The sequence below is a fragment of the Anabrus simplex genome, chromosome 1, assembly GCF_040414725.1.
Source record: "Anabrus simplex isolate iqAnaSimp1 chromosome 1, ASM4041472v1, whole genome shotgun sequence".
Lineage (NCBI taxonomy): Eukaryota > Metazoa > Arthropoda > Insecta > Orthoptera > Tettigoniidae > Anabrus > Anabrus simplex.
In genome coordinates, this window is record NC_090265.1 from 1,432,354,596 (window position 1) to 1,432,498,774 (window position 144,179).

Sequence of the window (144,179 nt, forward strand, 5' to 3'; positions counted from 1 at the left end):
GGTAAGCCAGCCTGTTTTATGCGAGAATATGTAAGGCTGTGAGCTATATTTTTTCAAGGAGAATGGCGTGTCATTATGAAGCACTGAGAATGTCGGCCAGGCTCCGACGTAATAATTGCTCTCCCGGGTAGACAGGATCCCTTGAGGCAACTGTAGGCTGAGGGCGGACAGCAGAGAGTGAAAGTATTTACAAATGATTCCGTTACCTGCGTGAAATGTCGGATCATAAAGCCCAGTTATTTTGATGTTTGTAGTTAACCATCTGATCTTCGCTGTCGTGTGAAATTATGCTGATATGCTGTGTCTATGTGTGAGACATGCAATGTTCCGAGCTTGGATATGTTGGGATCGAGACCCGACACATCTATAAACTTCAGTGTATATTCTGTGCATGTTTTATTTTTTAGGTGTTTTTTTGCAAGTTGGTTTACGTCGCACCGACACAGATAGGTCTTATGGCGACGATGGGGCATGAAAATACTAGGAATGGGAAGGAAGCGGCCGTGGCCTGGTGTGAAAATTGGAAACCACGGAAAACCATTTTAAGGGCTGCCGACAGTGGAGTTCGAACCCACTATCTCCCGAATACTGTATACTGGCCGCACTTAAGCGACTGCAGCTATCGAGCTCGGTTTTTGCAGGTGTGATTATATATATTTATCTTGTGCTGTTTATTGTTATGTCCAGTGTATTTATTTTCTGTGTTGTGATGTTGTCTTTTGTTGATTAACGGGGAGACTTAGCCCGATGGCTAATTTTGGGAGGAAAGCTTCTGACCGTATCCATGCTCATGAGTACGGACCCATATGATTACATTCTGTGTCATTTTGGATGGGTAATTTAGACGCAACCCTGAACAAGTGTTTTATATAATATGTGTGTCCGAGTGATCGGAATATATATGTAAATTAGGCCAATTACTAGTGTCTCGGATATTACTATCGCATCTCATGAACGGTTATATATCGAGCCTTGGCGCAAAGAACTAGGGACTTAACGAGACAGGCAACGTAACGAAATAAAATGTAATTCAAACATATTCCATGTAAACTTGCTTTTCTATTTTCTCGGGTTCGTTACCCGTTTTTCTTATGTGTAAAGATTTTGGTAATTATGCTAATTTATGTATATGTGCGTGTGACTTTTATTTGACTATGGTCGGTTAATCGTTCTGGTGTATACTCTTTATTTAGTATTATTTAAATTCATCTTTCTAGCTTAAAACATCTATTTTATCTGATTACCTGCGTTCTCATTCTCTAGATTTATATGTACGTATACCTGTCCATATACTTTAGTATATTTTAGTAATTAGAGATTTTATTACCCACATCCGGACGCACCACGCGCTTCTACCCTGAGTTAGGCCGATATTAAGACAGGATACGGTACAATGTGACTCCCATGTGACGCTGAAGTTAGTGAGCTGCCTTAACATTTAAAAGAAAGTCTAGAGCTCGAATCTCGGGAGCTACATTTTCTACAATCACATGGAGATAGAACAATCCTTGTCTGTAAATGGGAGTTGACATATCAGCTTTCAGGTTATTATTGAAGTTGTTTTTGAGAAGGCGAGTCTCTTTAACGATGGTTTTCCTTGTTTTTTGCCATTCAAGCACCATTGTAAGATGACTGGGTTATTCGACTTGAAATACTATCAGAGTAATTTGGATCAGCGCAGTCATCAGTTCTGTGACTTGTTTATTTGATGTGTCATTTAACTTCATTGGAATTATTTTCATTGAGTTCAATAACTCACATCACACTTCTTTTACCAGTTTTTAATTTCAAAGGAGAATATGGAAACTATCCCCGTAGCCTTATATGCAAGTGACGAAGAACATGAGAACTCTGAGAAGACAAGAGCGTTCAATAACGCACCGACTGAGTCCGGCGAATGATTTTATTTTGCAGGCAAGCTACCCGGATTAAGGCTGCCACCGTCTTTCTCAATGTCTTCATTAACATTTTCTTCCTGTTTCTTTAAGAAGAGCGAGTGAAATATTAGGGCGGGTGCATATATGCGACAGTTTAGTCGTATCTTAAAAGACCACAGCTTGAAATCAGAGTGCGCATACAATCAATACGACTGCAGATCGACTTAACAGTCATAAACCAGTCGAGAAGGATTTATGATTATTCAGTCGAACAACTATCGTGTCGCAGCACTTTATCCATGGCTTTGCACCAGCGTGCGCATATAATCGACACAACAGTAGAGCAGGAACAACTGTATATATAGTAGATGATCTATAATTAAGACTGAATTAGAATAAGGCGAGTATTATAACAGAGAATAGTGAAAACTTCATTGGAGCTGTGGAGAAGAGGTCTGCTCTTTATAACTGAATGAGTATTTTTTTTACGTCGCACTGACACTGACACTGATAGACCTTATGGGAAAGATGGGATAGTAAAGGCCTAGGAGTGGGAAGGAAGTGGTCGTGGCCTTAATTAAGGTACAGCTCTAGCATTTGCCTGGTGTGAAAATGGGAAATCATGGAAAACCATCTGCAGGGCTGCGGTTCGAACCCTCTATCTCCCGGATGCAAGCTCAGAGCTGCGCGCCCCTAATCGCACGGCCAACTCGTCCAGTTGGTTAAGTATCATTATGTGTTCTAATTATCTTCATGTAACACTCAGTCTCTCTTGTTGGTAGATAGAATTCTTCCATTCAGTGTCATGACGGAAATGTAGACGAATTAATGAGACAAGCTCATCGTAACTACTTGATCTCATTCGATAGTACATGAAACCATTTCTGGGTACTGTTGCAGCTCCAGTAGCAATGCGTGAAATTTTTCTCTCGATAATCTGGTACTGAATAATGGATGAACAGAAAATTCTACTACTAAAATGTTTTTGTTCATGGGGTACAGTAGTGCATACGCGAGAGATTATTTTGTTATTCATTGCACGACGACTGCTCCTCGACTGTCGTGTATATGCGCACATCAACGACTACACAGTTTAGTTGTAATGAAATTGTGGAACGTGGACGTCACGAATGAACTATTGAGTGGTATCAAGGATCGCTTGCATGCGCCCGCCCTTAAGTGGTGGAACCAACGAGCTAGAAAGAGGACTATACAGTGGCTATTGGACCGCCATATTTGAATCTACTCGAACGCCGAGTCCGCCATATTTTTAGCGATCAAAACAAGTGGGCGTGGCGATCAAGCTACAACTCTGTGTTGATTGAGAACACGAAGTGCACGAAAAATAATCGTCACATTTTCTTCATTACGAAAGTATTCAAAGGAGCATAATGTATTCTGCAAGTGCATACATAATTACGTATTTCAAGAAGAAGAGAAATCAACGCATTTCCCGTACGGTTCCATAATTACAAAAGGAATTATATTAGGCATATTATCATTCAGCATTACAACACATGGAGAATGAAAATAATAGAACAGAAAACACTGATAATACGAAATACATACATGCTAGGTGTACTTTAGGCCTGCTCAACGAGCTAGAAAGAGGACTCATCTTTCTAACTCGTTGTGCCTGTCAATAACCGACGGATGAATGTGCACCAGTTTCGTTAAGAAGCTTTTTTTAAATTTTACAAAATAAGGAATTGTTTGTATTTATACCTCGGTAATGCACTTTCCTTCTTCTTCGCAAATAAAACTGCCGTTTCATGTTCATTTTAAAAGATCTCCTGAAGAATGGTTCTATATTTAAATCTCGAAAAACGGACATACACCTATCTTTTAAAACATTATAAATCGCCTGGTCATAATTTACGTGGTTTATTACAAAGGCAATCTTTTGTTGCTCATGCAGTCAAAGTTGTGAAATGTGCCGCGCATTTGGACTCGGGGAAAGGGAAATGGTGAATACATTTCCAAGTTCTTTGAAAACATTTAACAAAGGGCTAGTATACCATCGCCCTCGACTATGGCTGCGCTAATACGCCTTCTCATTCGCCTGGTCACACATGTAAACGAGCGAACATGGCATAGTTACCACTTCAGCCACTTGGAGCGTTGAGAAACTGACATTAGAGTGCTATACGAGACTCGTTCAGTGATCATTGCTAAGAGTGCCGGTGTAATTTGAGCCTGTGTTTACTTCACTTGGTGTTTTCTTTTGTTCATGGACCATCTTATGTTTATGTTCATGATATGGTTTACTGCTGTGTGCCTTTATGTAACAGCAAAAGCAGATCGAGAAATGGGATATCATTTCATGAATTTTCTCTCAACGAGCAACAACGTCAGGAATGACAAAATATTATTTCAAGGAAGGATTTCTCGCCGAATTTCACTTCAAGATCATCGCTAGTTTGTAGTTTACATTTTCTGGAAAGTGACTTTGTCCCGGTTTAAAAGTAAGGCGCCTGAGACCTAATGATGTTCCTAGCGTTGTTCCCGCGTATCCACCACACAAGCTGCCTGCTGAAAAGCAGGCAAGGCGTAGTATTCATAAGTCACCAATTACTCATAGAAGCAAAAAAAGGAAGCGTGATGAAAGCTCTGAATCCACTGGCGGACTGGACGAGGATTTACGTGAAAATGAAACTCAGCCGACTGTCAATCATTGTTCAGTAGGGATACAGACGACTTTTGACCTTGAGAGTAGATTATGTAAGGTGGGTAAAGAGAAAGCAAACCTTCGAATGAAATTGTGGCGCGCTAACATGAAGATAAAAGTGTTAGAGGGCAGACTAAATTTAGCAAATAATAAGCTAGAACAATATCAGAGTCAGTATTACGGATCTTTAACCTCCATAATTGAAGAAAAACAAAATGACGCCAAAAACTCTTATCTCAAAGTATGCATTTTGCTAGACATGCTGGAGAATTTTCGCAAAATACTACCAAGATGGTCCGAGAATATGATAAAACAATGCGTGATTTTTCAATCTATCTCTCCCAAGTGCTACAAATTTGCGAGAAATTATGTGTTTGCCATACCGAGTTAATCCACACTTTCGCGCTACGTAGGAGAAGTAAACTTTGAGACAGGAATAACACCCTCTCTTAGCTGAAAGTCAGTGCCTAAATGAAGCTGAGAGATTGTGTCCATTGGTAGTCGAAGAAATGTCCATCAAACGGTAGATGTTATACGACAAGAAACTTGATACCTTCTTTGAGCAGAAAGACATTTCATTCCATGTTGAGCAAAAAACCACTCAAGATGACTGTCATGCAACTGAAAATAGAAATCCAGTTACCCTGGCCAATATCCTTCTCTGTTTTTTAATTTATATTGTGACTACTAAATACAGACTATCATCAGTATTCTTCTTCTCCAACAGGCTTTCAGGTACAGGGCTACATACTTTAACACCACAACAATAAAGGGAGTTGAAGTTTGTGGCTTTTTCGTGTTGCGCATTGTGAGTGACAATCATAAGACGAATGTCAGCATGTTGAGAAGAATGTCTTCTTCAAAAGATATCAAACCGAAGATCTGTCATCCTGTTGATAGTGAAAGGCCTTCTTGCTTTCGATCAATGCCACATTCTGAAAAACGTAAGAAATTATTTAGTCGAAAAATCTATGTTTGATGGTTTCCAAGACATAAGTGGTGATTTTATCAAGAAACCGTATGAGATGCAATAGAAAAAAACTGTGAAACCGGTTCCTTTCCTTATACGCAAGCACACTGAGCCGTCTAACTCTGAAAAAATGAATGTGTGGTACGCGAAATATATTTTCTCGACTAAAGTAATAACAGTCCTAAAATATTTAAAAGACCATTCATATCACAAAGATGCGCCCGATTTTTTAATGCAAGTGCCACTATCAAATACATGATATCAATAAATAAATGGTTTGATATATATGAGGCCATTAGCTCACATGTAGCAACATTGCGGCGGGACAAGATGCATTTCTTCTGCTTGGATGACGAGAGATTGGAGTGAATGGAAAATGATTTACCCAGTACTTGAAGGAACTTAAGACCGCCAGTGAGAAAGCCGTAAAGCAATTTCTTAGCAAGGAGACGTATGAGGCCATTCTGTGAACGACAGCATCAACAGTGGGTTGTGGCAAGTACCTTCTTCAGTCAGGATTTCATTTCGTACTGACCCGAGCATTCAATAGTGACTCTAAAGAGATGGTTTTTAGCACTGCGGAAAATGTCAGGCAGCAATGATATGCTGGATGCTATAGCTGTCATTTTCAGTCTCAACCGCATTTTGAAGACGGCAATCTTGGCTATTCCTGCAAGCACTAACGTGGAGGTGGTGTCTGACACTTATGTGATCGGAAATGCAGAAGAGAGTCTTCCAAATACGCCCCAAAGTTAGCGCAATGTAGCGCATTTGCCTGATCAAGTCACATGTATCCTTGAGAGTCTGCACAAGTCCCCTGGTAACTTACTTATATACTTACGGTAGCTAATATTTAAACATATTGTGCAATAACTATTTCTTCATTTTTGGTCTATGGCACGATTTAAAACCCGAAAATTTTCTCTTTCAGATCTGGGCTACCTATCTATACAGTTAGCATGCCTGTCTATATAGGAGGTTTTGTTGTTCGAAAATCACTCCTAAAAATCAAGTGTGACTTCTGCTTGATTCTTTTGAAAAGACCAAGGTGTTCATCAGTGCTAATGGACTTGATTTTTAAAAGAGATGAAAACAGCAGGCTGCAGCACACATCTGATTTGCTGCTGTATATTTCGAAGGTTATTCATATTTTGTATTTAAAGCACAGTCGTTTGTGCATAAACATCCTGGTGCGTCTATGTGTGGCTATTTAGTGCCAGTTTTGCGCGATTCTCCTCACGTCAGTTGTCCTGAAATCGCACATTCACAGTTAATTAGTGAAGTTATTTGCGAGTGTGCCAATCCTGTATTAAATAACATAGCCACATCAACAACAAAGATCTTTGAAAGACGAAATATGTGAACTAAAAACCCTTAAACAGAAAGCTATTTTGCATGTAGTTCCCAAATATAGAGGTATGTGTATTTCTTATGGTAAGGTTAACGTTACTTTGTACGGCTTTTTTCGCTGCGGAGAGACCCGCTCTTCACTGAATTATTTATTAAGTTGCAAGGTGTGATTTAAAGATGTTCACCGAGTGATTGGATAAATATTTAAACAGATATATAAAAATTACTTTATATGTGCTGTAATGAACAATTGTGTTTGAATGCCAGCGAAACAGCGCTCCGCGGTTATAATGAGAACTAGGTCCATATCGTCCATATCGCTGTATTGGGAAGGCGTATTAGCGCAGTCATAGTAGAGGGCGATGAGTATACTCTTGATAGGTAATCTGCCACCTGGGCGATCTAACACCTTCATTCCAGTGCACCGAGCTCGATAGTTGCAGGCGCTTAAGTGTGGCCAGTATCCTGTCGGCAGCCCTGAAAACGGTTTTCCGTCGTTTCTCATTTTCACACCAGGTAAATGCTGGGGCTGTACCTTAATTAAGGCGACGGCCGCTCCCTTCCCACTCCTAGGCCTTTCCCGTCCCATCGTCGGCATAAGACCTATCTGTGTCGGTGCGACGTAAAGCAACTATAAAAGAAAATATATAGCTTTCCACTGCACCTCTGAAGATCCTGATGGAGTAAGGTGACAGTAGCATGGGCATATGACATACCGAAAGCAACAAATACTGATTCTTCCTGCGAGTTGCTTCACTTTGTCGACCAGCAACCGTTTGTTTCTCCCGGAAACTTCTTAAAATTTTGGAGAAATCACTCTCACTCACTCCAACACTAGCGACACACACTTGTCACATCATTCTTGCAGCAGTGTCACAATTTGAATAAGGTCGGTAGCAGAAATGGGTACTCTTGCCCTACTTACTCGAGTCCTACACAAGCTGTCTAAATACCACCAACCTTACAAATGATGATGTTAAACTGATGGACAAGACAAATGCCTATCGGACAAATATCGAATCTGATCTGGGTTTAGAGTCTCCGTGTATCTCAGATATTGACCTATAGTATATACTGTAAATACGTTCGAGGTACCATGACATATAACATGCGAAATCAGTGTAAAACAATGCACAAACATATTATAGTTTTTTAGATACACTTATTTAAATGCGATACAGATCATGATGAACCAGTCCAACTACTCATGTGCCCACAAGTACAGGCTCATCAGTATTTTAAGAGCCTAAAACAAATGGGTTTGATGAATCCAGGACACAAGGTATAGGAAAAATGAACAGTAAACAATTTTCTTCATTAGGAAATCACTTAGTCTCTAATATATTGTTAGAAAGACAGTAACAACAATTATATACAACATTTCTTATTATATAAAGAAAAAGTCATAATACACTTATCAAAAAATGTTATTTGGAGTTTACCTACCAATGTAAGATTTATGTTGTAACCGGCACCGTAGACAGATAATCATAGGTTCGAGAAAGGCTGATGAAACTAGCAACCTAAGAGCGGCTAATAGAACAGCCTGGTTGTACCTAGGCAAACTTCATTAGAACACGGAGAGAGAGGATATTATTAAATTCCATCGAGATAACAATATATCTGATGACATTATTTGTGACCAATTAGACACAAAAGGTATAAAGAAGGCGTTTCGAATTGGTATTGATTTTGACCACCTAGAAAAAGTAAATAACCCAGAATTCCGGCCAGGGAGGATTTTGGTCAGGAGGTATAATTTTCGACCCCATAACGGCTCGGGTACAATGCTCTCAACTAAATCCTGATAAGGACGACAACGTTTTGCCTACATCAAAGATTAAGCTACTATTATGGAATATCGAAGGACTGCTGAGCATGACAAACACACTCGAAGAGATGATACAGGAATTTGATGTAATAATCCTAGTGGAAACATTTTTAACGCATGCGTGGCAAACTAGTAGACATTATTCAACATTCGTCATGGCAGAAAAATCTCCAGTAGCGAGGCCCAAAGGAGGCATTGCATGTCTGTTCACTGATCAATTCTCGCCATTTAGTGCACAATACAGATCCACGAACGTTTTAGTAGATCGTACCAAGCCGTGTGTTTATGTATGTATATATTTCCAGCCAGATTTCTCATCAACTGAGATTATTGAGGAAGTTAGTAAAGCTTTAACTGTGACTACTGAGGATGATGCCATTATCCTTGCCGGAGACCTAAATTGTCGCATTGATAGAGAACATCGAAAATCAACAGAAGTTTTGGACTTCTTAGAAGAGGAAGGTCTTCGGTTGGTGAATGCCTCTGACGTGAATACCTACATGTCTCATAATGGTGCTAGCACAATAGATCTGGTGTTTATAAACTCCAAGTTTGTGCCGATCAAGCAGGAGGTTATTCTCGAGGCGCAACGGAAACACCTACCAGTTGCAACTTCCTTGCAGCTGGAAAATAGGCCTAGTACGCTTGATACAGTTAGAGACCGTACAAAAATAAGTAGAGAAAGTAATCCGTCTCTTATATGTGGTGAAGATAATCAAACGATACTTAACCTATTGCGAGAGGGTAATCTTAATGAGGCTGCAATATATCTAGAAGTGCTGCTCCAGAATGCTACTCTACCATCAATACCTGCGGTCAGGAAATCTCAACCCTGATTCACCGAGGAATGCTATACATGTCGTAGAGATGTACTGGAAGCATTACATACAGCCAGAAGAGAGAAAACAAAAGAATTCCTTGAAACATATGCCATTACAAGGAGAGCATACAAACTACTACTAAAAGAAGCCCAAAATCATTATAGAGAGGAAGAAGAAAAGAAACTCATAGAACGTGCCAGTCTAGATCCTTACCTGGCTCTGAAGCCTAAACAACCGAAGTTCTCCAGGAACTTACCAATGGAAGTTTGGGAAAAGTACTTGAGTGCAGTGCTTCAAGAGAGAGACACACGATCTACTAATTATTTCGTGCCAGTTTTTCAAATAATTCCTGAAATTGACGAATTTTCAATTAATGAGGTTGCATCAACTATTACAGCATCTAAAGATAACAAGGCATGTGGCCCAGAACACATTTTTAATGAACATCTTAAAGCTGCTCTCCCAAAATTGGGTGAATCTATCACTCACCTAATGAATGAATGCTTGCGGCAAGGTAGGATACCAGACAACTGGAGAAAATCTACTATTAAAATGCTATATAAAGGCAAAGGTGATACCGCAGATCCCAACTCATATAGAGGAATAGCGCTAGAATGTACTCTACTAAAGACTTTTAACTTCACTACTAGTAAACGTCTCATTAAACTGGTGGAAGATAACCTACCGGATTTAGAAAAGGAAAATCAATGACTTTAGCTATCCGCTGTCCCCAGACTGACATAGAAGAAGCCTTAAAGAAACCAGGGGGTAAATTGCATGCCATCTTTATAGATTATTCGAAAGCTTTTGACACCCAAACTTTAATGGCGGATAGTGTATAGTCACGAAATACGAGGCTCGTGGTTTGTGTGGCATTAGGAGGTGAATTTTAGCAGTTTGACAGTCGCAAGTGTGATACATTACTCTAACACGTACAGTTATTCACGTCAGAGTGTTCGTGAAGTGTTCAGTGAAACCTGAAGCGAAATATCTACAAAAACAACCATGCCACCCAAAGTTAAAGAGGTGCCAATGGAAGCCATTGTGAAGCAAGCAGTGCAGGAAGCGCTGTGCAGTAAGGAGACTCTCAACAGGCTTGCCAACCTCATCCAAGATCAGGTGACGAAGACAGTTGTAGAGCAACTGAAAGAAACCATAAATTTCAATACGAGCGTGATCGAGGAACTAAAGCGTGAGCTGGAAGAAAGAGACACGACCATAAGGGAATTAAAAAGGGAGCTGCAAATTAAAACAGACAGTTTAGAGCAGTACCAAAGAAGACAGTGCTTGCGTGTGTTTGGTGTGGAAGAAACTGCAGGAGAAAACACCGACAATATTGTCATTGATATTGCTCGTGAAATTGGGGTGGATCTCTCAGTGGACGAAATAGACAGATCGCACAGGGTAGGGAAAAGTCAAACTGGCCGTCCAAGACCCATAATTGTGAAGTTTGTTTCGTACCGGAAAAGAAATGCGATGTTTATAAACAAAAAGAAACTCAAGGGTACAAATAAAACAATTAGAGAGGACCTAACCCCAGAGAGACTGCGGCTTCTACAGGACGCTATAAGTAAGTTCAGTGTGCGGAACGTGTGGTCGAAGGATGGCATAATCTATGTTAAGCAGGGAACTCGTAAAATACCTGTGTCAAACCGCGAAGATCTCGATCGTATTTGCTAACCATGAGCCGACATTCTGTAAACTAAATACCGCTGTATAGAATTTTAATCATAATTTCAACTCTAGCTATAGCCTACATTTTTATCATTAATTTCAGTTTTTAGTTTCTTAATTTTATCTAGTGTAGGTTTTCCTTTTATAACCACAGTTAAATTTTAAGTTGGCAGCAACAAGTAACCAGGAAACAAATGCCTCTAGTTTCAGCCTCTCCAACCCACAGTCCCAAGCAGGTCACTACCTGTATCTCCCAGCCCCCACCCTAAGTACCGCTAATCACCTTCAAGACATTCTTTCGCCTTACCCTACCTCCTTACAAATAGCTCATGTAAACACTCAGAGCATTCTCCCGCATTTCCCGGAATTCTCTGAAATATTCTCAACCTGCAACCTGCATGCCATACTATTCTCCGAGTCGTGGTTGCGTCAGTCTATCCCTTCATCTCTTGTTAGTATGAATGGTTATTCATTAGTTAGGAATGACAGGAGCGGTAAGCTCGGTGGAGGAGTCGGTATGTACATACGGGATGATGTGAAGTATAAGGTGATATTAAAATCCCCCAGTGAGTTCTCCAGTAGCCCCGAATTCTTGTTCGTTGAGCTCATAGTTCGCGGTACGAAGTGCTTGCTTGGTGTGGTGTATCGTCCACCGAAGACTGGTAACATCACAAGTCTAGAGGAAGCCCTACATGATCTAACACCCAGGTATGAGCATTTGATTTTAATGGGAGATTTTAATACAGATTTGACAAACAAATCTACCGAAACAAAACGATTGACTGAGATGTTTTCATCCATTAATTTGACAATACTACCCCTAAACCCTACACACCATGTTGCCAACTCACGCACGCTCCTCGATCTAATAATTACTAATAATACCAACCGAATCCTAACTCATGGACAAATGCCCGTTCCCGGTCTCTCCCGACATGACATGGTTTACGCTGCATATTCCTTGAAGTGCCCTAAATTCAAACCGAAATTAATTACATATAGAGATTTTAAACACTTTAATGAGGACGCATTTTTTGAAGATGCTCTTAACACACCATGGCACAACATTCAATTCATAAATGACATTGACAGAAAAGTAAATCATTTTAACGAACTACTTCTGACTCTGTATGACAGACATGCACCACTACGCACTGTTAGGGTAAAGAGACCTTCAAACCCATGGCTGTCCCAAGAAATACGTGACCAGATGAAAATAAGAGACGCAGCCTATAATTATTACGTGAAATATCCTACATCTGACAATTTCGGAAAGTATAAAAAACTCCGAAACAAAACAACACAGTTAATTAGAAATGCTAAAATACGCCACTCTTATGATATGTTGAACACTCAAAATTCTACTCAGATTTGGAAATCTCTTCGCGAAATGGGATTATGCAAAAACAAGACAAATGACAACTGTAATGTACCACTAGCTGACCTAAACTCATACTTTACCTCACGATCCTCTCAGATTGACGAACAGACCAAAGCAGCAGTAATTAACAGAATATCCTCAAAAATAAGACATAATGGCGAGCAGTTCTACTTTTCCCATGTGACCCCCAGTGATGTTAGGGAAGTCTTCAGTGAAATAAAGTCAGGGTCCACTGGCCATGATGGAATTAACCTGTCTCTTTTAAAAAGAATCATAGACATCATTCTTCCAGCGGTCACGCATATCATTAACAACTCACTCATGACTGGAGTATTTCCTTCTAATTGGAAACATGCAATCATCCGACCTTTCCCTAAAAACAACAACCCCAACAGTCCCGAAGATTATCGTCCTGTAAGTATCCTTCCTATATTAGGAAAATTGTTGGAGAAAATAGTACATAAACAAATGACTGAATATCTTATACAGTACAACTTACTTGACAAATATCAATCGGGATTCAGACAAAACCACAGTACTGCCACTGCATTAGTTAAAGTGACAAATGACATGCAACTACCGATAGATAAAGGACAAATGACTATACTTGTTCTCTTGGACTTAAGCAAAGCCTTCGATTGTGTAGATAGAGACATATTACTCGCTAAACTCAAGGCGCTGAAATTTTCTCACAGCACTTTAACCTGGGTACACTCCTATCTCAGTGATCGTCAGCAGCGCGTATCAGTGGGAAACGATACATCTTCGTGGCAAACCACTAAGATGGGCGTGGCTCAGGGAGGAGTATTGTCACCACTTTTGTTCTCATTGTACATGAACGACTTATCTGAGATGCTGACCAATTGTAAATATCACCTGTATGCGGATGATATACAGTTATATATTCACACAAAGCCTAATGACTTAAACAATTCAGTCACTAAGTTAAACGAAGACCTAGCAAATGTTAATGACTGGACTAGCAGACATGGCCTGAAAATGAACCCATTAAAATCACAGGCCATCATAATTGGCACGTATAAATCTCATGCTAAAATACAAAACATGTATATACCCAGTGTTATGCTCAGTGGAATACCAGTAACATTTAGCGATCATGTAAAGAACCTTGGAGTAGTATTCGATAAATATTTAAGTTGGTCGGAACACGTCACAAAAATTTGTCAAAGAGTATTCTACTCATTACATTCTGCAAAAAGGATGAGGGACTTCCTTCCAAGAAACACAAGAAAATTATTAGTACAGAGTCTAATATTTCCAATATTTGACTACGGAGATTTAGTTTATAATAATATGAGCAAAACACATTCATGTCGACTACAGCGAGCCTACAATGCTTGTGCTCGATTCGTATTAAATATCCCAATACAAACTCATATTAGCCCTTTCCTCTCTCAGCTGTCGTGGCTAAGATTGACTGAACGACGTAAATACCACGCTGTTTCCCTTCTCCACAGTATTCTGCAAACGAGCAAACCAGATTATCTTAGAACAGACTTTAAATACCTCTCCCCTTCCGATAGAGCTCCCTCAAGGTCATCCACACGTTCCCTCTTGTCCATTCCCATTCACCACAGTAACTCTTACAACAACTCATTCATACCTGCTACCATACGTTCCTGGAACTCAATCCCAGCTGAAATTAGAGGCATAGGCAATCCGAGGCTATTTAAAAGGAAATGTTTAATGTGGTATTCAAATATGTAAATAGTAGATTTCACCAACGTAAAATTTAATAATTAGCTCTTAATTATCAATAAGGATAGAAATTTTAGAGGTTAAGTAAATTACTTTTAGTGATTTTTAGAAATACATGTAAAAATGATTTTATAAAGCTGTTGTATAATATGGTTTGGCATAATAGCAGGCTTCATAGCCTGAGCCCCGCCATATAAGAAAGGCAATAAACTAAACTAAACTAAACCATAAGCAGAAACATACTGTTAGAAAAATTGGAGAGTATCATTGGTAGTACGAACTACCTTATACCGCTAATTAGGAACCTACTGTTCAACAATTCAATAGAAGTAGATGATGGCATTACCAAATCTGTTATTTTGGAACAAACAACCGGGGTATTACAGGGAGACCCATTAATTCCACTACTATTCATCATTGCGACAGCAGATATAGTAGATTTGGTAAACCAGGAAAGCGTCAAACTATTAATATACGCTGATGATATGGTCTTAACATCAACGTCAGAGAAGGAACTCCAGGAATCATTCAACCAAATAGTAGGTTGGATAAATAAAAATTAGCTCAAACTAAATGTAGAAAAAACAGTGTCCATGACGTTTAGAAGAGGGGGCCTCATGGAATATTCTTTTATTGAGACCAAGAACTTAAGTCCGTAAAGCATTTTAAATACTTGGGTGTAATTTTTCAAACCCATCTATGAAAGCAATATCTGACATTAAGCACCTGAGAAACTTGGCTTTAGAAACAGCCATAAAACTCTTTCATCTAAAAATCAGCCCTATAGCAACATATGGCTTGGAAAACATTTGGGAACATTTGAGTATGAAACAGTTAGATAAAATCGAGAAGTTGAAGGCAATCTACTTGAAACGGGCTCTGTGCCTCTCCAAATATTCTCCTTCCCGACTCGTGTATGAGCTATCCAGAGAGGGATTTTATGTGGAAGAGCTAAGGTTACAGTTGTTACTTCCAGCAACAACACCCTATATACATCTGCTTCGAGACCTACAATCGAAGCAGGCCGACATCTGGGAAGATTTCTACTCTACCGATGCCATGCTGAATCGCGAGTGTGTTCAAGGTGGATATGAACTGCAACACTTGCTGACAAGGTTCTCCGTTCATGGGTTCCATTATAAACTGTGTAATATAAAGCATTATTATGAGCCAGGTTTGAACTGTGTATGTTCAAGATGAGGTGCACACTGTACTAGGTACCATGTTATTTGTAAACAGCGATCGGAATCACTGGTGAAATTTTGTAACGAAGATTAATGTTTTGTATATTCGTTTTTTGCACATTGTGCGCATCAAATAAATTATTATTTATGCTGTATTTATGGTTAGACTCTGAAATTCGTTGTAAAGAAGATTCAATAAAAAATGTGACTGGCAACGGATTTAAATATGTATAAAGTAAGTACATTGTCCAGCTCCATGACTAAATAGTTAGCATGGTCCAAAGGGTCCCGGGTTTGATTCCTAGATGGGCCGGGGTGCTAACCTTCAATAGTTAATTCCCATGGTTCTGGGGCTGAGCATGTGTGTGCTGTCTTCAGCATTAGAATTCATCATAGGTAAGGCCCCATTCTCGCAAACACGCGAATCGCCTATCAGGCGTCAACTCAAAAGACCTGCATCAGGGCTCATCGGAGACCACACAACATTATTGTTATTACTACGTGCATTGTTTAAACCACGGCAGCCCTGCCTTCTTCACAGCTAGGGACATTTGATTCCCAATTGGTAAACAAATCCAGTACACTATAACTGAGGTGGCGTACAAGCAAACTTGTCAATGTGACTCGCTTCTATGAACTGAAATACCTATGGCAGATAGCATCAACACACTAGATAAGCTGACGATAACATTGTTGACGTGAATCAAAGTGTTGGTTCCAAGTTGTGGAAAAAGTTCCAAGACAACCATTCGGTAACAGATGGACATTGCGCAGGCCAGCCACGCAAAAACATCACCACCTCAAGAACAATATATCTGCATTTCTGCAATGAAACACCATATACACACAGATACTACTGTGTTCCATGAGCTTTGAGACAACAAAAGAGTTACTGTAAGTACCCTAACTGTGCACAAGAGACACCATGATGGGGAACTGTAATCAAGGTAACCCCTCAGGACTCCTCCACACGGTGGATTTCATTCGATGGGCTAGAACACATCAGACTTGGACACGAGATCAATGATCCAGAACGTGGTTCACTGATGAAGTGAAAATGAGCTTACACCCTGATGACAACTCCCTGGGTGTATGGAGGGCAAGAGAGGAACGTTACAATGAATCGTTCTCAGTAGAATGTCACCAGCATCTCGGAGGTTCGGCACTATCCTGGACAGGTATTGTTTCACCATGGTGTTCCCCTGAATTAACGACAGTATGAAAATACGGTTGCGGGTTCGAATACCGTTATGATGGCCCGACCGATGTGAAATAGGATCTGGGTGGTTCATATTTGGGAGTTAACATATGTGACTAAGTTCTAAAGATGGGAAATAAAAATATAAATTTTCGAAATAATAATAATAATAATAATAATAATAATAATAATAATAATAATAATAATAATAATAATAATATTTCAAGTAAATCATGTCTTAATTGAGTAAGTGCCAAACTAGACCGCAATTGTAAAAGGAGTTATGCGTTAAACATAATAATAGTTAACTGCCACGTATAAATTGAAATTAAAAAATAAAATATCGAAATAATAATAATAATAATAATATTTTTTATTTTTATTTTTTATTATTATTTCGGATGGTGATGATGAATGATACTAGGGAAGTCAGCTGGCGAAATAACGTAATAATGTCACGTTGTTGTAAATAATAAGTTAAGTTAATATTTGTAATATGAAGGCAAATCGCTACATCTGGACCATTAGGTTAGAGCCTCTTTGTTGTTTCCTTCAGTTAACGATTAGCATATCTTGGTTAGGAACCCGGGGAGAGTTTGTAGTTTCCCGGGTTGGTCTCATCTCAATAAAAGTGGAGGCGATGACAGGGGTCATGTGATCGCGCCCACTTGGCCGACAGGTAATTGGTCCATGACCATCAATGGTCATTGTGTTAACGAGGGTAAATCTGATACCTTCAGATATCAACGATCCCACCACCCAAATGGATGGGTGGTCAAAAATGTCAAATATTATGTAAAAATTTCAGGAATAATTTGCCAATCCCAGCAACTTAAGGATCAACAGATTTTGGTTGTGTGTAATAAATTATTTTGTTTACTTAAATAAAATGCTCCTTTAGCATTTGCAAGGAAGCAGTTCCAGGTTCTTGTTCTTGTAGCATAGTAAACCGTTGGTGACCGTTTAAATATCCGTCCCCATTCCTAGGAGGGAGCCTTCATATTTTTCCCTTTGATCTGATTTAATATATTTTTATGTGTTTTTATGATGAGCCTTAAAGTTAATGATTAGTGTGTCCCGTCTAACCCTGTAGTACTGATAGGATGGCGCCCATACATTTAGTCTGAGATCTATATATTAAAATTTATTCTTTATTAGTTGCGATAGATTCGGACCGTAACACTCCCTGAGATAAATGCTGGTTGGGACTCAGGCTTTGAGCGGGTGCAGTAGTAGTTTTGCATAATTACCTGAGGATTCATTCCCCTAACTTATACACAACACCCGGTTCACTAGACCATGAAGCGAACGGAGAGATTATTGACGGAACATGGAGACGCAATGAAGAGATGACTTCCATGAGACAGCTACGAAATGTTCCTAGGAGATCTTCTGCTTACGTAAACAGAATTAGAGATGAAATAGCTGACTATTGCACGAAAGATGGAGCTCTGCCATGGCAGAATACGTACGCTTGAAAAAGATAAATAAAAGGAAAAATACTCCCTGTGTTTTGCGTCTGTCTTGGTTTATATCTTTCATTGAGGAACCAAAGCTTCATACGCAAACCATCGGCTTTTGTAAATTTCCGTACCTCCTTTTAAAAAAATCGTGCAAAATATGTATGATTGGATACGGTATTTTATAAGTATTACCTATTGAATTGCAACATGTGTTCACTTTTGATATTTGTTGGTTATTATATCATTACTTGTTTACAATTGTTGCTTTAAAAAGATAATAAATGAATACATCAAGTACAAACAGGAAGTTGAAGCTTCATTTTATTTAAACACGAGAACTTACCTTTTCCAGTAGTGCGACTGCTTTTCTCTTTGCTCCTTTCCCTCCGGTGTGATCCCAACAAAGAAATAATTTTGTTCTTACATTCATCCGTGGGTCGTACAATTGTTGTACCAATATCCCGCCATGCATCCTCTTTCACATTCTTTGTCAAGTGATCGCCATTTTTCGGGTCCCATAAAACAGAATGTGTCCGATAAGTGTCTATTAGCGTAAGCACATCTTCATCCGACCAGGCCGCCATGTTCTCGGGATGCTCACTGTAGCCGTACACACTTGCGAGCGCGGTCCTTGGCCGTCCACACTGAGCGCGAGCATCCATTTGTGCTCGCCTAGAAAACCGACTCCAGTCGGCTCGCAGTGAGCGGCTCACAACATGCTCGCTTTACGCTCAGTACCCCGTACACACTTGCAAGCATGGTAGTGTGAGCGGCTCACAACATGCTCGCTTTACGCTCAGTACCCCGTACACACTTGCAAGCATGGTAGTGTGAGCGGCTCGCAAGATGCTCGCTTTACGCTCAGTACCCCGTACACACTTGCGAGCATGGTAGTGTGAGCGGCTCACAACATGCTCGCTTTACGCTCAGTACCCCGTACACACTTGCGAGCATGGTAGTGTGAGCGGCTCGCAAGATGCTCGCTTTACGCTCAGTACCCCGTACACACTTGCGAGCATGGTAGTGTGAGCGGCTCACAACATGCTCGCTTTACGCTCAGTACCCCGTACACACTTGCGAGCATGGTAGTGTGAGCGGCTCACAACATGCTCGCTTTACGCTCAGTACCCCGTACACACTTGCGAGCATGGTAGTGTGAGCGGCTCACAACATGCTCGCTTTACGCTCAGTACCCCGTACACACTTGCAAGCATGGTAGTGTGAGCGGCTCACAACATGCTCGCTTTACGCTCAGTACCCCGTACACACTTGCGAGCATGGTAGTGTGAGCGGCTCACAACATGCTCGCTTTACACTCAGTACCCCGTACACACTTGCGAGCATGGTAGTGTGAGCGGCTCACAACACGCTCGCTTTACGCTCAGTACCCCGTACACACTTGCGAGCATGGTAGTGTGAGCGGCTCACAACATGCTCGCTTTACGCTCAGTACCCCGTACACACTTGCGAGCATGGTAGTGTGAGCGGCTCACAACATGCTCGCTTTACGCTCAGTACCCCGTACACACTTGCGAGCATGGTAGTGTGAGCGGCTCACAACATGCTCGCTTTACGCTCAGTACCCCGTACACACTTGCGAGCATGGTAGTGTGAGCGGCTCACAACATGCTCGCTTCACGCTCAGTACCCCGTACACACTTGCGAGCATGGTAGTGTGAGCGGCTCACAACATGCTCGCTTTACGCTCGTTACCCCGTACACACTTGCGAGCATGGTAGTGTGAGCGGCTCACAACATGCTCGCTTTACGCTCAGTACCCCGTACACACTTGCGAGCATGGTAGTGTGAGCGGCTCACAACATGCTCGCTTTACGCTCAGTACCCCGTACACACTTGCGAGCATGGTAGTGTGAGCGGCTCACAACATGCTCGCTTTACGCTCAGTACCCCGTACACACTTGCGAGCATGGTAGTGTGAGCGGCTCACAACACGCTCGCTTTACGCTCAGTACCCCGTACACACTTGCGAGCATGGTAGTGTGAGCGGCTCACAACATGCTCGCTTTACGCTCAGTACCCCGTACACACTTGCGAGCATGGTAGTGTGAGCGGCTCACAACATGCTCGCTTTACGCTCGTTACCCCGTACACACTTGCGAGCATGGTAGTGTGAGCGGCTCATAAGGCTCGCAAGATGCTCGCAAGTGTGTACGCGCCTTTAAAGAACAAACTCCGTTGAAATAAGGTCATCATAAGACAGTTACGATGTCATCTGTTATTTAATTCAGATTGAATACTTAGGTAAAAGCACACAGAGATTTAAAGATTTAATATTAGTATTTACAATGCTTCAATTAAAGGTAGGAATTTTCAGATTACTGTCATGTCACGATCCTGGTGGTTGTTACTTCGACTCTCGACCAGGTCAATGGAATTGGTATTTCCTGATGGTTATTATTGATGGATGAATTAATTTTGTTGGCATATGCGAATTGTTTTGTTGTACATCTTGGCAACGCAAATTGTGATTTGTGGTTGTAATATTTTGATTGCTGGATTTTATTTCAGATGGTTATCATGTTTGGAAGCAGAGATTTTGCCCTAGTGCAGTAGACTCAGTGTAGATATTAGCTTTTGGTGGGACTTTGTGTTTGTTGCAGGGCCTTTCGCTTACGAGTTTGTTTTCTTATTTAGTGTAAAATATAAATAGCTGATTATGTATGTGTGGAGTTAATGTTTTTGAGCCAAAATCAGAATGATATGTTAGCTAACGGATTTTTTTAAATTATCCTCCATCACATTTCAAAGGTAGTAGCTAAAGATGACAGCACTGAGGTTTGCGATGCAAGATGACGGATAACAGCTGCCTAAGGTAGTAGCTAAAGATAGCAGCATGATTAAAGATGGCGGCTGTCAAAAAGCACGTAGAAATTGTCACCACCACATTTCAAAGGTGCTGCCGTAAAGATGACAGCACGATTAAAGATAGCCGCTGTTAAGAAAGCATGTAGAAATTGCCGCAACCACATTTCAAAAGTAGTAGCTAAAGATGGCAGCACGATGCTCTGTTGATTAAAGATGACCGCAAGCTCGTGGAATTTCAAATTGCATGCATAACAGCAGCCGCCATCTTGTGCTGTAGCCTCTAAGCTAGCTTTCTTCATAAGAGCAGCCGCGATCTTGCGCAAGCGTCCCTAAGGCGTGTCGTAAGAGCAGCAGCCATAAGCACCCCTAGGCCATCTCATAAGAAGCTATGTATAGTTGCCATCTTGCGCAAGCGTCCCTAGGGAGTCTCAAAAGAGCAGCAGCCATCTTGTGCAAGCAGCCTTAAGCCGTCTCATAAGGAGCTGTGTATAGCCGCCATCTTGCGCAAGCATCCCTAGGGAGTCTCATAAGAGCCTATGTATAGCAGCCATCTTGTGCAAGCGCCCTTAAGGAGTCCCATAAGGAGCTGTGTATAGCCGCCATCTTACAGCCGCCATCCTGCGCAAGCATCCCTAGGGAGTGTCATAAGAGCAGCAACCATCTTGTGCAAACACCCTTAAGCCGTCTCATAGAAAGCCATGTATAGCCGCCATCTTGCGCAAGCATCCTTAGGGAGTCTCATAAGAGCCTGTGTATAGCAGCCATCTTGCGACCGCCATCTTGCGCAAGCACCCTTAAGGCGTCTCATAAGGAGCCATGTATAGCCGCCATCTTGTGCAGTTGGCATCAGGAAAGGCATCCGGCCGTAAAACTGAGGTTAAGCCCCTCCATGAAGTTAGGCTAGCTCTCTTACGCATAAAAAGGTTAAGCCCGTCCAAGATGGCGGATGTGAGGTTAGGGTCGCGCTCTTAGCCAGCGTGTGGAGGAGGCCTCTGCGGAGGGCCGGTGGAGGTGGAGGTGGAGGCGGCAGAACTCTCCAGTAATACTACTGTTAGGATGAAATGGAACACTCTTCCGAATATACAGAAACCAAAATCGCATTTATATAACACCACCGAGCGAGTTGGCCGTACGGTTAGAGCCGCGCCACTATGAGCTTGCATTCAGGAGATAGTGGGTTCGAACCCCATTGTCGGCAGCCCTGAACATGGTTTTCCATTTTCACACTAGGCAAATGCTGGGACTGTTCCTTAATTAAGGCCGCAGTCGCTTTCATCATGCTGCTAGCCTTTTCCTATCCCGTCGTCGCCATATCTATCTGCGTCGGTGCGACGTAAAATAAATTACAATAAAAACAAACTAATTTGCAATATTATATCATATTCAGATGCCTTTGCTGGCAAGACCTAGTGTTTGCAGTGCACTATGTCTTCTGGTGTGGGCTAGAACAAATTTGCAACTTTCATTGTCCAGTCTCAGTCTTATCCTTGGCTTCCACAACATGAAAGTGACCGAAGTATGAGTGATGCTAGTAATGCCATTCCGTATGCAGCTAGTCCCTGTTATGAAAGGTGTAAAAATGGTCGGTTGGTGCGGGCATTTCAGTGGGCTTCGCAGACCGAGATGTAATAGCAACGTCTGGCTCAGTGAGGAAAGCAACAGGAAACTACCTCACTCCTCATTTCCCTAGTTCGCCTCTTCAGCGACGTCTGGGTCTCCTATAACAGCTGATGGCGGAGCTTTTGAGGTCCAAACCAGTCTCCGGGCTGATCACTCAACATACATCATTTTCAGTTCTTGCCTCAACATATATAGGCCTACGCATAAACAACCCTACTTTCTAATATATTGATCAAATTATGTGAACCTGTGGGAAAGATTAAGCATTTTAATAGGCGGGCTGATTGGGTCAGACGGTTGAGTGCTACTTTTCTGACACCAGCTTGAACCCGGGATCCCTTGGACCCAGTGGTGTGCACTGAACCCCATCTACCCCAGCGCTGCTGGGGCAAATGATTTTGTATTTACATTTTCTAATTATTCATTATAATGCATTTTTATTAAGTTTTAAAAAGTGCACACAACTAAGTCAAGTCAAGTACAGCTGTCTCGACAATCCGCTCGCTCTACAGCAGTTCCGCACTCTCCAGCGGACTGGGTTTCTTTGCCGCCGCGAAATTCAAGTCTCTGTGTTGATGCATGCCCTTGAAGCCTCCTTAGCGTCGGGAGGTGGGATGTGGGCTGTGGACCTCCCTCGAGACTCACAGCGTCTTATGGCGACAGGTCAGCTAACTTGGGTACGGCATGTGAGTTGTAATAGTTAACACGGCGGGGTGTGGGCTGTGGACCTCCCTCGAGACTCACAGCGTCTTATGGCGACAGGTCAGCTAACTTGGGTAAGGCATGTTAGTTGTAATAGTTAACACGGCGGGGTGTGGGCTGTGGACCTCCCTCGAGACTCACAGCGTCTTATGGCGACAGGCCAGCTAGCTTGGGTAAGGCATGTTAGTTGTAATAGTTAACACGGCGGGGTGTGGGCTGTGGACCTCCCTCGAGACTCACAGCGTCTTACGGCGACAGGCCAGCTAGCTTGGGTAAGGCATGTTAGTTCTAATAGTCAACACGGCGGGGTGTTGGCTGTGGACCTCTCTCGAGACTCATAGCGTCTTATGGCGACAGGCCAGCTAGCTATGGTAAGGCATGTTAGTTGTAATAGTTAACACGGCAGGGTGTGGGCTGTGGACCTCCCTCGAGACTCATAGTGTCTTATGGCGACAGGCCAGCTAGCTAGGGCAAGGCATGTTACACGCTACAGTATAGCCACCTGCACATCTTCTTGATAATAAATATAGAGCTTATTTATGAAATCAATTGTTATACAAGTATATATTTTATTTTTGGATTTCGGCACGAATATTTCTTTTGAGATTATTCATTAATGGCACACGTAGAGGAATTTTTCAATAAACTTAGAAATATATTTAGGTTGTCCAGCATGAACAGGTAGCAAAAAATTGTGCATTTTGTAGCTGTGCACCCGTGGGTTTACCTGTAATGGTGGTAGGGACTGTGGATTTTTGTAGTTTTGTTCTTGTGTTATAGGTGAAGTTTTCGCGAGTTGTGTGGCACCTTCGCGAGGAATATCGTCCCACGTTTGTCGTCCCTCACTCAGTTCAGATTAGGATTTTAAGTTAAAAAGCAAAAGAGTCCCAGTACATTCCTGTGAAAACCATAACTGAACGATTACGTTGCGTCACCGGGTAAAACTATAAGTGAATTGTTTAAAATCTGCTGTTGCTAATACCTGTTTGGATTTTTTTTTTTCAACTGGGGTAACAAACTTGTTCACCGCACGCCACTGCTTGGATCAAAGGCCAGTCCACTAACCATTAAGGCATAAAATCTGCCTGGTGGTTGGTAGTGTGGTGTGTAGTATGTAGATGAAGATATGAATATGAAGAAGAAAGACACAGTCCCAGAGCCAGAGGAATTAATCATATGCAGTTAAAATTCCAGCTCAGTCCGGTTATGTTCGAAGGTGCTCAAATACGTCAGCCTCGAGTCAGTAGGTTTACTGGTATGTAAGTGGATTCCAATGTACAAACTTTAGGCACCTCGGCGTCTCCGAAATCCATAAAAGTAGTCAGTGCGACGTAAAACTACTATCATTATTATTATTAATTTAATTAATTTAATTTAATTTAATTAATTTAATTATTTTTTAATACCTCTAAGTTCATGAAATCTACACTAAATGAAAACTGAGGTAATATTAGAGCAGGATGATGCTGAGGGAAACTTTGTCAAGTTGGCGAACGGACATAGGCTGCTATATATTGCCTTCAGAACCGGGAGGTAAACCTCAACTACGCAAATTCAAAAGAAGCGCCTTCATGAACTCTATCTATCCAACAAAACGTGACTAGTGTTGACGTGCTAAGGTATGAAGTTGGGGCATTAATCAGAAGATGTCACTACTGAATAATTGAGAAGTTTTCATTTCTAAGTTTCCTAAATTGATTGGATTTATTTTGTTTTGTTGTGCTGTACATCAAGAAGTTTGGACATTTCTCCATAGATGTCATTACAAAAACTCTGGTCATGCACTCTGATGGAAGAACTTGTAATTTAAAGAAGTTCTGTGTTTCTAGGTTTTCAAAACTGAATCAATGTTTATTTATTTTTAGGTTGGCAATACTTCTTTTTCATTCCGCCAGTTTTGAATCTGGCCAATTAGAAATTAGGAATTTTTCAGCCTATCACAGGCCTCTTGTAGCCCTTTAAATAGTCCAATAAAAATTGAGAGGGTGTGTCCGGATTAGTCCAGAATCTTCTCGAACCTTCCCTTCGGGTATATAAGTTGCGACTTTTCAAGTTGCCTTGTCTCTTGATCGCAGTATTTCTGAGCCAAGGTAATGACCATCAGTCTTATTTCTCTGTAGCTACCTCCACAGACTTATACGAGGGGAAGGTTAGAATTTCTAATTATGTAACCCACCTTTTCTAAAATGTAAATTTTCTTTCGGATAATGTAAAATTTCATAAAGTCTTAACTGTAAATCGGGGATAGAGAGTGCGTTACCTTCTCGAGTTCCCCTTCAACTTGGTTTTAGGTGACTATGATTTCGTAACTGTTTTTCTTTCCTGTAATGCCGTAACTTAACCTTCTTTCGAGTCACCTCAGTAGCTTGGAATTAGCCCCTGTATCAACAGGCCGATAGCCCATTTAGGACTTTATACTTCATTATCCACAGTAGGAGCGCAAGTGTACGCCTCCATTCAGTTTGTGTTAGGGCCATTAATTTAACCTGTTCTTTTTCCACAAAGGCCCAGTAGGTTGGGTAATAGATACCCCTGTGTAAAACAAATCGTAAATTGTAAATTGTGCCTAGAGGGGCCAGAGATCGTAAAATTCGGCGTAATGTTGCCTTAAGCGGGCTGTTAAAATGTGGTTAATGTTGGAGAGCATGTGAGCTCTTTTTTGAGTTTTCTGTAATAGTGAGGAGTGCCTCTGGAAGGCTAGAGATTGTAACTTTTGGAGCAAAGTGCTCTTGAATTTGGGAGATTTCTATCTATGTCGAAATAATACTACTTTTGAAATTGTAAATATGTAAACTAAGGGCTTGAAGCCCAAAATTGTTAAATTAATTATTCTGGGGTTCGCTATTTTAATCCCCAAATTTTTCATTGCTATTTCATTAAGTGAAAAGTTGTTACGTTTGTGATTTAAAGAGAAATATAACCTTTGTTTAGAAGTTTTCATTTAATTTTTGATATCGTAGATAGACCCATTCTACCCAGCACCTTCTTTCACCTTTGCGATCCACCAGTCCCCGGAACAAGTGGTAGCAAAGCATAGTTGAATGGGTCTGGATTAAGCCCCTTTTGACGGCTAAAAGTAGGATCTGTTCGGAACTCTAAGAATTTTCTCGGTCGCTGGGAATTTTTCCAAATTATTAACTTTCTGTCAAAATGTCTGGCCCTCGCGAAATCCTTGCTCCCGGTTATTTGTGCAAGGAGGAATTGATTTATGAGTTACTCATCAGAAAGGTCCAATCTGGAGGCACGGTTGTGGCAGATATTGCCAAACTTAAAGAGTCATTAGAACTGCCTATTGGTATCCCAGTCTTTGGGGAATAGGACATTGATGAGGCTCTATCCACTATCACGGACAATATCACCGAGCTAGCATCTGTAGTGAGTTTTTTGAAGTAAGCGGTCCATCTGCTAACCAACTTAAGAGAGTACAGGCTAGACTTTTCCATTTTTACAACAGGGCTAGGACCTATTGTCTCTAAAGTTGAGAGAAGATCATGCCAAGGAGGCTAGTAATTTGGTTGAACATCTGTCAGATATGTCAAATAGAGTAAGTCAATTGTTGACTGGGGCAGCTGCTCCCAAAACCGACCAAGTCCCGTTAATAAACTTGCCTACTGAGGAGGATTCTGGTAAAGCTGTAGAAAGTAGGAAATCTGTGGCAACTCAACAAACATCAGCCCCATTGGAAACTGCGTCTGGTCATCCGAGACAAATTCCACCTTTCTTTTTGAATAATGCTGTGTTAGACACCTCTCAACCTTCTATGTCGTCACCTATTATGTCACCTGGTTTCTGTAATAGTGAGGAGTGCCTCTGGAAGGCTAGAGATTGTTACTTTTGGAGCAAAGTGCTCATGAATTTGGGAGATTTCTATCTTTGTCGAAATAATACCACTTTTGAAATTGTACATGTGTAGACTGAGGGCTTGAGCCCAAAATTGTTAAATTCATTATTTTGGGGTTCGCTATTTTAATCTCCAAATTTGTCATTGCTATTTCACTAAATGAAAAGTTGTTAAGTTTGCGATTTAAAGAGAAATATAACCTTTGTTTTGAAGTTTTCATTTAATTTTTGATATCGTAGATAGACCCATTCTACCCAGCATCTTTTTCACCTCTGCGATCCACCAAACCTCGGAACAATTATTATTATTCAAAATAATACATAAGAAGTGAAATAGTCAGTTTATTTGGAAACAAGTGGGGTTTTTCTTACATGGTTTTAACTTCTTTTTTTTTTGTGTATTACCCAGTATTTCAATTGTGTGAACCAGAACTTGGTGTACCAACTGAGGGTAAATTTTTCTGCAGCCCGTCAAATTTGAAATTTGTTCACATCCAAGTCAACATATCTAGTCAAGCGGGTTGGGCAACTTGGTATTTCCTACTTGTTCGCAATCTGGACTCATTGATGTGTTTCAAACCAAAATCATCCCCTTCAGGTACCCACTTGTTCGCAATCTGGGCTGTTCGTAATCAGGACGACACCGGTCGTGAAACTGGTTCCCGTTCGGGCTCGTGAAATGCATCATTTTGCCTCTAGGTGCGCTCTTCTAGTCATAAAATTGCGCGGGCGAAGTACCGGTATTCATTCAAACATTCACGATCGTGTCAAGATGTATTTTTGTACTTTATGAGCTTTCTTGAGCTATTGCGGGTGATTATAATTTAGTGACTGAAATTAATGACGTATTCACATAATGCGAACATCGGATAAAAGCATGGCGTACTGTAGTGTTCCTTATTGTAAATCAAAGACCTTAAAAGGATGTGGTATTTCATTTCACAGATTTCCGAAAGACCTGGAACTTTAAATGGTGATTGGCAATCTCGTCAAGGAAATAGACTGGGATCTATGTGGAAACCTAGCCTACACTCCACTGTTTGCAGTAGGCATTTTAAGGACTCAGATTATACTGTAAGAATAATTAATAAAAAAGCCAGTCATTGATAATACAAGAGGCTATTAGATGTAGAAAGCACGGAACTGGGACCAACACTGACCTTTCACCTCTTCGCCAGTTCTGTCAAGTGCTGACCTTACTAACGTAGGCCTACTTGTTTCTGATAAAGCTATGACTTCATTATCACTTCTGGCTGTGTACGTACTGCGAACTGTTTGATAGCTCGTATTATAAACGAAGTACTGTTTTTTTTTTTTTTGTATTGCCCCTCTCTCTACCCAGGAAAGCGTCGAGACAATACATTTTATTTCAGGTCCTGAGCTAATGCTAAACACACTACAACATTTTCAATAATACAAGTTGTCAGACTATGCTCACACGCAGGCTGATGGTTCTATGCCTCTAGCCCACACAATGTAACAGCGAAGTTAATGGCTCATAATATTTTAATCGGTCTTTGTAACGAAATCATTGAGCGGGCATCACCTAGTGAGGCGACAACTAGACCCTAACTGTTTCTGATATTTCCTTCACTTACTTGTGGCAGGCTATTCCCTTTTACCTTTCCAGAATACTGGCTGATAAAAGAATGAGAGTCGATGTGAATATGAAAGCCATAATCCTCATTCTGAAATTAAAACATTTTGAGTGTAACCGTGACCTCAGATTCGAAACTCGTCGCCGTGTCTTAGAAGTTGTGTGTTACCGGTAGGGGCGTAACTAACGGACCCGCAGGGGGTGCCCACAAAGCCAGCTCTGGAAATTTGGACTGTTAGATCGGCACCGTAGTACTGTTCGTTAAAAGTGAGAAAATGTGCGGTCTTTCATTTGATCGAGTATTTTATGTGATAACATTGCTTTTAATCACTATATTCCTACTGACGTTTTTGTAACGACCATTGTTGACTCCAGTTAGGAAAACCACAAAGTCAGTCTTTCTGACAATCCCGTAGTGAAGCACGGGTACATCAGCTAGTACAATCTATCATAAAATCAAATTACTGCTATTATTATTATTATTATTATTATTATTATTATTATTATTATTATTATTATTATTATTATTATAGTTCAGGGCTTCGCAAGGCCAATGTTGTAAATATTTCGAGACTAAGATTGGAGAAGATGCTTAAGATTCTTATGAAAATAGGGTCTGTACTATCAGCCGCTACTCAGGTCTGAACTTAGACCAGTGGACGTGATAGCTGAGTGGCTTCGTCCCTAGATTCTCACCAAGGTGGCCGTAGTTCAAATATCAGTCAATGCAGTGAGAAAATCGCGTACTAATGCTTCGTATTTCCTGTGAAAGTGTAGGTCCCATGTTTTATTCAAGAAAGTGAATAAATTCTTCGGTGAAAAGAATAATCGTGTACTAGAGAGGCGAGGTAACTCCCCTGACACTAATTTTATAGAAACCATGTGGGCTATTTGCAAAAGGAGACTCGCGGAGCTTGTCTGTTCCACAAAAGTACGCTTGCTAGTCTCTTATTGGAGTGTGGTATCGTGATGATGAACTCAAACATATGTGCTCAAAGCTTGTGGTATCTATGCTAATTTTAGTGGGACTGAAAACGTTTGGAAGTTAGTGGATTTTAATTATGGATTTACTCATCCGAGATCGAACCCACTGTCATGAGAACATAACGATAGCGATTAACTGAATGTGCCACTGACAAGCATAATATAAGTCATCATAACTTCCAGAATACGTGGAACTAGACTTCATATTTTAAGACAAGTCTGAGGCATTATAAAATAATATTTTAAATAAACTGTAAGTTACTTTCGCTATAACCTTGCAGTGATAAACATATTCTGAACTAATGACTTTAACAGAAAGAAGGCTTATTAGCTTGTAAGAAGGATTTATTTTTAAATTTACTTTACGTCGCATCGACACAGATAGGTCTTATGGCGATGATGTGATAAGACGGGAGAGGGGAGGGAAGCGGCCGTGGCCTTAATTAAGGTACAGTCCCAGCATTTGCTTGGTGTGAAAATGGGGAAACCACGGAAAACCATCTTCAAGGCTGCCAACAGTAGGGTTCGAATCCACTATCTTCCAAATGCAAGCTCACTGCTGCGCGACCCTAACCGCACGGCCAACTGCCTCGGTCTAACAAAGATAAAAGTTGTATAATAGTGAATAAATGCAAAAAGAACACATAAAGTGTGTATGTTATTGTCGTGCTCCAGTTAATTCGTACGAGACTGTAAGTTATGAATGGATGTCCCAGAATATATCGAGCTTGCTTCGGCTCTTTCTACCTCCTACCATCTGAGGTGTACCATTGGTTATTAGATATGAAGTTCAGTAGACTGTAAAGAGTATTGACACAGAAATAAAATGACTAGGGAATCCGAGTCTCGAACCGATGATGGTCCTGCTGAATAAGACGTGGCCCCGCCCTCTTCACGTGACAGTCGCGGCTCAGCCTTGCGTGCCCGCCAGCAGCTCATACAGAACAGAGATGTGGAGAAGCTTGCGGCTACTGTTGTTGCTGTGCCTAGTGCTCGCGGGCGAGACGGCCAAACGACGAGAGGACAAGACCAAGTGCCCTCACGTCAAAGCCATCCGCAACTTCGACCTCCAGGAGGTGAGTCACTCTGTAGTTCCAATAGTATATATCTACGCATCAGTTTATTGTGGCCAAGTGTGTAACAGCTGCTCTGGTGGACAATTCTTGGGAACTGGGCGTGTGTTGTCTGAATTATACTGAGCTCTTTAGGACTAAGTTGATAAGGTACACCAGGGCTATTTCAACAATCGCTAGTAGTAGATGTGGAAGAAACTACTACCCACGGGATGGCCAACAGTTTCAAGACTAAATCACTTACTTTTCTTTTGTGCCTGTTGGTTTACATGTCTAAGCATTCACAGCTGTTTCTTCTTCTTCGTCTTCTTCTTCCACCGCGTTTCTCAGGTCCTAGTGAGGTCGTTGGTGCGAAATGTATGGCAGATATGTTTTACAGCTGGGTACACCTTCTGGTGCCAAACCTATGTGGAGTGATGACTTCACAGAAGATGCGTAGACCTATATTGAAACAAACACAAACACTCAGACCTCGAGCAGAGAAATTACACAGATATAGCTAAAATCCTCGACCCAGCAGGGAATCGAACCCACGTCCTTCTGAACTGAAGATTGTGAGTGAGCATTCAGCCAAGGAGACGGGTACCTTAGCACTCTTCTCTGCGAACTGTTTAACGTCGCACGAACAGATCGACGGTTTCGGCGGCGGAAGAACGGAAAAGGGCTAGGATTTGGAAGGTAGCGGCGTTGGCCTTAATTAAGATACAGATTTTCCCGGTGTGAAAATGGTAAACCACAGAAAACAATTTTCAGGGGTACCGACGGTGGGATTCCCACTATCTCCCGAGTGCAAGCTCACAGCTCTGAGATCCTAACCGCACGGCCAACTCGCTCGGTGCCTTAGCATTCACAGCTATGAATGACAATATTGTACTTAGTTCATTTAGATGCTGAAGACGTATTCATAACAATTCTCAAGTATGTATCTATATTTGAAACGTGTCTGTAATCTTGGTTTTTGTGAAGATAGTATTGATGTGTTCAACCGAAATTATTTTGGTCTACGTAGGATCTTAATACGTGCCAGAGGGCTTAAGAAAAGTATTGTCTTAATTCCATCTGAAGAGAGGATGGATGTTGTATATCCCTGATTGAACCACTCAACCTTTCCAAGGACAACTTTAAGGTAACCAGCACCTGTGGTATATTGCGACAGAATATATATATCTAGTTGCTTTACGTCGCACCGAAACAGATAGTTCTTATAGCGACGATGGGACAGGGAAGGCCTAGGAATGGGAAGGAAGCGGCCATGGCCTTAATTAACTTAATTAAAAGGTACAGACCCAGCATTTGCCTGGTGTGAAAATGGGAAACCACGGAAAATCATCTTCAGGGCTGCCGGCAATGGGGTTCGAACCCACTATATCCCGGATGCGAGCTCACAGTGACAGAGCGACTTGTGGTACGCCTGCTTGGGTATAGTCTAATATTCTTCGGTAAAGATAGTGATTTCGAAATTGTGGACTGTATCATCTTACCACCACCACTACTACTACTATTACTACTACTACTAGCCGGATTGAGTAGTAGGGGTGATAGAACACTGGCCTCCTGAATCCATCTTGGCAGACTCGATCCTGGCTCAGTCCGGTGGTATTTGAAGGTGCTCACATACGTCAGCCTCGTGTTTGTAGATTTATTGGCACGTAGAAGAAATCCTGCGGGACAACACTCCGGCACCTCGGCGTCTCCGAAAACAGAAAAAGTAATAAGTGGGGCGTAAAAACAATAACATTACTACTACTAGTAGTTGTAATTGGCAACATGGGTTCAGCATCGAGACTTTCGGCTTGGAGGACCCTGCGTTCGATTCCTGGCCGGGTCGGAGATTTTGCCGCGTCTGGTTAATTTCATTAACTTTGGGACTGGGTGTTTGTGTTTGTCTTGATATACACCTCTTCACATACAACATATCAGGGTATGGAAAAGAGGCGAAATAATAATAATAATAATAATAATAATAATAATAATAATAATAATAATAATAATAATAATAATAATAATAATAATAATAATAATAATAATAATAATATCTTTTTATATGATTGTATCATTTGAAAAATAATTAATCTGTACCGATCAACTTCGACTATACCCTTTCATATACGAACGACCGTCACCTACAATATATGTTAGGCACCAAAACATCCATCTGGAGTGTTCAAAATGAATTAGCATTTCTAAATAACGAATACTTTCTTATTATTGTTCCCATCTGTTCTTAGCATGCATTCTTTCTACTTTCATGTCATGTGTAATGAAACTAATGAACGAAGTCTTCTTGAAATTGCCAATTGGCTTAGGCCAGAGCAAAATGTAGCTCCACTGAAATCATGGTTTCATTTATGGCTATGGTAGTTACAGAAGTATTAGTGGTGCTTAGTAACAACGTTCAGTGCCTGCGAATTCTCGGACTTACACGTCCAGCAAAAACTACCTCATTCCTTGCTTGCCAAATATGCCCCATCATAGTGCTGCTTCGAAACTTTCAGGTTTCCTTTTAAGCACATAACTGGTAATGGTGCTTTTTAGGATACAACGAGCTGCTAAGCTGATGAATGAACAAATGCACTCATTATCTAGGTTGAGAATAAGATATCCCATGTCCACCCAGCCTTCTTTTCCCCACAATTAATTGGTCCGGCTGGATCTTCAATTAGCACCAGTGAAGGTCATGCAGTTATAAGGAAACCACAAAAATCGACAGCATCGCCATAATGAGGCATTCTAGGTAAGATGAGGAGTGGGGTAGTTTGCTTTTGCTTTCCTCACTGAATCAGAAAGTGCTATTGCAGCTCAAATGACTTCACGGGTAGCATATTTCACAACATCCAGACGCAGTAGTAGTGCTCTAAATGTATTACTCAGCTTCAGCTGAACCTCAGCATTTTTCATCCTGTCACAGTCACAAATAAGAATTAGATTTCAATGGAAGCTACACTTTGTTCCGGCCTGTACCAAGAAACAGATGCAAAAAATACAGCATCCATCACGAAATAACCACAGGTGAGTGGAAACAGTACAATTCACGAAATCGAGTAAGGTGGCCACGCGATTTGAGTCATGTAGCTATCAGCTTGCATTCAGGAGATAGTGGGTTCGAACCCCATTGTCGGTAGCCCTGAAGATTTCTCTGGTTTCTCATTTTCACACCAGACAAATGCTGGGGCTGTTCCTTAACTAAGGCTACGGCCGCTTCGCTTTCTTCCCGTTCCTACCCCGGTGTGACGTAAAGTAAATTGTAATAAAATAAACTCTGGCAGATGTTCAGTTACGCTAGGCTACGATGGTTTTCCAACGAAGAGAAGAATATCTCATGGTCTTGCCTCATCCTGATTTCCACGTATCTCAGGATGGTATAAAACTTCCTCACTGACTAAATACTAAACATTATCTGTTTCGTATTCCGCGGAAACCGGTCACAAGCTCGGTTTAGGAAGAGGGAGGGAGTCTGCTTAATGCCTCACTGAAATCTTTAGCTGAGTCAATCTCATGAATGTCCCGAGGATGTAACCTGTCCACAGAGCTGTGGAGACGGTGGACCAATAACCTTGATCCTCGAGATTCAATTACATTAGACTGCTGGTGTCAGGAAGAGTATCCGCCCGTAGAACTGGGCCACATCCACAAGTGCAGCCGACGCCAAAAATTGGGAAAAGGCCAAGAAACAAAATTAACATTACAAATAATAACTACAATTTACACTGCTTAAATGATAATAAATTATAATAAATAACAATTTTTAAAGGAATGTAGATTGTTAAAATACGTATTTCTAAAGTAAAATTGATTGTTTAATAGTATGAGGAAAGTAAACATTGAAGAATATTCTTAGAAAAAAAAATAACTGTTTACTTAATGATAGATACACAAAACAGTGCTTATTATCTGCTTATTACTACGTACAAATCTATACATTAAAAGAGTGTATACCGAGCTCGATAGCTGCAGTCGCTTAAGTGCGGCCGGTATCCAGTATTCGGGAGATAGTAGGTTCGAACCCCACTGTCGGCAGCCCTGAAAATGGTTTTCCGTGGTTTCCCGTTTTCACACCAGGCAAATGCTGGGGCTGGACCTTAATTAAGGCCACGGCCGCTTCCTTTCCACTCCTAGCCCTTCCCTGTCCCATCGTCGCCATAAGACCTATCTGTGTCGGTGCGACGTAAAGCAACTAGCAAAAAAAAAAAAAAAAAAAAGTGTACTGAAAACAGATTCGGCAAATCCGTCCGACCGTTCTACTGGACCGATTTGCTTCATTTCTGTTTTATTCTCTCCGGGATTCCCTGCCGGTGAATCATGAGACATTGATAGGTCTCTAAGACCAGCCAACGTTTAGTAATCGTAAAATCAAATCATTAATAATGATTACTCCAATAATTGCAGGTGAAGGCTTATCCTAACCCACAATGCATTCTGTACTTTTAGCAGATTGCTAAGTAACTAACACTTTAATTAATATTTTGATGTATGTGATTTTCATCCTTAGTAATGTCATTGCAAGCAGCCGTGTTTGATTACTACCTGTCAAGCCAGAGAGTTTACACTTTCTGTGATGAAGGAAGAGTACTATTATCTGTTAGATACTCTTTGATTCTCTGACCTTCTCCAGCTTCTGAATATACTCAACAGATGGCAGAATGTTCCTAATTAGTAATTACTTACGTGCTGCTAAGAGAAAACAGTCTACGTACGTACAGACGGGAAGGAATCATGTCGACTAGCCTTCTGTATGACCATTAATAAAGCGCAGGAACAAACTCTTCAATAAATGGTTTGTCTACTTACCCGAACCAGTATTCAGCCACGGCTAATTTTATGTTGCACTAAGGTTGCACTATCTCGAGCAATGAAAATGTTAAGATCCGGATACGGCCGAATGGTCAAAGCATAGTGGATATGGTATGGAAAGAAGTATTTTAAACTACATTATGAACGAATCAGTTACTATAGACTGGTATTAAATGATCATAACACTATTGAAAAGAGCATGCAAAATACAGGACTGCTACAGGCATATCAAGACGAGTTATCTGACCGTGGAGCAGCACGGGTCCTCTCGTGAGTTCTGAGACGGCACGCCCTCATTCCATACGAGTACTGCGGAGAGGTTTTGAATTTAATCCAGGTTTTTGGCAACGCATTCTAGTGATCAGTAATTCCATAATGCCCTGCCGACCAACATTCTGGTGGTAACATTGTTTTCAGCGAACGGGATTGGAAACGGTGTCAAAATGTAAAGATTTGACACGTTAACGACCACGGCCAGCATGTGACTTTGTCTACGTGGTGTTTATTGATAGTGATAAAGCCCAGAATGGAAAAAAGAAAGTCGTACATTTCACTGAAAGTTAATATTTTTCACTGAACAGTTCAAGTATGATGGTCATCATTACACTGTTCTTGTAACCCATAACTGATAGGTATCAGTTTAAGTCTGAAATATATCTGTGGAATTCAAAGGAAGTCAGGATGTACGCAGTTCGATATCATGACGATTGTATACCTACATCATAATGGCGAATGTGCGACAACGATTTCGCTGATAGAAACGTATTTTCTTAAAAAAAAAAAGTACACAAGTCGTGGTCCTGAGAGGTTCAGTGTATTTTTCTTGTAAATAAGAAATCTATTGGTGCCAATTTCAACTGTTAAAACCTTCTCGTTTTCTCAACATCGCTGTGAATGACAAACAGAATCATGTATATAATATTATTATTATTATTATTAAATGGTTTCTCCTCCAGGGTCGGTTTTTCCCTCGGACTCAGCGAGGAATCCCACCTCTACCGCCTCAGGGGCAGTGTCCTGGAGCGTGAGGCATTAGGTTAGAGATACAACTGGGGAGAATGACCAGTACCTCGCCCAGGTGGCCTCACCTGCTATGCTGAACAGGGGCCTTATGGGGGGATAGGAAGATTGGAAGGGATAGACAAGGAAGTGGGAAGGAAGCGGCCGTGGCCGTAAGTTGGGTACCATCCCGGCATTTGCCTGGAGGAGAAATGGGAAAGCACGGAAAACCACTTCCAGGATGGCTGAGGTGGGAATCGAACCCACCTCTACTCAGTTTACCTCCCGAGGCTTAGTGGACCCCTTTCCAGCCCTCGTACTACTTTTCAAATTTCGTGGCAGAGCCGTGAATCGAACCCGGGCCTCCGGGGGTGGCAGCTAATACACTAACCACTACACAACAGAGGCGGACATATATATAATATTAAAGAATAAATATATTGTTTTATTCACTTTTTGTTGGTGCTTTTCCGCCGCACTAACACATCTAAGGTTTCGGGAAAGGGCTAGAGCTTAGAAGGAATCGACCGCAGCCTCAATTATGGTACAGTCTAGTATTAGCCTTACGTGAAAATGGAAAATTACGGAAAGCCATCTTCAGAGCTGACAACAGAAGGGTTCGAATCCATCATCTCTCGAATGCAAGCTCACAGCCACGTGACGCGTAGCCAACTCGTTTGGTTTGGAAGGTTGAAAGGGAGGTGGGAGTTGGTGTAGGCCCTACTCTTCAGGTCTCAATAATCTGCTGCTATCTTCTAAATTTTGTGAAATAATATTGAAAATATGTACGGCTTCACATTACTCTGGCGTAGTGGCCTGGCCATTATGTTCCTACTTGAGTATTCCAGGTTCCAACCCTGTCAGCTTCGGGTAGGGATTTCAGTAGAACCAGTGCGTGGCAGCAGAACGAGCATTCAGTCTTAAACCCCTGGCCTGGACCTAAGATAAGCTTGAGAAGCATAGGAGGGCGACGTTCAAACGAACACACTCTCCATAGGTTTAATAATAATCACTGCAACTACCTAGGTGAAAAAAATGAAGTGCCGGGAGTGTCCGAGGACAAGTTCGGCTCGCCAGATGCGGGTCTTTCGATGTGACTCTCGTAGGCGACCTGCGCGTCGTGATGAGGATGGAATGATGATGAAGACGACACGTACACCCAGCCCCTGTGCCAGCGAAATCAACCAATTAAGGTTAAAATTCCCGACCCTGTCGGGAATCGAACCCGGGACCCCTGTGACCAAAGGCCAGCACGCTAAGCATTTAGCCATGGAGCCGGACACTAGCTAGGTAATATTTACCATCGGATATGGACGGTTTCAAAGAATAAATCGAAAAAATATGTATGACTGTGCGTACCTATTACAGTACAGTATTCATACAATCCTGGGCTGCCAATTTTTGCAACGTGCATGGAGATTACAGGGCCCCAGTTGAGTTTAAAGTTATTTTTGCATACTTTTACTAAACACTATTTCGTTGTTCCTGTCTTCGTCGTATTCTTCCTTAAATTAGTATTACGACGGTGTTCTCCCTTAAAACAACAATCAGCTTAACAATCTTTGTACAGGTTGTCTTTACAAATAAATTTTGGATTGATCCACTTTTTTGATTCTTTAAAAATGACTTGTGAGGTGAAAGAGGCATGAATGCGTGAGTGAATGGTCAAAAAGATCTCAACAATGAGCGATGGACAGCTGGCAATGGTATGATGATAAACGGGGTAAAAAGTCAGGTTGTGAGTTTCACAAAGTGAACAAGTATTCTCAGTTTTAATTACTGCGTTGAAGGGGTGACAGTTTTTCATGGGGATCACTGTAAGTACTTAGGATTAACAAACGGTAAGATATTTATTTGGGTGATCACATAAACAGAATTGCAAATAAAGATTACAAACCTTTTCACGTGATTATAAGGGTATTTAGAGGTTGTACTAAAGATGTAAAGGAGAGGGCGTGTAAGTCTCTGGTAAGACCACAATTAATTAGAATACGGTTCCAGTGTATGGAACCATCACTGGGATTACTTGATTCGAGAAATGAAAAAGAAATCCTAAGAAAAGTAGCTCGATTTGTTATGGGTAATTTCCGACAAAAGAGTAGTGTTACGAAAATTTTGCAAAGTTTGGGCTGGGATGACTTGAGAGTAAAAGGACGAGCTGCTTGACTAAGCGGTATGTTCCGAGCTGTCCGTGGAGAGATGGCGTGGAATGACATTAGTAGACGAATAAGTTTGAGTGGTGGTTTAAAAGTAGGAAAGATCACAATATGAAGATAAAGTTGAAATTCAAGAGGACAAATAGGGGCAAATATTCGTTTAGAAAAAAAGGAGTTAGGGATTGGAATAATTTACCAAGGGAGATGTTTTTGGAAAAATTTCCAAATTCTTTGACATTCTTTAAACAATTACTAGGTAAACAACAGATAGGGTATCTGCCGCCTGAGTGACTGCCCTAAATGCAGATCAATCGTGATTGATTGATTGATTGATTGATTGATTGATTGATTGATTGATTGATTGATTGATTGATTGATTGATTGATTGATTGATTGATTGATTGATTGATTGATTGATTGATTGATTGATTGACAGTAAATATGTTATTGTTCATAGATTACAAAATATTAGGTTTAGTTTCAAAATTATTGTTTTTCTAATAATAATAATAATCCTAATTTCACACCAATAAAGACTATCTATCGATCTAACCTACCATTTACTAGATATTGGTAAGCGTATTCTACTTCACCTGATATCATGTTACTGAATTTAAGAATCGTATCCACATTATTATGTTTGTCATTGCTGGTGCTATTTTTGTCGTGCCGATAAAGGGAGAGTTTTGTTGTAGTGTAGTGTCTGCGGAGATGACACGAATATTAATTCTCTCGATCATAAAGGTGTGACCGAATAGAATTAGCGACGCAGTTCAAGTCTCATCATTTGCACAATGGTCTTGTACTGTATTTCGACATCAGATGAAAGTCACGTTACGAGGTTATGTGAGTACCTCACCTCCCACTTCTGCGTTAGGTCTTTTAATTCTGCTTAGTAGTAATAAGTCGATAAAAAGTAGTAGCATTTCCACTTGCAGAGAAACTATATGTCTAGCTGTGATGAGTGGCAGCATAAGAGAGAGGGCGCGTTAATCAACAATAGTAATTAGGGTAATGTTATTGTTAATGAGCAAAAGACCATATCCTTGGTAAATCGCAATTATTTCTGTCAAAATATCTGTTTTGGCAGCTGACGGTTTTCAAAATTTCAGCAAGAAATCATTTCAAACCCTTCATAGTCCTCCTCCCTTCGAATGCCGTAATCTAAGTTAACATAATGGTAAATATATATAATACTGAGTTTAATAAAAGTATGTCCTGCGGTTGTCACATGCTACTGGGCTGAGTACCCCAGGTGGTAGAGTACTGGTCTTCTGAGCTCAAGTTGGCGGGTTTAATCCCGGCTCCATTCGGTGCTATTTGAAGGAGCTCAGATACGTCAGCCTTGTGTCGGTAGATATATCGGCATGTAAAAGAACTGCGGGACAAAGTCCCGTACTTCGGCGTCTCCGAAAGCCGTAAAAAATAAAAATAGTTAGTGGGACGTAAAAAACAATAATATTATCTCACGAGATTCTCGAACGAACGAACGAACGAACGAACGAACGAACGAACGAACGAACGAACAAACGAACAAACAAACAAACAAACAAACAAACAAACAAACAAACAAACAAACAAACAAACGAACAAACGAACAAACAAACAAACAAACGAACAAACAAACAAACAAACAAACAAACAAACAAACAAACAAACAAACAAACAAACAAACAAACAAACAAACAAACAAACAAACAAACACCTACCACCGCGGTGAGTGGCTCAGACGATAGGATCTCTGGCCTTCTGAGTCCAATTTGTGAATTCTATTCCGGTTCATCTGCTCAAATATGCCAGCCTTTTGCCAGTAAATTTACTTGTATGTGAACGAACGCCTGCGGGACAAAATTCTGGCACTTCGGTGTCTCCGAAAACCTCAGAAATAGTGGGACGTAAAACTAATAATAATAATAATAATAATTATTATTATTATTGTTGTTACCGAGCTCGATAGCTGCGGTCGCTTAAGTGCGGCCAGTATCCAGCATTCGGGGGATAGTGGGTTCGAACCTCATTGTCGGCAGTCCTGAAGGTGGTTTTCCGTGTTTTCCCATTTTCACACTTGGCAAATGCTGGAGCTGTACCTTAATTAAGGCCACGGTCGCTTCCTTCCCACTTCCAGCCCTTTCCTGTCCCATCGTCGCCGTAAGACCTATTTGTATCGGTACGACGTAAAGCAACTTTTAAATATATTATTAGACATACAGAAATTGAATCGGTGGTCCCTAAGGTCTTTATATGGCATAGAAAGGTTTTTAGTCAAACAAAATGATCATTTTGTTAGTGTACAGAAAAAACATAAATTTAATTTATGGAGATGATGACGCAATCATTTCTTAATGTTTGTTGAGTATTCAGCCCGAAGGCAGGTTTAATCCTCAACAGTCACTTTCATATTGTCAGGCCAATGTAAATAACAAGTTTGTTCTAGCTCTTACTAGAAGACATCGTGCTTTGTGAAGACTAGTTCTCGCCAGCAAAGGCATTCTCTTCTCTTAAAGTATGATTTTAAATATTGAAGATTTTGCTGCGCAGTTTTTGAAAAAGTGGCCCATTATTTTCTGCCTTTTATTTCCGCATTGTATTGCAATTCATTCTCGATTCGAACGTAATCTTTTCAAATGTTTACGAGACAGAACTGCTTCCCGGATTTCATTCTGGTAGGTTGGGCAAGGCGGATTATTGAAGCGGAAAAGTGAACTCTGCGGGTAGGATAAACTATTTACATACATTATCACCCAGCAAATACGAGAACGGATGTGTGTCTAGTTTTATACTTTAATTTACACAGAGCTATCAGTGTATCCTTTTCTTCTGTTGCCTGCTCCACTCAATTAGAAATCATTCTCTCTAAAGCTTGACGGAAGTTATGTGAGCCTTTTCTTTTGAATTTAAATCTATTAATCTGCTTCGCTGTCCGCGGAATAGGAATGAGCCAGATCACTTCTTTCTTCGAACATATATATCCGTCAGCACTTTAACCAGTATCCCAATATTTTTCTCAAATATTAGCCTCTCATTACCATACATTAGTACGTCGGCTATTTATATATTACGAATCAAGAGTCGATGGCCACAAAATGATGTTCAGTAGGAAATAATGATTACTAGTACAACTTCTCTTACACTATAGCCGACTCCGTTGTTGTCCTGTGTAACCATTCGTCTTCCATTCGCTTCATATGTCTATTGAATTACCTGGCCAAGTTCATTGTTCACGTGGATAACTCATCATCCCCCATTCGCCTCACATGACCCCACACTTGAAGTTGCTTCATTCGGACAGCTTCATCGAGTTCATTCCTGACTTCGTATTTTATCTGTTCGCTGCAAATGCCTGCCAATCTACCATTGTTCTCGCCCATCAATGTCAACAATCATTCCCGCTATCTTCACCTTAGTCACCTGAAGGTTATGAATGAAATACTATGAATCTACCCAACTATCATTCCCGTACAGTGAAATCGACCTCAAGACAGAGCGATCCCAAGATACTTTTGGCCTCGAAATCACTCAAATGAATCACAATTGTGAAGTCACGGCATAAGCTATGTTGCACTTTGAATCGATTTCATTTTCTATATTACTAGCCTGGAACAATACAATTACTAATCGCATCTGCAATGATCATCTTGTTCCAGTTTTGTATCTCTTTCTGGTATTCAAATGTCTTATGTTTCTTCCCAACCGGTTCCATCTTAGTCTTGGAAATACCAATTTTTGTATCATTACTTCTTGTCAAGCTCCGAGTTATTAGAGTACAAATATCTACTCTAGAGGCATCCTCTTTGCTGGATCAACCAGTTGTGCTTTCTTCTACAATCTCCGTTGATACTGATAGCGCCTCATTGAATTCCATTTCTCTTACTTGTTTCCAAGAAGTTCCTGACTTTCAATGGAAATGGGACTCCATCACTCTCTTAAGTCAGCTTGCTGAAAACGTGATAAGTTTCTATGAAGTAAGATATTGGTATTTCTTGGAAATAGTCAAAATAAGAATTTTTCACTCTAACGTCTAGGGACCTTTGATGGATTGAGTTGTCCTAACTGCATAAGCACAAAGTGGCCGAGATGCACACGCTTATTCCACAGCGTATCTCGGCACCCAGGACCTCTTACTAGGCCACTCAGCTGTTGCCCATAGTTCATGAACTAGGACGTGATCCACGTCACGAACCGTATCCTAAAGTACCCTGTAATAATTTATCATAATAGATCATTTCTAGTAAAGGACATGCAAAGCCTTGAGACGAAATAATGTAAAAGGATGGGTGGTTTGATATTGGCTAACCTCGGCCATTGTGTTACCACACATTGTGTTCGTACTAGCTATCTGTGAATGTGATACACACACATCCGTTACTGAGATAGAGGGAGTTTGGGCGGGGACATGCATGGCGCAGAAGCCGGAAGTATGAGGATAGGGTCGACAGTCAAGATTTGTCAATACCGAACAGACACTCACTAAAATCCCTGTAATAAGAATTAAGCGTTCATCGGAAGTCTTAATTGTCGTTATTGTCACAAATTAAGAGCTCGAAACATCTTGTTTCTTTTGTTCTTACTCTAATATTTTACAATTTGCTTTACGTCACAAAGACACACGATGGGGCTGCCGACTGTGGGGTTCGAACCCACTACCTCCCGAATACAAGCTGACAGCTACGTGACTCTAACCGCGCAGCCATTTACTCGGCCGATATTTTAGTGAGTGTCAGTCTAAAACTATCTGTGTTATTTTAGAGTGCGTGGTACTTGTCCTTGGCTGAGTGGTCAGCGCACTGGACTTCGGTTCAAAGGACCCCGGGTTCGATTCGCGCCCGGGCTGGTTTTTTTTTTTTACTGTATATGGTTAATTCCTCTGGTGTCCGGCTTCTTGGCTGAACTGTAAGCGTAGTTGCCTTCGGTTCAGAGGCCTCCGGGTACCATTCCCGGCTGGGTCGGAGATTTTAATCTTAATGGTTATCTCCCCTGGTTCGGGGGCTAGGTGTTAGTACTGCCCCCAACATCCCTGCAACTCACACACCACACTACAATAATAACACACAGTTTCCCATACATGGCAGATGCCGCTGCTTTATTCGTCTGGTATGGGGTCTAGGCGTTTGTGTTCGTCTTAATTCACTTCTCTTGATCTACATACAACACTTTGCATTACCAACCACCAAAGATGCATACAGTAGCGAATACATTTCACTACGTAGAGTTGGCCTCAGGAAGGGCATCCGGCTTTAAAACTGAGCCAAATCCTCACGAAGTGTCGACCACAAGGCACGGGGAAAATGTTCAGGAAGAGGAAGGAGGAGAAGGAGATTGTTGTAGGATGCCGGTCCCGTAATGTAGGGGAATCGAACTCTGCCCGCCTCTTACCCGGAGGTCCCAGACTCGATTCCCGCCAGATCAGGGATTTTTACCCGGATCTGAAGGCTGATTCGTGGTCGACTCAGCTTACGTGATTACAATTGAGGAGCTGTCTGGCGGTGAGATAGCGGCCCCGGTCTAGGAAGTCGAGAGGATTCGTCGTGCCGACCACACGACACCTCAAAATCTGTGGTCTCTTGGTAGGGCTCTTGCCCCGTCATGGCTGTTAACATTGTGATCATGTCCATGGGACCTCTACAACGCCCCCCCCCCCCCCCCCAAAGGAGCTTTAAATCGGAGATTCGGATTTCTAAGCAGTGCAACTTTCAAGTCCTATCAAGGAGTGTGAGATAAATGAATGATCTTTGTTTTAGTATTAAACATTATTTTTTCATTCTTTTTTTTCAATTTGCTTTACGTCGCACCGACACAGATAGGTCTTATGGCGAAGATGGGACAAGAAAAGCCTAGGAGTGGAAAGGAAGTGGCCGTGGCCTTAATTAAGGTACAGCTCCAGCATTTGCCTAGTGTGAAAATGGGAAACCATGGAAAACCACCTTCAGGACTGCCGACAATGAGGACACTGGCCGCACTTAAGCGACTGCAGCTATCGAGCTCGGTCTTTTTTCATTCATCAGAAGAGTTACAAAAACTGAAAAATAACCAGAAAAATCTTAAAAATGGAAATTCCTTTTGAATACTGTATCCCTTGCACGGGGTCCAACAGGAAAGCAGTTGTTGCCATCCACCAGTAGACTCGGGCAGCTGTTGTTCTTGATCCAAGCATCCGATTTGAAAGAAATTTATCCCAGGTCAATGAAGATGACTAGGAAAAGAAGAGCATTTATTAACCATGCAACCGATATCTGAACGAGAGAGATAACATTCGCCCAGAAAACTGGTTCGTGACGGGTCTGCTTTTCGGAAACAGAGGTAGTGTAGCCTCAATGAGGAATACTCAGAACACTTTGAATCCAGCACACGACACTGGGAAATATTATACACCTGAAAATGGTTTTCCGTGGTTTCCCATTTTCACATCAGGCAAATGCTGGGGCTGTACCTTAATTAAGGCTACGGCCGCTTCCTTCCAACTCCTAGGCCTTCCCTGTCCCATCGTCGTCATAAGACCTATCTGTGTCGGTGCGACGTAAAGCAACTAGCAAAAAAAAAAAAAAAAAAAATACATACATACATAATCAGCCTCCGTGGCTCAGACGGCAGCGCGTCGGCCTCTCACCGCTGGATACCGTGGTTCAAATCGCGGTCACTCCATGTGAGATTTGTGCTGGAAAAAGCGGAAGCGGAACAGGTTTTTCTCCGGGTACTCCGGTTTTCCCTGTCATCTTTCATTCCAGCAACACTCTCCATTCTCATTTCATAGCATCTATCAGTCATTAATAAAAAATCCCTTTGGGAGTGGCAACCCCATCGTACTAATAGCCTATATATGTTTCATTCATTCCATCCCTGACCCGGTCAATGACTGGAAAACAGGTTGTAGGTTTTCATTTCATTTTTCACATATATTGTCATTATAGACTATTATGCCTTTCAGCGTTCAGTCTGCAAGTCTCTGTGAATTTACTAAACGTTGCCACAATCCTCGATTTGCAACTAGTGTTGTGGCCTTATTTAGTTCTATACCTCTTATCTTTAAATCGTTAGAAACTGAGTCTAACCATCGTTGTCTTGGTCTACCTCTACTTATCTTACCCTCCATAACAGAGTCCATTATTCTCCCAGGTAACCTATCCTCCTCCATTCGCCTCACATGACCCCACCACCGAAGCCGGTTTATGCTTACAGCTTCATCCATCGAGTTCATTCCTAAATTAGCCTTTATCTCCTCATTCCAAGTACCATCCTGCCATTGTTCCCACCTGTTTGTACCAGCAATCATTCTTGCTACTTTCATGTCTGTTACTCCTAACTTATGAATAAGATAATCTTGAATCCACCCAGCTTTCGCTCCCGTAACGCAAAGTTGGTCTGAAAACAGACCGATGTAAAGGTAATTTGGTCCGTGAGCTGACTTCCTTCTTACAGAATACTGCTGATCGCAACTGCGAGCTCACTGCATTAGCTTTACGGCACCATGATTCAATCTCACTTACTATATTACCATCCTGGGAGAACACACAACCTAAATACTTGAAATTATCGACCTGTTCTATCTTTGTATCACCAATGTGACATTCAATTCTGTTTAATTTCTTACCTACTGACATCAGTTTAGTCTTCGAGAGGATAATTTTCATACCATAGTCATTGCACCTATTTTCAAGTTCCAAGATATTAGACTGCAGGCTTTCGGCACAATCTGCCATTAGGACCAAGTCGTCAGCATAGGCCAGACTGCTTACTACATTTCCACCCAACTGAATCCCTCCCTGCCATTTTATACCTTTCTGCAGATGATCCATGTAAACTACGAACAGCAAAGATGAAAGATTACAGCCTTGTCTAACCCCTATAAGTACCCTGAATCTAGAGCTCATTCTACCATCAATTCTCACTGAAGCCCAATTGTCAACATAAATGCCTTCGATTGATTTTAATAATCTACCTTTAATTCCATAATCCCCCAGTATAGCCAACATCTTTTCCTCGGTACCCTCATATGTTTTCTCTAGATCTATGAAACATAAACATAACTGCCTATTCCTCTCGTAGCATTTTTAAATTACCTGGCGCATACTGAAAATCTGATCCTGACAGCCTCTCTGTGGTCTCAAACCACACTGGCTTTCATCCAACTTCCTCTCAACGACTAATTGCACCCTCCCTTGCAAGACGCCAGTGAATACATTGCCTGGTATAATAATCAATGATATACCCCGATAGTTGTTGTAATCCTTCCTGTTCCTTGCTTATAGATAGGTGCAATTACTGCTTTTGTCCAATCTGAAGGTACCTTACCACAATCCATGCTAATCTTACTACTCTATGAAGCCATTTCATCCCTGCCTTCCCACTATATTTCACCACTTCATGTCTAATTTCTTCTATTCCTGCTGCTTTATGATGGAGTTTATTTACCATCCTTTCCACTTCCTCAAGCGTAATTTCATCATTTTCCTCCTCCCCATGAGCTTGGCTGTTCGCAACACCACCAGGATGATTTCCTTTTACGTTGAGAAGGTGTTCAAAATATTCCCTCCACCTCTCCAGTGATTCCTTGGGATATATTATGAGTTCACCTGAATTACTCAAAACACTGTTCATTTCATTTTTCCCTCCCTTCCTAAGATTCTTTAATACTGTCCAGAAAGGTTTCACTGCTGCTTGACCTAGCCTTTCCAGGTTCTTACCAAAATCTTCCCACGACTTCTTTTTGGATTCAACAACTACTTGTTTCGCTCTGTTCCTTTCATCTACGTACAAATCCCTGTCTGCCCCGGCCCTTGTTTGGAGCCATTTCTGATAAGCCTTCTTTTTACGTTTACAAGCTGCTCTCACTTCATCATTCCACCAAGATGTTCGCCTTTTCCCATTTTTACACACAGTTGTTCCTAGGCATTCCTTCGCTGTGTCTACTACAGCATCCCTGTATATAACCCATTCACTTTCTATATCCTGAACCTGCTTACTGTCTACTGTTCGAAACTTCTCGCTAATCATATCCATGTACTTCTGTCTAATTTCCTCGTCCTGGAGATTTTCTACCCTTATTCGTTTGCAGACAGATTTCACATTTTGTACCCTAGGCCTAGAGATACTAAGTTCACTACAGATCAGATAGCGGTCTGTATCATCGAAAAATACCCGGAAAACTCGTACATTCCTAACAGATTTCCTGAATTCGAAGTCGGTTTAAATAGTCTATTATGGATCTGGTACCCCTAATCTCCCATGTGTAGCGGTGAATAGCCTTATGCTTGAAGGATGTATTCGTAACTGCTAAACACATACTAGCACAGAAGTCCAGCAGTCGCTTCCCATTCCCATTAGCTTCCATATCTTCCCCACATTTACCAATCACCCTTTCGTATCCTTCAGTTCTATTCCCAACTCTCGCATTGAAAGCGCCCATTAGCACTATTCTATCCTTGCTGTTGACCCTGACTACGATGTCGCTCAATGCTTCATAAAACTTGTCAACTTCATCCTCATCTGCACCCTCACATGGTGAATACACGGAGACGATTCTAGTCCTAATTCCTCCAACTGCCAAATCTACCCACATCATTCGCTCATTTACGTACCTAACAGAAACTATGTTGCGTGCAATGGTATTCCTGATAATGAGCCCTACCCCTGACTCTGCCCTTCCCTTTCTATCATCCGTCAAGTACACTTTATAATGTCCTATCTCTTCCTCGTTATCTCCCCTTACCCGAATATCACTTACTCCTAGCACATCCAGATGCAACCCTCTTTGCTGACTCAGCCAGTTCTACTTTCTTTCTTTCATAAGCCCCATTAATATCGATAGCTCCCCATCGAATTCCATTTCGTTCGCCAAGTTGTTTCCAAGGAGTCCCTCGTCTGTCAAATGGGAGTGGGACTCCGTTACTCCCATAGGTCCGAGGCTTGTTTGAAACGTTCTGAGCTCGGTAAATTCATGAAGCACGATGCTACCCTACTTGCACGTAGTCCGAGTGAGGATCTCTCCTCTAACGGGTTATGGACCACCGGTGAATTGTATAGTCCTAGCCGCCTGAGCACAAGGAGGCCATGACTCCGAATATGTCCGAGATGCCCACTCCCATTCCATAGCAAGTGGTATCCCGACTGTCAGGACCACTTACTAGGCCATTCAGCCGTTGCCCATGGTTCATGAACTAGGACGTGACTACAGTAACCCACACCATGAACCATGAATGAAGCAGATGCTTCCCACACCTCTTCTTCCTCTTAGTTTGCCACTGGTTACATGTATAGACTTGGCCTTGTTTTACACCAACCGTACGCGAAGAGATGTGTTCAACCATTGTGAGTTTCTATGGTGGGTGGTTGTGTTGACACAAACACGAATCCCTAGCCCCCGAGGCAAAGGAATTAACCAAAATCGCCGGACCGGACTTGCCACTGAACATTATGTGCTTGGGCGTGGTGGAATACATCCACGGTATCCTCTGCAGGTCGTAAGAGGGGGATTGAAAGGGGAACTCCCTGAAACTCTCAACTGAGATGATTGGATTGGCGACCTCAAGTGCCGCAGCAGAATCTGGCATCTCTATTGATCCCGACGGTATTAGGTTTGCAAGACCTAGACAGTCTTTCATTTTCATGCCCTTTGTGTCCCTTGTCTTTCTTTCACCAATGCCTTCATTTTTCAAGGTGTCGGACCTCTTCCAATTTTCCATATGATTAATGCTATAGAGGATGTTTGCCCAGTTATATTTCCTCTTAAACAATTACCACCACCACCAGTTATCAAAGAAGAGTGGATTATTTTTGCTGTGTTCGTACATTATTTGTCTACAGCAGGGCTGTCCAACGTTCGTTTCTACGCGAGCACATTCACATGATAACTAAGGGTATGCGGGTGCCAGGTACGATTCCACTAATTCGACTACTGTTATCGGTACTACAACGACTATATAATAATAATAATAATAATAATAATAATAATAATAAATCTAGAATTAAAAATTATATGAATATATATTTACTCACATAATTAATGTGAAATCTGGCACTGCATGCTCGCTGCAAGTTGAGGAAAGTCTGGTGTGTAACTGGAACAGGCTGCTCTTAACGCGTCATCCAGGTGTGAGTCTGTCAGGCAGGATCGGTATTTGTTTTTTATTATGTTCATAGTCGAAAACGCGACTTCACAAAGATAGGTTGAACCAAAACAAGATTGCATCTTCAGAGCAACACTGTGGGAAATGGGATATTTTTTACCGTCCACCCAGAATCCAGAAATTGCCACATGTTGCGTAGGAGGATTTCAAAGAAAGGTCTGACTGAAGGCTTAAAATTTCCATTCTTCAGGATTATAATTTTCGAATATTTCACTCCCTCCAAGCTCACAAACGTCAACAGAAGCGAAGGGATTATTGACAAACATGATCACTGGTTCAGGCATTGAAAACTGGCTAAGTCTGCTACCAAATTCGGACCCAAGAGTTTCAAGATGTTTAGCAACAGATGAAAAATCACGCTTGTCGCCATTTACTGTATCTACCATAGATTTCAAATTTGGAAAATGTAAAAGGGGATTTCTATTTAAATGGACAATCCATACCTTAAGTTTCTTTTCAAATGCATTGACGATACTTATCATACCTGAAACATTATGATTTTTTCCTTGCAATTCGAGATTTAACTCATTTAATTTTGAGGTGATGTCTGCCAAGAATACTAATTCGATTAGCAAAGATATATCATCAAGTTCGTGATAATATTTCCCAGGTGATGATTTCATAAAGTCTCGTATCTCATCCAACAGGCAGCAAAACCGTTCGATTGTTTTCCTCCTACTAAGACATCTTACGTCTGCATGAAGGATGACGTCACCATACTCCGAATCTGACATAGCCTACTTAAAATATTTCTGAACAATCGATGACGAGTAGATGGCGATCTTATATAATTCACGACATGAGTTACAATTTTCACGACATGATCGAACTTTAAAACCTTTGCGCATAACGCTTCTTGGTGAATAATACATACTGTAAAATCATTAAAAACCATTCTAGAAAATACACACAACTCAGCAGTGTCAGACATATCAGCACTTTCATCAAACTGGAGTGAAAAATGTTCACACGATTTCAAATTCTGATGTAATTGAGATTCCATATTATTAGAAATCTGTTCAACTCGCCTAGCAACAGTTTGGTGAGACAACTGAAGTCCTTTGATTGGAGATATCAGTTCAAATTTATCTTTGTGAGATTCGAACAGAGATTCAGCGGCATTTAGCATAGCTTCTTTCACTACTTCCCAATCACTGAAAGCTTTTTTCCTTTTAGCTAGGACGTAACAAACTTTGTAAGAAGCTATTGTCACGTTACGCGTTTGCTGAACTGGCTTCTTAAACGCACATTTTTGCAATGCTAATTTAGATTTGAAGTCTTTCACTTTATGTTTTCTTAGTTCGGAATTAACTGTCAAATTTTTTGTGATTAATCAAAAATGTCGCTGTACATTACTTCTTTTAGGAACAGACACTCTAGCATTACACAATAAACACACAGACTTTCCTTTGTTTTCAACAAAGCAATACTGGTCCTCCCATTCACCGTTCAAGTTATAATTTCTTTGCCTTTTAGCCATGTTAAGAAGAGTTATGTTTAATGAAATATAACTGATTATAAACTGAATAATTTAAAATTTAAATAGTAATGAAAAAAGCACACGAAACATGTTGAATGTACAACTTATCACAACTCAAGGCATTCAAAACGTATTCCATAAGCCCTGCATAAGCTCACAAGTAATATTGAATGTTCGCCCGTTCGCCTGAAAGCTAGGAACTGGGAACTTTCTAATTGCAAGACTTTCATAAATCGTTTGTTCATTGTTTACGGCACAGCTTGTCCCACTGTCATCCTGGTGAAACTCTGTCATGGTAGGTAGTTTATGGCATTGCAATCAAGTGAATCATAAGGAAGCGGTTCTGTTTGGCAGAATAAATATACGGCTATATTTGGCTCCGTGAGTAGAGAGGGCCTTATACCTGGCGCTAGCCCCCCACAGTGAGAGGTTTGTGGAGGATTTCCCTTTTTCGCAACTACTTACATGTCGAATAGCTCTCTTTCTGAACCTTTCTTTTATCTCTTAACTAATTGCGGACACGAGTCAGTTAGGCCTAGATCACATTTATGGCTTACTCAAAGCTCTTTGTGTATTTGGAGGTACGGATATAACAAATTTCCTGACTTTGAGGACGGTATTTTTAAGAGAAAAGTAAGAATATTTATTGAAATGCAAAATGATTGTTTTCAAATATTAAGTAAAATTTAATTTGGAAATTAATTGCGAAGGGCGCCATAAAAGGGCACTTCGAGCACCGCGTTGCACAGGGCTAGTCTACAGCATTAAACCATTCCTCGGACAGTTCACTAGTCACTTAAATTTCCTTATTGGTCTTACGCAGTACTGGCAAAAATGTCACGGTTTTGAAGCACCGTAGTTCTGTCATTTTGTCCATAGTCATAGTCAACACACGTATTCTTTGCAAACACTGTGATAGTACATATGTCACACCCTCACACTATATGTAGAGATGAGAGATATCATTATCAGTATTCGATTTATTATTATTATTATTATTATTATTATTATTATTATTATTATTATTATTATTATTATTATTATTATTTGCATTTCAACTGTATATTTTGTCATTAATATTTGTAAGCTGGGAGGTCTCCATATATGTAGTATGTGTAATTTGTTTTGACTATACGGCTGGGAAAACATTGCTATATTGGAACTTGGAAACTTTACATGAGTCACGTATATATCCCAGTCTGATGAGATGAGCTAGTTGTTGTACTAGGAAAGTTCTATGACTCATGTGAAACACCCCAGAGTTTGTTATTTTCTTAGGACCAAGAAGAAGTTCACGGCATGGTCTTGACTCATGATTGGCTGGCCAGGATCAATCTAGGCGTATCATGTGAGAGGAAGGGGAATGCTGATGTCTATAAAGGTTGATCAAGTGGCGGGAACCAGACACACTGTACGGGGATGAAGAAGTGCTAACACACACGGGAGTGAAACTGGATATACGGTACTGGAGTGACACTGCTGCACTATACTGGACTGGACTTCAAACGTTTGTGGAACGTATTATTTTTATGTTTGTGAGAAGTGACTGGCATACAACTTAGTATTGTATCATTTTGTGGTGGCCTGGTATTACATGTTGCTGAAAGCTGGGAGGTGCTATATCTCAGACTTTCCGTAATTTATGCTCAGGAACGACAAGCGTATGTTGCTCAAATGTATATATCTTTATAACAAGTGTTAAAGTCTGTGAACACAGTATTACGAAGTACAGTATCTGTGTGATTTTATAAGTGCCGATTATGAGAATCGGCAAGTCGTGCTGATACAAAGACAGTGAAGGGTTCTTATATGCATATATGTACATTGTTTAACGAACTAACTACAAATGGTGGCTTAGTTCTCGCTTTCGTTATCCCACTGTTTTCATTGTTGTTGTAAATATGGAGTCTTCCAGCAATCTTTTGTTTGGGTATTATAAGTGTTTTTTGGTATGTTGATGAGGTGCTCATGCACGAATTTTATTGAGAATATAGATATTTTAGAATCAGTGGAGTTATTGATGAACCTAGGTGCAGTTCCTACCTATTTAGTCGTTTTCAGAAGGTTAGGTAAGGCCTGAAGCAGATGTACCATCACGCAGCATTATGTACACGCCCTGGGATATAAAGAATTATCGTGCTCTATCTAAATTCGAGGGATCCATTCTGGTGAACTCTGGCGCCCATACTACGAACATTTAAATTAATTATTTTTATTAATTTAATTTATTTCAAGTATTTTATTTATTTGTATAATTTTCTGTATGATATTTCATTATTATTTATTAGTAATATACAGACAGTTATACAACTCATCCATATTTGCCTCTACTGAAAGACTCATTCATTCTTTACTGTTTTTTCCTCCAAAGCTTCGTTCTCTTTTGAATATTAATGTTTGTGTGTTATACACTGGGAACTAAGACTAGTGTACTCAATTGTGGTTCATTCTCGGATATGGTACTCGGCAATCCAGTCGATCATTGGTTAGCCATATATTTGTCTATGGACGCACTATCGAATTTTCGGGGGCATGGTAGCCCAGTGGCATCGTTGCTGGCTTCTCACCAAGGTGGCCATGGTACGAATCCCGGACAATACAAGATCTTTGAAATGAAAAGTCAGGTATCTGTGGTCATTAAGTGTTTGAAAATAATGGTGTCCATAGGCTTCGTAATCCTAATTCTAAAATAATATTTTTGAAAACCACAATTGGATGAACGTTATTTTGACAACAAAATATATTTACTTTCCAGTAACTAGTTGATTATTTGAAACAGAGAGCCAAAGGCCACCCAGGCCACGGGAAGGTGCCACAGGAGGCGATTATTCAGGGTAGGTTTGAGTTACAAAGGGGATTGCATCACTGGTGACTGGTTAATGAGGAAGGGTCATTAGCAGGTAGACTCTCTCATCTCTGTGTCAGTTGGTATTTGATAGATTACTAGCTATTGTATAGAGTGTTACGTAAATGTTACGTTGTTACGTAAATGTTACATTATTGTAATGGTAATTATTCAATATTCGTTAACCTCTTGTTTCCAGGCTTGGGACTGGCAGCTATGAATAAAGGCAATAAAGGGCAGTAAGTGGCAGGAAATGCGCTTTGCCTTATTTTTATATTTTTCAAATATTTGCACAGTCTTTCTTTCTCTGATTTTGTTGACTGGTTACTTATTTCTCTATATATTTCCCAATTCACGGAATTAAATATACCGTTACTCCTGACTGTAAGTCCATCGTAAAGTAATATTCTTACCAATCAATAATAGGCTGTTATGTTTGGATCACATTCTCTATTAAGACACTGCCATCGTTGATCAATTTCCATAATATTCTGCAATGAGGTTTGCAATTTTCTGTCTTTGCCTCTCTTTGCCTTTTTGCTCAGCATAGAAAGCATTTCAATTGCGGGTAGGTTTTGGCAGATTAATTGTAGAAATTAACTCTGAATACTCGTAGTTGTTTGTGTTTTCGTTGGTATTCGGCTTTCGCTATCTGCCCTTCGCCCTCTCTTCAGTTAACCAGCCTCTCCCAAATTCTTAAGTAATTCCCATGGCGATAGGATAGGGCAGGGCTAGGATCGGGAAGAAAGTGCCCGTGGTAATAATTAAAATACAACTTGGTTTCAAAAACCATGGAAAATCATCTTCAGATTTGCTGACGGTGAGGTTCGAACCTACCATCTTCCGAATAAAAGCTCACAGCTATGTGAAAACTTGGCCGTGCTGGAGTACAGTGGCTCTCATTCTCAAAAGGTGAAATTCTCGACTTTCGGTAAATAAGGAGACATTCTGCAGTGTAATAATTGTACACAATTAAGATATAGGAAGAAGTAATTAATGTTCGGATCACACAATTTTCAAACAACAAATCAGTAAACAGCTAATAATAATAATTTCGTGTGGCTATTTCTAGCAGAGTGCAACCCTTGTAAGGCAGACCCTCCGATGAGGGTGGGCGGCATCTGCCATGCATTGGTAACTGCGTGTTATTGTGGTGGAGCATAGTATTATGTGTGGTGTGTGAGTTGCAGGGATGTTGGAGACGGCACAAACATCCAGCCCTCGGGCCATTGGAATTAACCAATGAAGGTTAAAATCCCCGACCCGGCCGGGAATCGAACGCGGGACCCTCTGAAGCGAAAGCCAGTACGCTAACCATTCAGCCAACGAGTCGGGCAGCAAACAGCTGGCGAGGTCAACACAGATGTTATTGAGATTGTTTGCTTCTTCACGGAGATACATGATATTAACAAAGAACAGCTCTATCTGATATTTATGGAAAACTTGTGTGGCAGTCGTTATGAGCCGAAGGGATTCCTGAACCATATGTCAAAAGTCGCTCTGAAGATGATGAGTTGCTACACGTCAATTTTAAATATACTGCGTAAGTGAGTACATGGAACATTGTAAATAAATTTTAAGAAAGAATAAGGTGGGAGCGAAGATTACGCTGCTCTCAATATTTCAACGACTGCAAGATTGTTGTTTATAATGCTTTCAATCCTATAAGTAGAGTAACAAGATTGAAGGGAAACTTCGTTGATAATCGCTGGAGACTACAAGGAAAAATATACCCGACATGTGCCAGGTTCAATGTCTATATGCCAACCCCGTAGTGTAGGGGTAACATGTCTGTCTCTTGCCCCATTCTAACAATCACCACAGATACACGTAATAGTCAATATACCAATCCACGTAAGGTTGGTGTCAAGAAGAGCATCTGGACGTAAAAATCGAGCACGTCTACATCAAGTGCTTACCCCACTAAATTGGGAGAACGGCCAGGAAGAAGAAGGAAGACAGCAGAAAACAAAATATCACAAATACTCGTTTGTAAACAAATGGAATCATATGAAATGAAATGTCGTATGGCTTTTAGTGCCGGGATATCCCAGGACGGGTTCGGCTCGCCAGGTGCAGATCTTTCTATTTGACCCAGGTAGGCTACCTGCGCGTCGTGATGAGGATGAAGTGATGATGAAGACAACACATATACCCAGCCCCCGTGCCATTGGAATAAACCAATTAAGGTTAAAATCCCCGATCCGGCCGGGAATCGAACCCGGGACCCTCTGCACCGAAGGCCAGTACGCTGTCCGTTCAGCCAACGAGTCGGACAATGGAATCATATTCGAATACAATACTGCAGCAGTGTCCCAAAATATTTTTTTTTTCAGGAGAGGACTACGATATTGTATAAACTTGTATGACTTTAATTAAAATGTAGTGTTGTAAATTTAATTGTTGTGTTGCTTAAATGACAGTTGCTAGCTCCATGGTGTAAGGGTAGCGAGCCTTCCTCTTACCTGGGGGCCCTGGGTTCGATTGCTGACTAGTCTAGGGATTTTAATTCTGGACTGTGGACTGAAACAGGGTTCATATGTGAAATCAGCTGAGGTGCTGTCTGGTACGAGTAGCAGCGGAAGCCAAGCAATACGACCGACTGATGATATCGTAACGCTGATCTTGTGGGATTTCAATAGCTCCAGGCCATCTGGATGGGCAGCAGTCGTCTTGGCAGAAAATAGTCTGTATTTTCTTCCTTTTTTCTTTTTTACAATTTACTTTACCTCGCACTATCTTCCGAATGCAAGCTGATAGGTACTTGACCCAAACCCCACAGCCATTCGCTCGGTCTAGAGGCTGTAAACGCCATAGGAGGCGCTTGTGTGTTATATGACAGTTGGAATTAGTTGTTCTTATTTTCAACTATCATTTACAATACTCACAGCTTCGCGCGCGTGGAATTTTTTCCAGTTTGGTTTGAATTTCAGTCAACACTAGCTCACGTCTGCTTTCCCGCGGGACAGCGACAGTGTGAACAGTATGTGAAGGGTGTCAGTATGAGACCCAAATAAATTCGAGTAAGTCAGGACCTTAGGGTCGCGGGCTACCTTTCCTCACTCATTTTTTTCCTTTTTGCTAGTGGCTTTATGTCGCACCGACACAGATAGGCCTCATGGAAACGATGGGATAGGAAAAGCCTAGGAGTTGGAAGGAAGCGGCCGTGGCCTTAATTAAGGTACAGTCTCCCAGCATTTGCCTGGTGTGAAAATGGGAAACCATGGAAAACCATTTTCAGCGCTGCCGACATTGGGATTCGAACCCATTATCTCCCGGATGCAAGCTCACAGCCGCGCTCTCCTAACCGCACGGCCAACTCGCCCGGTTTCCTCACTCTTTGCCTTTGTCGTAGCGAAAATACTTCCGTCTCATCTCACCTCCTTACCCGCACACAAGCTAGCCGAATCTGCCATAGAGGAAACGTGTGAGATTTCTTAAGCACCTCCTAAAGCAATACTGAAAATTAAAATCCTTAGCCTGTTTCTAGTTATTCGACTGGGTCAGGAATTGAATGAATGAAGCCCCATCTAGCGGCGAGGTTAGGAATTGTGCCGGCTGCCGAAGCCTGTTGCACTCCTCTGCGGCAATGATTAATGACTAAAAGAAGAAATGAAATGGCAATGGAGAGTGTTGCTGGAATGAAAGATGACAGGGAAAACCGGAGTACCCGGAGAAAAGCCTGTCCCGCCTCAGGTTTGTCCACCACAAATCTCACGTTAAGTGACTGGGATTTGAACTACGGAACGCAGCAGTGGGAGGCCAGCGCGTTGCCGCCTGAGCCAGAGTCTGCTCTAAACCGATACTACTTATAAAAAATACATAATGTAGCATATATTATTGAATTATTAAATTCTTCTGTTACTGTGAAGTTCATTTTCAGAAGATTTTGGGAGGTTTCGAACATTGGTCTATGTATTTTACGTACATTTTTCCGGCTACAGGCTGGAATTGTAAGCGTCCTCGGCCGGATGTTTGAAATGTTCCTTTAATACGCAATAAAATGTAATATTCCAACTTATAGGAAAGAGGAAGAAAATTTTATGAATTTTTTTCTCTGACTAGCCTTACTTTTTCATTCACTGCATGCTCTTGAGTCAAATCGGACAAGTCATATACCGTAGTCATTAGTGTTTCATCAGAGAATCATTCGTGCTAATTTTCAGACTGCTGTCGGTGCTCTGAGAGGAGGTATCAACTTGAATGTACGATTAGGATCTAAGTGCATCTCTGCTAAACCCGAGGTAGAAGAATTTCCGAAAATACCGGGAACATGTGGAGCACTAATGGTTACAAAGTTTAAAATTAAGTATGTTATTTTTCATAACATTTGCGTTGGTTATAATGTAATAATTTTGATAAGAGCTAAAATAAATATTCGAGTGAGTAACGTCCTTTTGTATAATAAAATAATAAAAATAATCTCGCGATGAATTGCAATTTGGACAAGTTGGAGATTCTAGAAAGAAGAATGCTACGGAAAGTCTTAGGCCCAATCCAGACTGAAACCGGCTGGAAATTTCGGAACAACAATGAAGTCTACAAAAATGTAGGGACAATTTCAGAGACTGTGAAAAAGAGAGGTTATAATTTCTCGGTCATTTGTACAGATTGCATCCGGGAGATAGTAGGTTCGAATCCCGCTATCGGCAGCCCTGAAGATGGTTTTCCGTGGTTTCCCATTTTCACACCAGGCAAATGCTGGGGCTGTACCTTAATTAAGGCCACGGCCGCTTCCTTCCAACTCCTAGGCCTTTCCCATCCCATCGTCGCCAGAAGACCTATCTGTGTCGGTGCGACGTAAAACAAATAGCAAAAAAAAAAAAAAAAATTGTACAGAATCGACAAAAACAGACTAACCAAAAAGTTATTCCACTACCGGTATCTATGGAACAAGAAGACAACGACGGCATGGATTAAGGAAGTTCATACAAATCTAGAGACGTACAACATCCAGGAAGTTCAGATGTTAGACAGGAAAACATTTCGGACCACGATTCAAAATTTTGAAGGGTTTCAAGTCGAAAGAACTGCAAAGACGCGAAGAGCCTGGACGGATGAACAGCATAGCGCCCATATGAAAGAGTACTGGAGGAAGAGGAAACTTCAGACAAAGAAAAAATGAAATTGAGCGTGATCCTAAGTGGTCAATTCGCAAATAAATAACAATAAAAATAAATAATAATATTTGAAGTCCTTGATATTGTTCGGAAGTCTACAACAAACAAACAAACAAACGAACAAACAAACAAACAAACAAACGAACAAACAAACACTCCACTTCACCATATCTCGAGGAAATTGCCTACATTTAGAAGCTAGTCAAAGAGAGGGGGATATTGACCTTCAACTGCACGTGAACCTTCGAACTGATCACTGCTCAGTACATTACTAATTCTAAAGAACACGGTACAGCAAGATTAGAATGGCTTATCTTAAGGACTTGATCAGCCGGCTCCCATTTAAGAAACCAAGGAGTTGGCTAGCCGTACTTGTCAGTCATTATTGTTTCTCAAGGTCACGATCAATGACTGCGATTAGCTCTACTGTGTTCTCACACGTGCACGAACACAAACACCAAAACAAACAGGGAAGTGTAACTTCATCGAACACAAAGAACTCCGTTGCTCCTTGTGACGACGGTTGAACAGTCTTTATATAGGACAGAGTCGTTTGGCATAACAAGCTTCATTTATTAACCCCCTGGCGATGATTAATTGATGCTACAATGGTACAGCATATTCTTCCTCAAGGGACATCTGTAGGGCGAATTAAGTGCTATTAATCTTAAGTTCGTGGAATTATGTAGGCTGTATGGGCCGTGTAGTTCAAAACACTAGAATTCTAGTAAATGCGGTCTCGACTTCGCTAGTCCAGCTTTAGCTTTTGGGGCCACTGCTATCAAAGAAATCTTAATAACATTGTTATTCACTTCTTTTTAACATGCTTGCACGAATATAAATTATTATATATATATATAATTCGCTGGGGCCATCAAGGACCACGTTAAGTCTTGTTGCATTTGACACTGAACTTGGCCTTCTTTAGAGCCCAAATTTCCCTCATTCTTTGTGAGTGGGCCTGCTTACGCTCCTCTGTCCAAGGGGCACCGTGTCTTCTCTTCGGTTGCTCGTCTCGGTTTAGCCCGTTTGTCAATATTTTCTTGCGGAAGAGATTTCTGTTAAGGGCGTCTTCAGCTGAGATATGGATCATTTGCAGGTCTTCTTTAGTATTTCTAAACCAGGGAATTGTGGTTTTTGGGTTTGAATCAAAAAAGTGAAAGATTTCTTTAGTTAACATTCTTCCGTCCATTCTTTTCAGATGACCGTAAAATCGTGCCCGTCTTTTTCTGATTGTGTCGGTAAATTTCTCTATTTTGCTGTAAACTTCCTTGTTGGATCTCTTTTGATGGATTCCATTTCTGTACTTTGATCCCAAGATTCCTCTCACAATTTTGCGTTCTCTTTTCTCCAGTTCTTCAAGGAGTCCTTTGTTGGCATTTAGAGACAGGGTTTCGGCTGCATATAGAACTACTGGCTTCAGAACTGTTTCATAGTGACGTATCTTGGTGTTTTGGGAAAGGCATTTTTTGTTGTAGATTGTGCGGGATGTTTGGTAGGCTATTTCCAGTTTGCGTACTCGCTCCTGAAGTGCTTCTTTGTCCAGTCCATTTTTCATGATGGTCTCACCCAGGTATTTGAATTTGTCTACTCGGGTGATGTCCCCGTATTTTGTATGGAGTTTTGGTGGAGCCTCTTTGATGTTAGTCATTACTTCTGTTTTCTCAAACGATATCTGCAAACCAGTTTGTTCGACAATTTCCTGTAAAATTTCAACTTGAACTCTAGCGGTTTCTATGTCGTTTGAGAGAACAGCAATATCATCGGCAAATGCTAAGCAGTCTGTTGCGATCCCCTTGGATTTGGTTCCTATTCTCAATGGACTGTAGTTGGTTTCCTGTAATCTCACCCGCCAGGTTCTGATGATCTTTTCAAGAACACAGTTGAAGAGTATCGGGAATAGCCCATCACCTTGTCGGACTCCTGTTTTGATGTCAAAGGAATGCGAGAGACATCCGTGGAACTTCACCTTGGACTTTGTATCGGTCAGGGTGGCTCTAATTAATGCCAGCAGTTTCAAATCAACTCCAAAGTCATTTAAGATGTTTAGCAGGACTTCCCGGTCAATGGAGTTGTACGCTTTCTTAAAGTCCACAAAGATAGACACATACTGCTTGGACCTTAGTGTACAATATCTGATGATCGTTTTGAGATTTTGGATCTGTTCAGCTGTTGAGCGACCTTTTCTGAACCCTCCTTGGTATTCACCTATTTGGTGTTCGACTTGTGCTTCCAAACGCTCCAGGATGGCAAGTGATAGAATTTTGTAAGTCACGGGTAGCAAAGATATCCCTCTGTAGTTGTTGATGTTCTTCATGCTGCCTTTTTTGTGTAATGGATGGATCAAAGCTATTTTCCAATCTTCGGGCAGGGTCTCCTTGTTCAAAATTTCTTCTATTTGCTTTTGCAAGATATCAAGTGATTCCTCTGGGGCATATTTCCATAGTTCTGCTACTACTGAGTCTTTCCCCGGCGCTTTGTTATTTTTGAGACGGGCAATGTGGCACTTGATTTCATCTCTGTCGGGTGGTCTGGAATCTGGGTACCTGAGTAAGTGTTCCTTGGTCTCAATGGCGCTTTGCGGTTTAGAGCAATTAAGTAAATTCTGGAAGTAATCTGCCAGAATGCTGCAATTTTCTTCATTTGACGTCGCCAGTGTGCCGTCCTTTCGCTCAAAGCATAGAGATGGTAGTTTATAGCCAGCGAGTTTGCGTTTGAAGGCTCTGTAGTACTCTCTGCTTTCATTCTTCCTAAAGTTTTGTTCTATCTTTTCAATGAGGGATTTTTCGTATTTACGTTTCTCAGTTCTGAACACCCTAGCTGCTTGGGCACGTTGGGTTTTGTAGGTTTCCCAATCATTTTCTGATTTCGTAGAGTAGTACTGTTTCCACGCATTGAGTCTTTCTTGGAGGACTGATTCGCAGGTACCATTCCACCAGGCATGCGTTTTGCTTCTCTTGATTCCTGCAACGTCTTTGGCGGCCTCAACAAGGAGACTCTTGGCGTTGTTAAAGTCACAGTCATTTGGTCTAGCCTTCTCCTGGAACTCCTCGACCCTTTGCCGAAGTTTATCATTGTCGAAGCGTGTGATCTGTTTGGTTGTCTTCCTTGTGTTTGCGGGAATTGGTTTGAATTTGATAAGAGACGTATAATGATCTGAGGCCACATTGATGCCTTTCTTTACCTTGACATTCATAATCTCAGGGCTGTTTCTCCTGGAGATTGCAACATGATCAATTTGGAACTCTCCGAGAGCTTGGACGGGAGAACGCCAAGTCATTTGCTTTCTGGGTAGATGGCGAAAGTGGGTCGACATGACCTGCAGGTTGTGATTTTTGCAAATGGACACTAGTCTTTTGCCGTTGGGATTGGTTCTTTGGTGAGCAGGGTAATTTCCTATAACTTTCTTGTACTTCTGTTCACGACCTAGTTGGGCATTGAAGTCACCCAAAAGAAGCTTGATATGGTGTTTGGGGATTTTGTTTAATTTTTCATCCAGTAGGTCCCAGAAATTATCAACTTCGTCTGGATCAGACTTGTTCTTATCGTTTGTAGGAGCATGTGTGTTAACTAGGGCGTAGGTTTTGTTCGCGCATTTAATTGTGAGTATAGACAATCTGTCATTCACAGGTTCGAAATTTGCAACCGATTTAAGGATCTTGGTTCTAACAGCAAACGCGGTTCCAAGCATCACAGCTCCATTGAGGATTCCTCTTTGCGCTTTGCTCTTGAAAAATCGGTAGCCTTCGGATTCAAAAATCTCTTCATCTGGGTACCTTGTTTCCTGTAGGGCCATTATGGATATCTGATTTTCGTGAAGAGCTTTGGTGAGGGTTTTCAGCTTGCCAGTTTGTGTAACTGAATTTATGTTGCAAGTTGCTAGAAAGGTTTTAGATTTTGGCCTGAGTTTTTGACTCTTCGGGGTACACCGAGACGCTCCGACTCGTCTCTTGCATGATGTCGAGTCTCCCCCAGAATCCGAACGAGACTCGTGCGCCGTGGTGTTCACGACGAGGGATTTATCCGAAGATTTATCCCCTGGGGTATGTTTCTTGAAATGTTGTGCCATCATGCTTTTTGACTTGACTTTGCTTTGGACGGGTACCCATCCTTTTACAACTAGGGTTGTTAGCCCTAGAGGTTGCCTCAAGATGTTTTCTGGCTTCTGGTCATTTACCAGTCTTCGCCGTAACCCTGGCAAGGGACCAGTTTTTTTTTCACGGTGGTATTTTATTTCCCTACTACCCTCTGACTCTGCTGGCGGCAGAGCCAGCGAGCTTCCCCAATTCCAATGGGACGCGCCCGATGGAGGTAACCGGTAAATCCCCACACGGGTATTATTATTATTATTATTATTATTATTATTATTATTATTATTATTATTATTAATGCCGGGCTGAGTGGCTCAGACGGTTAAGGCGCTGGCCTTCTAACCCCAACTTGGCAGGTTCGATCCTGGCTCAGTCCGGTGGTATTTGAAGGTGCTCAAATACGACAGCCCCGTGTCGGCAGATTTACTGGCACGTAAAGGAATTCCTGCGGGACTAAATTCCGGCACCTCGGCGTCTCCGAAGACCTTAAAAAGTAGTTAGTGGGACGTTAAACAAATAACATTATTATTATTATTATTATTATTATTATTATTATTATTATTATTATTATTATTATTATTATTGCCATTCATGCTTTCACGGCCAGTACTTACAGACATGATATAGGCTTTTGGGCTTATGCCGTATCTAGAAAATAAGGTGAAATTCTTTACGTTTCGCAGAGAACTGTGCTCTGCGTCATCAGAAGAAAATCTCGACTATTCACGAGAAAGGCTTCTTAAACAATGAGCTTTGCGAAAAGTAAAGAATTTCACCTTATTTTCTTCACACGGCATAAGCCCAAAAGCCTATATCATGTCTATTATTATTATTATTATTATTATTATTATTCACAATTTTATAATTGGGTTTATGAACATCTTCGGTACAATGTACATGGAAGAAGTACTATTTAGTACATACGCACATATGCTTCATACATATCGGTATATACTTACATTGATGACAAATAAATTTGACAAATATTTATGAGATATTTACTATACATAAATGGTTAAAATTATTAGTGGACGATTTTCATTAGTCCTCTGTATATGATGGATGGTTCATGCCAATAACCTTCCTTACTATATGACAAGTGGCCAGGATTGCTGCTTTTTGTAATTCTCTGTAAGTGAAATGGTGGACATTATTATTATTATTATTATTATTATTATTATTATTATTATTATTATTATTATTATTAAGTTGAGAAGGCACGTAGGTGGATGGAATCCCAGGTAGGAAATGCAAATCCAGAACAGTGGATCATTTCAAGGACTAGAATGTACTCCCAGGCGGTGATTATTGTTTTAAGAAGAAGTTAAACTGGGCAACCATCCTCTATTGTATCCTCCCAAGAAGGCAGTTCAGTAAATGAAATAGAATGAAGGTGTAAAAAAGATAATACACTAAGTTCGCAGTTACGATAAACTGTATTCGGTAAGAAGAAATGAGTTCTCGTACGGAATTATCTTTACAAGGATCTACTTTCAGACCGACCTTTCTGTGCGAGAGTGAAGGCTGCATGGACTCAGTATATCGGTAGTGGGAATGATTGCTTGTACAAACAGGAAGGTATTCAGAATGAAGAAATCACGGCTAAGTTTGGAATGAACTCGATAGATGAAGCTGTTCGTATACGCCCACTTCGGTGGTGAGATCAGGTTAGGCGAATACAGGAGAATAGGTTATTTCGGAAAATTTTGGGGTCGCTTAAGTGCGGTCAATATCCAGTGAGTTAGTGAGTTCGAATCCCCCTGTCGACAGCCCTAAAGATGGTTTTCTATGGTTTCCCATTTTCACACCAGGTAAATACTGGGGCTGTACCTTAATTACCTGAATTAAGGCCACGGCCGCTTCCTTCCCTCTCCTAGATCTTTCTTATCCCATGGACGCCATAAGACCTATATGTGTCAGTGTGACGTAAAGCAAATTATTAAAAAAAGGGGGACTGTGCCATGGAGGGCAAAAGGAACAGAGGGAGACCAGAACGGTGATTATTAGAGTTTTTAATCATATAAAGATAAGAGGTGTATAAATAACCGAGGCCACGAACTAGTTCCTTTGCTAGTTATCATATCCCCATCGTTGCTATAAAACCTGTCTATGTCAGTACATCGTGAAACAAATAATAATAATAATAATAATAATAATAATAATAATAATAATAATAATAATAAACTTCACTCCAGATTCTTTGACATTCTGTGATTTCCAAATGTTCAACTAAAATGACAAATCTTATCAGAAGAGGAAATGTGTTGTCAGAGCTTGGAGTGGGGAACAGCTCTCAAACACATCGAGAAACGTTTTCGATAACAATGAAGTCTGTTGTTACTGTTTATCCATCATTGGTTAATTTTTCTGGCACGGGGACTGGGAGTATGTGTCATTCTCATCACGACGCGCAGGTCGCCTACGGGTGTCAAATCGAAAGACTTGCATCTGGCGAGCCGAACATGTCCTCGGACACTCCCGGCACTAAAAGCCATACGCCATTTCATTTCATTCACTATCGAATTATCGTTAATTATACTCGGTTTCTTTGTTAACACTAAGGCAAGGGAGCGGAGAATATATTCAAGAACATCGTAAGGTGAAGTAATTAAACGTGAAAATTGTGAGGAAGTGTACTGGTAGGTTATGATGTGAGTAGTAGCAGAAGGATATTCGTAATAAAGAGTGGAAGAGGGAACATGTTTGATAAAGGTTAGAAGTTCGAGCCATGCGGTGTAAGTGAAAGACAGCAGTCCATTTCTATAAGCAAACAAAATCCAAAAACATTAAACTTCGTGACTTATAACCCTAATGGGCATTGGCCTGCCAAACGATCGCTGTTTAGATCGAATGCCTGCAGATCACAAGGTGACTCGTGGTCAGCGTGACGTTATCTTGGCTGTTATTCTTAGAATTATAGTTCTTTTAACCTCTCAGTCCACTTCTGCACACATTTTTCTATTACAATTTTTCTTTTAGGCCTGGCTTTATCTTTGCTCCTTAATTTGATGTGTCTCACTGAATTTCCCAGAGGATATCTGTCAATTGGAATATATTGGGGTGCGGAGTGTAAAACTGTCCATTCGCTTTGCTGTCAAAAAGATACCCAGCAATTAATGATTCCTAATTCCTTCTTGTCTACAGACGTGCTGTGTTGTATTTTAAAAAAAGTATAATATTGTACATTTCATTTATATCTTGTTGATAAGAATATTGGCAGTACGCAATGATTCACTCACTTGTTTAAACATTCATGTTCTTCCTCAGTGACACGGACTTGTATGACGTCACTAGCATTTGTTTATGGCCATCTGTCTTCCCGGCCATATATTATGTGTATCTACTGTATGTTCTCCTGTTCTGTATTACTTGCAATCATCACGCAATATGACTGGAATTTTATGAAACATAACTTCGTGGCTATTAATAGTTGTAGAGTTTGCATTTGGCACATAGGAAATTAAATGTTGCAATCTGACGTGATCGTTGCATGTGGTGGTGATTATTGTTTCTCGGGGAACTGCAAATGGGTAACCACCTTCTATTAACACCAGTCAGAAGAAAGAATGGAAGGAGGCATGAAAATGAAAGATGATGGTGGTGATTATTGTTGTAAAAGGAAGGTTAATTGGGCAACCATGCCCTCCTAACACTAACTAGAGGAAATAATGGAATAGGTCCTACCATTCGAAAAATGAAGGTATGGGCAAATCAAAAGAAAGGGCTGTGAAGGGCACGTAAATGAAAGAGATCCTAGGCCTCGCAATCTTAATACCATCGGGGATGGATGGGAACAAGTGTTGACCAAGGGAAGTCGAATAGGAAAAATGAAAGTGAGAAGCGTAGAAGTAATGCCAGAGTCCGTCGTGGATACCTCTTTTAGTTGCCACTTGTGACGGGCATGGAATACCTTGCATGTATTCTATCGTCCCATCCACTAGGAGAAATTAATGCTTGTGTTGCAGAACGGCTGGAATGGAGACACTCCAGTTGGTTCCCAAACTGCTAACGGGTCAGTACAGGAGTTGGCTCATCTGTAAGCAATATCTCCCTTCTCATTTTTAACAGACTGAGTCCTATCTACTGCTACTGCAGTTAGTATGGTTCAAAATTCTGTCATTTAACATCGAAATTAGTTCCCCATTTTTGAGGTAAAATAAGTAATAAATTAAACATAAATCTAAAATTATGTTTTAAGACGTGGGTGGTAACGATTTGAATTACACGTGTTGCAAGAATGAACATCTAGTTACACAGCGTTCTTTTAACCTCTCAGTCTACTTGTGCACATTCTATTACAATGATTGTTGCTTTTTTCAGGCCTGTTTTTATCTTTACTCCTTAATTTTATGTAAGTGTCGCACTGAATATCCCTGAGGACACCTGTCAGTTGGAATATACTGGAGCATGGAGTGTAAAACTGCCTATTCACTTTGCTGTGGAAGAATCCACAGCAATTATTGGTGCGTTCTGATGAACTTGAACATTTCCGCCCAAATTGACTGTCTCCGACCGATATCAGTTCTCGATATAACTGTAATTCAAGATCCAAAACTTATGGTAGCCAATCGAGCTCCGGAATTTCAGCTTCGGAATCAACAATCAACTCGAGAACTCAATGCAGAACAATTCATGCTCATCACTAGTTATAAGATAACGTTGGTGCTCTTGGTTGAGACGCCCCCAAGTTTTCAACACCAAGTCTGTCTGCTATAATCTGTGTGGCTCTAATTTATTGAAACGCAGAGATCTGTTAACATAATACAATAGGCCTGATAACTGGCACCAGAACCCTTACAGTCACAGGTTTATGAGGGATTTTCTCTTGCGACAACTACCGACGTATTGACCTTTGTTCCATCCTTCCATTAATAGCGGGCAGGAGCCGGTTAGGCTTAGGTCAGATTTACGGCTTTATGGTCTAAAGGCTCTTTATATATCACTTTTCTCCCTCCGTAGCGTAACGGTTAGTAGTCCCCGGTGGCCCGTGTTCGATTCCCTGTACTGCCAGAAATTGAAGAATTGCAGGAGGGCTGGCAAGTGGTTGAAAGACTACATGCACATCCACTGGCAGTGTGCCTGAAAAGAGGTGCAACATCTTGAGATTTGCGTTTAGGCCATCTGCGGATCTCGGTGCTTGTGTTCTTGCTGTGTTTTTGTCGTCGTCTGCCCCTTTTGGCGTACTTGATTGTGTTCTTAGCGGCCTCTTGAGCCTTCCGCTTGGCCCAGTTTTCCTTCATTTTCTCGCCGAATTCTTTTCTGCGCTCCTCTGACCAATTCCCGGCTCCTTTGTGGCTAGCTGATATAAGGGATGTTAGGAAATGTTTAGTTTTGACTATTAAACGGTATGCATTCCTGTCAGCAATGGCGGCTTGATTAATATTAAGCTCTGCAAGATCCTTGTCCACTTGCTTGGTCCAGGGGAATCCTGTGGCTTTGCCTTTGTTAGCAACGTTGACGATCTTATGGGATAATCTATTAGGATCCATTCTGTGTAGGTGTCCATAGAAACTCAGACATTTTCTTATGATTGCATCTATGAGGTTTTCTTGATGCTGGTAGAGCTCATTGTTGGGTTTGTATTGGTCCTATTATTCTTCTCAGGAATTTCCGTTCTTGCACTTCCAGGGCTCTCAGTGGGGTCTTTTTAGTTAGGGATAGGCATTCTGCTGCGTAGATGACTGATGGTCTGACTATTGCATTATAGTGTCTCAGTTGTACATTCTTTGATAAATGCTATGAGGCATACAGTTTTCTGCAGGCATGGTAAGCCTTATCTAATTTCATTTTCCTATGTTCAAGACCCATTAATCTAGCTAGGTATGTGATGTTCCTTATTCTTTTAGTTCTGCCTGAGTCACATGAAGGCATAGGTCCCCCAGAATCCGACGATCTATATGCCCCGTCATGAACAGGGGTGGATTGGTTACAACCTGGGGATCTAGCATTATTGTTTTCGTATTTCATGTTTAATACAGTCTATCACACAAGTGTGTATAGTTGATCACCCGAAAGTGACGAGTTGTTGACTATCAAGGTTGTAAGCCTTGAAGCCCCCAGCACTGATCGGCTCACTGACCCAGCTTCCCGCTGGGATTGGTTACCCAAACTTCCACTGGGCTGCTCAGCTTGACAGGGACGCCTCTTGTAGGTTATGTGCTGGATTTTATTATTATTATCATTATTATTAATACTATTATTATTGTTTCTGTTATTATTTCCATTAATTTCTCCATAGTATTAATTCATTATTGTAGTCAAGAAGCAGCATGTCCATTTATTTTGTATATTGCGTAGTATAGTGGATAATTTATAGTACAGTAAGATAGCACAGTAGTATAGTAGTTTTAACATTTAGACTTTCAAGGCCCGTGTAACTATTCATGATGTATATTTTGAGTTTATGACATGTAATGAAGTATATAAACACTCTCAACGCGTTTCAAAAGGAACCTTGCCTACAGTGTTTATATACTTCATTACATGGCATAAGCCCAAAATATACATCATGAATAGTAAAGTAGTTTGTTTCAGTTTTACATGTTACTCATGTATTCACTGGTAAACAGCAAGGCAGGGACAAGTCTCTCTAACTTGACCAGTTAAAATAAATGACCTATCTAGCTATATTCTATTCCTGCAATTGTACATAAACTAACCCGTCATATCTAAGATTCTACATTTGTTCCATGAATATTAGCGATGTGATAGGATTAACTTTCCGCATATTGTCTTGTCCAATGTGGGTTGTTAACAGAAGTTCTGGGTACTAATTATTCCTTCCTTCCAGCTCTTAGGACGATGGTTCATTGTGCAGTACTATGCCAGCTCAGAAGAGGCCTTATCCTACCGTTGTATGCGGGCTGAATTCTCCATGTCCTCGGCACGATTGGAGGTCTCCATGAACTTTACTTACGCCTTTACTGATGATCCAGCGGCTGATATGCTGTACGGGAACATCACCTGGGACATACCCAGTCCCGCGCGACCGGCTCACTGGGTCCATGCCGAGGACACTTGTAAGTACCGCATAGGAAATAAAACTTTCATAAAACTGGAGTTAAAGAGGATCACTGTAATGTAAGTTCCCGTAGGCTGGGATTGGGTAATAACATCGTCGAAATTTAGTAAGGGGGAAGCAATTTTCATTCGAATAAAAATCTGGTCATGGAATCCAGGAAAACAGATTTCTGTTGTTATTCTTTGTATTCTTATTTATGTGCCGTGCCTGGCCCTCAGATGCTAGCTGTCACTGTGGGAAAGGCTCTTCGATCTTGTGCCAAGTGAAAAAAGCTGTTGGTCATTGTGGATGTCTTTTCATTCCTGGATGTCATTAAGCCACGACACTTCTGCGTCCAACTCCAATACAATCCTCCAGTTCCAGTTTCCGAGGTCTTAATCACCTTTTATAACTCTCACCCTGTTCTTGCCTTTCGTAATATTTTAACGTCATTTGACTTTCTTTTTGGGCTATGAGAGGTGTAGATTTCGTTTGCGGACTCGGATATTGAAAGCTTTAAACCGTTTTATAAAGGAAACTCCGTCTCATACATGAGTAACGGTCATCAATGAATTGTAACCATACTTTTACGTAGGCCTATCTTGAGCCTTTTGTCATCATTGTAAAACAGTGATCTCATCTTGTTAATATTTCCTTAGCTGTCTCGTTCCGGTAGATTCGGGATCGAAGTTTTCTGAAATGAGGAGTGTACTTAAAGGTATTCTTTATTTCGATAGGTTGACCATTTATATAATAATATCTCTCGGTGAAGTGGACGGCTGAAGACCATGAACTTCGTGTTTCGTTGTATTGATGTTAAATCCCCAATCAGTACCGGCGAGATTGGTCTTGTTTATTAAAGTTTGGAGATCAACGGCGTTGTCGCTTACAAGTACCGTGCCATCCGCATATCTGAAAGAGTTTATGTAAACTACATTGAGTTTTTTTTTTTTGCTATTGACTTTACGTCGCACTGACACAGATAGGTCTTATGGCGACGATGGGACAGGAAAGGGCTCGGATTGGGAAGGAAGTGGCCGTGGCCTTAATTAAGGTACAGCCCCAGCATTTGACTGGTGTGAAAATGGGAAACCACGGATAACCATCTTCAGGGCTGCCGACAGTGGGGTTCGAACCCACTATCTCCGAATACTGGATACTGGCAGCACATAAGCGACTGCAGCTATCGAGCTCGGTACATTGAGTTTTACACCTAGTTGTTCTGAATCCTCGAGAGGTTCTTTGAATGTTGTTAAATTAAATCATTTCAAATAACTTTTAATGATATCTTTGTTGATTAACATTGTGTTAAAAGTTGCTGATTGTGGGACGGTCACTCCAGTAGGAAGATTTCAAACTACGTACTACTGCTTATAGTTTACCAAATATCTCTGACTAACAGGGGCAGCAAATAAAACAACCAAAGATGCTTAGAATAACGAAATGTCGGGACTACTGAAGAATTTCAATAACAAGGGGAATTATACTTCGTGCCTACTGACACTATTGTCACTAATGGGAGAGATGCCTGAAGTTTGAAACTTTCCCATTATAGAGAGTAAACAAGCATACGTTTACTTTTACATGACTGTTAATACCATGATCATTGCCAAAGGATCTCCAATTCTACGCCGAAGTCGAATCACAAGCAATAGGTGAAGAATGTGGTCACCCTGACCAAGAACGCCCCAGTATCCCGCATGTCATCTTGTTGGGCAGTAAACGTCTTGGTTAACTAAGGACTTTAATTGCTCATGTGCACCATGGGTTTGCTCTCTGTACCAAACGAGTGGCTGCGTGGTTTGAAACACTCAGCTGTCAGCTTGTATTCGGGAGATAGTGGGTTCGAATCCCGCTGTCGGCAGCCATGAAGATGGTTTTCCGTTTATTCCCATTTTAACAGAGGCAATTGCTGGGGCTGTACCTTAATTAAGACCACGGCCGCTTCCCTCCCGCTCCAAAACCTTTCCTACCCTATCCCATAGTCGCCATGGGACATATGTGTGACTGTGCGCCGTAAAGATAATTCCGAAAAAGTTTGCTTTGTTGTCGGGTCTTCATGAATGGCTATTTCATTAATCATGGAAAACCATATCTGTGTGGAGGCCATGAATGAACACGAAGGTGTGAAAAGTAACAAGTGAGTGGTTAGCACCGCGGCCACATGCTTTCCCGCTGTGACCACGTTTCTGTATTTTCTTTTTGACTTCCTGATGGAAAATTGAACCCATGTTCTTCTGGCTGTATCTAGCACACCTATACTACCTTCATGGGCGCCCATAGGATAGTTTGTAGGGGGGAGGCTGGACCTGGGGGTATGTAGTATTTTTAATATTTTGGAAGATGAATGATTACTTGTATTCCACGGTAGAACACCATTCACGGTATCCCCTACATTTCAACGTAATACCGATTCTTAAATCATTTTCTTGAAAGAAAAACACCTGACTATATTAGATTTTTTCCTTTCCCTGAGAGGAGGGCGTCCCCCCGTTGCCTCCGGGCATGGGCGCCCTTGAATACCTTGGCTAGACACCTATGTTAATTCTTCAAAGCTTCATTTAAACTGAATCTACAGTACTACCCGGATTTGTTAACAGGAGAGTCAGGCATACAAGCATGCTACTAACTGTAGACCTACTCTGGCTTCTAACGGAGTATTTAGAGAATTGAGCTTTCTAATTAACACCAGGGAAGAAGTAAATTAGTACTCATTTATGTTGTAGAGTTTTTGTAACCTGCGGCTATGTGCTTTCCCGAAGTGATCACCTTTCTGGATTTTTTGACTTCCTCATAGTAAATGGAAAAGTTAGTTGTCCTGTGATCCTTGTGTAGTAGCATAAACAGTATTTATTTATTTCGATTTTTATTCACAGAATATGTTGCCTTTGTTGAGTTTTCATTTTTCCGTAACGAATAAAGAATGGTTAAGGGTTGAAGGAGTAGGGACTGTGGGTGTGATAGGACATTAAGAAGTACGAGGAAATAGTTCTAGAGTTTGAGTGAGATAATTAGGATTATCATGGAGGACAAAAATGAAGGTAAGTCTCCCTCAAACAATCTACAGCAGGGCCTCTCAAACGCCCAAAATCTCACGCGTGCAAACAGCGGTGCAGAGTTCCTGTGCACAGTGCATCGGTCCCGCTCGGCTCGGCTCGGACCAACGCTTCGTCTCTGGGCTACTCGGCTAAGCTCGGCTTAACTCAGCTCGGATTTGGAGCGCTATGGAGCAAGTGAGGAAGCGGGAGACAGGGGGAGCGAGCGAGACAGGCGTGGGGAAAGAGAGAGACAGCGTTATTGCTCCAAATCGAGGAGTGGAGGTCTGCACTCTTGTCAACCAAGCGAAGTCGTCTTTTGCACCGTGCACAGTGCATGCACCCTGAGAGGCCCTGATCTACAGGATGCGGTAGGTATATAAGAGGGATGGAAGGGAAGAGGGACGTTGCAAGAGACAAGTGCCCTAATAATAATAATTTCGTGTGGCTATTACTAGCCGAGTGCAGCCCTTGTAAGGCAGACCCTCCGATGAGGGTGGGCGGCATCTGCCATGTGTAGGTAACTGCGTGTTATTGTGGTGGAGGATAGTGTTATGTGTGGTGTGTGAGTTGCAGGGATGTTGGGGACAGCACAAATACCCAGCCCCAGACCATTGGAATTAACCAATGAAGGTTAAAATCCCCGACCCGGCCGGGAATCGAACCCGGGACCCTCTGGACCGAAGGCAAGTTCGCTCACCATTCAGCCAACGAGTCGGACAGTGCCATAATGTTTTAAGGGGAATGAAACTGAGGGCCATGGGAAAGTATTCAGGAGAGGTATCGGTGAGAAATCGATAGGAGTCACTGAGGATAGAACAGCCGAGGGAACGTATAGAACAGGGAAGTGTTGCAGAGGAGGGGAAAGGTAGGACGAAAGGAAAATGTAGTTGAGGGGATAGGGAAAGGGAGGTGGAACATGGTCATAGGAGGGAGAAACGTAAGGAGGAAGTAAATTTTGCAGCTGTTCGACCGGGGGGGGGGGGGGAGGGGATCGAATGAAGTGGGTGGGTTACTCCATTGTTGGGCACGTGGGGAAAGTGTGCGGAGGAAAGGGATGTTAGAGTGTTATCCAGGAATTAGGTTAAGGCAGCTGTTGATGAGAGTAGAAGGGAAGGAGGAGGGTAAGAAGAAGGTGGTAGTTTTTTACTTTGGTACCAACAATATACAGTAAGGCAAGCACGAATAAGTACAAAAGAGTTGGGGATCTGTGGTGTCTGGTTAGTACAGCATGGGATAAGTTTAAGAGAGCGGAGATTGTTATCAGTGGAGTATTGTAAAGGAGGGATACTGAGTGAAAGATGATTTGCAGACTATGGAGCAGGTATGAAGGAAAATGGGAGCGAGATTTGTAGATTCTAATGGGTGAGTAAGAGATAGAAATCTGCTCTCAGATGACCATCACCTGAACCGCACTGGTGCGTACATGTTAGAAGGGTTATAGAGGGGTACAATCAGTGATACGGGGTGTACTAGGAAGTGGTGATGAGAGTACATGGAGTTGGAAGTCTAGTAAGGCTGATATACATATGTGTTAAACTGTAGAAGAAATGTACCCCGAAAGGAATCGAATTAATTAATTTAATAGATTTATTTTTACGATGCATTGCAATAGGAGTTGAATCGTGGCTGAGAATTGATATTATGGATGCGGAAAATTTCTTACGGAACGGGAGTGTTTATTGAAGAGACAGGATAGGAACGGTAGGAGGGGGGAGTATTCATACTGGTGAAAGACGAATTTGCAAGATACGAAAAAGTTCTAGGTGTAAGGCTCATCTGGGAAGGCAATAGGCAAATTGATGTTTAGGTGTGCGCAGATCTGGAAAGGCTGGCGCAGACGCTGATGCGGAATTGTTTGATAAGATAATCTGGTATGTGGGAATCGGCAGAGGAAGGAATGTGATTGATTTCAATTTACCAAATGTCAATTGAGAAGGCAATGCGAATGTCAGGAAACATGACCAACAAATGGTAAATAAGTTATTCTGGGAAGGACAGCTTAATCAGAAAGTGATGGAACGAACTAGAAGGACGAATATTCTGGACATGATGCTGGTAAAACCAAATTAGCTCTATAGAGAAACTGAAGTGATAGGTGGTAAAAGTGATCACGAAGCTGTTTTCATTGTAGTCAAAAATAAATGTGTTAGAAAGAAAACTTGTAAAAGTAGGATTATTAGGCAGTTCTATATGGCTGATAAGACAGGCGTGAGGGAATTTTAAAAATGAATTGTGATCGGTGGTAAATGGTAAGTAAAAATGTAAACAGCTTATGGGATGGGTTTAAAGCTACTGTTGAGGAATAAGAGAAAAAAAGGTATGTACCTCTAAAAGTGGTAAGGAATGGTAAAGACCCACTAGAGAAAAAAAGAGACTAAGAAGGAGGGGCAGGATGAAAATAGAGTTAAGAAAAGTTGTGGAGGTAAGAAGAAATTGAAGGGACGTATTTTTTATTTTATTTTATAATTTTGTTTTATGTCGCACCGATACAGATAGGTCTTATTGTGACGATGGGATAGGAAAGGCCTAGGAGTGGGAAGGAAGTGACTGTGGTCTTAATTAAGGTACAACCCCAGTATTTGCCTGGTGTGAAAATGGGAAATCACGGAATACCATCTTCAGGGCTGTCGACAGTGGGGTTCGAACCCTCACATCTGCGCGCTCCTAATCGCACGGCCAACTCGCCCGGTTAGGAAATTGAATCTAACGAAGAAGTCAGATAGGGATAGCATGTAAGTAAGGGTTATTCTGCTCGAAGGCAGGTCCGAACCTCCGCAGAGGTGTTCCTGAGCCGGAGTTTACGTGCGGTAGGGTGGCCAGTTCCTTTCCGCTCCTCCATTCCCTTACCCCCCCCCCCACCAACGGCGCGTGGCAACCCATCCAACTCCTGACCACGCCCAATGTTGCTTAACTTCAGGGATCTCACGGGATCCGGTGTTTCAACACGGCTATGGCCGTTGGCAGGGATAACATGATGACGAGGATAACTGACCGTTATATAAATTTTAGTGAAAAAAAGGAATGGTATGTACTGGTACTTTAAGGCGGAAACAGGCTCCAATAAGGACGTTCCTGGTATCATTAATCGAACAAGGGGCGTGTACATGTGAGGATTTACGGAAGGCAGAATTATTCAGTCAGCAGTAGGCCTATGTGAATGTGGTTGGTTGAATAAATCCCAGGTAGAGGATGTGACTAATCCTAACGAAACACTGAAATTTAACTTTGCTGATAATAATATTTGCAATAAGGTTCAACTTTGAAAACTAGACAAGTAGCTGGAATTGATAAGATTTATGGAGATATACTGAAGACAATGGGATGGGGATATATTGCTATATCTGAAGTACCGTACTTATTTATCACCGTTAGCATGGACGAGTTATGTCTGGAGAGTTTTATAGTAGCCCCTGTGTACAAAGAAAAGCCTGATGAACTTAACGCCAATGATTACATGCCTGTCACCTCTACATGTGTTGCATGTAAGCTGTGGGAAAGCATTATTTCTAATTATATTCGAAAGTTTTGCGAAATTATTAATAGTTTGATAGAAGGCTTTTGGAGTTTAAGATACATTATTCCACTGAGGCTAACTTGTAGGATTTCAGTAAGACCTAGCAGATTCAGGAATTCAAATGTATTGTGTTGCTATTGACCAGCGCAAGGCTTTCGATAGGGTAGATCATGGGAGACTACTGACAAAAATGAAGGTAATTGGACTAGACGGAAGAATGACTGACTGGGTAGCTATTTTTCTCGAAGATAGAACTTCGAGAATTAGAGTAGGCGAAGCATTATCTAATCCTGTAATGGTTAAGGAGGTGGGGGGTGTGGGGGTGTGGGGGTGTGGGGAGGGAGCTCATCAAGGCAGTATTTTTTTATGTTTCTCATAATACCGGATGGTTCACCAGCCTCTTATTTTTTTCGGAGATAGGTAACCCAACTAACGCGTATATCACAGTCATCCTAAAAACATTAGTACCTGCTCCTTTATGGCCTTAGTAAAACTATACCGTTTGTTTAATGTTCGCGAATATGGTAGAAATCATTAGCGGCAGTTGTATTTCTATTAATTAAACTACAGTATAATGAATGTGTAAAACGATCACAGGTGCGAAGAACACTATCTGACGTTTGGATAGGAAGTGTCTATAAGGACTAGCTATGCACTACAGTTCGCGAAATCACGCATCACTGCTGTTGCATCAGCCAAGTTGTCTAGTAGTAGGTTTGATTCACAGGCTGGTATAAGTTTTCTTTTGTCTGTTAACGCCGATTACAGTGACTGTAATATGGTCGCATGTCATTCTGTTCCAAAGAGTGAATTTTTAGTTGGTCCTAAAGAGGACCGTTTTTATCCGATGTTACGCAGCCAGGTTGGACTAAGACATGATGGTCTGTAGATAGAAAGTAGGGTACCTTGCATATTCATTGTAACAAGTGTTCGAAATTTTGACCACCTTATTTTATGCAGATTTCAGCACGTTGTAACATGTCAGGTGAAACAGCTTTTCATGCCTCGGTGATTAGTTTCAGAAGGTGACCGGGATTTTCAGGATCCTGTACATGCACTACCTGCTTTAACTGATCCCCACAGGAAAAAGTCAAATGGTGTTAGATCGGGTGATCTGGCGAGCCAGTGAACGGGTTCTCCCCTTCCTATCTATTTATTTGGATATGAAGCATGAAGATGGTTCCGGACGACTACTGATCCGTGAGGTGGGGTCCCGTCCTGTTGAAACCACATTCGTAATCGCTCGCACAGCTCCACGTTCTTCAGTAACTGTGGGAGTTCATTTAGAAGAAAATGAAGGAAGCGTACTCCCATTAGATGTCCTTTGAGAAATATGGTCCGATGAGATAGTCACCCAAGATCCTACACCAGACATTTATTCCCAACTGCACTTGAAATGGGTCCTGTCTTACACAATGGGGATTCTCTACTCTCCAATAGTGCACATTGCATATTCACGACGCCATTGTTGTGAAATCGTGATTCGTCTGAAAATAGAACTCTTGACCAAAAGGCTGCATTATTGGCCACACTGCCTAATGCCCACTGACAAAATGTTACTCTAGCATCGAAATCACGCCCGTGGAGCTGCTAGTGTAACTGCCGACGGTAAAGGCGGGTACAGACATGCGCGCCTAACTCCGTAACGTAACCACGTCGCGCGCCAAGGTTAAACGGGGCAATGTTACGCACCGCGGTTGCGAGGTAAACTTTTCTACCCCGCGCCGCAGGTCGTAACGCGTAACCTACCAGCGTTCCGCCAGTTGAGACAGTGCAGCTTTGAAAGATGGATTTAGCTGCAGCAGCCTATATTTATTTGCATTATGCAACTAAACGGAAACATAGGCGATGTTGGCAAACTCAGCTATATTCACGTAGAACTACACATGGTGGTTCAAATTTGCTGGCTGACATGAAGTTTCAGACAGTTAGTGGGCATTGTAAACAATTTACTTGCTAAACCTGACCAAGGCGTCGTTTCCGTTTCCAACGCTTTGTGTTGATTTTTGTTTTCGAGTTCCGCGCCAGGATATTATTGCTTAGGCAATCAAGTCGGAGGTTTAAATGTTTCAATATGGGTAGGTATTTTTACAGATAGGTCTTTGGCGACGATGGTATAGGAAAAGCCTAGGAGTGGGAAGGAAGCAGCCGTGGCCTTAATTAAGGTACAGCCCCAGCACTTGTCTGCTGTGAAAATGGGAAACCACGGAAAACTATCTTCAGGGCTGCCGAGAGTGGGGTTCGAACTCACTATCTTCCGGATGCAAGCTCACAGCTGCACGCCCTTACCGCACGGCTAACTCGCTCGGTAATATGGGTAGTGAAAGCATAGTAAAACAATTATTAAACACGTTTTTCATCAAGTGAAAATAAACAAGTGATTGACTGTAGCCGACCCTGCTCAGCGATTTTCAGGCCTGACGACGGTTTTCTGTACTTTAGTTTTACAATATTATATTATTACAGTATATAAACCAACGGCCGTAGCCGTGTTGAAACACCGGATTCCGTAAGATCTCAGAAGTTAAGCAACATTGGGCGTGGTCAGGAGGTGGATGGGTCGCCACGCGCTGTTGGTGGGGGTGGGGGGTAAGGGAATGGAGGAGCGGAAAGGAACTGGCCACCCTACCGCACGTAAACTCCGGCTCAGGAACACCTCTGCGGAGGTTCGGACCTGCCTTCGGGCAGAATAACCCTTACCTACAGTATATAAGATTTTAGAACGGTGAAGTGACTGAACTGACCGAAATACACATTTCGTCTTTGAAAGAAAGTCGTAATTCTCTGCAGACTTTTCTTTTTCTTTTCCTCTCCATGCCTTTCTATTACATTCAGGAATGTGCAAACTTATATGTAATTCATAAATTTAATCAATAACAACGCCTGAACTTCTGGGGCAGGAAATACCACTGTCTTATGCGTGTTGTACACCATTACATTTTCCTGTCAGTTCAACATTTCACAAGAAATTTGTCAAATCTTGTCAAAGACTGTTCAACATTGCTGAAGGTTTGATAAGATTTGAATTGATTTGGCAAGGTTTGATAGCATTTAGTTTTAACATAAAGGAAAGGCAAACAGCTGTTGTAGTTGTTGGACTAGCAGCGGGGTACAGTCTTAAAACGAAGAGAAACGCGCAATAAATCACAATTTACATGGGCAAAATATTAATGTAGTTATCTTCAGCATAATTTTTGCAATGTATTTACTGCCATAACATCATTTGTAGAGGTTAAGTTATACTTCATAGCTATACTCGCATTAATTGAATAAAAATGACAGCAATGAAACGGAAATACGTATCTTATTGGTTATTACATGAAAACATATTAGAAATTCAATAATAATAATAATAATAATAATAATAATAATAATACATGTCTTTCCTTCTTTCTTAATCCGTTTACCCTCCGGAGTTGGCTTTTCCCTCAGACTCAGCGAGAGATCTCACCTCATCAATTTGATAGGGCCTAAAGTTGCTAAGAAGGATACCACATTCAGAGAGGCTATCTCGGTGCAAGAGAGACTGGCAGTGACAGTACGATTTCTAGCAACCGGTGATTCAAACACTAGTCTGCAGTATCTTTTCAAAATATCCAAACAGTCGATTAGTGTTATCGTACCGGAATGTGTCAAGCTCTGATTGAAGCACTAAACGAAAATATAAACGTAAGTAAGGAATTTATTGCTGGGATAGTCTATGTTTCATACATCAAACATTATCTATTTTAATTGCTTATTCAACACAGAAACACTACTTTGTAAGCCTAATCAAGTCCTGAAAATCCATATCCACATCGTGGGAAATGCTTACTGTATTTCACTCAGTGGACAGACTGGAGTTGGAGTGAGGAGAATTGGGTGTAGTAGTAGTATTCGGCGAGGATAAGGAAGCTGAAGGAGTGGGTGTTGAAACGGTGTAACCTTGAAAATGTGATGGGTTCGGCAGCTGATGAACATTATGTTGTGCAGCATAATGGGGATATTGGGAATATGTAGAGTGAACCGGAGAATGGAGTGGATGGGAAAAGTGGTCATTCCTTAAAATTTTGTTGAAATGCCTGGGATGGCCAGTTAGCCACAACATTTCCTTAGCTCTGTATATTTCAATAAAATGCAGTGTGTTTTGCTCGGTCCACAACATTTTTACTGATCAAGCAGACAGAGGCGAATGTGTGTTACGCGCCGAGGTCCTGTGTACGTCCAAGCTTGCTGTAACTTCCGCGCGCGCAGCTCTTTGATGTGACGCGGGAAAACCGACAAGCAGTGGAACGCAGCGAACCTCGTTCCGTATCGTTCATGTTGCGGGCTAAGGTTGCGCGACGAGGTTACGCAGTACCGTCCAGACAGGAGCGCGACGCGGTTACGTTACGATGTTCTGTTACAAGTCTGGACGCGCCTTAAGGGTGAAATTTATTGTTATGCAGTTTACGCGTAAATGTTGACCGGCTGGTGTTTGCCTGTTGTGCAAGTGTCCGTGTACTAATATGAGGGTTGTTCTGGACAGCGTACAAAACAGCCTCTTCATTTGGACCAGACGTTATAGGAGCATCTCTAACGGAAGATACCCTTCCAACTGTCCCAGTTGATCGCAATCTTCGTTCAAGGTTTCGTAACGTACTGGTAGTCGGTAGTCATCTGTCAGGAAAACGCTCGCGATAGTGTCGTGACTGGACTGCGTTCTGCCTTGTTTCCCCACAAATGAGCAACATATCAATGTACTCGTCACCGGAATACACCGTGAGAGAATGAATACGTGCTGTGATGTAACTTGGTAAGTGTGCATAAATATTGGATGCCCGTTAAGATGGGGGAAAGATCTGTCGGTCAAAAATAAAAATAAAAACATGCAGAGGGTTGGAATCGAACCACTACATTCCCGTACTCAGACACCTCGTGTCAACGGCCCTTAACCGAATTAGCCACAAAGACTACGAAGGATTGTAAGGATGCTAAAGGAGCACTACTTAAGTATGGCCGTTCCACATCGACAGTTAATATCCATGTCAAAATCTTCAATAATGCATTACAGTGTTAATTAAACTTTTTACCATTACGAAGTACTTGGCATACAAATAAATTCGACACTACTTTCTCCATAAATTAGCAACAATTCTACGTACTCTTCATAGGAATACATCGCAAGGAAACGAATAGGTGCTGTGATGTGATCTGATCATTGTGGATTATTATTTGTGTACGTTGGACTCAGAAGGTTGTGGATTCGAATTCCATGCTGTCCGTCCCGAAAATGGTTTTCCTAGGTTTCCCATTGTCATCACTAGGCAAATGCTGGTACGGTACCTTAATAAAAGACCAAGGCCGATTTCCTTCCCAATCCTTCCCCCACTCATTCTTAGGGGAAAGACGCAAAAATAAGAGCGCACTCCTTAAAACCAATATAAGAAATTGTTTATTATTGTATCTCCGTTAAAATGGTGCGTCTCTGTCGTTCAAGAAATTTGCCTCATGCTGGACTCGAACCACTACGCTGGCGGTATTGGCACACACCTTGCGCTCCAACCCTTAACCGGTTCAGTCACAAAATCAACATACCTGGTGTTTGTTATATGCTATTTGCTTTACGTCGCACCGACAAACAAGGTCTTATGGCGACGATGGGAGAGGAAAGGCCTAGCAGTGGGAAGGAAGTGGCCGTGGCTACTTAATTAAGGTTTAGCCCCAGGATTTGCCTTGTGTGAAAATTGGAAACCACGGAAAACCATCTTCAGGGCTGCCGACAGTGGGGTTCGAACCCACTATCTTCCGGATGCAAGTTCACAGCTGTGCGACGCTAACCGCATGGCCAACTCGCCCGGTCGTGATGCTTGTTAGAGTGATGGTGGTGGTGATTATTGTTTTAAGAGGAAGTATGCTTGTTAGAGGCCACTCCACCTCGAAAGTTAATATCCATGTCATCGTCTTCAATGATGGTTTACAGTGTTCATTTAACTTTTTTACATTACAAAGCACGTGGCAAACCTATTAGTTCGATCATATTACGGGTATCTGTGTTATTTCAAGGAGAAATATATCACATGTTTGCAAAATGGTCCTTAGTATTTGGCGCAATTATGCATAGTAATTTTTCCTTTGCTAGGCCCATGGATCAGTTTACAGTGATGACACACAATAGGGGGGGGGGGGGGAGCCTTATCGACCATATGGAGAAATTTCAAGTTATTTGGTGTTCATGAAACTAAATAATAAGGATCCTTAGGTTATACGCGTTATTTGGGTTGCCTATATCCGATAGAATGAGGAGCTGAGGAGATGATTTTAGTAAGGAACTGGAATCAGTGATAAGGTCTTTTGCGGACAATATTACACCGTACATAGTGATTAGTAAGTCAAAGGATTGCGAGCGACCGTAAAAAGAACTCGACAATGCTATGAGATGGATAGCAGATGATAAACTGGGTGGAAAGTCCGGTTATGAGTTTCACCAAGACGAACAGTCCTCTCAGTTTTATTTACTGTGTTCATGAGGTGAATGTTTCTCATGAGAATCAGAATCATTGTAAGTACCTACGTGTTAACATAAAGAAAGATCTCCATGCGTGTAATCACATAAACGGGATTGTAAATAAAGGTTACAGATCCGTTCATATGATTATTATGGTGTTTACGGTTTGTAGTAAGGATGTAAAAGAGAGGGCATATAAGGCACTGGTAAGAACACTATTAGAGTATGGTTCCAGTGTATGACACTCTCGCTAGGATTACTTGATTCGAGAGCTAGAATATATCCAAAGAAATGCAGCACGATATGTTTTGGCTGATTGTTACGAAAATGTTGTAATGTTTGGGCCAGGCGTAAGGAGACGAGCTTCTCGACTAAGCGTTATGTTCTGAACTGTCTGCGGAGAGATGGCGTGGAATAAAATTAGGAGACTAATAATATTAGTGTCTTTAAAAGTACGAAAGATCACAATATGCAGATAAAGCTGGAATTTTAAAGGACAAATTGGACCTACTATTCGTTTATACGAAGAGGAGTTATGGATTGGAATAATTTACCAAGGGAGATGTTCGATAAATTTCCAACTTCTTTGAAATTATTAAAGAAATTACTAGGTAAACAACTGATGGGGTATCTGACACTTGGGTGATAGCTCTAAATGCAGATCAGTGATGACTGATTGATTGAATAATATTTTAGTTTAATTTTTCGAAACCTCTACTTGTTCGTTAAATACAAATGCCACAATTATTAAGGTTTTCCAATGTCTACTGAAATTTATTTTTGTACCAGAGCACAGTAGTCCCATGATGTAGGCTTTCACACTGTTATTGGACTGTATGCTAGAGCGTTTATTAATGTAAGAATGCAATACTCCCATGAATGGGCTTTCACACTTCTATTGAACTGTTAGATACCAGAATCAAATATAGTATTTCGGCTGAAAGTTTTCGAACATGTTTCAAACATGTACTGAAATTGCTAATTGCTTGTCATCGTCTAACCGTTCATCTGAAGAGATGGTGTTAGAAAGCAAAACTTCTAAAATTGGAGAAGAAAGACAGTTACACAAGTTAATAATATTATAAGAACAAGTTTTCCCTTCTTTCTTGACAATTTTCTCTACCTCACTGAAGCACTTTAAATATAATAATAACTCTTGTTCTTGAGGTATATGTGCAATCACTAGTCTAACTGTAGGTGAACAATATCAGGAGAAACATCTTGTTTTATATGCTTGGGGAACCTGATATCTTGCGACAGAGATCATATTTCGACACTTGTTTGCCGATCGATGCTATCCAATGGCACTAAAAGTAACCCGAGCTCAACCCGAAGTGGTTCACGGTCAAGCACATATTCTTCACGGAAGAGAAGTAAATCATGTCTTTGTACAGTTAAACCTCTGTACAACAACCTCTCAAGCAGATCATATTATCATATCAATGTTATTGTTATACTGAGGGAATCATCATCATCATCATCTGTTTACCCTCCAGGGTCGGCTTTTCCCTCGGACTCAGCGAGGGATCCCACCTCTACCGCCTCAAGGGCAGTGTCCTGGAGCTTCAGACTCTTGGTCGGGGGATACAACTGGGGAGTATGACCAGTACCTCGCCCAGGCGGCCTCACCTGCTATGGTGAACAGGGGCCTTGTAGGGGGATGGGAAGATTGGAAGGGATAGGCAAGGATGAGGGAAGGAAGCGGCTGTGACCTTAATTTAGGTACCATCCCGGCATTTGCCTGGAGGAGAAGTGGGAAACCACGGAAAACCACTTCCAGGATGGCTGAGGTGGGAATCGAACCCACCTCTACTCAGTTGACCTCCCGAGGCTGAGTGGACTCCGTTCCAGCCCTCGTACCACTTTTCAAATTTCGTGGCAGAGCCGGGAATCGAACCCGGACCTCCGGGGGTGGCAGCTAATCACGCTAACCACTACACCACAGAGGCGGCTACTGAGGGAATACAGATGAAAAAGGAATTTTTTTTTTTTTTTTTTGCTATTTGTTTTACGTCGCACCGACACAGATAGGTCTTTTGGCGACGATGGGATAGGAAAGGCCTAGGAATTGGAAGGAAGCGGCCGTGGCCTTAATTAAGTTACAGCCCCGGCATTTGCCTGGTGTGAAAATGGGAAACCACGGAAAACCATCTTCAGTGCCGACAGTGGGGCTCGAACCCACTATCTCCCGATTACTGGATACTGCCCGCACTTAAGCGACTGCAGCTATCGAGCTCGGTCAGATGAAAACTATAAATTGACTTACAGGTTAATTCAAGGTAACATTCAAAGAGGCTAAAAATAAAAATTCACAAACAAGTTCTGACAGCTGTTGTGATTATCTAGTTTAACTACATAATAAAACATAATGCATTGCACAATAACACTGGAATAAATGTTTACTCCACTCGTCTATTTTGGAAAGAAACGAGCAAAGTTTGTTTGTTTGTTTCTCTTGATAACCCCCCTAATTGTTGGGAGAGTGCCTTTCTTTTAGGTTTATTTGTACAACTGTTCTTATTGTGATTGTTGTGGTATTTGTATTATTGAAGTGATTCTTGTGTGTTCCGCTTGGCTGTTCTGTTGGACGCCCTTAACAGCGGGCTGGAGAGACTGCTGGACTCGTCTTGGCAACAATGAGGATAGTAGATTTGAACTCACTACTATGTTTCGCTAATGACAGCAAGGATCGCTGCGCACTATTGTGTGTCTGAACTTCTTAAGTATTCGATGTAAATATGGTTAATAAATTAGTATTGATTGTCTTCCGTGTATTTTACAAAATGAGCTACCAGAGAGATGTTGTTTTACCAGGAAACAAACAGTAATGAATAATGATTGTAACGATTCCAAAACAATTAACTGTTACTTTGTAACTCATTAAAAGGAACTTGCAACACGCTGCTTTCTTTCTGCTTCTTCCAGCAAGTATGAATAGGAGACCATTTTGATTTTTACGTCACCATCACCAAAACCGTTATCTGCTTAATCTTCATCTTCACTGCCTGATTTCTTCTTACTTTTCACTCCTGCGATTATCAATCCATCACTGCAATCTGGAAACACTGACACACAATAATCCACGGACACACAGTCATCAACAAACACATCGACACATCCAGTAGCTTTCCGATACCATTCCAGACTTTTCTCAAGATTGTCTTCTTCAGAGACGGTGTCGTCACATTTATCACTGTTCCGGTCAGTTCTTTTGAACACCCACCCAGCTGCTGAGCTTTCTAAACGTCTGAGTTAACTATTTTACTACTACTACTACTACTACTACTACTACTACTACTACTACTACTACTACTACTGCTACTACTACTACTACTACTGCTAATAATAATAATAATAATAATAATAATAATAATAATAATAATAATACTAATAATGTTATTGGCTTTAAGTTCCGTTAACTACTTTTAGGGTTCTTGGAGACACCGAGGTGCCGGAATTTTGTCCCGCAGGATTTCTTTTAGTGCCAGTAGATCTACCGACTCGAGACTGGCCTTTTTTTGAGCACCTTCAAATATCACCGGACTGAGCTAGGATCGAGCCTGCCAAGTTGGGGTCGGAAGGTCAGTGCCTTAACCGCCTGAGCCACTCAGCCCGGGTTTTGTCCCTTAACCATTTGCTTATTGAAATGGATTTTTTATGCAGCGATTTTATTAACACATTTAATGAAATATTGGGCATGTGTACAGCAAAGTGTAGATTTCATTAATGCTTTAGATTTTTATGCCAATTAATGAACTTCACATTCAAATTCTTGACAGTGGGGAAGGAGGTGGGGGGTGGCCGGGATCCAACTCAAGTAAATATCACAAACTGTATAAGTACATCCTAGTTTACGAAGCCGAGAATAATAGCCGAGAGCATTTGTCGCACGTCACCTCATAATCTGCAGGCTTTGGGGCTGAGCAGCGGTCACTTGGTAGGCCTAGACTCTTTAGGGCCGTTGCGCCCTGGTTTCTTTTGTAGGTACATTACTTCGATGGCCATGTCATTCATATTTATGACAGCTTAAATAAGAGAAGGGTTCCGTTAGAACAGCGCGTACCCACAAAGTTGTAATTATGTAAATTAACTTCAAAGATGTTTAAAATAAATATTACCGGGCGAGTTGGCCGTGCGGTTAGGAGCGCGTGGCTGTGAGCTTGCATCCGGGAGATAGTGGGTTCGAATCCCACTGTCGGCAGCCCTGAAGATGGTTTTCCGTGGTTTTCCTTTTTCACACCAGGAAAATGCTGGGGCTGTACCTTAATTAAGGCCACGGCCGCTTCCTTCCAACTCCTAGGCCTTTCCTATCCCATCGTCGCCATAAGAACTATCTGTGTCGGTGCGACGTAAAGTCACTAGCTAGCAAAATAAATATTCACATAGTTTAACTTAACCTATCCACTGAATATAGCTGTACAGGCTCCCATATGAAGCCGTAGCAGCAAGTTCCCTGTGACTGCGGGCGGCATCTGCGTGTCGTAAGAGGCAACTAACCCCCCGGGTTCTCAATTTGAGAACGTGGGTTAGCAACCACGGGCCCCAAGGTGAGTTGGCATTGTTTCTACTTACTTATGTAAGGTTTCTCATTTTCATCTTTCCTCTCCGACTCCTGTTCCCTTCCGATGACGACGCTATTATCTTTGCAAGACCTACGATGTCTTTCATTTTCATGCCCTTTCTTTTCCTGTAACCTTATTCTTCGCAATGTCAGACATTTTCCATCTGACTAACGTTATTAAGAGAGAATGGTTGCCCAGTTGTACTTTCTCTTAAACAATAATCACCACCAGCAACAATTCATTCTATTTCTGATAACACCTTTTTAAAATTGCAAGACGATGCTCACTGTGAACAACAAAAAAACAGAGAAACAGAGTAGGCTGTATAAGAGAGACAGCCGCGAGTGTTATGCGTGAAACCGTCTCTCGGGATTAGATGTTAGATGTAACGCATAACATTGAGGAAATGAACTCACCTTAAGTAGTCAAGTATCATTTTATTTATAATCGATAATATGGGGAAATGTCCGCCTCTGCAGTGTAGTGGTTAGTGTGATTAGCTGCCACCCTAGAGGTCCGGGTTCGATTCCCGGCTCTGCCACGAAATTTGAAAAGTGGTACGAGGGCTGGAACGGGGTCCACTCAGCCTCGGGAGGTCAACTGAGTAGAGGTGGATTCGATTCCCACATCAGCCATCCTAGAAGTGGTTTTCCGTGGTTTCCCACTTCTCCTCCAGGCAAATGCCGGGATGGTACCTAACTTAAGGTCACGGCCGCTTCCTTCCCTCTTCCTTGCCTGTCCCATCCAGTCTTACCATCCCTCCACAAGGCCCCTGTTCAACATAGCAGGTGAGGCCGCCTGGGTGAGGTACTGGTCATTCTCCCCAGTTGTATCCTCCGACCCAAAAATCTGAAACTCCAGGACACTGACTGCCCTTGTGGCGGTAGAGGTGGGCTCCCTTGCTGAGTCCAAGGGAAAAACCGACCCTGGAGGGCAAACAGATTGTGAAGAAGAATATGGGGAAATACGATACATGTGGCATACAGCTGACGTAAGTGTTTATTGCAGTGAAAGTATGGTTCTAAGACATTTCGTACCACGGACATTTCGTATCACTTGACCGGCTGATTACCTGTTAAATTTAAAATATTTAGGAGAGGACATTCCGTACCACTTGAAAAAGAAGGGAAGTATTGTGAAATAAAAACGATTTCCTAATGAATGTATTCATTTATATATCCATTGTCTACTACTGGCACAAAGTCTCCCACGGTGTGACCACTACTGATGTTAATCCTCCGTCGGGAGCAACTGATCTGATTGGCACACGTGTTAATTCTTATCTCGTATTCGTCATTCGCGGTGACCTAGCTGCTTCGACCTTTCAGTAGTTCCCTGTTTCCGCGTGACCTTCAAGCCCATATCGGCCAGTTCATAAGAATCTTGTATTTTACTTAGGCCTTCATGATAATGAAATAATGCAGTAGTTTATCAATACTCTCACAATAATAGTAACATCATCCATGTTCGGCCCCGCGGTGTAGGGGGCAACGCGCCCGCATGTCACCCGGCGGCCCCGGTTTCGATTCCCGGCCGGGTCAGGGGTTTTTAATTGTAAATGATTAACATCCCTGGCTTGGGGACTGGGTGTCTGTGCTGTCCTTAACGTTCCTTTCCTCACATTCAACACTTTACACTTCCGCAATTCCAATTACACGCAGGTTCATATCATATGGTGCAAGTAGGGGCAAAAGAAGATCTCTATAGGTCGACGCCCCGAACAAATAGAATTAAAAACAAAAAAAACAACAACATTATCCATCATTGAGATCGTCAGGCACATTGCGCCCGAACACTTCAAAAAATCTACATAAACATAAGTGATAAGTATAGTGATATACACAGTAGAAGTTTTCTTCAGCAAATGTAAACTATTTTTGTTTCTGGTGTGCCTGTTAGGCAATTCCAATTTGACATCGAGTGGTACGGATTGTTCTGATGATGATGATGATGATGCTTCTTGTTTAAAGGGGCCTAACATCGAGGTCATCGGCCCCTAATGGTACGAAATGAAATTACAAAAAGTTCAAATTCATCCACTGACCAAAATAAAATACAAAAATGTCATGAAGAATGAATGGATGGACATGAACCCAACAAAAAACAAACAAAAAAAAACAGTGGATCACGGATTGTTCTGACGTAAATATTTCGGAGTTACGGGAAAACCGTTCGCAGGTAGATAACGACCTAGGTGGTACGAAATGTCCTCAAAAATCAAGTGGTACGGAATGTCCGTGGTACGAAATGTCCGGACACCGAAAGAAGATTGCATCAGATAAACGATTAGGATGTGATTCAGTTTGAACTCCCGTTGCATATAGTCGATGAGAGATCTATTTTTTGTGATGCCAATGTTGATTTTACCAGTGAAAATTATGATTGTGCTTCACAATCCTGTTAACAATCCTCCGAGCAGTCGAACTGCATCCTAGAAAGGATAACATTGATTGGCTCGGAACAACACATTCGTATGGATCCAAGGTAGTTAGAGTCAGAGGTAGGTCTTACGCGCATGTTTCCCCACCACGCTTGGCTTTCGGTAACGTCATCGGAACCCATACATCCCAGCGCTTGTCCTCTGTGAGCGAATCTGTTTTCAACGACAAGTTAAAGATAAGAGAACTTTATTGATATTTTAACCCCGCCTCAGAAAATGTATTCCACTGTTACATTAGAGTAATAATATGAGATCAAATACAACGAGAAATGGGAAGCGTTTCTGAAATATTTATAAGGTCTGTATAAAAGGTTGTAACAGTGCTAAGACTGTGATTACAGTGGAATGGCCTTTCCATATAACACACATATAACACAACAATAATAAGGAGCAGTCATAGATAACGGCTGAGTGGCCCTCTCCTGGTGTGCCAGTACTTTATTCTTGGAGCGGGGCTGGCGTATCCTTCCTCCCGGCGACGGTCTCTTCTCGGCAGAAGGATAGGGGGGGGGGGGGGAGGCTTCGTCCTGGTAGCGCTCCTCCACCCGGCCTGAGGACGTTGAAGGCGCGGGCTGCGCCGCTGTTTCCCCGTCTTCTCCTCTTTTCCTGGCAGGCGTCGGCAGCGTGTACAGGCTTCTTGGTATGGTCCCTCTCCAGCAGGGCACATTCAGACGTCTGCATTGTGAAAGAGACATTGACAGGCCAGGAGGCCCGGGTAGCAGGCTCGGAACGCCAAGGGGCGTCCGTCTCCACCTCCGTGTTGCCGTCCTGCTTGTCCCGTGCTGGCGGCCTTAGGTGTCTGCATCCACTTCCGAAAGCAGGGCCGAGTCCGTGCCCACCTGCTTATGCCTCTGCATCCTGGCGGTCTGCGTGGCGTCGGTGGTTGTCGTTCCTCTCCACCTGCAGCGTCTGGGTGGCTGCCTCCTGACTGCCGTTGACGTCTGGGTTTTCTATGGCACCTCGTAGCCGGACGACCTGAAAATAACGAGGAAACTGCTTCTCGTAGAATCTGGTTTTGTTCGGATTCCTGCGCGATAGATAATCGCCTAGGATAAGACCACCTCGACGAGTTCGTGTAGTTCACCCTCCTCTGCGCAGTGCTCCATTAGCTCGGTAAGGAGGTCGAACACTGACATCGTCTCCTTGTGATTGTACCTATCCTAGCGTTGGTATACCATGAGCGGCGTGAGGCACACGTTTACTGGGGCGGTCGTAGAATTTCTCTTCTGCATGAAATGCTCCACTGTGGTACCGTAGTCGTAATTGAGAGGTCTCCCGATGCTTGCTATCACTCCTGGATATCTGCAGCCCTGAAGATGGTTTTCCGTGGTTTCCCATTTTCACACCAGGCAAATGCTGGGGCTGTACCTTAAAGCCACGGCCGCTTCCTTCCCACTCCTAGCCCCTTCCTATCCCATCGTCGCCATAAGACCTATCTGTGTCGGTGCGACGTAAAGCAACTTGCAAAAAAAAAAAAAAAAAAAAAAAAACTTAGAAGTACACAGCTGAAGACAATGCTCTTGTTTGTACTTAGACGTACAAGTGCCCTGGCTGTACCGATAAGTACTGGTAAGCCCTGGCAAGGAGAGGGACTATGCGGAAGTACGTACAGTACGTCCGTCCGCTATCATAGTCAACTTGCTCCTCATCGTCTCGGCTTGCTGCGTGACCCACCAATATGTGTCTCAGCTTTACCTCTCCAGCGTGTCGCTAGATAACGTCAACCGCTCCGACGCAAGATTTTTTTTTTGCTAGTTGCTTTACGTCGCACCGACACAGATGGGTCTTATGGCGACGATGGGACAGGGAAGGGCTAGGAGTGGGAAGGAAGCGGCCGTGGCCTTAATTAAGGTACAGCCCTAGCATTTGCCTGGTGTGAAAATGGGAAACCACGGAAACCATCTTCAGGGCTGCCGACAGTGGGGTTCAAACCTACTATCTCCCGAATACTGGATACTGGCCGCACTTAAGCGACTGCAGCTATCGAGCTCGGTCGACGCAATATTACGATGGATACAGTGATCCTTCGTCTGTCGACCATCGTTTATTTCCTTGGAATATGTTATGTGGTTTAGAAATAATAGCATGACAAATCTCACCTGAAAAATGTCTTGGTCGACTTTCTGGACCGACTGGAGCGAAATTATAGAAGTATTCACGCCAATAATTATATTGCACATTTGTTGATGTGACGACGTCTTGTGGAGCAAGCTCACCGCCTAAGACCATTTATTACTCTGCTTTACTAGAATATTTTCCTTCATTACTGAATTCATAAAACATAATAGCATTTAATATAATTGTACGTCATTACAAGTGTAAACCTTATTACAACTTAATATTCCTATACTGGGTTGTTCCTTTCCTGATACTCTGGGATGGAGTCCCGATTGCCGCTTATCTGACAGTCCGCCGGTTCGACCCTTGGGAAGGTCTGTATACACATCTCCCCCCTCACCTTTAGGGAAGAAATGGTGGAGCCCTCCGTACTTTCAAACGTGGAGCAATCTACATCATATACTTCACATAGCCCGATTCCCTCCTCCTTATCTGTCCTTTTGCACAATAAGAGGGATGCAACCCTCCGTTGCGTCCATTTCTGTCCTATACTACGAGGTGTGTTCAAAAAAAGACCGAACTGTGGCTAGAAAAACTTTATTATGTAGCTTACATCATTTCACAGACTGATCCCTTCAAAATAGTCCCCTGCAGTATCAACAGCGTGTTGCCAACGTTTCTTGCACTTTCTTTGATGGCGCGAAGTTGCCTCGTCGCATTCTCCTTGATCTCATCAATGTCTTGGAAACGATGGTGGTTTTCAATTTGGGGAATAAGAAAAAGTCTGCTGGAGCCAAGTCGGGAGAATAGGGCGGATGGGGCACAACAGGAATTTGGTGTTTTGCGGACCGAGAGAGAGGCATGTGCTGGCGCATTGTCATGGTGCAACATCCAGGATTTGTTTTCCCACAGTTCAGGCCTCTTCCTGCGCACAGCATCTCTCAAGTGCGTTAAAACATTCTGGTACAGTTCTTTGTTCACTGTCTGGCCTCGGGGTACAAACTCGTGATGGACAATGCCTTTCCAATCAAAAAACACAATCAGCATCACCTTGATGTTTGAACGACTCATTCGTGCTTTTTTCGGCCGTCTGTTGATGTGGAAGGTCGCCCAGGCCTAGGGTCTTCAACATTTCAAATCTTTCCACAAACGTTTTCCCAACTTTGAAGCAGAACTTCACGCACACGCGTTGTTCCTCAAGCTGTTTCATTATAGAATTCGACGAACATGTGACACACGCAATCACTTCAGAGGCTCTAACTCAACTGATAATGCAGGCAATGGAATGCGGAAAGCAGCGGTCTGTTGTCAGAAGTTGCCGCTAGGCGCCGCCACAGTCACAACTCGCTCAATGTTGCGGTTTGCGCGTAATTTACAAAGTTCGGTCTTTTTTTGAACACACCTCGTATTTACACTCTACTGTTGCCAGTGCGTGAGGATCTGCGAGTCTGTGCTGAAGGGAAAGGTTGTTCTCTAATCTGGTCAAAACTCGTATTTATTTCAGCTGATTCTATGAACCTAACAGGCGTACTAGGGCGTCCCCCAACAGCCCTGGAGTGTAATTCCGTTATTTTCTCAGACATCTGCTAGCGTCCCCCGATCCGCCTGGGATGTTGGAATATCGTTAAATCCTCATCTGTCGTTGTAACCTTGCAAACCTTCGTAATTACAGTTGGCTTTATGCAAATATTTGGGCATTGCGCCCGTGCACCATCGAAGCATCTCTTTGCTGGAAACTGTAATTTGGGACAGCAACAATTACAGCAATAACACCATAAAATTAAACCTATAATGTTAATAAGAATCCAAACAATATGTTTATACATATTAACGTGTTGATACATCAACTGTCTGTGTAGTTCCTCTTTCTGGTTCACAAATTTCTTCACGTCATCTGTCTTATGGGTTGCCCACTTTAGATCGTCAATGCGATTCGAAAGGTTATTCAACGACAAATTATTTATTTCAAGCACCTGTTCTAATTTAATTTCACTACCTATCGGTTCACAGCAGTCATAACCAAGTGTCACTTCTGGCACGAAATCGTTACTCTGCGTAGTGTTTACTTCACCTACACCTTGTAGTTTGCTATGTTTATTGTACAGCCTGTATTTAACACAAGAATACCGGTGCCTGCTAACATCATATCACTGGTAGTATCCTTACACATACATGTTACCGGGTTCTTCTGGGGATACATATATGTATAATTATTTCTGATGGAGGTTATCCACTCAAGCTGCTGTACGAGGAGTACTATTTTGCCACAATTGTTTGGAACCTAATTAACTCCGCTGAGTAGCTTTGTCGCACAACTGTTTTGGACATACACCGTATTAATGGGAAATTTAGCATGGCACATCTAGATCAGGTAATTGCAAGCTGACTTTAAATCAAATAACAAAGATAATCCTTTAGGAAAATCTCCCTGAGCTTTCTTATAACCTTTAATGATTTCATCCGTTGAAATTATCTGCATTTGAATGACTCCTACTTGTGCATTCATTATACCTGACAATATAACACTGTAATGCTCATACAGTTGTATGAGAAGGCCATCAATCTCAAGCAAATGTCTATTTACTGAATTTTCTAATTCTGTTTGCTTAATTGCTTCTGTATCTGAAGCGTACCATTGACAAGATCCAATTTTTGCAATATTCTCAGTTAATCTCTGTCCGTTTGCGGTGACATCATAAATGGTGCTGTTCATAGACTGCAATATAGATTTTACTACTATCATTTGTTCTTTTGCAAATTTCATGATTGAGAGTTTCTCTTGTTCCAATTCAGTGATTTTTGACTCGTATTTCTCCGCTAATCCTGACTTAATGTTCCAAACAATGCCTTTTCAATGGAACCTACTACATTAATCAAACCTCGCTTTAGTCTAGTGTTTTCAATTTCCCCTATCCATTTAGTAATCCGAGTAATTATTTATTTTGATTCTTTAATTCTTTCTAACTGTGCACTTAGCATTTTAACGTCTTGCTGTCACATTAAATTAGTGTTTCTTTCTAGCTGTGTACTTACTAATTTTATCCAGTGAATGTGTCTTTTGACATTCGAAAATACATCATTCAATTGATTCAAGTTCACATAGGTAACCAAATTTCATTCAGTATGGTATAATATATATCACCCTGATCGTCGCAGTATGTCCGAAGAGTGTTCCCATACGGTGTCACCTGGACATCCAGCATCTCTCCGGTTATTTCGTAAAGTGGTGGCGTCAATGCTACCACTGCTGCTACGATGGTGAACAATCCTAGCATTTGCGCCACCGTCCTCTGTCTACCTGCAAGGTAAAGGCAGGATATTCGTTACTTTTCTACCTGGGTTCCTATTGATTAGCTAATTCTCTTCGAATTCTGCTGCCCAGAGACTTCGCTTCGTATCCCGTACGGAGTACGCAGGTGTGCACATTTCATAAAGGTACGGTCACTCTCTTTGTTTCCTAAGGACTTGTACTTCCTTCCTATAGGTAATTGTGCTTCGAAAATTCTCATCTTACCTACACATACAGTTTCAAACGGTTCTTATGTACTCTAATTCTTCCCTTTTTGTTCAGTTGTAGGGTGCAAATCACCCCTGAAAATTATACTACCTCATAAGGACCTTTGAATGGTGGGCTTAACTTTTTGGATCGTCCCCTTCGTAATGCATCATTGTCAAAGAGGACCTTGTCACTCTCATGTGATCTCATGTTGCCTTTTATCATACTGTAGTGTTATTTCTCTAATCTTTTCGTTCAATTAAATTCTTTCTGGCAGCCTCATTATTTCGTCTGAGCTGTGCCGTCAGTTCCTCCACCACGTTCTGATACTCATTGTAACCTACCTCGGGTGGCTTTTGCAGCACACCTGAGATATTTGGTTTCCTTCCGAAAATGAATTCATAGGGGGTCCCATACTTGTGCTCTTCGTGGTGTTAGACACAAAGCTAGCCGTGGGCAGATACTTGTCCCAGTCATTTTGCTCCCCTGAGCAGACATAATGCCTTAGGTACTCCGCGAGCACCTTATGGAATCTTTCTACACTGCCGTTCGACTGCGTAGGCCGTAGTATGCGTTTTCCGATTGCGTGGTGTTTTACAGAGCGCCTTGAGCACGTCACTCATGAAATTACTGTCTTGCTCTGGAATCCCATAGATACTTACCACGTTAATGATTAGCGCCCATGCTACGGTTTCTTCCTCTTGATTGGGCATAGCACTCTCCACGAGGTACTTTGACAGCTGATCCTGGCATGTCAGAATGTACCTGTTCCCAGTCTCCCTCACAGGAAGAGGGACAACTGCGTCTAGGGATATCTTCTCAAAGACCATGCTAGGTGTGTCCGTAATCACCATGGGGCTCTGACGTCTGGTCTGGTCCCCTTATTATTTTGGCTGGAGGGACATGCGAACATAGCGCTCAATGTCCCTCTTCATCCCCTTCCAACGAACTCGCTCACATTCCCGAGCATACGTGCGCGTTATTCCTTGGTGACCTCCCACGAATGAATCATGACACTCCTTCAGGATGACCAACTACTCGTCTTCATCCAACTCATTTACTTCCTCAGATGAGTCATTCTCGGGCAAAAATTCCTCTGCGTTAGCATCCTCGGAAACCTCGCTACGTTCTGCTTCAACTCTCTCTGCCGTGGCATCCTCTCTACTCTCGTCTGAGGTCTGAGTCTCTACTGTCGCCTGTACCTAGTCGAGTTGACCACTCGAGCTTAGCACTTGGCTTCAGTGGGATTTTTGCTTAGAGCATTGCAGTTCCGTTTATCTTATTGCATATGATTTCGAAGCCGTGTTCTGCCAGCTTCAGCCTGAACTTCAGCAGGCCTAAAGATGGGTCGTGCACATTGAAGGCCCACTTCAATGGCTTGTAGTCTGTCATCACAGTTAAATGCCGTCTAATCAAGTACGGCCTGAAATATTTCACAGCCAACCCTATTGTCAACAATGTTTTCTCAGTTACGCTGTAGTTCATTTCTGACCGGGCGAGTTGTCCGTGCGGTTAGAGGCGCGCAGCTGTGAGCTTGTGAGGCAGTGGGTTCGAACCCTACTGTCGGCAGCCCTGAAGATTTTACGAAGTTTCCCATTTTCACACCAGGCAAATGCTGGACCTGTACCTTAAACAAGGCAACGGCCGCTTCCTTCCAACTCTTAGGGCTTTCCTATCCCATCGTCACCATAAAACCTATCTGTATCGGTGCGACGTAAAGCAAATTTTAAAGACATTTCTGCCTTATTAAGCGTTCTGCTTGCATAGACAATTGGAAGGTCTATTCCAACAGGTCCTTGTAACAGAACTGTCCCAACAGCCTCCTTGCTTACATCAGTGGTAACAACAAAGGATTCTTCAAAATATGGATGCTGAAGTATAGGTTCCTCAATTAGTCTTTGCTTCAGCGTTTCAAACGCTTGTTCCTGCTCGTTTCCCCACACAAAGGGAACGTCCTTCTTTACTAATTGATGTAGTAGCTTCGCGATTTTACTACAGTTAGGGATGAACTTCCTATAGTACCCACTCAGTCCACAGAACTGTTTGATATGACGGCTAGTAGTTGGCCTCGGAAAGTCCTTAACGGCCGTACCTTGTGTGGGTCCGGCAAAACACCATCGTCCGTGATCATATGTCCCAAGAATGCTACTTCGGTTCGCAGGAACTCACACTTATCCGGCTGGAGTTTAAACGTGATCTCTCTCAGCCTTTGGAATACGTCCCTTAACTTCGCATTGTGCTCATGAATTGAGCTACCTTACGCTATGATGTCATCCAGGTAGCAAAATTAAATGGCGTATGGCTTTTAGTGCCTGGAGTGCCCAAGGACAAGTTCGGCTCGCCAGATGCAGGTCTTTTGATTTCCCTTAGGCGACCCGCGCGTCGTGATGAGGATGAAATGATGATGTAGACGACACATACACCCAGCTCCAGTGCCAGCGGAATTAACTAATTATGGTTAAAATTCCCGACCCTGACGGGAATGGAACCCGGGACCCCTGTGGCCAAAGGCCAGCACGCTAACCATCTAGCTATGGAGCCGGACATCCAGGTAGCATAAACACTTGATACCTGTTAATTCTGTAAGTACAGCTTTCATCAGCCTGGTAAACGAGGCCGGTGAGTTTTTCAACCCCACTGGCATATTTTAAACTCATACGTGTGTCCTAGCGCAGAGAACGCTGTCTTAGCCCTATCTTCAGGTTTTAATAACACTTAGTAATAATCACCCGCGAGATCCAGAGTCGAGAATTATCTCGCTTTGCCAAGGTCATATAATCGTTCCGAAATAAGTGGAAGAGGATTACTGACCCCTATCGCCACCCCATTTAATTATTGATACTCTCCATTTCTGTTTCGCTGAAGCATATAATTTCTTTGGCACTAAGCGTAAAGGTGCATTTCAGGGTGACACACTAGGTATAATTATCTCGTCACCTAACATCTTATCTATCGGGAATTTTATTTCCATTTTCTGTGCTCGATACCTATATGGTCGAACATTCATCGGGAATCGATCCTGCGACATAGGGATCTCATGTTGCAATACGTTAGTGCATGTTCGTTTGTCTCCCACAAGATGGAAGACATCACTGTACTCGGCACAGAGTATATCCTTTCTTTATCTATCTGCGTGTGGTGATCAACTCGCAGGTAGTTTAATACCCACTGCGATCGGGGTTTCTGTGTTACTGGTTCTCCATTTGCCACTCCTCTGTTCTGCCCCACTTTCTGCACTTATGCTAGGCAGGTCTTTTCTAACTCCTGTATGTACACTCGCGGGCTGTGTAAAATCACCTCTTGTTCAGTGGTTTTCATCATGCTAACCACCGCTTCATTGTGCTGAGACATGGTCAGGCACTCTGCAAAGTACACTCCTGGGGCCACCTCTTCCCTCTCAACAATTCCCACCGGTAGATTTCGGTCTACTTCAATGATAATGAACTTCTGGGTCCGTGGTTCGAGACGGATTAGCCTCACCTCCCGCACTTCCATAGGATATTTCCTGCCCTTAATGGTGACATTACCCTCCTTATATTCAATAACGCTATCTGTCAGGATGTGTCGCCCACCTATATCACCCTGTGTTAATTGGAAGTCACTCCCCACGCCATGAAATATGTGATTTGTATTTCCAATAGCGAAGCGCACAGTACCCTGGGTGTAAATCCTTCCTTTACTTACACCCATTAATTCAATTGTTTCGCCCCTGACGACCTGGCTGTTCTTGGGTACCGATTGCCTCTTCACCAAGCTGACATCAGACCCAGTGTCTATGAGGAATCTTAGTGGCCTTCCGTAGTTTGCAACCTGAATTAGCACTGTGCCTTCCACATTGAATTATTGATACCTTTTAGTCGGCGGGCCTCTGTAGTTGTCCCCTTGCAATGGGCCCGTTCTAGTTTGTCACACCCGTAGCCTATATGGCGTGCTTACTACCTTCCCCGTTCCGAACCAACAGTCCTTAGTTCGGTGTAACCACACCTATCACAATTTTTTAAGTGGCTTACCGCAATAGCGACATATTAGCTTACTTGTTGTGCCCCCTGTATTTGTGTTGGGATTAGTGGTCGGCGTGGTGCGAGCCTCCTGTGTTCCTGTGTTTCTACAGTTTCTTTCTATGTGGCCTTCCCTATTACAATTGTAGCAGACCGCCCTAACACCAGCTTGTGTTGGCTTGGTATGCCATTTTGGTTGCTGCCCTCTACTCCAGCTCCGGCCTGCTCTTTCCAGGCCCTGAGTTACGTTGTGTTGTAGCCTTTCCCGTGCCTTATTTGATAATATCACGTCTTCTTCCTGTCGTGCGATGGCGACCGCCGTTTCAAAAGTGATGGCCCTATATGCCTGTTCTCTGGATTATATTCGAGGATTGGCCAGCCCTTGCACGAAACTAGCTACACAGATTTTCCTAGCAATTATCAATTGGGTGTTACGATCTCCTTCCAACTCGCCTTGAGTATTGCCTCTCGAATAGAGGCTGGCAATGTATCTACTTTGTGTGCCCAATTCTCAACTGTTTCTCGCGGATCCTGCGCCGTTTTGAACATTTGACATATACAAATCTAACGTACCCTGTTGTCCATAGTATTGCAGTTAATGCCTGTTTAGCTTTCTTACAATAAATTATATCACGTCTGACCAACGATTTATCTCGGGCCTTGACTGTAATCTATGTTAGTATATATTTAAAATAATCCCTGATCTTCATATTTAATCAATCGAACAGCAGCATCTACATTCGCCACAAACTCTCGTAATCTGTCTGGGTGACTGCCATCAAACTCTCGTCCAATCAGGAGATGTCCTACTACTGTTACATAAGGCCCACTCATAATTACAGATTCCGCATCCTCGAACATCTCAGTGCCTTATTTTGCTGGTACTGAACTTTCTTGTTGTGCCATTCGAATTAATGTTCAGCTTACCTTATGTCTTCAATGCTGTCTCACTGCTGGGCTGGATGAGTAGTCCGCTGTGGTGCTGCTTCGTCCACCGGATAGCGTCACCTGCTGCTAGGATGCTACCCCTATGCCGGACTGGCTTAGTAGGCTTCGGTAGTGATGCTCCTCTTTCTGCGATGCGCGGCACATGAAACGAAAGCTACGCGGTAGCACGATTTGGATAATCTTCTGGGAAGGCGCGGTTTTCTCGCGGTATTCCGGCAAGTTCACTCTGTTCGAACGTCGAACTCGGGACCCCACGGCTGACACCAGAAAGTAGGTCTGTCGTGACCTACCTGTTCTGTGAGACGTTCTTGTGGTTGGTCACCGACCGTTATATGTTGGTGTACTGTCTTTTCTGCCGAGGAGTCCTGTAGGAAGGTAATTAGGTACATACTTGGCCCCGAAACTCCCGAAATAACAATATGAAGTACAAAAATGCTGCCCTTTATTATAAAAGAAGAATGACAACTAGGCTATATACAATATATACACATTATAACTATAGTGTCCTGACGGGAGCATGCCCACTAACCTCTAACTCTCCGCGCAATTCAAACCCTGCCTTGCGGTAACTTACGTACAACTGTATGCAAGTTCACTGTCGAGAATCCCCCTCTATCATCTTGAATTCGTGTTTTTATCCACTAACAGTAAAGCAAAGGTCCGTCCCTTCCCACTACCTTAGGGGCTGGGTTTTGGGCGTTTCCGCGCCATTTACCTTGCTAAGCGCTTCTTTCTGTCTTGACTGGAAAAACCCGACAGTGTAATTATTGTCTTTGATCCCTTTGTCGGCCGAAGCCGCGTAGTCTTGTTCGGCTTACTTAAACATTGGTTTGTCAATAACAAACATCCGTGCTCGTAAAGACATGGAGCAAGCTCACCGCCTAAGACCATTTCTTACTTTGCTTTAGTAGAATATTTTCCTTCATTACGGAATTCATAAAATATAATAGAATTAAATATAATTGTATGCCATTACAGGGCAAACCTTATTACAACGTAATATTCCTATACTGAGCTGCCCTTTATTATAAAAGAACGATGACAACTAGGCTATATACAACATACAAATAATCACTATAGTGTCCTGACGGGAGCTTGCCCACTAATCTATAACTCTCCGCGCAATTCAAACTACACCTTTCATTCTGTGGTCACATAGTCATAGTCATAGTCATAGTCAATCGGTTTTTATGTATTTTAATTTATTTATTTAATGACATGAAGATTGCTCACTACAGTGCCATTCGTCTCTTACTGTAGTTATCTCCGTTCACTTGTAAATGCAACTGTACTGAATTGATTATCTAATGAATCTTTAATTTATGAACAACATGGTATCAAGGGACAGACCTTTACCTGCCCCTACCCGTATTTTTATTTGTTTGTTTGTTTGTTTGTTTGTTTGTTTGTTTGTTTCAGAGTGTATCTCTATCCTCGTGTATCCAAACGTATCATTCTTTAAATTCTTGTTTCAGATGAAGGAGTATACAACACATACGTTCTCGACTCAGACTACAAGTCATGGGCGTTGTTAATGCACTGTGCAGAGAAATCAAAAAGTCCTCGGTACCTGTCCAGCTTCATCATGAGCCGAGATCCAAATCTGGGGCCAAATGTGGTGACCTACTTGCGTGAGAAACTGCCACGTTATGATATAGATCTGGCCTACATGTTCCCCATGGACCAGAAGAACTGTACAAGACCATCTTCCACCCAGGAGAAAAGCGGAGATGGCGACAAAGTACGGCCTGCCCATGCTAAGCGTCGGCACCCGCTAAAGCGTTCGCGTTCTGTCTCTTAGCATTGAAGAGATGTCTGTTGTAAACCATTTTCCTAACATTCCACAGGTTGAGATATATCCTAAAGTGGAGAGACATTTCTGTAAATATTTGTAATTTTTGTTATTAAAGGCGAATATTGCCATGAAAGGATACGGGTGTTTTGTACTAGTTACCAGTTTTTAGAAATCCTCAGGTTTGTTCTCTGATATCCGCCCAGGGTAGTCCAGTGCATAAAGGTGCTATCATGATGGCTACTATCCATAGATCTGAGAAACAGGTGTATCAATTATGTGTATATTGAGCTGAAGTTTACTATCAAATATTACTCCTAAATCCTTTTTGTCTTCAACTCATTTTAGGCTGATACTGTTCATAAGAATGGATTTTTGGTTGTCTTTTTCTAGTAAAGATCATTGATTCACATTTCTTAACATTGAATTGAAAGGAATTGTGTTTTCCCCATTCAACCAGTGCTGTGAGGTCTTGTTGTAATTTTTGGTTATCCTTGTTTGAAGTAATCTGCCTGTAAATTTCTATGTCATCGGCATATAACTGAAATTTAGATTTCTTCGATACAGAACCAATATCATTAACAAACAGAATGAACAACAGTGGACCTAATTTTGAACCTTGGTTTATACCCTGTACATAGATGAAGCTACCCCTTTGAAACTAACAAACTGAAATCTATTCCTGAAGTAGGAGTTAAAGAATTCGACCAGTTCAGGGCTAAAGACAATACTATGAAGCTTGTTTAGAAATTTATGATGATCAATCCTATTGAATGCTTTTGTCATGTCCGTGTATATGACATCCACTTGTCCTCCATGATCTGAAATAGATAACACAAAATTTGTAAAGTTTACTCATTCGAACTTGTTGATCTCCCTTTTTGTAGCTCTATGATGACTTTCTCAACATGTTGATAGATATTGCAGTAAAGTATATACTCAAACACTTTGCAAAAGACTGATAGTATTGATATTGGTCTATAATTATATATGTTTTCAATATTACCATCTTTGTGAATTGGACACACACTTGATATCTTCCACAAATCAGGAAATATTTTTTGTTTCGGAGATTTGTTAATAATTATACAAAGTGGAAATGCAGGAGCACCTTCGCATTCTTTCTCTACATATTGGGGTATATTATCTGGACCAGCGCTCTTTCTAGTTTGCAATCTTTTTATAGCACATTTAACATCATCAACAGATACCACTGAAATATTTAGCATGTCAGGCTCCTTATATTGCTGTTCATCTAGAATATACTGCTCTTTATTTTCAGTGTTATTTTTTGTGTATGTACTTTTGAAGTAAGGCAAATCCATCAGCTATTTCTGTCTTAGAAGTTAAGGTGCTGTCAGTCAGTACATATCTGTGACATTCTTGATTATTGGTCCTCTTTTGCTTTAAAAAGTGCCAGAAGTTTTTGCTATTATTAGCTATACTACTTTCTATACCTTGAATGTATTCTTTATACGCTATTCTTATTTTCTTTTCAAAGATTGCTCTCTTTATTTTGAACTCTGTCATACTATATTCATTACGATGTCTTCTTTTCCTATGATACTCCTTATTTCGAATTAGTTGTATTATTTCTTTGTTATAACATATTGAATAAGTTCTCTTACTATACTTGGTCAGAGGAACGCAATAATCAAATATCTCATAGAATTTATTACAGAAGCAATGTAAAGCACTGTTAACGTCCTCAATGTCATTCAATTCTGACCAATCACAAGTGTTAGTAATTCAAAGAGTAATTGAAAATTAGCTCTATTATAATTATGATGCCCAAAAGTTGATCTACTGACCAATGTACTAAGTTTTCTTAGATTAACTTCTATTGAGAGAATCAGTGCAGGATGAGAGTCATCTTCAGGTAACAAAGGCTGGTCATCTCGCTCAATGTGAATTTGCTCTGATGTAGAGGCTAGAACTAAATCTAAACAGTATCCAAATTTATTCGTGATAGTATTTCTAGACGTTAGATTCATGAGATTTAGAAAGTTTTGAAGCTGAATTGCTGCCGATCTTGCTTTACTTGCACCAGCATCCTGATTTATTTCTCTCAAATTGAAGTCTCCTACAATACAAAGAGGACTTTTATTTCCTGGATTTATTGCTGATTCAACTATTTCAAAAAATTCACAGTATTGATCAAGGTAGATTTTTTTGGAAAATACGCAACTCCTATAAAATATGACCAACATTTAAACTTTAACCATTACAAATTCGAATTCACGAGAGTAATAAATAATCTGATGAGTTTTAAACATTTTATCAATTGCTATAACCACCCCACTTCCCCTCCATTTACCTGTTACTTTATGTTCTCTATCTGCTCTAAACACGCTGTAATTACTAGGGATGATTTCAGCATCATGTAAAGACTTAGTGAGCTAACTTTCGGTTATGGAGTTTATCTTATGGTTATTTTCAGAGGCAGCTAAAAGCATGCCTCAAAATAACATAATTCCTTGGGGATTAATGTCACCTCGTCGGGCAATATACTAATCTGGACGGAAGCACTATTTAGGAGATCGCATGGTCCTCTTATTTCACATATATATTCGAAGATCCGTGTAACACACAATGTCCATGACTCTGGCAACACTTACCAAGTCTATAAGTCCAAGAATTCATCACTATACCCTGCCCCCAAGACCTGTCAGTAACTCAATCATTAACTACACTCATGACCTTTTCTGGAAGATCTCTATGTACTCAATATTCTTAAAACTCCGCACACCTACCTAGAATTCCTAATCTGACAGTAAACACAAGCGTTTACCTGTTACTTTATGTTCTCTAATATGCTCTAAACACGCTGTAATTACCAGGGATGATTTCATTATCATGTATAGACTTAGTGAGCCAACTTTCGGTTATGGAGATTATGGTTATTTTCAGAGGCAGCTAAAAACATGCCTCGAAATCCTTTTGACGAAGTCTCAATTTAATCATATCTAATATTTTTTCTATTTGAGTTGATTTATTTCTACTCTCTGCATTAATTAATTACTTTCGACGATGATAACATATTCAACATGACAGCACATAAAACACTGATCAATTGCCTGACTTCCTCCGATGACACATCATAATATCCAGACATCAGCATGCATAAAATTAAAACGAAAGCAACAAAGTCAACTCTCTCACTCTCAAACTTCATAATGACACAATGTCCTAATTTCAAATGACATTTCCACCGTATTCGAGTACCGAGCCTGACACATCTCGACATGATATTCTCTTGTTCACCAGTATTCTTTTGAAATGTCTACACAGAATTATTCACTTTCATGCTTTGACTCATATCACAAGGCATGCAATAAACTCATTTTCCCTTTATCTGACATTACATTTGAGGCTGATCCGTTCATTTAAATACTAAACTTTCCCTTAAATGATACAATTATCTGAAATATTCTCTCCCTATTTACACCACTTCATTCAAATAATTCCCATGTATTTGACTTGACTTATCCAACACATTCTGGATGAAATGGATGCGATTCACTCATTTATTTTAAACATTAATCCCTATATTTATAATCCTGCCCTGGCAGTTACCTCAAAGGTATATTAACAATTAAAGAAACTAAAAATTAGACTACATCTACTATTTACAATTCCATACTATTACTACTACTACATTTTATACATTGAAAAGTCTACTAATCCTTGTGACAGCATCTCACTTCCGGCCATCATATCCGTTGACCGTCCGATAACCACGATTCCATCTATCTTCCTGGTCCTGCAGCTGTGGTCCATCACTGAACTCTTTCCCTGGATTGGATAATTCTGCGTCTCAGGAACTGTTCGTTAATCTCGTACAACTGGCGTTTCACCTCTGTAGCCTAGTAACAATTTAGTGATATTTCTACCCAGTTAGCCGTATTTATATTAGCTACTTCAGTTTGTGGTTACTCCATCTCCTCCTAACACATTAGTTATGTTTATTCACTGGCCTATGACTAGCCACAAGCACAATTTGTCTCTGCGCCCATTCATAGTTCAAAAGTCCCGGTTCTATGCTCGACGCGACTGCCACGACAGAAACATACCCGCATTGTTTATAATAGTCTGTTCTGTATCTGCGGATTTCATTCTCGGCGTACCCGGACTCGGTCTCGCACAATTTATATACAGTAGCTCAACTCGGTATCAAAGTCAAGTATCCGTGTCCTCTCACCTCTCAACACAGGTTCTATAACTGCTCTGCTGTTATCATTTCACAACGTGATAACTAGAGCCCGGATTTCCATGCAAATGCATGTTTTTAAATAGGCTGTTTACACTTCTCAAACTTTGCAAATATTACTTTTATGGCTTAACGATTCCAAATAACCGTTCTTTTTCCCTGCATGTTTGTATGTTTTGGCCTTTGTAGGAGAATATTCATGCATAATGCATATTTTAAAGATTTTGGATTCAATAGGGAATATTTAGACGTCTAATATTGCATAATATGACTTTCCTTCAGAGTTTGGCACATATATAATATTAACTTGCATGATAGTGTGTTTTATGAATTTTGGGGTGCAGAATTTTGGACCATTTTTCCACGCTGTGCTGTATGTGTATTACTGAGAGACGGAGAGAATATAATCCTGGCATCTTATGTGACAACCAAATTTAGTACATAAGGTACAGGTCCGATAATCCAGTTAACCAAGCCCTTTCTTATCTGTTGCTTGAGTAAACATTGACGGAAGTTGGAAGTCCCCACGTCGATCTCTGTAATTCTTAAGAATAAGGCGTCCCAGTTATATATTGCTATAAACTGAACCTTAAATTGTGCATTACTCATTGACGGCTCATTTTTTATATGTTAGACGAACAAAGCAAAACTTGTATCACACTTCTGTGACGCCGCGTTACTGAGAGAGCAGCTTACAGATCATGGTTTTGCACTGAACCCCCTTCCATTGTTATCCTGGAATTTCCTACCCGGAACTCTCACTCGCCACACATTTTTGTTATCGCAGCAGGCAATCGTTACCAGTTACTGAGGAATTCATCAAACTTATATGAGATGCATTGTGGTGAAAATGCAAAAGAGGTACAATTTGACCTCACTTTGTCCCAAATGTCTTCATTTAAGCATGAACCTGTCACTTCTTGCGACGTAAAATCATTTCCTGTGCTTAAGAATATGCTGACAGATAAACGGATGAGCTTAAATCAAGACAATTTTGAGAAATTAGTTTTTGTTGGCTTCAATATTCGTTTCAAAATGAACTAGAATTTCGTTAGTGCATATTTTTCATTTATTGTGCAGGTTTTGCCATATAATAGTGCATGAAAACATGCATATTTTAAGATTTGATAGTGCATGGAAATCCGGGCTCCAGTGATAACCCTCTAATATCGTTCATCAGATTCTCACTAACTGTGTTCAAACTGTAGGTCTATCTGAATAACGTCCTGATTGACAATTACTTTCAGATCTCCGGAGATAACTGCATCGTAAACCACCAAAGTCTGCTACAGACAAAGTCTCCTTAGTGTGTAAAATACGATCGACTCCTGCTCATCTAATTAACTGTCCTTCATGATCAAAGTCTTAAGTTCACATGGTCTACCCGATAAGAGATCACACGACTAAGTCGAAAAATGAGACCCTGAGTGGCTCAGACAGTTGAGGCGCTGGCCTTCTTGGCAGGTTCTATCCTGGTTCAGTCCGGTGGTATTTGAAGGTGCTCAAATACGTCAGCCTCGTGTCGGTAGATATACTGGCACGTAAAAGAACTCCTGCGGGAATAAATTCCGGCACCTCGTCTGCGAAAACCGTAAAACATTAGTCAATGGGACGTAAAGCCATTATTATTTTGATAACGAGTATATTCAACTTCGTCAAAATTTACTTGAAAGGTCAAAACTGTAATTTTATGGTTAGCACAGATGACAATAAGAGCAAGATACAAAAAGAGGAGATCCAAAAGAACATTTTCAAGCAAGAATGCGAGATTAGATTGTGGAAATTTTGTCTTTTTGAATGTCCTGAATAACTTTCTTACATGTCAAATATTGCATGAAAATGAATTTTCTACTTCCTGCTCATTCCGATTACAATTCTCCCCGAAAAGGATACGGATACTTTGCACAGAGTAAAACAGATTATCCTGATCTTGAAAGCATGATCATACTATGGGATATCCATAGATATGAATATAATAGAAGTTGCTATGGTTGCTTGTCGGATGGAAGATTCTCGAAATGTTATATAGGACTGTTAAAAGTGATGTATAGGATATGAAATAAGATCATAAATAATCATGGTCCATTGGTACCAACAGATTCATTTAATATCATAACGTTTCTCTATATAGTTGGTTTGAAGTAGCTAGAACGAGAGTGATGATATCTACATTTTGGTAATTAATAAACTATGCAAGGTGTACTGCGCCATGTGATAAAACTGGGCACTTTACACTACTGCTATACTTCAAAATACAAATGTGTTTAGAAGACGTTTGTGACTTTTTATCAACTATATAGGCTACGCAAGTTTATCTAGCGTTGCATTTTCCAGAAAACAAAAATCACTACAATATTGGTATCATGTATGAGTTTTGTATGGCACTTACGAGGGGATTCGTGGCCTGGGGATGGGTGAGAATGGCATTAATTCCATTTGCTTATTCGCATTGTATAGAGACACTATATCTACTTGAAAGGTGCATAATTAGGTTAGAACGCACTTTGTGCTTCAAACGTTGTATATCCCAGATCGCATAAACCGTCAGCATAATCATTTTATTGGGCTGAGTAACTCAGACGGTAAAGCGCTGGCCTTCTGACTCCAAGCTGGCAGGTTCGAGCCAGGCTCAGCCCGGTGCTATCACAATATAAGGTACTCAAATACGCCAGACTAGAGTCAGTAGATTTATCGGTGCGTAAATTAACTGCTGTCGGACGAAATTCCGGCAACTCGGCGTCTCCGAAAACCATTAAAGTAGTTAGTGGGACGTAAAATCAACATTATTATTATTATTATTATTATTATTATTATTATTATTATTATTATAATATTCATTTTCCGTTCATCGAATTACCATTTTTAGCCACATCCTTCTGTATCATCCCCGCATATGCATATCATAAGATATTTTAGTAATCAACTCTCACCCATTTGTTAAGAACTTACAGCTATACCGTACGTAATGGCAAGTTACGTTCGAGGTATACTCTGCTTCATCTTGTTGCGAATCTTACAACCAATAATTTCATCTTGAACAACCAAGAGGCCTACCTTTTTTTCATTTGGCCCTAAAATAGAACGTATCCTATTTTTGCAAGTAACTCATTTGACTGAATTTCACATCATCCGTGGGACTGCCATCAGTCATCACTGTAGTCTGCTATCTCAGAGAATCTCTTATACGATTAGATACTGAAGTTCTATTTCATCACTGAGGATCCCTAAAATCATTTTATACTGTTCCTCTGCCCCACCATTCTTCTTTGTTAATTGTCAACACTCCAAAACTTATTTGCAGATGCATTTTAGCATTTTGTGGCTATGACTCTTTCAATGGGCTATTTTTCTTCCAAATGTTAATGCCTATTTTTCTTTCCATGTATGTTATACATCCAGTCCGGAAACTATATGGATCCCTAAAAGTTCTACTATCAGCTGGCGTAGAAAGGCTTACGATATAAGTAATGAGTAAGTTTGATTTTCGTTGCTTTCGTCACTGATCCAGTGTGACATTACCTCTCAACTTGCCGAGTTCACTGAAATATATTCACCAACCGGCACTAAAAGCCACAATTTCTATCATTCATCACAAGAACCTCCGCTCATTGACTGAACGTTCAGCGTACTGGTCTTCAGTTCAAAGGGCTCCGGATTCGATTTCCGGCCCGGTTGGGCATTTTAATATTAAATGATTTATTCCCTTGGCTTGGGGACAGCGTGTATGTCTGTGCTGTCCCCAATATCCCTGTAATTCGTACAACATACAAAACTCTGTCCTCCACCACTATTATTATATGTGCTTTCCATTGCACGGCAGATGCTGCCAACCCTCGTCGGAAGGTCTGCCTTACAACGCTATTGGTAGCCACATGAAGTTATTACTATTCTTTACTTCACAACGTTATAGTTGGTGATATTGCACGTATTTCGATTTTTTTTCCATATAAAAAATAGATCTCAATCATAATTTATATAACTTTAGAATATACGCCTTAATTATTCTCTTCGTTGTAGAGGTTGCAGCCTTTTCAATTTATGGTCCGTACTGAACATTCAGGAATGTCCTGACGATGTTGCAGGTCTTCAAAATTGCAGCCTTTTGTGCCACAATGTGAGTGAAGATGGAGAGCTGTAGTTTCATTAAGTTTTCTGGAAGTGATTTTGGTGTGAGTCCAGTGAGAGAAAGGAGAAAAGGAAGAATTGCCACTCTGTCTTGTTTCCAGATCCTTGCTACTTCCATAGCCAGAGGAATATATTTATCGACCTTCTCCCTGTATTTCTGTTTCATATTGTGGTCATTCGGGATAGCGATATCAATGAGATATGTGTGTTGATTCTTTTTATCTGTTAATGTTATGTCTCGTCTATTGTGCGGAGTTGTTTTATCTGTTTGTATAGTTCGATCCCAGCATAGTTAAAAATTTTCATTTTCCAGTACACTTAGCGGGGAGTATTTGTAGTAAGGCACTCTGTTCTTGATCAAAGATCGGGTCAGGGCAATTTCTTTATGTATAACTTGATGTAACAACCCTAGGGGCTGCCTGGCCGAGGCGGTAAAGGTGTGCTCGGTTCGCCCGGAAGGACGTGGGTTCGAATCCCAGTCAGGAAGTCGTAAAAATTTGACAAACGAGATTTCCACTTCCGGAGGTGCATATGGCCCTGAGGTTCACTCAGCCTACACCAAAAATGAGTACCAGGTTAATTCCTGGGGGCAAAGGCGGCCGGGCGTAGAGCTAACCACTCTACCCCATCACGTGCCGCGCTTAACAATGGTGGAAGCCTTTACCTTCCACTCCTCCAAGGGCCTTCATGGTCTGTACGGAGGTGACTTTGTCTTTGTTTTGTCTTTATAACAACCCTAGCAAATGATGATTTTGCTCATAATTAGCAATATAATTTTAGTATTCCTTATTCTTCCCACATGTGAATACAAATATGTTACGTCTCCCAGGCATAGGGAGGCAAGTAACTTGGGGGAAGAGTTTGCGGGAAACGACGATCCGTTTCCCTTGAGCCCAGTAGCTTAGTGTTTGCTGATCCAAAGCGCAATTGTCAAGTTTTGTTGTTTACTTGTTCTAAGTTTGTGAACTAGACCAGTCTCTTATTAAACACAGGAAAACCACTAACAAGTGGAGAGAAGACATGTGTGTTAAATGTTTCCAAATTCGTTTAAGAAAATCCTGGAAGTACTCTGGATGAAGTAACACGCGCAGTGGTCGATGTAACAGGTATTTGTAAGGCGAGCATTTACCGAGCTAGGAAAGAGCTTAGGGTTGATAGGAAACTGGTTACTCCTAAAAAAAAGCCCATAAAGCGACAAAGCTAAGTGAAAAATACGACATTGTTACAAGAGAAGTTATCCGAAAAGCATTAATTACTTACTTCTTTTCAAGAAATGAAACTCCAGCTTTTAAAAATTGTTAGCTTCAGTTAATAGTGACGATATATTTTCTCGTGCTACTCTTCATAGACTTTTACAAATTATGAACTTATGTCTCGAAATCACAAGTGGAAGCTTATTGAAAAGAATGAAATAGTGTCGCGGAGAAGAAAGTATTTACGACTGATTAGTACATTTCGTGAAGAGGGTAGATGTATTTATTTCTTTGACGAAACGTGGGTAAATGCAGGGCACACTACTACGAATGTTTGGAAGTAAAATATAATAAAGACGGATGTCTTAGGGGATTATCGAGTAGGTTGAAATCTTCCTCCGGCAAGTGTAAACAGCTTATTGTTCTCCACATACGAAATTAAAACGGTTTGCTCAGGCATAACAGTCTAATGAATGAAATAGAAATGTCTTGAACAGGTAGTACTTAAGAGCACCGTGCTTAGGATTGCTTTCTTCGACTCTCAAACACGGTGAGACAGACTGTAGTAAAGGGTATTATCATAGGTTAACGAATAAGATATGCTATATGGAGTGTTCCCAAACATGTGGGAAGTAATAGTGGTGGTGCGGGAGGTGGTGGATACTAGTACACTCCAAAACAACACATCTCATCTCAGGTCAAAGTGTTCTTTGTTTTACTGAATACATGTGCCTGATTACAATGTTTCATTATTGCAAAATACGTAATATTATTATTTTTGTCGTCGTATTATCTTTGCTTACGAAAGTCGTGAACGCGGATTTTGATTCATCGGTTCGATTTCACCACAAACACACTTTCCAGTTACCCCTTACGTTAATATGTTTTGGAACGTTGGTCTTAAAAACGAAATGTAGTATTCATAGACTTACCTGATTGTCTGAAAGCCGTGCTGATTGGCTCACATGATTAAGGCGCTGGCTTTCTGGGTCTAGTTAGAAGGTTTGAATCTGGCTCAGTCTGGTGGTACTTGATGGTGCTCAAATACGTCAGACCCGTGTCAGTAGATTTGCCGGGACACAAAATAACTCTCGCGGGACAAAATTTCGTCGCCTCAGCATCACCCAAATCCATAAAATTAGTTAGTGGTAGGGAAGATCAGTAATATTATTTTCTAAAAGGATGCAGCTAAAGGAAATTTCTCAGCATTGAAGACTATCAAGGCGGCCCTATAGTCTAGGAGTAGTGAGCCTTCCTCTTACTCAGGAGAATCAGTTTATTTTTTTCTTTTTATCCTCCAACTCTCTGTCTGTACTTAGATATAACTCACCCGAACGCCAGGTCCCATGGTGTCACGGTTAGTACTCTGGACTTCGAATCCAGCGATCCAAGTTGAAATGTCAGTGGGGCCTTTAGTTGTTACTTAATTGAACACTAGCTGATGTACCCGTGTTTCGCTACGGAATTCTACATTGTATACAGAATTCCAGGTTAGGTAGTGTACACGTTGTGAGCAAGATTGTATGAAATTGCATAGCTCTTAATGTTACCCTAAAAACGCGAAGGGGAAGTCACCAAACATCTTTTCTCATATGAAGACTGAGTTAAGGAATTTTCACTGTAATGGTAGACCCGCTTGTATACCATCAGTCACAATCAGGTTGGGGAGCTTTCATTATAATGGTAGACACGCACACTCCACCTGCCTTTTTACATCCTCAAAAAGACTGTCTTAGTGGTTTTCCCAACTGAAATGAATATACATTACAATGACGTCAGTAGAAATGGAGCGATCAAAAGCAATGCTTTCTTATGAAACATTCGATCAAATGAAAAACAACACATTTTCTCACTTTTAACGAACAGGACTAAGCTGCCGATCTAACAGTCCAAAGTTCCAAAGCTGGAATGACCAGGCCGCAGGCTGTCGTGAGCCGTGAACACTCCCTTTTCTGCAGGGAGGGGTCGAATAATGGTGACTCCCAGGGCAAAAACTATGCCCTTTTACTAATCTGTTTCCTAGGAGTACCCTGATGAGTTTGAAAGTATCAATTCACTACACTGGCGGAAAAGTCTATCTGACTTGGAGGCAAATTTTTCCTCTAAGCCAGAGGAGAAACCCCCTCTTCATTGCTAATTTGGAATAAAATGAAAGTAGAATTTAATAAAAATGAAAAAGAAGAAGCTTTTCATAAGAAACGACTCTTTTCAGGGTTGAATTTTGAGTTATTTAGTGAATTGTGGTGCTATAATTTGGAATAGCCCTAATTGTTATTCTAGATCAGGCAATACTACTACTACTCTACTAAGTGAGCCTCTGCCTTAAGTATGCCCACTGCTCATTCAAAACAGCACGTCAGAGTAGAGATCGAATAGCTGGAATCCTATAATGAACCAGTGTGTTACGTACCAGCTGTATCAGAAAATGTATGAACCAGAGGAATGGCATGCTAAAGAAGAAAGTTTTATAACTCCCCGGCTACTTCCCTCCAATAGTCAGTCAGGCGATTATACTTGGTACGCAGCAGTAATCCCATCTGTCGGAGTTGAGAGGCAGCATAAGAGACAAAGAACATCACAACAAACAACGATCAATATAATGTTATTGTTGGTCAATGTTATGCGCTTTCGATATTGTAGGCCTTCGCATTTAGTTTTCTTCCCACTCTGAAATACCACTCTTATTATAGTCGGTACGTTAAAACTGAATAAAACATAAATGACCGGAAAATGTATTCTCTATAACTTTTGTTAGGCAGTACTTTTAGATAGGATCAATAACATAGGTGTTTAAAAATTACATTTTAGGCACCTTCCCCTAAACTACAATTTCATCCAGGGTGAATAAAATCGTTTATAGCTTAAACTGTAGTTTCTTATTCCCCGACTCTATATACCGATTTTCATTAAATTCTGTTAACCTATTTTCTCGTGGCTCGGCGTTGATATGGACTTGGCAACAAAAATACAAATTCATGAATATCTGTGTTATCGTAGCCGGTACGGTAAAAATGTTATGATATAAATGGTCGGAAATTTAATTTCTTTATAACTTTGGTTATGTAGTATTTATCAATACGACCACTAATAATATAAATATTCGAGAATTAAATTTTATTCCTTCCACTAAACTACCATTTTATTCAGCGCCAATTAAATTATTTATAGCATAGATTGTAGTGGCTTATTCCCCGACTTCGCATACCAATTTTCAATGAGATTGGACATAGGATCACTAATAATGTAAATATTTAATAATAAATTTTTAGGCCTTCCCCTAAACTACCATTTTACTCAGCGTGAATAAAATTATTATAGCTTAAGATTGTAGCGGCTGGTTCCCCGACTTTGTATACCAATTTTTATTAAGATAGGACCACTAATAACCTAAGTATTTGAAAATTAAGTTTTAGGCCTTCCCCTAAACTACCATTTCACTCAGCGCAAATAAAACTATTTATAGCTTAGATTGTAGCGACTTATTCCCCGACTTTGCATACAGATTTTCATTAAGTTCTCTTTAGCCATTTTCTAGTGATGCGTATACACATACATACATACATACATACATACATACATACATACATACATACATACATACATACATACATACATACATACATACATACATACATACACATACATACACACATACATACAGACGACAGACAGAAATTACGGAAAAGTAGAAAGTAAAAAGTCCTTGTTACTGTGGACATGATCGATACAGAAATACCATTCTTTATATATATATATATATATATATATAAAATAAGAGTTTTGTCTGTACATTGCTCAGAATTCTGAAAAGAATGGTATATTTTATATCTATATATATAAAATAAGAGTTTTGTCTGTACATTGCTCAGAATTTGAAAAGAATGGTATTTCTGTATCGGTCATGTCCACAGTAACAAGAAAATGCATTTTTTACTTTTCCGTAATTTCTGTCTGTCTGTCTGTATGTATGTACACGCATCACGAGAAAACGGCTGAAGAGAATTTTATGAAAATCGGAATGTAAAGTCGGGTGATGAACCGCTACAATCTAGGCTATAAATTATTTTAATCACGCTGAGTAAAATGGTAGTTTAGGGGAAGGCCTGAAATTTAATTCTCAAATATTTATGTTATTAGTGGCCGTGTCTTAATGAAAATCGCTAGATAAAGATGGGATATAATTCGTTACAATATAGGCTATACACGCTGAGAAAAATGGTAGTTTAGGGGAAGGCCTAAAAATTAATTTTCAAATATTTATTTTATTTTATTTTATTTTTATTTTGTGTTATCATAGGCGGTAGGGTAAAAATGTATTTTAAATGGTCGGAAATTTAATTCTGTATAACTTTGGTTATGCAGTATTTATCGATACGACATTATCTATTGTATCCACATCCATTATTGTTGTGAAGGTACTCTTTGTCTTTGGGCAACCTGCAGCTGTTGCAGGAAGATTGTATAATAATAATAATAAATACTTGAGAATTAAATTTTAGGCCTTCCCCTAAACTACCATTTCACTTAGCGCTAATAAAATGATTCATAGCCTAGATTATAGTGGCTCATTCTCCCACTATGCATACTAATTTTAATTGAGTTAGGACCACTCATAACGTTAATATTTAAAAAGTAAAATTTAGGCCTTCCCTAAACTACCATTTCACTCAGCGTGAATAAAATTATTTATAGCCTGGATTGTAGCGACTTATTCCCCGATTTTGCATACCGATTTTCATTCAATTCTCTTTAGCCGTTTTCTAGTGATGCGTGTACATATATACATACAGACAGACAGACAGGCAGATAGACAGACAGAAATTACGGAAAAGTGAAAAGTGCATTTCCTTGTTACTGTGGGCATGACCGATACAGAAATACCATTATTTTCAACTTCTGAGCAATGCAAAGATTTTATTTTATAGATAGATAGATAGATAGATAGATAGATAGATAGATAGATAGATAGATAGATAGATAGATAGATAGACAGATAGATAGATAGATAGATAGAAGATAGATTGCATATGTAAACGGACTTTCACCATCAGACGCCTTCTTCAGCGTTCTACATGGTTGGTCGTGTGACATTTTCTCGTATCTCCTACATTTATGGGTTACATTCAGTTAGACATTGAATTGGGTGAAATTTGGTACAGTTTTCACATACCACTTTATTTTTTTGATACTCATGTAACACTGGTCATGTCAATGCGCGTGCCAAATGTCATGATTGCATCTTTCCTTTAAGTGTTCCAAACGATAACATATACGTGTAAAAAGTACAAAATTAACTTGAAACCGAGAAATGCAGCTCTATCTAACGTATGAGGGATAGAAATACGACAAAAATTCGTAGGACCAAAGTTGTAGATCTCTCCAAACTGAATGGCAATTGTGCTTTCTGTTTTGTGATACGACTCACCGTTTAGCCACCAATTATCCCGAAACGAAGGTCTGTACTGTCGTTAAAATTGCATCCATATTTCGATATTTTCCGGGGCCAAATGTTATACATTTCCATAGCTTAGAATATTTCCTCAAAGAAAAGAGTGTCCAGGTTTCGGGATTAGCACTCGCATACATACGGAGTAATTAAGGAAGAAAATAATACAGTTAAGAAAGTTGAAATTAATAGAAAATAGGTTTATAACTGAGGACAGCTGGATGGGACAAATATGTAAATACCAAGTGAATGTATTGGAAAATCAAATGCCCCTCAATAAATTATTCTGGTATGAGTTATAGATGTAAGAAAGCGGTAACAAAGGATAAATTTAGGCGCAGAGATTTGTAGGTAAACAGGTAAGAAGATGACTTAGGGTGTTATTACTTAAGCTATTCGAGGATGGTTATAATCTCCAACGATATTCCGCCAATATCCCGCGCAATGACCGATTGACGCCTCTCTTGCTTTCCACCCAAGGAACAACCACGAATTTACAGGAACGATGACGAAAATGGCAATACGTTACTTTCCTGCTGGCGAGCAGAGACGTTGCCATGGTAACCTATAGGTTCGTTGTCGGTCGTCGGTCACTCAATGCAGAGTGTGATACCCGCAGAATATAGTAATTTTCTCCGTCATTATTTGAAGAGTAAGGTAAATTATGAGCATAAAAAGTTGTTAATAATGAAGAGACGTTTCACATAGTCCACGGAGTTTACAGAAAATCAATAGTATAAGAGAAAATGGAGGAAAACTGTTTCAGTTTTCCTATAAGCACCCCGTCTGTTCAAAGATTTTAAAATGATATGCATATCAAAACCTTCCCCGGGATGAGTATACACTAAATTTGACGTTTGGTCGAGATCTATTCAGCCGTTTCGCCGTGATGGTGGAACAGACAAATAGACAAACGCACAGACACGAAAAATAAAAACCAGCGATTGGATCTTGAGTTGACCTAAAACGGATAAATATCTGAAAAATTGAGAAAACAAACGAAATTACAGACATCGGACCCCCTACAACTTTATTTATATAGATAATACGTTAATCTGGCAGTTCAATCCTGAACTGCTTAGTATTCATTTGGTCATCCTACAATACAGAGTATGATTTATTACCGTCATAAAGCTACATTTTTGGCAACTTAGAGAGGCCAAGGAACAAATGGACAGTTGTTCCACGGATTGCGGATTGATTTTTTATTTTTATAACTTTAAATGATAGCATAACCCGTGTCACGGTACTGTGTTTGTTATGAAACATGAACCGATTTCCTACCCATGCTTGCGATGACCAAGGGAACATCGTGGTACGTTTTACTACCTACAGTCTGATATCCTTGCATTTCGCTACGAAGTTCTGTGCTGAATTTACAACCACCATTCCCATTATGGAGGAGCTTGTGGACCGTAGGTCAGGCATGTTGACACTGATGAAGGCTGTTTTTTTCCGGCAACGGAAGTCGGTCGTAGGAAAGGCGTTCCAGCTCCTACTGCTACGTAATGGGCCAAATGACGAAATTAAATTTGTCGTTCCTAAAATTTTTCTGAAGTGACAAGTATAGTAGAGGAAATGCAATGTTAAGTACCACATATGGTTTACAGCCATTTATTTTTGTATGTCCCTTGGAGTAACCATCAAAGACGGGAGGTACCAACCTCTGAAACGAGTCATCTCACAACATTCTCTCACAGTTAAAAAACACAGTATGATGATACGCGTTTAAAAAGGGGGTGTGGCAAAAAGGGTTGTTTTTTGCTAGTTGTTTTACGTCGCACCGACACGAATAGGTATTACGGCGACGATGGGACAGGAAAGGGCTAGGAGTGGGAAGGAAGCGGCCGTGGTCTTAATTAAGGCACAGCCCCAGCGTTTGCCTGGTGTGAAAATGGGAAACCACGGAAAACCATTTTCAGGGCTGCCGACAGTGGGGTTCGAATCTACTCTCTCCCGAATACTGGATACTGGCCGCACTTAAGCGACTGCAGCTATCGAGCGCAAAAAGGGTTTAATATTCTTCTTACTTTATATGTGAATTTAAATAAAATACCTATAAATTATACATATTATTGTCCAGGAAGGTATGTTTTCAAAATAACTGTAATAGAAAACTCGAAATTTCGGTTCTATTCACGACCATCCGTCCTTAGTTGTATTCGGGAGGTAGATACAAGGTGTTTATTCTTTAAAACGAAGTGCAGTATGTTTGGGTTTAGGTCTGTGAAATTTAAATCATGAGGTCTCAGGAACCTAGACATGAATACAAAGTACCTATTTCTTTGTAAAAAAATCTGAGGGATATACTGTGGTCTTAATGTCTAATGGTAAACATTTGAGATTCTGAATGCAGCGATCCGAATTCAAAGAAATATTTCTTATTACTTGCATACTACTTTATTTTATCACTTACGGGTGGGTGCTCATTTATTAACCCATAGATTACGGAAACGGATACTAAAATTTATATAAGTAAATTTCTTGGAATATTTGTCTATTCAACGTACCATATCAAAACATGCCAGAGAGACATGGTTAAAGAGAGCGCAACATTTTATTTAGTCGGTTTACGATCGTGTCCTACAATAAAATCTAAGCCGCAAATTCTTGGAGACAAATTTTCCCACGTGAAAAATTTGTCTCCATTTATAGAAGTGATGAACACTGGAGTGTGTACGAAAATGCTCTTAATACCTGTTTAGGAATCTTGGAGCATGTTGTATTATGTTGATTTGATGAAGTAGTTGGATACTTTCCGAAAGAAAAGAGTATAAATATAGCGAAATCTTCAACCCATAGAAATTCCCTGAAGTTATAACACCACGATCGGAAAGAGACTCTGGACCTTCTGAGTGTTTCACTACTAAAACTGAGGCCAAACATAAACATGCGTGGTGCCAAAAATAAGATAGTTTGGGTACCTATGGATTTTACACAGCAAGCAGAACGTAAGAAAATACCAAACACAACCGCAATTGTTAACAAGAAACCAACAGTGGACTTGCCCGTCTGTCCGTCTATCTATCCGTTCTTTATACAAGCCTATACCGTTTCTCCAATATGAACCAAATGTTGTATACTTACCTTTTAGGACTCTGTGGGTAATCCTGTCTACAAGAAATTTTAACAGCCCTCCCCATTCCATAGATTTATACCCTTTGGCACATTAACAGAGACTAACATTGGCGAAATATCGAATTTGTCGTAGAAGGACGAGGCAAAGCTCATTTAAGCCTCACGAGACGAAGAACAAAACCCGAAAAACATGTTTTAAGGCCCGTAATCCAACCGTTATGGGATATTGGCACCACACAAACCCCGCTCTAGGAATCGAATTAAGAAATGACGGGCCGTAACCATGGCAAAGTCAGCTCAAAAATTCCACAGTAGAGTACAGGCCGGGTGTTCGAAGAAGGCACGTGCATTAATGTAGGCATGACGAGGGAGAGATCCTCCTTAAGTATTTCAAAGTCATAGCTGGCGTTAATCTGTTGAGATACTTATTGTTTCTGGAACCACATTTCCAAATTCTTACCAGCATAATTATTGTATCACGTTAATGATTGTGAATAACACCTAAGTGTTGCTTTAGATATTTAGAAGATATTCTGTTTAAATATCTTAACCTCATAAATTGGTACACATGTGACTTACTGTCTGGAGAAAAGCACTGTGGGAGTAATCCACCCTTAACACCCATAGGGGTGGAGGTGGGGAGAGGGTGGCATAAAAAATAATCGAAAATAATGTCGAATCCATCGTTTTCGGGGTCGCCGAGATGAGTGCTGTTTAAAATCCATCTGACACTGCGGATGCCCTTTAAGTTCAAGTTCAGCCCCCATCTGCACGGGAGTGGGGTGAGAAAGGGTAAACATGTCCAAAATGGCCGAGATTATGGATGTAGTGTGGGCTATATGTGTACTCAGCATAGGTCTCAACCAAACTTGGTGCACCTATGACTTACTATCTGAAAAGAAAATACTTTGGGGGTAAGACATCCATAGCACCCGTTTGGGCGGGGGTAATAATAATAATAATAATAATCGTATGGCCTCAGCTACCGTGTGCAGACATTTCAATTTGACGCCATCTGGCTGTCTGCTCGTCAATTTGCAACCAAGATGGCGACTACTGTGTGTGAGTCTGTGATATCCGTAGTAGATAATGGTGTAAGATGCAGTGAAAAATGTGGCAAATGCAGAAGAGTAGTTAAAAATGGGATTCTGTGTCGTGTGATGAATGGTACCATTTTCGTTGTGCAAATATTGTAAATAGGACTGATATTGAAGAAAGTGAGTGGCTGTGTCCCGAGTGTAAACAAACTGATAGTGAGGCAGAACAACAAGAAAGAGAGACTTACGAAACTATAATTAAGATTTTAGGAGTGCTACAAGAAGACTTATGCGCTCTGAAACATAAAAATGAAAGCTTAAAGGACAGAATAAAGAAACTGGAAGATAAAGAAGACATTGGAGAAGAAAGATCGCCGTGGACGGAAGTGACGCGTGGCCATTTTAGGCCTAATGTTAAACATATGGGAGAAACTACGTACAACTTAAAACCGGGAAAAAACTCTTTGCAGTGCTAAAATAGATTTCAGTTATTGCAGCAAGTTCCAGAAGAAGACACACCAAGTTTTCCAAATAATTTTAAATCCAGTGGAGGTAAGCTACAGAAGAAGAAAACCAACCGAAAGTCAAGATCGCCAAAGATTCATCTCTACACAGACAGTCAAGGGCGGGGTATGACAGAAGGCATCAAGGATGAGCTGCAGAATCCAGAGACTGAGGTTTTAGGACTAATCAAACCAGGTGCCAAAACTGAAGACGTCCTTTCAAGTTGTGATCCTGTGTTAGAGAATGACAATTTTGTGGTGATTGTGAGTGGTACAAATGACATTGCTGCAAATGAAGGTGAGGAACTAACTACGACTCTCAGAGGTAAGATTTCCAAACTACCTGACTCAAAAGTAATTGTAGTAAATGTGCCACCTAGGTATGACCTTTTAGAGGACTCATGTGTGAACAAAGCTGTACATGATGTAAATATAAAAATCAAGAAATTATGTAAGAGTTTTAGAAAAGTCTATGTAGTAGATACTTTAGGTCTTGGCAGGCAAATGTTCACTAGACATGGGTTACATCTAAATGGTAATGGAAAAGCAACTCTCTGTAGACAAATTGCTACAATTATCAAGAGAGATTTGCAAACTAATCTGTACTTAAGAAAACCCATACCACTAAACTGGCACATACAGGGAAACTTGCCAGAAAACACAGACCCTTAAATCAAGATCTATGTACAAGGATCTGGGTTCCAGGGAAGTTCTCAACTCATGAGTCAAACGTTACCCAATTGCAACAGTCAAGTTTTAGCGAGGAAGGAGGTCTGAGATTGCTCTTGGTAAACTGTCAGAGTGTAGTAAATAAACAATTAAAATTCGGTACATTGATGGAATCTTATGAGACGGATGTGGTGATAGGAGTGGAATCGTGGGTGTAGCGAGGCATTGAGGGGTATGAGGGAGGAGTTGGAAAGTTTGAGGGAGATAATTAGGATTCTCACAGAAGACAGGAAGGAAGATAGGACTCCCTCAAACAATGTACAGGTTACAGTAGGTGTACAAGAGGGAGGGGAAGGAAGGGGAGGAGTTGTAGAAGACAGGTGGTCTAATGTTCTAAGGGGAAGGAGATTGCAGGCTAAGGGCTCTATTCAGGATCAGAATTCAGGACAGGTGTCTGTGCGAAATCGGTACGAGTCACTCCAGGTAGAACAACAGAGGGAAGATGAGGGACAGGGAACTGTTGGTGAGATGTGTGATAGTAGGAAGAAGGGAAAAGGTAGGAAAGGAAAACGTAGAGTAGAGGATAGGAAAAGACAGGTGGAACAGGGTCATGGGAAGGAGAAAAGGGAGGAGGAAGTAGCTTCTGCAGCTATCAGGAAAGATAGGGATGACCAGGAGGGGAGGGGATCAAATGAGGTGGGTAGGGTTGAGGCTCTGGTCATGGGAGATTCCACCGTTAGACACGCGGGGAAAGTGTGTGGAGGAAAGGGTACCAGGGTAGAGTGTTATCCAGGAATTAGGTTGAGGAAAGTAGAAGAGAGGAAGGAGGGGAAGGAGAAGGTGGTAGTGTTTTACGTTGGTACCAACAACGTAAGGCAAGCTGATATAAGTACCAACATAGTTGGAGATGTGTGGGATCTGGTAAATGCAGCACGGGTGAAGTTTAAGAAAGCGGAGATTGTTATTAGTGGAATACTGTGTAGAAGGGATACTGACTGGAGGGTGATTAGGGATTTAAATGAGGCTATGGAGTAGGTATGTGGGAAACTGGGAGTGAAATTTCTAGATCCTAATGGGTGGGTAGGAGATAGGGATCTGCGCTCAGATGGCCTTCATTTAAACCACAGTGATACGTATAAGTTAGAAAATCTGCTTGGAAGGGTAATAGGGAGGTACATTCAGGGAAACGGGATGGCCTAGGGAGCGGTGATAAGGGGACATGGAACTGGAAATCAAGTAGGGATGACATAAAATTTTAGTGTTGAACTGTAGAAGTATTGTAAAGAAAGGAATAAAATTAAGTAATTTAATAGATATATATTTACCAGATATTGTAATAGGAGTTGAATCATGTCTGAGAAATGATATAATGGATGCAGAAATTTTCTCACGGCACTGGAGTGTGTATCGTAGAGATAGGATAGGAAGGGTGGGAGGGGGAGAGTTCATTCTGGTGAAAGAAGAATTTGTAAGCTACGAAAAAGTTAAAGATGAGACACATGAAATTCTAGGTGTAAGGCTCATTTCTAAAGATAATAGGCAACTCGATATATTTGGAGTGTACAGATCGGGAAAAAGTAGCACTGACGCGGATTCGGAATTATTTGATAGGATAGTCAGCTATGTGGGAAACGACATGGAATGAAATGTGATTGTAGCGGGAGATCTGAATTTGCCAGATGTCAATTGGGAAGGAAATGCGAACGACAGGAAGCATGACCAACAAATGGCAAATAAGTTAATATGGGAAGGACAGCTGATTCAGAAAGTGAAGGAACCAACCAGAGGGAAAAATATCCTGGATGTCGTGCTGATAAAACCAGATGAGCTCTATAGGGAAACTGAAGTAATAGATGGTATTAGTGATTATGAAGCTGTTTTTGTGGTAGTTAAAAATAAATGTGATAGAAAGGAAGGTCTTAAAAGTAGGACTGTTAAGCAGTACCATATGGCTGATAAAGCAGGCATGAGGCAGTTTCTAAAAAGTAATTATGATCGGTGGAAAACGGTAAATAAAAATGTAAACAGACTCTGGGATGGGTTTAAAGAAATTGTTGAGGAATGCGAAAACAGGTTTGTACCATTAAGGGTGGTAAGGAATGGTAAAGACCCACCTTATTATAATAGAGAAATAAAGAGACTAAGAAGGAGGTGCAGACTGGAAAGAAATAGAGTTAGAAATGGCTGTGGAAGTAAGGAGAAATTGAAGGAACTTACTAGAAAATTGAATCTAGCAAAGAAGGCAGCTAAGGATAACATGATGGCAAGCATAATTGGCAGTCATACGAATTTTAGTGAAAAATGGAAGGGTATGTATTGGTATTTTAAGGCAGAAACAGATTCCAAGAAGGACATTCCAGGAATAATTAATGAACACGGGGAGTGTGTATGTGAGGATCTTCAAAAAGCAGAAGTATTCAGTCAGCAGTATGTAAAGATTGTTGGTTACAAGGAAAATGTCGAGATAGAGGAGGAGACTAAGGCCAAAGAAGTAATAAAATTTACATATGACAACAATGACATTTACAATAAGATACAAAAATTGAAAACTAGAAAAGCGGCTGGAATTGATCAGATTTCTGGGGATATACTAAAGACAATGGGTTGGGATATAGTACCATATCGAAAGTACTTATTTGATTATTGTTTTGTCGGAGGAGCTATACCAGATGAATGGAGAGTTGCTATAGTAGCCCCTGTGTATAAAGGAAAGGGTGATAGACATAAAGCTGAAAATTACAGGCCAGTAAGTTTGACATGCATTGTATGTAAGCTTTGGGAAGGCATTCTTTCTGATTATATTAGACATGTTTGTGAAATTAATAACTAGTTCGATAGAAGGCAATTCGGTTTTAGGAAAGGTTATTCCACTGAAGCTCAACTTGTAGGATTCCAGCAAGATATAGCAGATATCTTGGATTCTGGAGGTCAAATGGACTGTATCGCGATTGACCTGTCTAAAGCATTTGATAGGGTGGATCATGGGAGACTACTGGCAAAAATGAGTGCAATTGGACTAGACAAAAGAGTGACTGAATGGGTTGCTATATTTCTAGAAAATAGATCTCAGAGAATTAGGGTAGGTGAAGCTTTATCTGACCCTGTAATAATTAAGAGGGGAGTTCCTCAGGGCAGTGTTATCGGACCTTTATGTTTTCTTATATATATAATGATATGAGTAAAGGAGTGGAATCGGAGGTAAGGCTTTTTGCGGATGATGTTATTCTCTATAGAGTGATAAATAAGTTACAAGATTGTGAGCAACTGCAGCGTGACCTCGAAAATGTTGTAAGATGGGCAGCAGGCAATGGTATGATGATAAACGGAGTTAAAAGTCAGGTTGTGAGTTTCACAAATAGGAAAAGTCCTCTCAGTTTTAATTACTGCGTTGATGGGGTGAAAGTTCCTTTTGGGAATCATTGTAAGTATCTAGGTGTTAATATAAGGAAAGATCTTCATTGGGGTAATCACATAAATGGGATGGTAAATAAAGGGTACAGATCTCTGCACATGGTTATGAGGGTGTTTAGGGGTTGTAGTAAGGCTGTAAAGGAGAGGGCATATACGTCTCTGGTAAGACCCCAACTAGAGTATGGTTCCAGTGTATGGGACTCTCACCAGGATTACCTGATTCAAGAACTGGAAAAAATCCCAAGAAAAGTAGCTCGATTTGTTCTGGGTGATTTCCGACAAAAGAGTAGCGTTACAAAAATGTTGCAATGTTTGGGTTGGGAAGAACTGAGAGAAAGAAGAAGAGCTGCTCGACTAAGTGGTATGTTCCGAGCAGTCAGCGGAGAGTTGGCGTGGAATGACATTAGTAGAAGAATAAGTTTGAATGGCGTTTATAAAAGGAGGAAAGATCACAATATGAAGATAAAGTTGGAATTCAAGAGGACAAACTGGGGCAAATATTCATTTATAGGAAAGGGAGTTAGGGATTGGAATAACTTACCAAGGGAGACGTTCAATAAATTTCAAATTTCTTTGAAATCATTTAGGAAAAGGCTAGGAAAGCAACAGATAGGGAATCTGCCACCTGGGCGACTGTCCTAAATGCAGATCAGTATTGATTGATTGAAAGGAATCGTGGTTGAGAGAAGGGGTGGGTAATACAGAAGTATTTCCAGAAGGGTATACAGTCTATCGTAGAGACCGAGGAGATAAAAAGGGAGGAGGGGTATTTATTCTGGTGAAGCAAACTTATTGTTCGCATGAATGGTTTACTGATGAAAGGGATGAAATATTAGGGATAAAATTAATTTGTGATAATATGAAGGAGGTGGGAATTATAGGAACATATAGGCCTGGATGAGAGTAAAGAGACATGGAAATATTTGAGAAAATAATAGATTATACTCATAAAAACAAGAATGATACGGTAATAATTGGGGGAGATCTAAACTTGCCTGAAGTTGAATGGAATGGAGCTGCAAGTGAAGCCCATGAACAGAAACTGGCAAATAAGTTAATTTGGAAGGGAGGATTTACACAAGTAGTACAAGAACCAACTCGTCTCAATAACTTGCTAGATGTATTCTTGGTTAAACCATGGGAAATTGTTGATAAAACTGAGGTAATTGAAGGAATAGGAGACCATAAGGCTGTAATAATGGATGTAGGACTCGTACCAAAAATGCTTAATAAGAGGGTCACACAAGACAAGAAATTATACAGAAAAACTAAAGTTGATGAATTTGGGACTTACCTTAAATCACAATTCAGTTGTTGGATAAGTGAAGGGAATAATGTGGATACACTTTGGGCTAAATTTAAAGGAATCATTTGGAAAGGAGAGAAGAGATTTGTACCTGTTAAGAAAGGTAAAATGACCTCAGACCCTGTTTATTACACAAGGGAAATAAGAAAATTAAAAAGAAAAATGCAGAATAGTAAACAGAAAAATCAAAGAAGGTAGGGAGAATAGAGAAACTAGAAAACAGCTAATGAGGGAACTGAATAGAGTGAAAAAGGAAGCAAAAGAGAATTACATGAATGGCATTCTTCAAGAGGGTAATGACCACAAAGGGAAATGGAAAAAGCTGTATTCATATATTAGGAATCAAAAAGGAAAAGGAATCCAAATTCCTACAATGGTGGGAGAAGGGGGTGAACACTATTTAACAGATACTGTGAAAGCAAACCTCTTTAGTAGGGAATTCAGAGATTCAGTAGAAGATTGTCAGGACTTGGAAACCGTAACAGAAGATAGAGAGGGAGAGACACAGAGGGAAACAAGAAGCTTCTCATTCACAAATGAAGATATTTTCAGAGAAATCCAACTGCTTCAGCAAGGAAAAGCAGCAGGAAGTGATCAAATTACTAGGGAGGTATTAAAGACAATGGGGTGGTACATAGTGCCTGATTTAAAATTTCTCTTTGACTATGTCATAAATAACAGTGTGATACCAAAGGAATGGAAGGAATCTATAATAATACCAATTTATAAAGGAAAGGGTGATAAAAGGAAACCAGAGAACTACAGACCAATCAGCCTGACCAGTATAGTTTGTAAAATACTGGAGAGTTTAATAGCAAAGTACATCAGAGGGATATGTGATGATAAAAATTGGTTCATGAGGAGCCAGTATGGATTTAGAAAGAAATTTTCTTGTGAGGCACAACTGGTGGGATTTCAGCAGGACATATCAGATCAGTTGGATTCAGGAGGTCAGTTAGGCTGCATAGCCATAGATCTTTCCAAAGCCTTTGATGGAGTGGAACATGGAATATTATTAAAGAAATTGGAGGGAATAGGATTGGACATAAGGGTTATACGTTGGATAAGAACATTTCTAAATTCAAGGGTTCAGAAAGTCAAAGTAGGTAATAATATATCACAGGAAGGGAAAGTCTGGAAGGGAATTGCACAGGGTAGTATAATCGGTCCGTTACTTTTCTTAATATACGCAAATGATTTAGGGAACAATATAACATCGAAAATAAGATTGTATGCAGATGACATAATTGTTTATAGGGAAATAAATAACATTGAGGATTGTTCAGAATTACAAAGGGACCTTGACAGTATCCAAGAATGGGTTGAAGAAAATAATATGAAGATTAATGGAGGCAAATCAACTGTTACAACATTTACAAACAGGAGCTTTAAAACTGAATTTGAATATACTTTGGATGAGGTAGTTATCCCAAAAGATGGCAAGTGCAAATACTTAGGTGTGAGATTTGAAAGTAATTTGTACTGGAAAGGTCATGTTGATGACATTGTTGGGAAAGCATACAGATCGTTACATGTCATAATGAGGCTACTTAAAGGTTGCAACAAAGAATTTAAAGAAAAAAGTTACTTAAGTATGGTTCGTCCATTATTGGAATATGCAAACAGTGTTTGGGATCCTCACCAAGAATACCTAATAAAAGAAATAGATGGTGTGCAGAGGAAAGCAGCAAGGTTTGTAACAGGGGATTTCAGGAGAAAGAGTAGTGTATCAGAAATGTTAAAGGCACTTGGGTGGGAAACTTTAAGTAAGAGAAGGGAGAAAACTAGACTTATAGGATTATATAGAGCCTATACAGGAGAAGAAGCATGGGGAGATATCCGTGAGAGGCTTCGGTTGGAAAATAATTATATTGGTAGAACTGACCACAAGTACAAAATTAGAAGGAATTTTAGCAGAAGCGATTGGGGTAAATTTTCTTTCATTGGGAAGGGCGTGAAGGAGTGGAACAGTTTACCAGGGGTAGTGTTTGATCCTTTTCCAAAATCTGTGCAGATATTCAAGAAGAGAATAAACAACAACAGAGATAATAAATTAAATGTTAGAGAACATTCGACCAGTGCAGGATATTGTAAATAATAAATGTGTGTGATTAAATTAATTCCATCCCCTGGTCTAAGGAGTTTGGACAGCCCAAGTAGGGGACTGCCTGTAGGGGTGAAGTACAGTGGGGACTTCGAGGGCCCTGGGACCGCTACCTTAGCTGTGAAGGCCCTTCAGGAACTCTGAAAAGTGGTGGCAAAAGGGGCTCTGGTTAAGACGCAGCAGGTCGTTATGCTACTTAGGTTCCAAAATGGGTAAAATATAAATATGTAAATAAATTCAATGTTAATTTTAATCTTATACCAGTTGTATAGTATTATTAGAAGTAATTTCACATACCGTACTGTATATGAGTTGACTATGTTTGTAAGATATTATAAGTAGAATTTTGTAAACGATATAAATTTATTAAGGATTATGTGTGTGTTTAATAGAAAAAAATTATTAGCGTAAATTGTATAATATTGTATTCTAGGAAAATTTTCTTCGTCTCCTGTTAATTTAAAATTTAGTGCTTGACAATAATGTATTTTAGTGTACCATTTGCCACCGAGGTAGACACCTCATTTGCAAATAAAGAGATTTTGATTTGATTTCGACGTTCCGTTTTACTCTAGGCTCACTAGATGGCAGACCGAGTAAAGCGGAACTCTCCTGGGCGTCTATGGCTGAGATTTAATGAATTTTGTCGGGTAAACACCAAATGTGTCACCAGAGTTCTTTTACATGCCGACATCGTACGACGTGGAATATCGAATGGACTTTTTCCCGCCCTTCAAAAATCCGACTACCTTTGCCGGGTTTGAACCCGCTATCTTGCGATCCGTAGGCCGACATTCTGCCAATGATCCACAGGGACGGGGGTGAAGCATACAAATAATAGAAAACGACCAGCATTAGAGTCGGATCCATAGTTTTCGGGGTCGCCGAGATGAGCTGTGACGCATTGAATGCCGTTTTATGTCCAATTTCAGCCTCCATCGGCATGACGACTGGTAAGAGATGAAAAAATATTCCACAGTGGCCGATATTGTGAATGTATGTGGGTATGTTCCAGAATAGCTCTCAACCAAACTTGGTACACATATGACTTACTATAAGTTATGAAGAAAAAAATACTGTGAGGGTTAAGACACCACTAGCAGCCCTAGGGGCGGGGGTGGAATATAAAAGTGATAGAAAATGAGCAGTATTAATGTAGAATCCATAGGTTTTGGGGTCACTGAGATATGAATTGTGACATTCCGGATGTCGTTGAAGACCAAGTTCAGCCTTCATCGGCATGGGGGTGAGAAGGGTGAAAAAGAACATGTTCAAAATGACCGATATTTGTGTTGTGTACACGGATTTCGTGGTCCCTAGCCTGATTGGTGACAGTCCCAGTGACAATTGAAATCGCGTACATCATATCTATACGTGACGCGTATACGCACGGTTATAAGTTACGGTTATTATTTGTTTGAAAGGATCATCTACTTCCCAGACACTCTGGGGGTGCCACAAGGAAATAGTTTACTGTGGCACTAAAAATAATATCCAATTAAAACTTAAAATTAGGCACATTACAATACCGTATTTCTAAATCTACAAAACATTTCGTGATCTATCAATCAAGGTCACAATAAAGAAATCTAAAAAAATCACTTCAAACAGATAATACAAATGCTAAACGTAAACAAGTAACCATTCAAAAGTACCCGAGCAGAGCCGGGCACTACCGTTAGTTGTAAATAAAACACAAACAAAAGATATGGTAAGCCAAATGTGATTGAAAATTCGCGGTATAGTCATACAGCTTTTCTCTGTGTACGCTTGCGCTCCCAAGCGAGTTAATGAAGAACTATTACATCATGTCGATAACCGGATCCTGGCACTCCAAGGTTAGCAGCGCTCCGCTGTGAAGAAATTGAATCAAATTCAAACCAAAACAAGGCTGCGTTCCCTTCCGTGGCTGATCTGAGTGAACGTCCTTAAATTCATACAATATTAGGAATGAGTCCGAAATAAGATGGTGAAATAAATCTTCCGCTTATTCCAGTTGTTTCTAGGATTCACCCAGGCTCATATTGTGTTTTCAGTGATGACCTTTTTGATGCCATATAATTCTTCAGGTAAAATAATAATGATAATAATAATAATAATAATAATAATAATAATAATAATAATACCGGTCGATTTGGCCGTGCAGTCAGGGGCACGCGGCTGTAAACTTGCATCCTTGAGATAGTGGGTTCGAATCCCACTGTCGGAAGCCCTGAAGATGGTTTTCCGTAGTTTCCCATTTTCACACCAGGCAAATGCTGGGGCTGAACCTTAACTAAGGCCACGGCCGCTTCCTTCCAACTCCTAGGCCTTTCCTATCCCATCGTCGCCATAAGACCTATCTGTGTAGGTGCGACGTAAAGCAACTAGCAAATAATAATAATAATAATAATAATAATAATAATAATAATAATAATAATAATAATAATAATAATAATAATAATAATAATAATAATGTATAACCATTGATCCCGCTTCACGTTCAACCACCACATTAACAATGTTAGTGAAAAATGTATTAAATGCTTTATCAAAATCAGCCAGAATAGGATGGGGTCTAAAACACTAGGCTTAAGAGATAATCTATGAAGGAGCAATATTACCAATGTTGTTATATGCTGCACCAGTCTGGGCAGAATCCCTGTAAATTTTTCCGTGGCCTTAATTAAGGTACAGCTCCAGCATTTGCCTGGTGTGAAAATGGGAAACCACGGAAAACCATTTTCAGGGCTGCCGACAGTGGAATCAATGGAAAAGAAATGCAACATAATTAAATACGTGAGAGTGCAAAGACTTATCCTCACAAGAATAGCAAAAGCCTACCGAACCATATCGCACGAGTCACTGTGCGTCATTACAGGAATTACTCGCATGGACGTAAAGGCAAGAGAGGTAGTTGCTCTATATGATATAAAAAACAGGCAAAACACCTGCAGATTATGTAATAGATTACGCAGAAAAAAACAGCAAGATGGCTTCATCCGGCTGTGTTTCTAGGCATAGGAGACCAAAAAATAGAAAGAAATGAAAGTACCCGATGGCAAATCTGTACGGATGGAAGTAAAAGCGACGAAGGAATGGGAGCAGGATTAGCTATATACAAATCAAATCAGTTAATATACCAACTAAATATTTAAGATCCACGACAGATGTTCGAATAATCAGGCGGAGCAATTCGCCATAATAAAAGCTTCGGAATCCTTAGGAACAACATGTGTAGAGGATGATGTAGATAAAAAATTAACTATACACACGGACAGTAGAATAACAATTGACTCCATAGTAGATTACAATAACCATAACCACCTAATTGAGAAAATAAGGAAAACTATAGCAACACTTAAAATAAATAATTGGAGCGCACGACTGAAATGGGTTAAGGCACATATTGGTGTACAAGGCAATGAGCTGGCTGATAAACTAGCAAAGGAAGCAGTAAAATTAAACGAAATAATTTATGCCAAGTTATCCAACAACACAGTTAAAAGTAACCTCAGGAGAGAGTCTATTAACGAATGGCAGCGAAAATGGGAAGAAACTTCAAAATGTACAATTACAAAGGAATTCCTTCCAACAGTTGAAGGTAGACTAACAACCAAAATCAACCTAATGCCAAATATGACAACAATAGTAACCGGCCATGGAAACATCGCATCGTATCTGCACAGGCTTAGGATTGTACGCAGTCCCGAGTTTTCCTGTCACAGAGGACCCCAAACAGTAGACCACTTAATATTCGAATGTAGTGAAGTGAAAAGTGAGAGACAAATGTTTACCAAGTATAAACAATGTTAGTATAGTAGGCAACTGGCCAGTGCAAAAGTCTGTCCTAAAAAAAAAAAGTATTCAAAACCATTTGCAAAATGTGTGAATTCTTAAACTTTCAAGCATTGAGAAAGAGTCAATAATAGCCATCACCAAATATGCATGTTAAATGTAATAAATGTTTTTACACAAATATGTAAGATCAGTTAACACTTTATAGGGCAAAACCCTGGGGAACAAAATATATTACTTATTTGGTTAAATACCATGTCATTGGGGTCTACTGCTTAGGTTTTGACCAAAATCTGAGTCAGTACATTGTTGCGATATGGGGTGGTAAGTATTTTTACCAGAGAGCATTTAGGATTTCTTTCCCACAGAGTGTGCACTGGTAAATATATTTACCACTTTGCTTTCATGACAACATTCCACAGTGTTTTGCAAATATTAGGTGCAAAATGCAGATGGAAAGCATGGAACAAGAAGTATATATAACTATAAATGTCACACTGGCTCTGAAAATTGCACTAGAATCATGGGGTCATGGGCAGAAAAGACTGACCTAGGAACACAGGCTACATCTATGTTTTACATCTTCTATTTATTGTTTTTAATAGAACTAAGGCAGATAGTTCTCCTTACAAACGATACGATTCAAAACAAGCCATCGTCTAAAATTAATTTCTAAGGTTGTATAAGAATATCTTACAAAATAGCATAAATATGCATTCAGGCAGGCAAGTGCCTAGGTGAGTGAGGGGAATTTTGGGATGTATCCACCCAATAAATGTCTGATTTGTCACCCCCTCCCCTATGGGAAGCCCTGGTGTTAGCCACTACATGTGGCAGTCTATTCTTACATCCATAATTACCCCGAAAATTTATTCTTTATTATTATTATTATTATTATTATTATTATTATTATTATTATTATTATTATTTTCTGTATACGCTTCTGAACTCAGAGGAACGGAATACTTTACAGATTGACTAAATTGATGTTTTTCCAAGACACATGAAGTGTTGTTTTGGATATAAACCTATTTTTCGTATTCTGGGAAGCTAATACATCTTGTGACTGATAAAACGTACGTTCACGACCTTACAGTCTTGTTGCATGTTTTCATATTAGTGAATATAACATGTTGATCAGAATATTGTACGAAAATGCATATGTAAAACATGTAACTAGAAGCTCTGAAGTCTGTTTTCCGATATTTATATTACCAATTGCAGTGAAAATGAGTACGTTACCAGTATGCAAAACGAGCACACTATTTCGCTTTTCTTGGTACTTCATGTGTAGACCAATGATAATTTTGATAAAATCTTTCAAAGTTAACCCCAAATATGTAAACTATGTTCACAATATAATCAAAATATTCAAAAATATACATTGTTACGTTATATAAATCAGGAAAACCCAGTTTCTCGCTTAAAATGAGCTGTATTTTAGGGCCAACACAATGATTACACGAGTGAAATTCAAGCGGGCTCTCTGATAAACATATGTACTACTTCTGGAAGTGGAACGATTCAAACAGCCGTGAAGCGTGAGTTACGAAAATAGTGGTAAATATTCTTACCAGAGAACGTTAGTAGACTAGAAAGTAGACAGTTATGGCCACTTAGGGTATTGCCATCTGAACAGTTTCTATGGTAACCCAAGTGGTGAATATATTTACCAGCAACCTATAAAGGGTTAAGTGCATGTAGTGCTACGCATGTAGTGGAGCATGCAGATTATATATATATAAAATGTATGACCTCGCTACCATACGCACACATTTTGTCTTGACGCCTTTTAGGCTTGCGATCAATTTTGCCAATCCACTTCAGTCTATCGGACGGCAAACTTTATTGTTGCGAACCAGGTATGGCTAAGTTTTAATTAATTTTGTCGAGTGAAGCCAAATAATGTTACCAGACATTGTACGACATGAAGGGTAGAAAGGACGTTCTTAACTCTTGAATACTCTTCTGCCGGATTTGAAGAAGCGTACCAAGGCAATCTCGTTGTTTGTTAGCAAGAACCTTAACGCCGTCAGCGAATGGTCCTATGATGTAACGTTTAGCACTTTGGACTCTGAATCCTACGATCGGAGTTCAAATCTTCGTGGAACCTTCTGAGTTTTGCCATTGAAATTGGCGTATTTCGTAGATGCCACAAACTTCGATTGAAAATACCTAAGCTTTGCTCCCCATGAAATTAGACTAATACCTGTTTTCTAGGTATGCAAGTTTAGTACGTACTTCTCAGTTCTCCACGTTGATTTAATGCCAAACAGCTTTAAGTCTAATGGGTCGGTTATTAGGAAAAAGTCATATATCAACATTTGCACATTTTACAGCACTATGTCAAAACTGAAGAGCCTAAAATCTACAATAGAAAGTATTATTCATAGTTCAAAGTTATCTCATGCTACATAACGTCGATGCTATTATATACACTGACTGACAGAGCAAATGCAACACCAAGAAGGAGTGGTCAGAACTTTATGCCAATTGCAGGGTAGACTGACGTCACTGAGGTATGCTCATGATGTGAAATGCGCCGCTGTGCTGCGCACGTAGCGAACGATAAATGGGACACGGCGTTGGCGAATGGCCCACTTCGTACCGTGATTTCTCAGCCGACAGTCATTATAGAACGTGTTGTCGTGTGCCACAGGACACGTGTATAGCTAAGAATGCCAGGCCGCCGTCAACGGAGGCATTTCCAGCAGACAGACGACTTTACGAGGGGTATGGTGATCGGTCTGAGAAGGGCAGGTTGGTCGCTTCGTCAAATCGCAGCCGATACCCATAGGGATGTGTCCACGGTGCAGCGCCTGTGGCGAAGATGGTTGGCGCAGGGACATGTGGCACGTGCGAGGGGTCCAGGCGCAGCCCGAGTGACGTCAGCACGCGAGGATCGGCGCATCCGCCGCCAAGCGGTGGCAGCCCCGCACGCCACGTCAACCGCCATTCTTCAGCATGTGCAAGACACCCTGGCTGTTCCAATATCGACCAGAACAATTTCCCGTCGATTGGTTGAAGGAGGCCTGCACTCCCGGCCTGCGTCCGCTCAGAAGACTACCATTGACTCCACAGCATAGACGTGCACGCCTGGCATGGTGCCGGGCTAGAGCGACTTGGATGAGGGAATGGCGGAACGTCGTGTTCTCCGATGAGTCACGCTTCTGTTCTGTCAGTGATAGTCACCGCAGACGAGTGTGGCGTCGGCGTGGAGAAAGGTCAAATCCGGCAGTAACTGTGGAGCGCCCTACCGCTAGACAACGCGGCATCATGGTTTGGGGCGCTATTGCGTATGATTCCACGTCACCTCTAGTGCGTATTCAAGGCACGTTAAATGCCCACCGCTACGTGCAGCATGTGCTGCGGCCGGTGGCACTCCCGTACCTTCAGGGGCAGCCCAATGCTCTGTTTCAGCAGGATAATGCCCGCCCACACACTGCTCGCATCTCCCAACAGGCTCTACGAGGTGTACAGATGCTTCCGTGGCCAGCGTACTCTCCGGATCTCTCACCAATCGAACACGTGTGGGATCTCATTGCCCCAGCCTCGTACGGACGACCAACTGTGGCAAATGGTTGACAGAGAATGGAGAACCATCCCTCAGGACACCATCCGCACTCTTATTGACTCTGTACCTCGACGTGTTTCTGCGTGCATCGCCGCTCGCGGTGGTCCTACATCCTACTGAGTCGATGCCGTGCGCATTGTGTAACCTGCATATCGGTTTGAAATAAACATCAATTATTCGTCCGTGCCGTCTCTGTTTTTTCCCCAACTTTCATCCCTTTCGAACCACTCCTTCTTGGTGTTGCATTTGCTCTGTCAGTCAGTGTACTTTTCACAGCACTATTCGTTTCCGCAGGTTAGTTCCTTAACTTACCTCCTGATAAGACTAAAAACCTGAAGGCGTAATGTCTGGAGCAATACAAGCAAGCATTTACGTGGCTGCTGATATCGTGGTTATAGCTACGGGACCTTCAGTTTTACCTGGAATCCGAACCACAAGTACGCACTGTACTTTCAATTTCAAAAGGTCCACTTGTATTAGCAGAGGTTCATACCGTGGCCACCTTGGTAAGAGGTCAGTGATGATGTCACTCAGCTATCAAGCCTCTATTAATAGTGTTTACAGATCTAAGATTCAAATTCTATTTATGTCCTTAGTGTTGACCGGCGTAGATCATCAAATACTACCCACATTCGTACGTGGAGGGAAATGATCAATGTTCTCACGTTGTCCGAAGAAAACAGATACCTCAGGAACGTGGTCATTCAAGATCAGGTCCTCTTCCTTCTCATTGCAATAAAATTCATTACTTACTAAGAAATGCCGCCGTAGTCGTTTGTCACAGCAAGGCTAGAAGACGGCAGAGTAATGGTGATGATTATTATTTTTAAGAAAATGCATCTAATTAACCATCTCCTATGAATGCTAATCAGGATAAGAAAAAGAAAGAGATTCAATCCTAAAAAAATGAAGGGATTAGCAAAAGAAAAGGAAGGACCACGTAGAGGGAGAAAATGAAAGACTCCCCAGGCCTCGCGAACCTTATACCATCGGGGTCAGAAGTGAACAACGGTTGATTAGCAGAGGTCAAAAAGATTAAAGTTAGGAGGTCTGTAAAAAAAAGTAAAAGATATGCCAGACCAAGCCACGTTCCAATGTAAGTGCGGCCAGTATCCAGTATTCGGGAGATAGTAGGTTCGAACCCCATTATCGGCAGCCCTGAATATGATCTTCCGTGGTTTCCCATTTTCACAGCAGGCAAATGCTGGAGCTGTACCTTAATTAAGGCCACGGCCGCTTCCTTCCCATTCCTAGGCCTTTCCTGTCCCATCTTCGCCATAAGACCTATCTGTGTCGGCGCGACGTAAAAAAAAATAAAAAACACGTTCCGATGTACTTGGTCCGTAAATCTCATCTAAAATGATCCTACGTTAATTGTCTCAGATGATGCTGGATGCAAATTGCAAGTTAAGAGAGTTGATTTCCATCCTCATTTCAACTGCTCTAATCCCCTTTATGTGATTTTTCGTACATCTTGCATACTTAGTCTATTTCAAGTTCATAAGTGCCGATAACAATGTAGCTGCGCCCCTTCCACAGCCTGTTTCCAGTCATTCGACCGGGTTAGGGATGGAATGAATGCAGCCCCCATCTAGCGGCGAGGATAGGAAATGTGCCGGCTTCCGAAGCCTCTCGCACTCCTCTGAGGCAATGATATATGACTGATAGATGAAATGAAATGATAATGGAGATTGTTGCTGGAATGAAAGATGACAGATAAAACCGGAGTACACGGAGAAGAACCTGTCCCACCTCCGCTTTGTCCAGCACAAATCTCACGGTATCCAGCGGTGAGAGGCCGGCGCGCTGCCGCCTGAGCCACGGAGGTAATTATAATAACCTCATCCAGGAATCCATGTTGGTCACACTGACCGCTGTATCCCATAAAATACCAACCTTAACTGTTGAAATTATTTCTGAGACAATCTATCCGTTGAGGAGTGTGCATCTGGAACGAATCGGGAATGAAATGGCGGTGGGGTGTTCATATTATGTAGTGCCGTACTATCCAAAATAATAGTGTTAAGGATTGAAAGCGGAGTACCACCTTTAGCCCAGGGTAGGATTTTATTTCAGACTCTCACGATAGCTGTAAGCTCGCGATCTGACCGGAGAGAAGCTGGAGCCTGGAATTTTTGGAATTTTAAAAGCAAGTGTGTGACGCACCTTTGGCACGGTTAGCCTATTGTGCTATCGTTCCTGTAATCGGAATAGATTCTTTTCTTGTGATGGTAACACTTACTGCTAGGTGCAGCTCATCTGCCTGCGGGCCGCGTCCACAACTTGGCTCACTATCCTACAGGGGGAATGCTGAGGAATGTTACGAGTCACCAACCAACTGTAGAACCTATCAAGATTCTTATTGCGCCCTGATGCCCTCTGGTGATAGAATATGACAGTAAACTTTAACCCATATTAGCAGTTCTTTCACGGTTCTCCACAAATCGATACACAGTGGAACCCCGTTTATTCGAAATAAAGGGGGCGGAGCCACCTCGGTTGACGCATTTTTTCGGATGACATATGAAAAATATTTTCGGAAGTTAAATGTCGTAATAAAAATGCATAAACTCTGTTAAGCAAAGGTGCATACTGTATATTAACATTAAAGTATTTACATAATATCATTAATTGTATAAAATCAGTGAGTTTCTTCTGAATTTTCTTGGTGCAGCGCTGTCGTGCAGCTGTGTCGCGCCACCGTTTAATCAACAATACATCAGCTGGTGTAGATTCATTGCTCTCTTCAACAAAGCGCAAAGGAACCTGAAATAATGAAACAATTTTTTGTTACTACTGAACTGAATACTGTATACAGTAATGTTATTACAGTACTGTAATTAAAGCGTGTGGTACTGTATTTTAATAAAAATTCGAATCAATCTTACCTCCAATGCATTAAATCCATCATCTGGTGCAACTCGATTCTCAGAACTGCTATTGTCAAGGTCGAAGTCGTCTGTATAATATTCATGACGAATAATACAGTAATAATAATAATAATAATAATAATAATAATAATAATAATAATAATAATAATAATAATAATAATAATAATAATAATAATAATAATAATAATTCCTGCTTGTTCAAGAAAAATGTATCATGGAATGAACTAGAGGGTAAGAAACTGTTTTGTTTTATGCTACACGTGCATTTTGGCATAAGTCATAATATAAAAATAGGGTTTACCTAGTAGGTCCCAGTACATATTGCAAGAGAATTACTAATATCGACGGCTAAGAACGAGAGGGTAAAAACAAAATATTCAAATGCAATTTTGCAAGAGCATTTCGGTTAAGCCGGGTTTCGGTTAAGTGAAGTTCGGTTAAGCAGGGTTCTACTGTATTAATGAAATTGAATTTCTAATTTTTCTAACAAACGTACAATGCTCTTGATGAATATTGAAAGAATCACTGAAGTAATAAGTTATAGAACAAACTCGGGACGGCAACCGACCAGAATGCCTCAGAGTGTGTAAGCGCTGAGGAAGACAGTCTCTATTTATGGCATATAAGGTAGGTGGCTCCGAATCGTACCATCAGTCCTCAAAAAAGCTTCCCTAGTTTCCTATCCAAACTATATGAAAATAAGTAAGGGAACTGCTAGTTTTATATGACTACTGATATTGTGATTATAGCCACGAGATCTCCCGGTTTACGTGTAATCCGGACCGTAGAGACGTGAGAACTTCAATTTCAAAAGCTCACGAGAAGTTACTGGAAATGGTCGGGTTGACGAGTGGCGATTATTGTTTTAAAAGAAAATACTATCGGGATCCTATCCCTTCATAACTCTGATCACAGGGGTAAGATCGGACCCTTGGGCGGCGCGAAAATGAAGACTCACTGCTTCACAAACGAACAAGCGTTAACCAAGGGAGGTCGGAGAGAAAAGTTGAAAGCAAGAGAACTGGCACAAGTTCAGATTCAGCTAGAGGCCCTCCGGTCACCAACCCACGTTCTCAAGCTCAGTGACCCCGCAGATCCCCTTTTGGTCGCTTCTTACTGCAGAGGATATCGTGAATGTATTCTACCACCTCCACAGAGGGATCACATTGGTAGAAACCAGTTACGAAATTACTTGTATATTACCCTCCCAACTATATGGAAATAGGAGAGGTTCTTTCTCAGAGACTTCAGTTATATTGGTTTATCTTTTGCTTATAGACTTGAAGCACATTGGTCAACAGACTCGTGTGTACTCACTGCCTGTGTGATTAGTTTCTAATAAACCGACTTATTATTGTGTCTGTACTCGTGAATTTCCTGAGATAAATGTGAAACCATGGAAATTCATTTCAGGAATGTATGATGATGGGTTTGGAGCCAATCTGTCTCCTTATAGTTTCGATACTTGTCATACTAAGGGGTGTTTTAACGTAGCGAACTTCACTGATTGCTGTTCTCAAGGATCACACAGTGATGTTATTCTCCTTAGATGACAAGTGTAGGTAAGAGTATGCGGGCAAGATATTACAAGGAAGAGGTATTCCATTGTCTCAGAAAATGAGTCTCCTGTTTTTTGAAGAGAATCAATGATAGGAATGCTGAACCCATAATTCTACGATGAGAAAAATATTTTTAATTTTTCTCAATATTTATTTAAAATAACGAGCTACTTTATTTTTGAGAGCAGCCATGTTGCACTTCCAAAAGCCTCGCTGTCGCGTGGGAACTATCTCACCCGCGGTAAGCTCGTGAAATACCGTGACACCTCGGCGAACTTCGAGCACATAATAATTCTTCAAATTCACGGAATTCTGCGTAACGAGAGATTTTGGCAACACAGTAAATAAAGAAATACATAATTTAAATTATTCTTAAACCCTACGTGAAGACAGAACTCAGAGGGTAAAACATAAATGCAGGTAAGCCTAAGTACAAATCAGCGTCAGATCCGAGGACTAGCTCCACGTGCCAAGGTCAATGGATGAAGAAAACCCGCGAAACGCCCGGGCAGAAATAATTTATTTCACCTGTTGCGAGTGTGGTAAAATTATGAGATTAACATCCAAATAAATCACAAGTCTGTCCGGAATTCTGGAACAAGTCTCATGAAAATCGGTCTATTGGACGCGAAATTAGCAGATTACGCAATCAAGCTTAGTGGTGTGTGTGGCGTCACTCGTAAGACTATAAAAGGAACCCCCACTGCATATTTTTCAGTGTCGATCTGGTTTTTGAAGCAGCGGAAGCTTACGCCCGTCGTTAGCAGAAAATTGTACGAGATTGATCTACGAATAACTTAGTACGTGTTCGTGGCTGAGGTCCACATCTTCTGTTAGAAAGGGAAGGTGATAGAAATTTTTCTGAACTTTTGCCGACAAACTGTGAAAGCATAGGCGTCTGTTAAAGTACATAGCAGATTTTATTGTATCACCTCATGTGTGTTTGAAAGTGTTAAGAGAGTTGGGAAGCTAGTCAGAGTAGTTCTGATTTCGTTATCTGTTGAACACCTGTTGTGTTGGGGTGACAGAGAGACGACTCTGGGAAGAAGGTAGACAGTCGCAGTTGACTGCAGAACGAGGGAGGTTTGTTGTACAAATTATAACGAGGAAAGTGCGTGATTTGTGTTGTAATTTAATAACGTGTGAAAAGGCAGTGTTTGTAAGATTGATATGTTGGAGAAGATGATGTTATTTGTACCAATGTGCGGCTAAAAGCACGAGGTCAGCTGGCGACGATGTAGCCAGAATACTGGAGATGACGTCACTTGCAGGTCTGTCTATATTTGTATTATGTTGTAGTTAGATTTATTGTTTTCCCAGCCAATTTATTTTTCAAGATGATTGTCGGGTTGATATTTGTAATTATCATGCGAAAAGTGTTATAATTTTGGTCAGCATGTGAAAATTTTAGTTTGTAAATTTCACGTCAAGAAACTGTAAAATGCGACGTTTAAATCTGGTGTTAATGTTCTATGAGATATTGTCCAAAGTGAGGAAAATCAGGAAAGCGATGATGATAAAGTAGTCATGGCGAATGTCTTAATTTCAAATATCGTTTGAATTCAGAAGTGTTTGTTAATAATAATGTTAATAATAATAATAATAATAATAATAATAATAATAATAATAATAATAATAATAATAATAATAATAAAAATAATGTCTACCGCGGGATAAAGAATTTTTTCTATGTTAAAAGTGCATTTAACCAGTATATTTTACAAGGATCGCAGGCATTTAGAAAATTCCTATGAAATTCGATAGAGTTATATTTATTCATGGGAAGTAAAATTTTGTGACATCGTGTATGTCAATGATACGGAAAATAGCGGTGTGTTCTTGTATTCTCGAGGTCCGAAAGTTGTAGTAACAGTAAATAAAGAGGTGTATTTTATAACGGTTATTGTTTTCACCAGAGGATTGAAATATGAAAAGGGTCTTGGAAATATAAGAAAAATGGATTGAGAGCGAAGGATTTATATATGTGGAGATGAGAGGGATAGGAATACTGAAGGTGAAAGGGAGCCTGGATTTTAAATGATACCGCTGGGATAAGGCGAGGAGAATGAGTTTGAGACAGGCTATGTTTGCCGAGGAAGTATTTGTGAGACAGGCTGTATTGTGACAGGCTGTAGTGTATTCCGCTACCAATCTGAAAATTGAGACGACTACTGTGTGAGGCACCGTAGATTTCTAGTAAGATCCCAAGTGAAAACGATTCTAGTAAAGATTAAAAATCTTGGTAGTAAAAGTCAAGTGACTAGTTACGTAAAGTCCGTATGAATATTAAGATAATGTGACCTCAAGGATAAAAGAGCATTTAGAATACACGGTCGGTGTTGTTTGACCGTGTAAATTTATTGAATTTCGTTTCACTGGATAGTCATAGATATAAATATTTGGAAATTAACGGTAGGCGATTTGAGGGTTTCCAATGCGGTAGTGATGATTATTATTTCTGAATACATCCACTAAACGGTAGACGTGTGTTGGGAATTATCATTTCTTTCCTAAAAACTTCATTGCACAGGCTGAGATTGTGTTTGAGTTGGGGGATTGTTCGTCACGTATATTTATTTCCGAGCTTACGTTTGTAACGAGATA

General features: G+C 40.9%; 1 protein-coding gene across 1 annotated transcript; it reads left to right on the plus strand.

Moving 5' to 3' along the window:
• The first annotated feature begins 30,626 nt into the window (after nt 1–30,626).
• Nucleotides 30,627–104,931, plus strand: Karl (lipocalin/cytosolic fatty acid-binding protein Karl). Its single transcript, XM_067153004.2, has 3 exons — nt 30,627–30,781; nt 70,171–70,399; nt 102,376–104,931. Exons 1-3 carry the CDS (start codon nt 30,656–30,658, stop codon nt 102,699–102,701), a joined length of 681 nt encoding a protein of 226 aa, XP_067009105.1. The 5' UTR covers nt 30,627–30,655; the 3' UTR covers nt 102,702–104,931.
• The last annotated feature ends 39,248 nt before the right edge of the window (nt 104,932–144,179 follow it).

Coding starts and splice junctions, on each gene's coding strand:
- Karl (XM_067153004.2), top strand. CDS start 30,656: ATGTGGAGAAGCTTGCGGCTACTGTTGTTGCTGTGCCTAGTGCTCGCG. Junction 30,782..70,170: donor GCAACTTCGACCTCCAGGAG/GTGAGTCACTCT, acceptor CCTTCCTTCCAG/CTCTTAGGACGATGGTTCAT. Junction 70,400..102,375: donor GGTCCATGCCGAGGACACTT/GTAAGTACCGCA, acceptor TTCTTGTTTCAG/ATGAAGGAGTATACAACACA.